Source organism: Lethenteron reissneri, chromosome 55 (assembly GCF_015708825.2).
Source record: "Lethenteron reissneri isolate LAM-NWPU_2019-01 chromosome 55, ASM1570882v1, whole genome shotgun sequence".
Taxonomy (NCBI): Eukaryota; Metazoa; Chordata; class Hyperoartia; order Petromyzontiformes; family Petromyzontidae; genus Lethenteron; species Lethenteron reissneri.
The window spans coordinates 2,524,566-2,660,891 of NC_083833.1; the positions used below are offsets into that span (position 1 = coordinate 2,524,566).

Genomic DNA, 136,326 nt, shown 5'->3' on the forward strand with positions numbered 1-136,326 from the left:
AATCCTGATCCCGACCCTGACGCCTGTATACTTGGAATGTGCATTTCCTCCCCGTGGTCGTGTTGATTTTTTCTCTGGCTCCTCCGGTTTTCCCTCCACATTTTAGAATCATGCGTTTAGAGTGTTTGGCTGCTGTACATCCTCACGTGGTCATACGCCACTGCATTGAGCTGTCGTTTGCGATGGCCAAGTCGCTTCTGTAAAAGAGCTACATAGCCCAGTTGGCCTGACCTGATAAAATAAAAAAAAGTTGTTTTAGTTTAGACTGGGTAGTGCTCGGTGGGAACACATCCTGGGAATTCCAGGTGTTGTCGGCTGTGGGCTGAGAGGTGACCAGGAGATAACAGCACAGCCAACGGTTGTTGTGACCCTTGACCCTCGGCCCTGTCTTCCCGGAGGTGAGAGTGTCATTGGTCATTGCCCTCGCCAATGAACGCGGCTCTCTCCGGGGTAACTGCGGTTTTCCGTGGCACACGAAGTGCCCCAACTCTAATAAAGCGAAACGGCCAAACATCCAAAATGCAGAAATCTCCTGGCATAAACGCCTCTCATGAGACTCAGCAAGGCTTTTTTTTCCAACCATGGCTAAATAAAGGATGCAATCAATATTAGTATTTATTATAAAAAATTATACGTTTTGATAACTTACCATTGACGTTTGTCACAATTGGAGAGGTGAGTACATATTCTTTATTAAAGGATCGGCATTAGACTGCAGGCTCCACTGTGTACAGTACTTACAAGACAAGAATGTTATTCACTTGGAGTTGCCGCACGCACACACACACTCAAATTGCACGCGTGCGCATGTGTGCGTGCTTGTTGGTGTGCCGTGTTGCATTGCTTATTGCGGACCTATATTTGACACTTCCATTGGAAACTTAAGATATTAAAGCTGCCGTTTCTGTATTAACGCAGATAAATTAACTCTGGGATGAAATAAGCGTTGAATGACAACCGTTTATAAACGAGACAGCACGGTGAAATATGATTATTTTTAGAGGAATGTATTAGCCTGATATTGGAGTACATATTGATATAGTCTTAGCTTGAGGGTATACGAACAGTATCTTGCCTTTAAACATCAGTCAGCTCACCAGCATTTTGCTTGAGGTCGCCGAACTGCTGATGAGACGTTGAAGGACAACATCGGCCTTGGGGGTTTACTTCTATTCAACCAAATACTGCAGATACGATGCACTTCCAGAAGTTCGCCGTGGCTAATGGGATGCGTAAAGGATACGTCTTTTTTATGTGGATGGACAGATATGGGAAGGAAACGTCAGCTTATTGTGCCCCTTTAAAGGACGCTGAATAATATTCTTAGGTTTTTTCCGTAAAGTCACGTAGGTAAAAACATTAAAAAGTAAAATAAAATAAAAAAATCACGACGTTACTTGATACAGCTGTCGTGGCTGTGACGGTACCACCTGAAGACGGAAGCTTGTGTTGCCTCCGAAACGTCGTGATTTTTTTATTTTATTTTACTTTTTAATGTTTTTAGCTCCGTGACTTTACCGAAAAAACCTAAGAATATGAATCATTGCAGTCACGAAAGCTTCAAATCTAGAATTAACGCTCAATAATTATTACTACGCGAAATGCACTATGTTTAGATGCGGGTCCCTCGAAGACAAATCATCATCATCAACAACAACAACATCAACAACATCAACAACAACAACAACATCATCAACAACAACAACATCATCAACAACATCAACAACAACAACAACATCATCAACAACAACATCAACAACATCAACAACATCATCATCAACAACAACAACATCAACAACAACAACATCAACAACATCAACAACAACAACATCAACAACAACAACAACACTCCAGGGTTGGTCAAATTCATTCTCGTAGTGGGGAATCAACGGTGACTGCGACGTGGAGAGACTGGCTCCTGCCATAGGAAAGTGGAATTGACGATGCTGATTGCGATTTATCTGCGGGGTGGCGGTGGCGTGGGGGAGGGGGCAGAACTCGGAGTGATTCTTGAACGAATAATTGCAAGAATCCACGCGTACGGCCCAGGGATGAGAATTTTTTTACCATACTTCACCACGCTGGTCAGTGCGGGTTGCCGAAGGTGTGGGACCATAGATGTGGGAGCAGAGTACCGGACAACAATGGATGATGTTGCTCTGCCCTACGCTGCCCATCACGGTCTAAATAATATGAATAAATGTAGTAACACGGTAATTGTAAATTGCAAGGGTTTTCACCTTCTTAATTCACTGAATCTAATATTTGTGGGGTAAATAGATATCTCGACCATGATCATTCCACTGCTGGATGATGGCCTCCAAGATCCGTCGTCACATTTTTCCCTCGCTCGGGGCTACCGGATTCTCTTCGGATTACAAGACGCTCGGGATAGTTAGACGCACCCCAAGCGTCGTGCATGGTGCCAATACATTTACACAAATCTGGTTACACACACACACCGGATTATAAGACGCAATCCCCACCTTTGTTCGGGGGCGAGGGGGGTGCTGTGGGGGTGGTGGTCAGTGCGTCTTATAATCCGGTGGACACGAGAGTTGATGCGAGTTTCGAGGATCCTACCAACCACAGCAACAACAACAACGACAATCCTCTGTTGTTGTTGCATCCCCATGTGCACGTGTCGCCCGCATGAGTCAAACCGAACGCAGACACCAGAGGGCGCTGGTCCGTGGACTACTGCCCCACGACGCTTCGGGGAAAACCCTCTCAGCCATCGAGTGGGATTGAGTAGTGACAACCCTGTTGTCACGTCCGTGTACCTTGGGTCAAGGGTATTTCAAACCTGTGTGTGTGTGTGTACCTGTGTGTTGTTGAAGAGAGGCAATCGGCACTGTCGCCTAGCAAGTTAGCACTTGGCCCTGACGTTCTGTTGAGGCTGAACAAAATGTGTTCTTTCTGTTAGTCTCGCATGTCGGTTTAACACGTAGGCTTTCGCGGCCAATATCATCCATAGGAGGTTTTTTGGGGGGGTTAGATCGCGTAAATATATAAATGTGTCGTTAAACCCGCCACCACCAGACACAGCCAACTAGTAAGGGTTGTCACGTAAACAGAACGTAGCCAATTCGTCACGAGTTGGAGAGCCAAGCCACAACATTTACAATCTGAGTACGACGTTTCGCCAGTAATTACGACTTGCTTCATCAACACACCGGTGTGCTGTACTAGTACACTACACTATACACTACACACTAGTGCTGTACTAGTACACTACACTATACACTACACACTAGTGCTGTACTAGTACACTACACTATACACTACACACTAGTGCTGTACTAGTGACGAATTGGCCACGTTCTGTTTACGTGACAACCCTCACTAGTTGACTGTGTCGGGTGGTGGAGGGTTTAACGACACATTTATATATTTACGCGATCTAACCCAAAACAACCTCTACGATGGACGTCTTGTGTGTGTGTGTATCTTCTTGTCAAGCCGTACGCGGTGACGATCCCGGTTGATCGTGTAAATTAGATGTCAGTTTTTTGTTTGTTACATACACTAATGATGTTTATGCGTGCACGAGTTAGTTTACCATTAATTACAATATACCATTAAGCAGTTGTTCCGTCGCCGTTGTTGTTTAAATTGTTAATTTACAACCCTGTGTATCGCATCCAGGCTATGTATGCATCTCAATTAGCGCGTCGCTAAATAAAGGCCGTGCGATATATTTATGCACGCATTAATGTGAAGTATTATTGCTATTAATGTGCTATCCATTGTTTAGTTACCCCTGCGTGTACGTAAGTGACTCACGATTCAATTCCCATTATCTTGATTAGTTTTACGCTTGTATACGCACATGTGGCCAATTAGCTGTTGACGAATGAGTAGATTTTCAGTGACCTAACCAAAGCATCATACTTTACAATAGACTAATTAAAGTGTACGTTGTGCCTTTTAACAACTGCCCCACAGCAATTCAAATATTTGCACGGTACCATTACTTTAAAAAAAAATAAAGCATTTGATGAATGTACATATGAAGGGAGAATTCACTGTCGTTTTAGCAGTGGTTAGCGCACTGCACTGTGAACCCGGCGACCCGAGGTCCATTTCCATCCCTGGCCGTTGTTAACGTCAGTGGTGTTTTTTTCTGCAATATTTTGCTGTCTTTTCTTGGATTTTCTGTTTGCACTCAGTCGCATATTCACTTTAAGATGTTTTTTTGTTCATGTTTTTGTTTTTTGTTTGTTGCGGTTGCACCCGATTCAAGAGCCGAATGGCTCACAGGGCTATACCTAATAAATGAACTTGAAATGAACTTGAATAATATTAATAATAATACCTGAACCGGTCCTGGATCATCATCATCAGCAGCAGTGGTCTCTCCACTGCTGGATGAATGAGTCTCCCCCTCACATCTTTCACCGTCAAATGACGACCTCGCAATGCCATTGAGACCATCTCGCTCCTGAGCGCGAGCTCATTTCGTCGCTCTATCTCTCCCGTTGCCGTTTGGATGACGTTCCACCACCAGTCTCCCTCACCGCGTCCGTCGTCTCTCCCGAGCTATCACGTCATACCCAAGCCTCTTTGCGTTCTTCTCTGTCAGTGCCTTCTGTCTCTGAAGCAAGTGTCAGAGCAGTAGCATGTGCACCGATTACAATAGGGTTAAATTTCGAATTAAAGCTTTCGTGACTGCAGGGGTTCATCTTCTTGGTTCTTTCGGTAAAGTCACGTAGACTTTACCGAAAGAACCAAGAAGAGTACAATAGGGTTATTTTTGTTGGCAACGTAGTTTTGTTAGTTGTTATTATTGTGACCTACGATTTGCGCGGTTGCCAACATACATACACCAAGTAAAATATTTCAAAATCACTGCAACCTGCTCTCAGTTTGATCTCGGTCTGCCTTCCATAACTGCCCTACACAATATATATCTCAATCAAATCATAACTCAAGAAACCAGGATGAGTCTCATTTGGGTGAGCGACTTGGGGCATTAGCCTGTCAGCACGGGGTGGTGATTGATGCTGCTACTGCTGCTGTGCGGGTGTGCGTACAGTAATCCCGACCGGGTAATTCTCTCACGTCATTTGAACAGAAAGTTGGCAAATGTGGACCCTGACGCCGGCACGCAATGGCCTGCTCTTGTGATGACGTCGAGGGATCTTGTTTAATGTCCAATCATCTGTACGCAGTATTAACCAGGGCGGCCGGCGAACTCGGACTGCGAACCTCTCTGCAACGAGCGGCGAACGTCGCTACCGCTGGGCCGCATCACCGCTCAGACTGAGGCCTCACACACTTATTGTGATTCCCAGTTGTGTCCAGTTGTAACGTAAATAATTTATGTTATTAAACTTGCATGTTTAGCATCTTCATGCCGGCTTGCATCTTGTGTTAAGTTATTCAGTCGATTCATGCAATGTGTATTTCCATTGGCTCTGTTATACGCGATTGTGAATATGCAATGTTTCTCACGTGGGTGAGATACATTGACAGTGGCGTATAGCGAGTGTACAACGGGGTGAGATGCACGCTTGTATTATTGTACATGCACGGACACGGTATTTGTTTTTTCGTTTGTTCGTTTCTCCGTCCGCTTGTCCTGGTGAGGCTCGCGGATTTTGGGCCCCCCGCGTGACGGCTCAACGTCGCTGTGTGGGGCTGGGCACGACCGGGTAACGTGGAGTGACCCGGTCACCCTCAGGCCTGGCCCCGGTTACCCCTTGTCCGGGCGAGGTAACCTGATTTTAAAAAAATATTTCAGAACCATTCACGACGGGACTTTTGTTGGGACCGCTACTTGTCTGGAACCTCTACTCCCCCCCAGAGATGTTCGCCAAGGGAGACCCTACCTGGAGTGCTCTGAGGATCATCGGAACACACAAACCCCACCACCGCGATAAGGTTACAATCCTTGGGCGGGGTATACGTCGATGTATATTATGTTCGTAAAAATAGAATAATATATAGCAACGTACTGTGTGTTGTTACATTGGAGGAGGACTTCATCCAGCGGTGGACTGACCATGGCTCCTGATGATGACATACCTGTGAATGCCACTATTTGTGTACGGTATTTTAGTGCAAGAGCGTATTTATTTACGAGACGCGCGTGTGTGTGCGTGCTGTATGCATATCGTATGCGAACACGCCAGTATCTGCACGGTACGTGAGGTGTCGCGTCCAGGTATATCCTGGCATATTCATCATCGATCCAAGTACCTTTCACACGCACCGACCCGCACTGACCATCGTGGTGAAGTATGGTCAAAATATCCAGCAAACCGCGCGGGTGGCAGCTCTTGAGGAGGAGACACTCATCCAGCAGTGGAGAAACAAAAGCGGGTCCTTTCATGTACGCAGACAAAGATCCCCCGTATAGCCTTCAAAAACCGTAGGAGCAAGTGCTGTTAGCGAACACCCAAGAAGGCCGACACGACACACGAGGGGGTGGGGTGGAAAGCACCACGCCAGGCCGCCTTTGTCTCCCCAGTGGCGACATTTACGCACCGCACCAGGTACTCATTTGGGCTGAGTCGACCGCGGGAAGATAATCGTCACTGGTGTGTTTTTTTTAGTTTTTCCGTGAGCGAGAATCAAACTCTCTCTCTCTCACACCCCACTGTGAATAATATACACCCGGGGTTGTCTCGCTCTCTCGAATCTCAGCACCCATTGAGTGGCACGTCAGATTAATTCTTCATTCAGATCACGTTTTCCACCCCCCCCCCACCACCACCACCACCACCTTTGCGTGATAGCAGACACACACGCGCGCGCACACACACGGACGCACGCACACAGACACACGCACACACACAGACGCACACACACAGACCACACACAGACGAACGAACACGCTATTACTGCCGACGATTCCGTCACCGCTCGCAACTGCGAGTTGCGAGAGAGAGAGAGCGAGAGAGAGCGAGCGGAGAGCCGTGCGTTAAGGCGGCAGTCCTGGGATGTTGGCGAGGCTCGTGAGTTGATGGCTCGCTCGCACTGCTGCTATTCTATTAGCACTAAACGACTGCTACTTATAATATCATCGTTGTTGTAATTCGCCTAAACGTTAATAAGCAAACAACAACAACAACAAAAAGCCATGAAAAACTAGCGGGAGATCTTCATGGAGGACATGCGACTGGAGCAATTATATTATCATCCCATCTCTGGGTGTTGCTGCTGCTGCTTAATGATCAACCTTGCTGACGGCTCCGACTGCTGCTGCTGCTGCTGCTGATGGTGATGGCAGTGCAGAAGATGTTGACGATGGTGGTGGCGGTGGTGATAAAGTTTCCATTCTCTGGATTTGCGATGAATGGAAAGTGATTTGGGGCGATTCTCCGGAACCTGCGCTCAACCTGGCTGACTAACGCACGCGCATCGCGTACCGGGGTAGGTATAAGCCACGCGTTTCACACACTACAGACACGCGCACATTTATTGTAGACTGTATATGTATACCGTGCCTACACGTGTGCTCTAAATACGTATAGACCCGTACGCGTGCCATGTATAGACTGTGTATGTGCAGTCTACGTCGACTGTATTGTGAGTGGGTTTACGACTCGTTGGGGTTGGCTCGAGTGGTAGGTAGGGGCGAGAATTTATTTTCGCAGCTGATAGCGTGGTGCCTTGTTCTTCGCGGGTATCACGTTCGGTAAGCACATGTTGTTAGGCGTGTTGATTGGTGGGTATAGCGGGGGCATGATTGCCGTAGAGCGAAATCGGTGGGCGGTTGTACGAAGGTGGCTGAATGCGCGTTGTGTGTGCACGGCGCTTTGCCAATGCACGAACGGATGAAAGCGTCTCCGAGCGGGCGCAGATATCGCTCGACGCTGACGTTCACCGCGGCTCAGGGATTCGAACTCAACGGGTTCGTCTGCCGATTGCGCTAACCACAGCGCCACCGCTCCGCCACATGGGGGGATGGCTGGGAGACATTACAACTTGTCTCTCCCCCGCCCGCCCGCCCCCCATTACTCTCCCCTCCTTCACCACCACCACCACCACAGTTGACATCACAGCACGCCTCCTGGCACCACACCCCGCCACGGGCAGGCAACACGGGGAGAGCCGCAGACAACATCGACGCAGGCAACCCACCACCACCTCCTCCTCCCCATCCTCTTCCGATGCGCGCGCGCGCTCGACTCACCGGCATCCCATCCGTGTCTTTAAGCAAGCGATCATATTATGAGCGTGCTCTCCGTCGTTTTTAAACCTGGAACATAGCAAAAAAATTATACTATTAGTTGTATAATCAATAGAGCTTTCATGAATCAGTAGCAGCGAGAGAGAGAGAGCGAGAGTGTGTGTGTGTAGGAGTATTCGAGTTCTCACAGCACGATCCGTGTTTCATTCACTCATTGTTTTTGGATCTAGGCGGGGATAGCGATATAGCCCCTCGGGCTGGGGAATTGCTAGGTGTGTGTGTGTACATACATATGGTGTGTAGATAGGGTTGGCTGGCTGGCTCTGCGTGTTGAAGAGCGAGGCGAGCGGCATGGAGGACGGGTTACCAGCGGGTCGCCTAGCGAGTTAAAACGACGTCGTGAATAAGTTTGCGTCCGGCTCATGTCTCGTCTGGGTCTTTGGCCGTGCGGGAAACGTGCCGCTCGGAGGGACTCTTTCAGTGGCCGGAGCGTACTGCTTGGAGGGTAAGTTGCTAACCTGATGCGTTACATGCACCGCTCACTGTTTGTGTGTGTATGTATGTGTGGGGAGCGGTGGTGTAGCGGTTAGCGCGCTGCGCTACGAACCTGGTGACCCGGGTTCGATTCCCGCTCACGGCCAACATCAGTGACGATTATCTGAACCGGTACTGAGTCTCCCCTAGGTCGACTCAGCCTCAAATGAGTACCTGGTGCGGTGTGTAAATATCGCCACTGGGGAGACAAAGGCGGCCGGGCGTGGTGTTGGCCACCCACCCCCTCGTGTGCCGTGCCGGCCTTTATAGGTGCTCGCTAACAGCACTTGCCCCTACAGTCTGCTAAGGCTATACGGGGGATATTTGTCTTTGTTTTGAGCAAAGCTATAGAGGACCCAGCTGATTTGACGAATGTTAAGTGTCGTTTGCCTATGACTGGTGCTCAATGGATGTGGCAAGCCCAATCCATCTCGCCTTATAGCGTCCTCGTGACAAGTGCTGTATTCTTGTGACATGATATGGATACACGTAGGGGGTACATTGCAACAATATAGGATTATTATGGATAGGCTTACTTTGTAATCTAGTGGTAGTGCCTTAGGCCGATAATCCCTACTCGCAAGGCAGCCCACAAAGCAGCGTTCTGGAACATATATAGAGAGCACCTGGTGCGGTGTGTAAACATCGCCACTAGGGAGACAAAGGCGGTCAGGCGTGGTGCTGGCCCACCCACCCCCTCGTGTGCCGTGCCGGCCTTGATAGGTGCTCGCAAACAGCACTTTGCGCCAACAGTCTGCGCGGGTTTTATTGGTGGTGATCGTTGTCTGTGACCGAGGCGACATATTCCACGTGTCGGGATCGATTCGGGCAGGATCTGTCTGCATTCGTCGAGCGGGAGAGATATCCACGCGCCCGTCACACCACATCCACAATGAAGTCACTCGTTACGGCCCTGGCTTAGAGTCGCGTGCCATTTCATTCAAGGCGACCAACACGAGCAGGAAAATCATCAGTGACAGGGTTACCTACGCCCCGTTAAAACGCACGCATCGGGCTGCAGGGACATGTCCAATCCACTGCTGGATGAGGCTGTCTACACACACACACACAGCGCTTGCGCTTCGTACGGGGGCCATGCGGTCCATGCTTCACGACGCCAATTCAGCTCGGGGTTCGTGAGGCCGGGAGGGGGGGGAGCACAGAAGTTGAGTACAACAGACGCCGTCGACTGCACCGCCCTCTGCCGCTCTGAGCGTGGTGAGACGATGCGCGAACAAAGGAAGCAAGGAAGCAGTCGCCCATGTGAGCGACTGTCCGGACGCAACCTTTGCCCAGCTTCCGAAATCTTGCCCGGATGGCTCTCGAAAGCGAAGGATCTCTGGCGATGTTGTGCCCATGGGCGCGCGCGCGTGCGTGGGTGTCTGTGTGCGTGTGTGTGTGCGTGCGTGCGCGTGTGTGCGTGTGTGTGTATGTGTGTGTGCATGTGTGTGTGTGCGCGCGTGCGTGCGTGCGCGTGTGTGCGTGTGTGTGTATGTGTTTGTATGTGTGCGTGTGTGTATGTGTGTGTGTGCATGTGTGTGTGTGCGCGTGTGCGTGCGCGTATGTGCGCGTGTGCGTGTGTGTGCGCGTGTGTGAATGTGTGTGTGTCTGTGCGTGTGTGTGCGTGTGTGTGTGCGTTTGTGTGTGTGCGTATGTGCGCGTGTGCGTGTGTGTGTGTGTGCGTGTGTGCGTGTGTGTTGTGGGGAGCGATAGTGTAGCGGTTAGCGCGCTGCGCTATGAACCTAGCGACCCGGGTTCGATTCCAGCTCACGGCCAACACCAGTGACGATTATCTGAACCGGTCCTGGGCCTCCCCTAGGTCGACTCAGCCTTAAATGAGTACCTGGTGCGGTGTGTAAACATCGCCACTGGGGAGACAAAGGCGGTCGGGCGTGGTGCTGGCCACCCACCCCCTCGTGTACCGTTCCGGCCTTCATAGGTGCTCGCTAACAGCACTTGCCCCTACAGTCTGTTAAGGCTATACGGGGGATCTTTGTTTTGTGCGTCGTGACACGAGCCGCGTGGCGACCGTGCCGCTCTCCCGTCAGTGCGAGGAGGCGCCTGGGCACAAGCGACAGCTCTCGTCGGGTTCCCAGCACGCAGCAGTCGCGCCGTGCCGAGCGGCGTGCCGAGCGGAGTGGCGCAGCGGGGTGAGCGCCCTGGCGCTGCTGAACCAGCGGCGGCCACACGAGTTCGATTCCCGTGCCGCGCACTGCCTCTCATCAGCGGCGAGCGATATCTCAACCGATCCCGGGGACGAACACCCCCCTCCCCTCTAGTTCACCAGTTCCGCGCTGACCAGCGTGCTGAAGTGTGGTCAAATAGCTCCCCCACGCACCCACCACATACTCAACTCCCACCCCCACGACTCTCACGCGCGGCTTGGGGCCTGCCTTAATCCAGCAGTGGATTGAGCAGTGGCTGTCTGCACGGCACGGGGAGAGTCTATGCAGCACGCGTCTCTGATGAGTGTCATCAGAATCGGCAGCATCGGTTGGCCGTGATCCCATATCCACTGCTGGATTGAAATCTTTGCCAAGCCGCCGCCGCTGTCTCTCGCGATCCCGCGATGGGAATAATAATTCAGCGTTCCATCTCCGCGGATGGATTTTGTGTTGCTGCTGATGTTGTTGTTGTTGTTTGTTTTCTCGGACGCGTTGCGGTTTGTTGTTGTTGTTGTTGTTTAAATGCTTGCGTCTGGGGCTCGTCACCTTGTCACTTTCATTCTCGGCCATGTGGGACCATCACCCTCGCTCGCCTGGATGTTTGTCCCTTCCCAAGCCCCACCCCGCACCACCACCGCCTAATCCGCGTGTTCCTGACTCTCAATGTAATCCAAGCGTGTGTGGGTGTGGCTTCCACAGTGTGTGTGTGTCTTGCACAGTGTGTGTGTGTGTCATCCACAGTGTGAGTGTGTGTCATGCACAGTGTGTGTGTGTCTTGCACAGTGTGTGTGTGTGTCATCCACAGTGTGTGTGTGTCATCCACAGTGTGTGTGTGTGTCATGCACAGTGTGTGTGTGTGTGTCATGCACAGTGTGTGTGTGTGTCATGCACAGTGTGTGTGTGTGTCATGCACAGTGTGTGTGTGTCATCCACAGTGTGTGTGTGTGTGTCATCCACAGTGTGAGTGTGTGTCATGCACAGTGTGTGTGTGTCTTGCACAGTGTGTGTGTGTCATCCACAGTGTGTGTGTCTCATCCACAGTGTGTGTGTGTGTCATGCACAGTGTGTGTGTGTGTGTCATGCACAGTGTGTGTGTGTGTCATGCACAGTGTGTGTGTGTGTCATGCACAGTGTGTGTGTGTCATCCACAGTGTGTGTGTGTGTGTCATCCACAGTGTGAGTGTGTGTCATGCACAGTGTGTGTGTGTCTTGCACAGTGTGTGTGTGTGTCATCCACAGTGTGTGTGTGTCATCCACAGTGTGTGTGTGTGTCATGCACAGTGTGTGTGTGTGTCATGCACAGTGTGTGTGTGTCATCCACAGTGTGTGTGTGTCATCCACAGTGTGTGTGTGTGTCATGCACAGTGTGTGTGTGTGTGTCATGCACAGTGTGTGTGTGTCATGCACAGTGTGTGTGTGTCATCCACAGTGTGTGTGTGTCATCCACAGTGTGTGTGTGTGTCATGCACAGTGTGTGTGTGTGTCATGCACAGTGTGTGTGTGTGTCATGCACAGAGTGTGTGTGTGTCATCCACAGTGTGTGTGTGTCATCCACAGTGTGTGTGTGTGTCATGCACAGTTTGTGTGTGTGTCATGCACAGTGTGTGTGTGTGTGTCATGCACAGTGTGTGTGTGTGTCATGCACAGTGTGTGTGTGTGTCATGCACAGTGTGTGTGTGTGTCATCCACAGTGTGTGTGTGTGTCATCCACAGTGTGTGTGTGTCATGCACAGTTTGTGTGTGTGTTATGCACAGTGTGTGTGTGTGTGTCATGCACAGTGTGTGTGTCATGCACAGTGTGTGTGTGTCATCCACAGTGTGTGAGTGTGTGTCATGCACAGTGAGTGTGTGTCATCCACAGTGTGTGTGTGTGTCATGCACAGTGTGTGTTATCCACAGTGTGTGTGTGTGTAATCCACAGTGTGTGTGTGTAATCCACAGTGTGTGTGTGTCATGCACAGTGTGTGTGTGTGTCATGCACAGTGTGTGTGTGTCATCCACAGTGTGTGTGTGTCATGCACAGTGTGTGTGTGTTATCCACAGTGTGTGTGTGTGTAATCCACAGTGTGTGTGTGTAATCCACAGTGTGTGTGTGTGTGTCATGCACAGTGTGTGTGTCATGCACAGTGTGTTATCCACAGTGTGTGTGTGTGTCATGCACAGTGTGTGTGTCATGCACAGTGTGTGTGTCATGCACAGTGTGTGTGTGTCGGGCGTGGTGCTGGTCACCCACCCCCTCGTGTACCGTTCCGGCCTTCAAAGGTGCTCGCTAACAGCACTTGCCCCTACAGTCTGTTAAGGCTATATGGGGGATCTTTGTCTTTGTATGTGTGTGTGTCTGTATGTGTGTGTATCTGTATGTATGTGTGTGTCTGTATGTGTCTGTTTGTGTGTGTTTGTATGTATGTGTGTGTGTCTGTATGTGTGTGTCTGTATGTGTGTGTCTGTATGTATGTGTGCGTGTGTGGGTGAGCGGGAGTGTTGAAATGGTTCGGGCGCTGTGCTACGAACCTGGCGACCCGGGTTCGATTCTCGCTCACGGTCAACACCGGTGACGATTATCTGAACCGGTCCTTGGCCTCTACTTTTGTCGGTTCAGCCGCAAATGAGTAGCTCGTTGCGGTGTGGAGTAAACATCGCCACTGGGGAGACAAAGGCGGCCGGGCGTGGTGCTGGCCACCCACCCCCTCGTGTGCCGTGCCGGCCTTCATAGGTGCTACTCGCTAACAGCACTTGCCCCAACAGAATGTTAAAGGCTATAGGGGGGATCTTTGTCTTTGTGTGTTTTATGGGGAGGGGTGGCGCAGTGGTTAGCGCGCTGCACTGCGAAACACCGCGCGACCTCGGTTCGACTCACCCGGCCACGGAAGATTAATTAATTATTATTACCGTCTGTATGTATGTGTGTGTCTGTATGTATAATTAATTATCAATGAATCAATTATTAATTAAGAACGAGCGGCGAATATCTGTCTGAACCGCTCATCGGGGCTGCTTCAGGTCTACTCGGCAGTAAACGAGTTTTGTAAACATCAGCACCGCGGGAGACAAAGGCGGTCGGGTGTGGTGCTGACCCAACACACACCACCACCACCATCACGGCCATGTGCGCCGGAACGACCTTCACATGTGCTCGGCTAATAGGACTTGCCCTTCCAGCCCGTGTCGGCTACACGGGCAATCTTTGTGTTTATTTGATCTTGAAATAAAATGCTGCGTTTCCACAGCGTGCGTTCTTGCACCGTGGGTTGCTGTTACTGGCGGTGCGTCGCATTTTGAGACTGGAAAGTGCATAGCGGCCACATTGCGAGCGGGTTTTGCCAGATACACCTCCAATGAAGCTGTTGGTAGGTTTGCAGTTTTCGTGAGTGCAGGGATCCATACTTTTTGTGGTTTCTTTCGGTAAAGTCACGTAGAAATAGAAAATAATAAATTAAATAATAGCATACGACGTTTCGATTGCAACACAAGCAGTCATCATCAGGTACAAATGAAAGAGAAACAAAACCTTGTAAACTTAGAAATATAATGCGATACAACACAGATAGTTGGCTAACATAACAGTCAACACCCTACCTGGTTGATTACGTTCTTCCAAAGATTGCTACATTTAAGAGAGAGATTAAACACAGAACGGGAGACACGTAGACAGACACGTAAGCAGAGAGAGATAACACGGAGTTTTCTATTTGTCTTTTGTACGATGTTTTTGTTTATTTTGGCAAAGTGGCCTCGGGTTGACATGAGCCCGATTGGTAAGGGGTTAATCTGCTCCTTCACAGCCTAGATAATTGTTGGAAAGCCCCCCCGCCCTCCACATCGCATGCGGTATAGCCAGCATGGGTGAGTGTATATACAGCAACGCTTGCGAGTACATGACTAATCAGCTTCACGAGCCATGGTCGATCCACTGCTGGATTAAGGGCCTCCGTAATCAATCACCGCTGGCTTCTGACATTCATGCCAAGTGATAATCAGTGCAGCACCAGCACATCCAGCTGATTGAATCGCTCCATCTCCGCGGTGGATGTCCTCTCGGACGCGTTTGGATCATTTAGAGACAGTGGTTCTTCTTCGTCTGCTTAACCTGGGGGTGAACGCTGCACCCCCTGGGGGTGACGAGATGCCCTTTCTGTGCGTGCGAGACGTGGCCACATTTGTTTGGAAGGTCGAACATCGAAAACACAAATTAAGTACGGGGCACGTTCGTACAATTGCTTTGTCTCATCACATCGATGTATTTATTAACATTAACAAAAAATGTTTGTTGCGGTTGAGAATCAAAGGGCTGCAGTGCTGCAGTAAAGGTTAAGAACCACTGATGTAGACGATTTGGCCGCTGTAAATTTCCACGCGATAAGCCGCCTTCGTTGAGCTATCATTTGTGGCCAGGTGGCTTCTGAAACAAAAAAAGAAGATAATAGCTCAGTGAGCCTTACGTGGTGAAATACAAACTATTGTTTTATTTGTATATATATTTTAAGTTATTTGTTTACCTTTCCTATACTTTTTCGCTCCTATCGTGTTTTTGTTCGTGTTGTTTGTTGTTGCAACGTTCTCACCCGCTCCTCCTGGGACGTCTGTGGAAATAAACAAGAGCTTTATAGCTTATCGGATTCCTCCAGTATAAATACATATCCTGATTCTGTTCCATCACTTGGCTGCCACGAGGCTTGGCCATTGGCCAGCAATCCCTTCCATACACGACGAGCCGTGCCCTAGATCCACTCCGACACTGCTGTCATCAATAATTAACCTTCTTTCAGTGACTGCCGCAGTGGCACTATTGCACCGGTCATTCATGATACAGCACTCGCATCAGTTCCCTACAATGTTCGTGTCGTATAGTCACGTGCGCGGCATGTGTTCAGTGTCACTCGTGTCTATGCAACAATCCTCACGCGCGAATTGCATATGAATGCTGCGTTGACCTTGCATGTAAACGTACACTAATGGAAAATGTTGGGTGTGCATGGAAACTTAGCTCTGTGCAAATCCACACATTGTGGATACAACGCGATGTAAGGGGTTGAGTGGGGAGCGGTGGCGCAGTGGTTAGCGCACTGTGTCTGCGAACCTCCACCACCCGAGTTCGAGTCCTGCTTCCGGCCAATAATAGTGGCATGTATCCTCACCAGGTCTGGGCCTCCTCTCGGTCGACTCAGCCTTAAACGAGTACCTAGTGCAGTGTGTGTGAACGTCATCACTGGGTAGACAAAGGTGGCTGGGTATGGTGCTGGCCACCCCACCCCCCTCGTGTGTCGTCCCGTCCTTCACAGCACTTGGCCCCAGCAGTCTGTTGAGGCTATACGGGGGACCTTTGCCTTGGCTATGGAGAGCGGTGGCGCAGTGGTAAGACTGCGCCGCTAGCTCCCACCCACATGGGTTGCACGCCCGGCTACGGACAACGTCAGTGTCGAGTGATTCACACCGACGCGAGTGAAGTATGGTCAACAACCCCCCCCCATGACCGAAACGGCGTGAGGAAGGCTTCATCCAGCAGTGGATCGACCCAGCGCTGTTACAGTATTTTATGTTTTCTTCATGTTGAGAATAGAGTATTAATGTTTAATGTTACAATCCGCTCTCTGAGTAGGCTGTTGATTATGTAACATATGAATGAGTAGGTATCCGAGTTCTTTTTTTTTAAACGTGTCCCATATTATTCACATTAACGATGTATTAATAAAAACCCGGTAGAGGAGGGTGGTAAGACACCCATCTCCAGGTAGGTAGGTGCTTTGTGAGTAGGTAGGTGCATTGTGGGTAGGTAGGTGCATTGTGGGTAGGTAGGTGCATTGTGGGTGGAGGAGGGTAGTACGACAAGCGTTGTTGCTCGCACAATCTGACTCAGTCGTCGATGAAAAACATGCAACGTGCGTTGTGAACGCGTGCATCTGTGTTTGTATGTACGGTGAACTTTGTTCGCATCGTACGTAGCCAACCGTGCCAATTGGGAGGGTGCGGTCACAAGGCGGCACGCGTGTGATCTATGTAGGCACGTTGGTTGCCTATATGGGATTGTGTACTTAGTACGTGTGTGCATGGTACGTGGGGAGCGGTGGTGTAGTGGTTAGCGCGTTGCGCTATGAACCCAGCGACCCGAATTCGATTCCCGCTCACGGCCAACACCAGTGACGATTATTTGAACCGGTCCTGGGCCTCCCTTAGGTCGACTCAGCCCCAAATGCGTGCCTGGTGCGATGTGTAAACATCGCCACTCGGGAGACAAAGGCGGTCGGGCGTGGCGTTGACCACCCCCTCGTGTGCCGTTCCGGCCTTCATAGGTGCTACTCGCTAACAGCACTTGCCCTAACAGTCTGGGGGATCTTCGTCTTTGGTTAGTAATGTACACGTCTGTTTGTGTTTTGTGCGCCATGCAGACCTAAACCAGACAGACAGGTTTGACACGTGCATACAACGTGGGGGGGCTCGATTTATTTTCCTTTTCATCATCGCTGTCAACTTTACACACGCACACAATGTCGTCTAAATAGGACGTGGTCATAGAATATGTACGTTAAGTTGAATTCAACTGAACACACATGATACAGCACCCCCGCCATCATCATTAGCCATGGTCAATCCACTTCTGGCTGAAGGCCTTTTCTCTCCGATCCGCTCTCATCTCTCACGGTCCCGCGATGTCCTCATCCAAAAAGCACCTACCTACCCACAATGCACCTACCTACCCACAATGCACCTACCTACCCACAATGCACCTACCTACCCACAAAGCACCTACCCACAAGGCACCTCCCTACCCACAAAGCACCTACCTACCCACAATGCACCTACCTACCCACAAAGCACCTACCCACAATGCACCTACCTACCCACAAAGCACCTACCTACCCACAATGCACCTACCTACCCACAATGCACCTCACTACCCACAAGGCACCTCCCTACCCACAAGGCACCTCCCTACCCACAAAGCACCTACCTACCCACAATGCACCTACCTACCCACAAAGCACCTACCCACAATGCACCTACCTACCCACAAAGCACCTACCTACCCACAATGCACCTACCTACCCACAATGCACCTCACTACCCACAAGGCACCTCCCTACCCACAAGGCACCTCCCTACCCACAAAGCACCTACCTACCCACAATGCACCTACCTACCCACAAAGCACCTACCCACAATGCACCTACCTACCCACAAAGCACCTACCTACCCACAATGCACCTACCTACCCACAAAGCACCTACCCACAATGCACCTACCCACAATGCACCTACCTACCCACAAAGCACCTACCCACAATGCACCTACCTACCCACAAAGCACCTACCTACCCACAAAGCACCTACCCACAATGCACCTACCTACCCACAATGCACCTACCTACCCACAAAGCACCTACCCACAATGCACCTACCTACCCACAAAGCACCTACCCACAATGCACCTACCTACCCACAAAGCACCTACCTACCCACAAAGCACCTACCTACTCACAAGGCACCTCCCTACCCACAAGGCACCTGCCAACCCACCTGCTGCAAGCGAGGTAATGTCATACATAACCTTACAGCGTGGCCTAGAAGTAAGGACACACGGGGTTATTTAATTTGTCATAACAAATCACAAAGGGTTATTTCGTGGATTTTCGCAAATGTTCAAACTGATGTCAATTAACATGAACGCGCGCGTGAATTCTCTTTTGAAATTACATTTTAAAATGTTTTTTTTTGGTATCTTCCTCTTTAAAGATTGCAGCTGTGGAATTATTTGAACGTATTTCATCAAATTTCTGTTTTGTCTCAAAATTAATTCGGGGTGTTCAAGGTCGAGTTTTGTCAACGTCAGCTGAAAATGAGGTAATGACAGGAGTTCAAATATTTAAGAATAAACAATTACAAGATTTTGTGTGTATGTTGAACTTCTTTCGCACCGCTCGTAGCCAACCGCGCTCATCGCAGTTGCGGGGCTTAACATACATGAAATAACCACGTGTGTCCTGACGTTTGGGCCACCCTGCGTATGTTGTGTACACATCATTATATAATCCAGGCGGTGAACCCCGAGATACCTTGGCGAGCAGTGAGCTCTTCTTGCTCATCGTAATGTAGATGGATTTGAATACCTGAATGTATTATTTATTTTTAAGATGCGAGCCCACCAAATACGAATTAAGAAATACAGTGCATACATATTAGACGTATCCTGTGTAGTCCTTACAGTAGTGGATTTCCCCCTTCCGTGTGTATCATTATGACCCCCTCATGGATTATAATGTGGTGTCACTGCTCTGTAACTGTGCCCTGATGTATGATTAAAATGCTGCGAAGGGTACACGATCTGTGTGGCTTGACAGGTCAAGTGTCATTACACTCTGGGGAAATGTCAGCACATCACGAGGTGGGCTGCTCTATGGCCTAGCTTAGCCTCGGCCATAGTAATGTGGAATTTTCAACACTGGCTCAGAGCCACCAATTGAGTTGAGCATTTACCCACAAATTTAGTTTCAGCAAATGAAACACTATGGCCTGTTTGATGTTTTTAAAAAATATATAAAAGATGTAGTGAAATATATTGTGTGCTATGTATGTGCAGCCAGCCCTTCTTGTCAATCCACTGCTGGATCAGAGCTTCCTCCCAAAACCGTGGGAGTTTTGTTACCATACATCATCACGCTGGTCCTGTTCCGGTTCATGTAGGCGTGAAGCATAGAAATACAGCACAGCATTGGATGTTGCCTACACTGCCCTCTGCTGACAACGTGACCCAGCACGTAGGAAGGGGCATCACAGTGGCGAGATGGTAACTACCTCGCCTGATATGCAGGAGGTCGTCGGTTCGATCTCGACTATGACGCCTGTGGTATATTTGGAGTTTGCGTGTCTCTCTCTCTCTCCCGTGGATTTTTCTCCGGGTCCTCCGGTTTTTTACCCTCCACATTTACAATCAACGTCACGCATTTAAGGCACCGTATTTAGCCTCTGTAAATGTCCACGTGACGGTAAGCCACTTCGTTGAGCTATCATTTGTGGTCCAGGTCGCTTCTGAAGAAAAGCTATACAGCTCAATGGGCCCTTACCTGGTCAAAATGAAAAAGGAGTTTAGTTTTGGTGGGTCAGGGAGGCCTGTTTTGTCCGGGTGCGAACAAAAACGATGTCATCAGCCACGATGAGGTTTAGGTGCCGATTTGGCGTGCTCCTCTACAGCCGTTTAACAGGCAGCCCACGTTGCAACACTGAGACCTTTTACCCGATATACTGCATATTAAATCGGAAGTATTATTATTATTTCAGAATGTCTTATAAATTAATCCCCCCACCCACCCACTCCCGAACAGTGCGCGAACCTTATGGTTAAATAAACGAAATGCTGCCAATTCCGCACGCGTTGGTTAAAACGTAAAACAACATCTGACACATCTGTGGAGTTGTATGCACAAGGCTTGGAATTCAGCTTCTCAAATTCATCTTTTTGCTCGGCTGGCTCACAGCTACTCACCACTCACCGGAGACACACACAATATTTAAATTGTGCAACAACAAAAACCACCCCAAGACCCTGTTGCACAGAGAGCCGCATATATATATATATATAAAAAGCACGCTAAACAGATCCTCTGATGTCGAAGAAAGCCGACGAATAGACAATCTGGCTTGAGCCTTCCTCGAGCACCGGGGCGTAATCGCGTTCGAAAATTGCACGGCGGCGGCTGCGGCAATTTCCTTTTTTTTTACACTTTTTTTTACACGTGTAGAATGAAAGAGATATCCCCCGTTGCGAACGCGGCGAAGAGCGGGTTCCGTTCGCCGCGTAACCGAACGCTGCCCATTTACGCTGCCCGCACAGGAGGCGGCTTGCGCAGTGGGTGAAGCGACTCCCGATGCCACCGAATGGATTTCCAGATTCGACAGAGAGGTGCAATATATCGCCAGCTGCTCTTCAGAAGCCGTAGCGAGAGAGAGAGAAGGAGATTATGATGTTGCGATGTCTTTGTGGAGGCATTGCGAAGGATTGTGTTGGAGGGAGGGAGGGTATTGAGGTCACAGAGGTCATCCCGTTGTGAGGTTTAGTAACTGTCTGCACAGGGCCTTGAGACCGTCAACATCATCAGTGTGGTTTAGTGAATGTACAACCACACATTATCACGTGTGTGTAACGGTGGGCAGCGGTAGTGTAGCGGTTAGCGCGCTGAGATACGAACCCAGCCACCCGAGTTCGATTTCTGCTCACGGTCAACACCATTGACCATTGTCTGAACCGTTCCTGGGCCTCCCCTAGGTCGACTAAGCCTCAAATGAGTACCTGGTGCGGTGTGTAAACATCGCCACTAGGGAGACAAAGGCGGCCGGGCGTGGTATTGACCACCCAACCCCTCGTGTGTCGTTGCCGGCCTTCATAGATGCTCACTAACAACACTTGCCCCAACAGTCTGTTGAGGCTATACGGGGGGTCTTTGTGTTTGCGTCTAAACATCGTGGGGAGCAGTGGCACTGCACAATGATCCCGACGACCTCGGTTCGATTCATTGCCCGTGGTTGCACAGCGATTTTTACCCGACAGAGCATGGGCCTCTCTTAGGTATGCTCGGCCTTAAATGATGGACTGGGAACACATTAGGTGATTAGGCGTGTCCTGTAGGCCGCTCAGAAATCCACTGTGTTCCATGCCTGTCTGGATAGGTGCTCACTAACAGAATGTTTCATCAACAGTGTGTCAGAATTAATTGGGTGTAAGCGTTGCCGTTGTCTGCACGTGGTTGCCACGTGGAGTGACTTGTACGGTTGCAGCTAAGTCGGTGAATGTTTAGGTATGCTATGAGTATATGTTTATTACTATTTTACGTGTACATTCATTTTTATGGACATACATTGGACAACGTTAAATTCTTTACTTCAGTTAAATTTGCACCCCGTTTGTAAATCATTCTCAACATCCCGTAGTTTTTTTCCGAGCAATTTTAATTTGTTTTATTTATTTATTATTTTTTCATTGCTGGCTCTCTCTGTTAATGAATGTGTTCGTGACGCAGCCGAGGTGGCTAAGTGGTCGGCATAGCCAGTTACAGTTCTGGTTGATGGCTGACCCTGCCCATCATCCCTCCGGGGTCTATAAAATATGTACTACTCCGTGATGAAGGCGAAGGTGAGCAGTCTTACGGACACATTTGCCCGCGCCGTAGAAACGTGGAATTCCCACCACCGACCGAGTGGCTGTTATCACCCTCATTACTCACTTGAGCAAAAACGCAAGTTGAGTTATCGCACGCATATACAACGATGTTTACATTCTTGGACCAAAATAAGTAGGGGTTGTGTGCTCAATATATTATTTAAGCGAGTAAACAACGCGAGTGTAAATATTCCCTCCCGTGTTTTTTTTTGTTGCTTCGTTTTGTTCCGTGGTATTGTCAGAGCCCCCCACCTGCCCCTTACAAACCGCGCACGTGACCACCTCCACCACGTGGCTACGAGACACGAGAACAATGCCCCCCCCCCCCCCCACGTGACGAGGCGGCGACGTCGCTGGGCCCTCGGGCGCGATGCGTGCCGCTCCAACTCCTCTCTTGGCACGGGAAGGACGTTTGCTTACAAGCAAACCGCTAAAGCAACAATAAACAACAACAACAACAAAGCCAGGGTGCACAGGCGACGCCGCGCATCCGACCGCCACGTAATCCCACACCCTGACTGGCCAATTAAGCACTCACACCCGATGCAGCGGTGTTTCGTGCGGTTTTTTTGTCTAACGCGGTTGTTGTTTCTGGCAGAGGTGTGGACTCGAGTCATGTGACTTGGACTCGAGTCAGACTCGAGTCATGAATTTGATGACTTCAGACTCGACTTGGACTTGCATAACAATGACTTTGTCCCACCTCTGAGGTGTGGACTCGAGTCATGTGACTTGGACTCGAGTCAGACTCGAGTCATGAATTTGATGACTTCAGACTCGACTTGGACTTGCATAACAATGACTTTGTCCCACCTCTGGTTTCTGGTATCCGACCCACTCACTCAGCCACTCACTCACTCAACCACCCACTCAACCACTTGATCAACCACGCGCTCGTTCAACCTCTTACTCACTCACTCAACCACTCACTCAAACAATCCATCACTCACTCAATTACTCGTTCAACCACTCACTCAACCAATCCATCACTCACTCAATTACTCGTTCAACCACTCACTCAACCAATCCATCACTCACTCAATTACTCGTTCAACCACTCACTCAACCAATCCATCACTCACTCAATTACTCGTTCAACCACTCACTCAACCAATCCATCACTCACTCAATTACTCGTTCAACCACTCACTCAACCAATCCATCACTCACTCAATTACTCGTTCAACCACTCACTCAACCAATCCATCACTCACTCAATTACTCGTTCAACCACTCACTCAACCAATCCATCACTCACTCAATTACTCGTTCAACCACTCACTCAACCAATCCATCACTCACTCAATTACTCGTTCAACCACTCACTCAACCAATCCATCACTCACTCAATTACTCGTTCAACCACTCACTCAACCAATCCATCACTCACTCAATTACTCGTTCAACCACTCACTCAACCAATCCATCACTCACTCAATTACTCGTTCAACCACTCACTCAACCAATCCATCACTCACTCAATTACTCGTTCAACCACTCACTCAACCAATCCATCACTCACTCAATTACTCGTTCAACCACTCACTCAACCAATCCATCACTCACTCAATTACTCGTTCAACCACTCACTCAACCAATCCATCACTCACTCAATTACTCGTTCAACCACTCACTCAACCAATCCATCACTCACTCAATTACTCGTTCAACCACTCACTCAACCAATCCATCACTCACTCAATTACTCGTTCAACCACTCACTCAACCAATCCATCACTCACTCAATTACTCGTTCAACCACTCACTCAACCAATCCATCACTCACTCAATTACTCGTTCAACCACTCACTCAACCAATCCATCACTCACTCAATTACTCGTTCAACCACTCACTCAACCAATCCATCACTCACTCAATTACTCGTTCAACCACTCACTCAACCAATCCATCACTCACTCAATTACTCGTTCAACCACTCACTCAACCAATCCATCACTCACTCAATTACTCGTTCAACCACTCACTCAACCAATCCATCACTCACTCAATTACTCGTTCAACCACTCACTCAACCAATCCATCACTCACTCAATTACTCGTTCAACCACTCACTCAACCAATCCATCACTCACTCAATTACTCGTTCAACCACTCACTCAACCAATCCATCACTCACTCAATTACTCGTTCAACCACTCACTCAACCAATCCATCACTCACTCAATTACTCGTTCAACCACTCACTCAACCAATCCATCACTCACTCAATTACTCGTTCAACCACTCACTCAACCAATCCATCACTCACTCAATTACTCGTTCAACCACTCACTCAACCAATCCATCACTCACTCAATTACTCGTTCAACCACTCACTCAACCAATCCATCACTCACTCAATTACTCGTTCAACCACTCACTCAACCAATCCATCACTCACTCAATTACTCGTTCACTCACTCAATTACTCGTTCAACCACTCACTCAACCAATCCATCACTCACTCAATTACTCGTTCAACCACTCACTCAACCAATCCATCACTCACTCAATTACTCGTTCAACCACTCACTCAACCAATCCATCACTCACTCAATTACTCGTTCAACCACTCACTCAACCAATCCATCACTCACTCAATTACTCGTTCAACCACTCACTCAACCAATCCATCACTCACTCAATTACTCGTTCAACCACTCACTCAACCAATCCATCACTCACTCAATTACTCGTTCAACCACTCACTCAACCAATCCATCACTCACTCAATTACTCGTTCAACCACTCACTCAACCAATCCATCACTCACTCAATTACTCGTTCAACCACTCACTCAACCAATCCATCACTCACTCAATTACTCGTTCAACCACTCACTCAACCAATCCATCACTCACTCAATTACTCGTTCAACCACTCACTCAACCAATCCATCACTCACTCAATTACTCGTTCAACCACTCACTCAACCAATCCATCACTCACTCAATTACTCGTTCAACCACTCACTCAACCAATCCATCACTCACTCAATTACTCGTTCAACCACTCACTCAACCAATCCATCACTCACTCAATTACTCGTTCAACCACTCACTCAACCAATCCATCACTCACTCAATTACTCGTTCAACCACTCACTCAACCAATCCATCACTCACTCAATTACTCGTTCAACCACTCACTCAACCAATCCATCACTCACTCAATTACTCGTTCAACCACTCACTCAACCAATCCATCACTCACTCAATTACTCGTTCAACCACTCACTCAACCAATCCATCACTCACTCAATTACTCGTTCAACCACTCACTCAACCAATCCATCACTCACTCAATTACTCGTTCAACCACTCACTCAACCAATCCATCACTCACTCAATTACTCGTTCAACCACTCACTCAACCAATCCATCACTCACTCAATTACTCGTTCAACCACTCACTCAACCAATCCATCACTCACTCAATTACTCGTTCAACCACTCACTCAACCAATCCATCACTCACTCAATTACTCGTTCAACCACTCACTCAACCAATCCATCACTCACTCAATTACTCGTTCAACCACTCACTCAACCAATCCATCACTCACTCAATTACTCGTTCAACCACTCACTCAACCAATCCATCACTCACTCAATTACTCGTTCAACCACTCACTCAACCAATCCATCACTCACTCAATTACTCGTTCAACCACTCACTCAACCAATCCATCACTCACTCAATTACTCGTTCAACCACTCACTCAACCAATCCATCACTCACTCAATTACTCGTTCAACCACTCACTCAACCAATCCATCACTCACTCAATTACTCGTTCAACCACTCACTCAACCAATCCATCACTCACTCAATTACTCGTTCAACCACTCACTCAACCAATCCATCACTCACTCAATTACTCGTTCAACCACTCACTCAACCAATCCATCACTCACTCAATTACTCGTTCAACCACTCACTCAACCAATCCATCACTCACTCAATTACTCGTTCAACCACTCACTCAACCAATCCATCACTCACTCAATTACTCGTTCAACCACTCACTCAACCAATCCATCACTCACTCAATTACTCGTTCAACCACTCACTCAACCAATCCATCACTCACTCAATTACTCGTTCAACCACTCACTCAACCAATCCATCACTCACTCAATTACTCGTTCAACCACTCACTCAACCAATCCATCACTCACTCAATTACTCGTTCAACCACTCACTCAACCAATCCATCACTCACTCAATTACTCGTTCAACCACTCACTCAACCAATCCATCACTCACTCAATTACTCGTTCAACCACTCACTCAACCAATCCATCACTCACTCAATTACTCGTTCAACCACTCACTCAACCAATCCATCACTCACTCAATTACTCGTTCAACCACTCACTCAACCAATCCATCACTCACTCAATTACTCGTTCAACCACTCACTCAACCAATCCATCACTCACTCAATTACTCGTTCAACCACTCACTCAACCAATCCATCACTCACTCAATTACTCGTTCAACCACTCACTCAACCAATCCATCACTCACTCAATTACTCGTTCAACCACTCACTCAACCAATCCATCACTCACTCAATTACTCGTTCAACCACTCACTCAACCAATCCATCACTCACTCAATTACTCGTTCAACCACTCACTCAACCAATCCATCACTCACTCAATTACTCGTTCAACCACTCACTCAACCAATCCATCACTCACTCAATTACTCGTTCAACCACTCACTCAACCAATCCATCACTCACTCAATTACTCGTTCAAACCACTCACTCAACCAATCCATCACTCACTCAATTACTCGTTCAACCACTCACTCAACCAATCCATCACTCACTCAATTACTCGTTCAACCACTCACTCAACCAATCCACCACTCACTCAATTACTCGTTCAACCACTCACTCAACCAATCCATCACTCACTCAATTACTCGTTCAACCACTCACTCAACCAATCCATCACTCACTCAATTACTCGTTCAACCACTCACTCAACCAATCCATCACTCACTCAATTACTCGTTCAACCACTCACTCAACCAATCCATCACTCACTCAATTACTCGTTCAACCACTCACTCAACCAATCCATCACTCACTCAATTACTCGTTCAACCACTCACTCAACCAATCCATCACTCACTCAATTACTCGTTCAACCACTCACTCAACCAATCCATCACTCACTCAATTACTCGTTCAACCACTCACTCAACCAATCCATCACTCACTCAATTACTCGTTCAACCACTCACTCGCTCAACCTCTTACTCACTCCACCACTCACTCACTCAATCACTCAACCACTTGATCAACCACTTATTCAACCACTCGCACGCTCAACCTCAACCAATCCATCACTCACTCAACCATTCACTCAATTACTCGCTCAACCACTCACTCACTCAGCCGCTCACTCACTCAGCCACTCACTCAATCAACAACTTGATCAAACATTCTCCCTCTCAACCTCTCTCTGAACCACTCAATTACTCGCTCAACCACTCACTCACTCCCTCAACCACTCACTCAACCACTCAGCCACTCACTCACTCACTCAATCTCTCACCTACGCGTCCATCCTGTGCCTTAGTCTGCATCGAGTCGGATATGCGACGTTGTACGCGGCTGTGTTACATTTTATGTGTGTTTGTGGATTTATGATTGTCAGACACCGAGGCCCCAGGCTATGTAGTCCCGTTACCACGGCGTGGCCCGGGATGATTAACTAATTGACCCTGTGATTGATTGACAACACGAGAGTTCACGTATTCTGCATTGATGACCGAGTTCCCCATTGGGACAATGGCGACCTTGGCAAGGGATTAGATTGTGTATGCAGTTCATAATGGGATTAGGTCGACGGTACATCTAATAGATGTAGACAATCATGCCTGACTCGGGTGATTGATGTTACGCTCTGATAATGTTCCAGAAGACCTACAAATTCTGACGTTGGACACAGCACACACAGCGAATTATTCGCTCCTAACAAGAGAGCAAATGCGAAAGCCAACATTTTCACATGTTTTGGCACGCAAAGAGCCTCGGTCAAATAGCGGCATTCAGACGGGCACCGTCGGGGACAAGCCTCGTAACAGGTATGATTCTCACCATCGGTGAGCCGAGTAATTCGCTTCCCACGGCGCAGAGTGACGCCAAAGCCGACAGGGAGGATGGACGCTGATTGGCGCTCGACATTCGAGGTCGACTCAGCCTCAAGTGAGTTACCTGCGCGTGCTGCTGGCCACCCACCCCCTCGTGTGCCGTGCCGGCCTTCATTAGGTGCTGCTCGCTAACGGCACTTTGCCCCAACAGTCTGTGAAGGCTACACACGGTATTAATAATACATGCTCTACGCGTGTTGGCAGATGGGCGCTGTGTGCATGGGTATAGATGGGAGACCCCTGTGGGTCAGGACCTCCCAGCTCCATGTTCTGCTTCCCTCAATAACACGGCGAATGCGACCGCGGGGAGGACAAGCCGCGAAATACTGTTACGATTTCAGGCCGTGTGCGTGCGGGCGCATGTTTTTGTGCTGACACTTGTGCGCTGTGTGTACGCAGTGCGTGTGTGTGTGTTTGCTGTCATGAGTATGATGTGTGCGCGTCCGTGTGCTACCCGCGTATGCCGTGTGTCTTTGTGCTGTCGCGATTGTGTCTATGATTTGTGTGCGGACTGGCAATATTGTGTGGGTGTGCGTACCGTCGGTACTGGACGTGACGCGGAGTGTGTGTGTGCGCTGTCTGTCACGTGGGATGTGCGCTCATGTCTCTACTTGTGTACGGTGGAGGCGCCTTTGCCGAGAGGATTGTTCGTGTGCGCTGCATTGTGTCTGCCGTATTGCAGGTGTTACGTAACTCATCATCATCAGCTATTATATATCCACTGAAGGCCTCTCCACAGCCATCGACGATCCCCCATTGATCTCGCGATGTGACAGTCCAGAATCAGAATCTGAATATTTATTGGCACGGTACTACTGGAGGAATCCGATGAGCTACAGAGCTCTTTTTCACAGATGACCAGTCCACGTAGTGAGTGCACCGGACGAGCTGATCGTGTCGCTCCATCTCCACGATGGACGTCCTCCCGGTGTTGTTACTAGGGGGAGTGGTGACGCAGCGGTTAGCGCATTGTGATACGAACCCAGTGACCCGAGTTCGATTCCGGCTCATGGACAACACCAGTGACGATTATCTGGATAGATTATGGGCTGGCATGGTAGACGAAGGGCCGAGTGGGCAGAACCGCGCCCGGCCGCCTTTGTCTCCCCAGTGGCGATGTTTATACACCGCACCAGGTACTCATTTCAGGTTGAGTCGACCTAGGGGAGGCCCAGGAGCGGTTCAGATAATCGTCACTGGTGTTAGCCGTGAGCGGGAATCGAACCCGGGTCCGCCAGGTTCATAGCGCAGCGCGCTAACCGCTACACTACCGCTCCCCAACACCCCCCCACACACACTCACACACACACTCACACACTCTCACACACATTCACATGCACTCACTCTCACACACACACTCACACACTCTCTCACACACATACTCTCACACACGCACACACTCATTCCCCGCACGAGGCTGACTCATTACATCTCGCGGAGGATCGCTCCGCTGAACAAAATAGTTCCGCGGTTCAGTTTGCAAGTGCGAGTTTGCGTTTTAAGTAAAAATAAATGGTTTTCATGGAAGCTGGCTCGTAAGTGCGGGTGTTCGCAAGTCGAGTGTTCGTAAGTGGGGGTGTTCGTAAGTGAGGGTGTCCGTAAGTGGGGGTGTTCGTAAGTGGGGGTGTCTTTAAGTCTAGGACTGCCTGTAGAGTACAATGATGAGTTTTTACTGCACTGCCCTCTGCTGGCAATGTACCCTACGGCAGTCCACAGTGCCTGCCCCGAGCATCGTGTCAGCCATCCATGCGCCACCCAGAGTGATGAAGAGGTCCGCCGCATATATTGCGTGATTTGGTCATTGTCAAAATAAAGAAATAAAAATACCACGCTTCATTCACCCAGGGAAGCCTCACTGGCTCTCAAGATAATTATTGTTGCTTTGCAATGAGTTTTGTTTTACGAGTGCCCGGAGGGGCAACCCATACTGCGTACGAGTTTCTAAGACCCAAAGCTTCACACAGATGGGGTTCGTGAACCCGCTTGCTGTACTTGCCAGCTCCCGGTTCACATCGCAGTCCAATGGGTTTGGGAGTTTAAAAAAAATATCCAGGCGATCTACCCGATCCATGTCTAGAATCCTTGTCCGGAATCCATCAATCGATCCACTCATTTCTCGTCTCGAATAACTCTTTTTTCCCACCGGACAATCGGGATCGTGCCAGGGCTTCCCCAAGCAGCCCGGGGTGGCTACGAACCAATCAGTCACGGGAAAGGGAAACCTGAGCAGAAGCAGTGAGAGAGAGCGGGCAGGGAGGCGACTGAATCGGTGAGTGCAGAGGGGGTTGTCAGCCACTCTTGACGCCGAACGGCTGTCGCGTGCAGCGAGCTGGCGACTGGAGGTGCTCCAACCGCAGGTGCACGTGCTGCTGTGCGCTCTGCCGTGCACGAGATACGTCCGGGGCAGTCGTGCGACAAGCGTGGGGGGGGGGGGGGCAGGGGGTGCCTTGCCCCTCAATCCCTCCTCCCTCCTGGTGGCCAAAGCTACAAATGGGGTGGCCCACTTTGTCAACCATCGTGATATTTGTTTTCAAACAACAGTGTAAAAAAAAAACACAAAAGATTATTTTTGCGAAGACCGAGCGCCTCTGCAGGGTTAAATGTTCGAGACCGTGAGCGTAACGATGCGATTGGGGCAAAGCGGGGCTGGCGACAGCACAAAACAGGCGAGGGTGCCACCGCTCGAGACAAATCAAACATTGGGGCCCCACGTGACCGATTGCCGCACCACCTGAGCTGACTGAGTCGTTACTACGCCGCTGGTCGCAGGGTCAAATCGGGCTTGGTTCTGGCTGCTTGCTGTTGCGAGGGCAGACTTATTGCCTACGAAGGCAGCGCTGCTGATGATGATGATGCTGCTGCTGCTGCCGCCACAGGCACAACAACCACAGGAGTTTCTGTCAAGCCCGCTTGCTTATTTATTTATGCCTGGCTGCCCTGCTATTATTATAGGGGGGTTTATATACACTGTACGCGTATGTTTGCGCGTGGGTGTACGTACGGACGTACACGGGGCTGTGGTGCAGCGGTTAGCGTTGCGCTGCGCTTTGAAACCCGGCGACCCGAGTTCGATTCCCGCTCACGGCCATCACCGGTGACGATGATCTGAACCGGTCAATTGGCCACATTCCGAGGTCGACTCAGCCTCAAACGAGTACCTGGTGCGGTGTGTAAACATCGCCACTGAGAGAGACAAAGGCGGCCGGGCGTGGTGCTGTCCACCCAAACCGGCACGTGTGCTGTGCCGGTCTTCATAAGTGCTGCTACCTGCAAACGGAACTTGCCCCAACAGTCCGTCACAGGCTACACGGGGGATCTTTGTCTTCGTGTGGTCCATGGCTGGCGCTGGGTGGGTGGTGGGCTGGGACCTGCAACACCGGCCCCCCCCACACTGCGCACTTCACGCTCCTTAGCGGTCAGTCGCTCTTATGGAGCCCCCCCCGCCGCCTCCCCGTCTCCCCCCACTGCTCTTTCTCCCACCCCCCACCTCGCCAGTTAATTGCTCAGTGGGCCTTATCTGGAAAAATGAAAAAAAATTGTTGAGTCTAGTTTAACTGCCTGTGGTTTCAACCGGGTTTCGCGAATTTACTGAGTTGATGGGCCTGGCCCGGTCACGAATGGCTGCAGAAGATATCATGCAAAATTTGGTTCTTCACTTAATATATAAGTAATTTCAGCCACGTCACGTGCTGATAATTACGCTGCGTGGAGTGACGTGTGGGTAAGTGCTGCCACCTACTCACGACTATTTGGGTCAGAGGTCACTTGAAGGGATCTCAGGGGTGAAGGGTGACGCTGCTCTGTGAGAGTTGCGAATAAATTCTGCGTCTCGTGACGTGTCGCGGATAGCACACTCGGGATAAAATTGGCGGACAGAATTAAAGAAATTGGCCATCTCACAACCCTACTTGGGCTGGGTAAGCCTCACACACTGGTCTGGTCATAGACAACCAAGCACCTGCCTTCAACGTGTAGAGTTACAGCTGTGGGACTAAATTATTTTCGTAAATAATTTTAGAATTTCGCTCTCACCCCCCCCCCCCCCACCACCCCCATCTCACTTTTATATTCCATTTGTGCTATTCACCGCCGCGCCATGAGATAAATGGTCGAATTCAGGACTCTTGCAGAGAAGTACATAACCCTGAGTGTCAGACAATGACCCGCGGAAGCTGATTTGACAGAACGCTTCTGTGATCCCCTTCCAAGCGACCTCTCTGTCTCGCCCGAGGTAACTCTGGACTTACCCACGAGTCCTGCCTACAGGGACACGTTCACCACATTGGATGGCAACTAACCCGATATTTTAAATTCCCAACGTAAAAAAAAAATGGCTAAAATTAATAGTATTCCTCTTGGTTCTTTCGGTAAAGTCACGTAGAAGGGAAATAATAAAATAATAAAAAGAAAACACAATAAAATACAATTCTCACGACGTTTCGGCCACAACGCAAGCAGCCGTCCTCAGGTGAAGAACAGGTCTGTCGGAAAGACAGCGTCTGAACAGGTCTGTCGGAAAGAGGACGGCTGCTTGCTATGTGGCCGAAACGTCGTGAGAATTGTATTTTATTATGTTTTATTTTTATTATTTCATTATTTCCCTTCTACGTGACTTTACCGAAAGAACCAAGAAGATGAATCCCTGCAGTCACGAAAGCTTTAAATGGAAAATTAATATTATTCTTTTTATTGTTGTACAGAGTCATTAGTGACCTGGCTGACCCCATTAATTCGTTGAACTTGAGATGCAGCTTTTAATGACGGGCGGCTGAAACCAGGATTCAAACGCAGTGTGCCAGCGTTGCCAACTCGTTGCGACGACCTCTGAGCCACCCGGCAACCTCATTCCTGGCTGGATTTAAATAAAATATACGGAACATTCTGAGCGTGCATGCTGGTTGGGTTCTTACCTTGTTACATTATGTTTGTGATGATATCCTTAGGGTAAGTCTGCACCAAAGCAATGTTTAGGGGATAAGAGCTAAGCGATTCCTGCAGGAATTGTATTCGGTTCCTATGCTTCCACTCCGCTTCGTGATGACTCTGTGGGCTAATCTCTTAAATTATACACACGTATGTATGAGTGAGCCTCTGTGTGTTCATGCGTGTCACACATCAGTCGCCACGAAATGATGATTAGAGATTCATAATCGTGAGAATCGCCCAGCTGTATCGGTGTGTAGATTATTTTGCTGGCTATGAATGTCCAAATGATGGGCCATTTTGTTGAGCTACCATTTGTGGCCAGGTGGCTTCTGAACAATACGTTCATACGTCAGTGGGCTTGGTCTGGTAGAATAGGGATGGGCATTAACACTATGAGACCTCCTTTACCAGTGGCAAAATATAGTAGTAGGTTTCGATTTAAAGCTTTCGTGACTGCAGGGATTAATCTTCTTGGTTCTTTCGGCAAAGTCACGTAGAAGGGAAGCAATAAAATAATAAAAATAAAACATAATAAAATAGGTTTTTACCCTTTCAACTGGTACAAAACTGACACCTTTATACAAGGCATCATGTTTGCAAAAACCACAACACAAGTAGTCAAAGTGCAAACAAAAAGAAACAACTCTGATAATGATAATAATCAACTTCAAAGACAGTGCATTTTATTATCCTTATCAGAGTTGTTTCTTTTTTTTGCATTTTGACTACTTGTGTTGTGGTTATTGCAAACATGATGCCTTGTATAAAGGTGTCAGTTTTGTACCAGTTTAAAGGGTAAAAACCTACTACTACAGGATAGGGATGGTTTAGTTTTACTTGTGTGTGTTTGGGTGATTTGTTTACCTTTCTTGTACTTTTCACTACTGTCGTGTTTTGTAATGTTGGTTGTTGTAACATTCTTAGCCGCCCCTACTGCACATCTGTGATAAAGCGCTTTATAGCTTCGATTTAAAGCTTTCGTGACTGCAGGGATTCATCTTCTTGGTTCTTTCGGTAAAGTCACGTAGAAGGGAAATAATACAATAATACAAATATAAAACAATAAAAATTTTCACGACGTTTCTACTGCAACACAAGCAATCATCATCAGGTGTGAAATCCACAGCAAGATTTTTTTTTTATAGCTCATCGGATTCCTCCAGTATTAATACATATTCTGATTCTGTCTCGTCAAGTTAGGTTGGTTTGAGCCTGGTGAGACGGGAGCTTGCTTGGGAATTATAGATGGTGCCGGCTTGGCCTGTTTGCTGGTCAGGAAATCGCAGTCCAGTAATGGACTATTGAATCCATCTGTGTGGAGCTTTGATTATTATCTATTAATGCGTGGGGGTTCGCCATGTACTCTGGTGCCCTCCACACACGCTTCTCATTGATGGAATTGGTCAAATATTCCAATGCAGGGCTCTCGTGAGAATTCATCCGGTGACTCAGTGAAGGGGCTGTGCCCAGTCCTGTCCAAGCCAGATTGAGCCTGGACCGCTTGTCAAACAGCTGCGTGCCGAGTTGCCACAAGCTCCTGCCGTGTCGTGCTGAATTGCAGGCAGCAACATCCATGGACGTACTTTACTTCTTTGCTCACCACCTTGACCAAACCCGAACTAGCCAATGTGGTGGAGTTTGGTGAAATGACCCTCCCTCCCAATCCCATGGTCCGAACGGCACGAGGTGGAACTCATCGAGCAGTGGATTGGCATTAAAGGTTCCGGCTGTACAACAAAGTTTCTGTGCAGCGCGCGCGTTATGTAACGCACGCTGCAAGCAGGAGGCTACCGACAAGTGGCAGCCGTGGCACGAGTTGGGCTCAGCGGGAGGCATCTGGTGAGACCTTTACGAGTTGTCTGGGGGGTCAACTGTAGCCGTGGGGGTTGCTAAGCGAAGGCTAACGCTGATTGGTGGAGGGCAGACCGAACTAAACATTGCCTGGCGTTCATCGTGGGCACAGCCTTCCACGTGGGGTTAACTTGCTGTCACGTGGCCTTGCACGTGGGGTAACTTGCTGTCACGTGGCCTTGCACGTGGGGTAACTTGCTGTCACGTGGCCTTGCACGTGGGGTAACTTGCTGTCACGTGGCCTTGCACGTGGGGTAACTTGCTGTCACGTGGTCTTGCACGTGGGGTAACTTGTTGTCACGTGGCCTTGCACGTGGGGTAACTTTCTGTCACGTGGCCTTGCACGTGGGGTAACTTGCTGTCACGTGGCCTTGCACGTGGGGTAACTTGTTGTCACGTGGCCTTGCACGTGGGGTAACTTGCACGTAGTTGGCCAGATGGCGCAGGGGTCTGATGCCATCCATGTCAGAGTACTCAGCCGGCACGACTGAAATCCTGGGATAAAATGAAGGGTTCGTTTCACGCGTAGGGTTTTGCGAGCAATGATGATTCGTAAAATTAGGTGTTTTCGTCTGGCCACCATTAGCACGGTTGGCTACGTACGGTGCGAAAGAAGTTCAATTAACTAATTAGACTAAATTAACAACCCTAGTTAAAGTGTAGACGCTCGCTCATGATTGAATGGAGCAAGTTGATGCTCTTAGGCTGCTCACCAATTTCTGCATAAAAAAAAATCCATCACGTTCAATTTAACTCGTAATTTGTCTCAGCTCCAAGGTCAAACAATATATGAGTTTTATGGCCATGTGACGAACATCTCAACAGCGGGAGATTTATGAGAAAATGTAGCAGACCTAACACGGTCGACTGGCAGTGTCAGGGTCTCAAACATGGCTTCCGTGAAATCACCTTCCAGGTGTATTAGAAAAAGATGTAAATGTGAAAATATAACGTAGTATTTAGAAGTCAGGGCCCTGTCGCTTCGAAGGTGTGTGTCATGGAACAGAGATTGTGGGTGCAGTTGTGGTTGTGAAAGTTTACGATGTTCGTAGGGATGCTGCCGTGCTGCGTACAGCTGTAATAGTTCATCGCATTCATCATCACCTTGGTGATGAAAGCGATGAAATCAATTGATGTGCAGATGCTGTGGGTGGATTGTTGTCCAGCAGGGCCAGTGAGAGGTAGTGGCACCTCGGGGAGGATTTCATCCAGCAGTGGAATGAACTTGGCTTGTGATGATGAAATATATTTATTTCTGGAGGGGGGGGGGGGGTGTAAAAATGTGATGCTCTTGGTTGCAGCCTTCTAAAGCCCTTGCGGTGATTCTAAATCAAATTATGAATATTTATTTTATTTTGCCAGGTAAGGCCCACTAATGCCATGAAGCTGTTTTTCAGAAGCAACCCGGCCACAAATGATAGCTCTACGAACTAGCTTATCAATGTGGCTATTTAAAGCAGCAGCCACATGCTCTAAACGCATATTGATTCTAAATGTGGAGGGAAAAACCGGAGGACCCGGAGAAAAATCCACGCGACAACGGGGAGAGAGAGACAGAGGCACGCAAACTCCAAATATACAGCAGCAGGCGTCAGGATTGGGATTGAACCCACGACCTCCTGTATACCAGGCGAGGCAGGTGACATCTCGCCACGGTGGATTTGACCCTGTGTTTAGGGGAGAGAGAGAGAGAGACACTTTTTATTTATAGGGATGAGGTGGGTAGGACTTTGAGGTTCGTGCGTGGACGCTAATGATCACACGCTGGGCTTTGTTTATTGGAATTAGTGCGTGGGGGAAAGGTGATTTAGCTGAAGTGGTGATGAAGGTGGCTGATGGAACACTGAGCTCCGAGGAGTAATTGAAAGTGCACGGGGAGGCACAAGATGTGGAATGGAGGCCCGGGCGTGTGAGGAACGGTAGCCAAGGGAAATGACCTTTTATCGATTTAAAAAGAAAACCATTCCACCCTTAACTTATGCGGTAATAATACAGAGGTTTATCTTTTGGCTCTCTGACACGTACGGCTAATATGCAATGTTCATGTGTGTGCGTGTCTTTTGTAGAACAGGTGTTATCGGCCGTGGGAGATACCTTGTAAGCAGCAGAGGATAGTGCGGCCAAGCCATAAAGAGGGATGCCTCTGATGGAGGCCAATCGGTTTCAAAGACAATGCAAATATTACTCTTTGGCCCTGTCGGTAAAGTCACGTAGGTGAAAATAAAAAATAAAAAATAAGAATAAAAATAAAGAATAAAATAGAAGTAACTAAATGAAATCACGACGTTTCGGAAGCAACACAAGCTTCCATCATCAGGTGGGACAACCACAGTAAAAATCTAAATTACTGTCCACTACAGCCATGCCCACTACAGTAATGCCCACTACAGTAATGCCCACTACAGCAATGCCCACTACAGCAATGCCCACTACAGTAATGCCCACTACAGTAATGCCCACTACAGTAATGCCCACTACAGCCATGCCCACTACAGTAATGCCCACTACAGCCATGCCCACTACAGCAATGCCCACTACAGCAATGCCCACTACAGCAATGCCCACTACAGCCATGCCCACTACAGCAATGCCCACTACAGCCATGCCCACTACAGCAATGCCCACTACAGCCATGCCCACTACAGCAATGCCCACTACAGCCATGCCCACTACAGCAATGCCCACTACAGCCATGCCCACTACAGTAATGCCCACTACAGCCATGCCCACTACAGCAATGCCCACTAGAGCAATGCCCACTACAGCAATGCCCACTACAGCCATGCCCACTACAGCAATGCCCACTAGAGCAATGCCCACTACAGCAATGCCCACTACAGCCATGCCCACTACAGTAATGCCCACTACAGCCATGCCCACTACAGCAATGCCCACTACAGCCATGCCCACTACAGCAATGCCCACTACAGCCATGCCCACTACAGCCATGCCCACTACAGCAATGCCCACTACAGCAATGCCCACTACAGCCATGCCCACTACAGCCATGCCCACTACAGCAATGCCCACTACAGCCATGCCCACTACAGCAATGCCCACTACAGCCATGCCCACTACAGCCATGCCCACTACAGCAATGCCCACTACAGCCATGCCCACTACAGCCATGCCCACTACAGCAATGCCCACTACAGCCATGCCCACTACAGCAATGCCCACTACAGTAATGCCCACTACAGCAATGCCCACTACAGCAATGCCCACTACAGCAATGCCCACTACAGCAATGCCCACTACAGCCATGCCCACTACAGCAATGCCCACTACAGCCATGCCCACTACAGCAATGCCCACTACAGCCATGCCCACTACAGCAATGCCCACTACAGCCATGCCCACTACAGTAATGCCCACTACAGTAATGCCCACTACAGCCATGCCCACTACAGTCATTTAGTTTTTTGCTGTGGGTGTCCCACCTGATGATGGAAGCTTGTGTTGCTTCCGAAACGTCGTGATTTAATTGAGTTATTTCTATTTTAGTCTTTGTTTTTATTCTTTTTTTAAATTCTCACCTACGTGACTTTACCGAAAGAACCAAAGAGTATGGGTCCTTGCAGTCACGAAAACTTCAAATCTAGAATGCAAATATTATCCAAGCATGATTGTTTGCATGTTTTGCCACAAGTAGGTATGCTTAATGCAGACTTGACCTCTTGCAACAGGTCACTATTTAGTGTCCGAACATCTTAACAACTCCGGTGTTATTGCCAGAAAGGGTGAAGCCTTATTCTTATTTTTTTCATCAAAATCTTTTTGTTGTACTGTATTTCTATGCGCGCACATCTCTGCCCTCCGCACGCTGGCCGGTGCTGTGCGGCGTTGTAAAATAGCCTCAACGGACCCCGAATGCGTGGAAAAGGACTTCATCCAGCAGTGGATTGACAGAAATCTATAACTGACAATGGTTGTCATCGTTGTGACCCACCACAACAGGTGACGCTGCTCAATCGCACAAATGTAAGCACTCGAATCTTATTTTTCTAGTCCCTTGACCTTTTTTGGGGCCGTTGGGTCATGGCCGTGTGGGGTTACTAATTTATCCTCGCAACTTCTTTCCACTGCTCTCTGTCTCTGTCCGTCGCCGCGTCGATTAACCCGAGACGGCTCCCATCCCGCGCGGCGTTTCAGGTTTGACGTCCACTCAGCTCGTGGGATTCTTTGTCTTCCTCCTCCTCCTCCCCGTGAGCACAGGGGCTTCGCAACCTTTTTGACTGGCGGCCCCACCAATGAAGAGTCCCTGTGCCACTCCCCCCACCCCACCCCCTACGCCGTCGCTTCCCCCCCCCCCGACCACAATAAGTCAACGTGATGTTAGTAAGTTTCCTGTTGTGTATCGGTGTTTTTGTGTGTACAGCATGTGTTTCACGTTGTGTATGAAGCGTGTCTTGCGTTTAATGTGGTGCATGAGCGCGTGTTCTCGCTGCAGAGTGGCACCGACGCTCCCCGCGCACATTCCAAACATTTCCTGCACGGTTTCCATGCCGCAGCCTACGGCCTCCCCCCTTCCCCCTGAAAGCCAGGAGGGGTGCACCACGTGAGTTGAGAACCACAGACTTGACTTTGAAACAACTTTTATTGCCGCCAGCAGCAACAGCACTGGAGGCGATTCCGATATGAAATACACAGTCACCAGCAAACCAATAATCGATATAAATCCACGCGCTGTGGCGCTAAATGCAGCGCGCAGAGCACGAAAGAAAAGTCAAGTGGTGGTGGTGGTCATCGCGCACGCCACGGTGACGAGCGAGCGCTTCAGAAGGTGAACACGAGGGTGCCGTCCACGCTGGTACAGAGAGGGGCTTTTCCGGCTTCCCAGCATTCGAAGAAGACGTGCACATCACCGACATGTGTGTGGTACATGGCGTGCTCCAGCCGGAGCCGCGCCTTAAGCAGGCCCCTGAACACTGGAAGCATCACAGAGCAGCCGTCAGTGTCACCCTCCAGCATCTTTTTCCTCGTTCTTTACACCGCCATCTTCGCCTGAGCACAGGCGAAGTTGGCGAGATCATGGCGCTTGTTAGCCAGGTAAGGCACCACCCCATATACGAAGCTGCTGTTGTAGAAGGACACCCCCAGTTTCCTGAAGATGTCCCCCAAAAGGCGGAACATTGGTTTGAGCCGCTGGCAGCGTAAGTACTGGTGGGGCAGATCCTCCCTGGCACCGCAGAGGGAGACAGGACGGCAGAGACAAGACAGAGGGAGACAAGATGGAGAGAGTTAAAAGAGACGAAACTGGGAGGAGGTGGAAGGGATACAGAGCGATGGAGAGAAATTGGTATCGCAAAACTTGAAGAGTGCATATTAATTTCTATGGTCAATAAGAGTGACGTACATGATATGATTTCCATAAAATTCACCGAGAGTGGCCAAGTACAGAAATTGGAACCGCTAAAGTGGAACCACTAAAGTTATGATTCGTAATGAATGAATTTTGGGTGCGATCTTTTAGGTATAATGTCACGTTTTTCAACAATTTTAACCCTCCACCACCCGACAGCCAATCACATCAAGTTATCACATCATGAGAAAATACACGAATTGTATTTGACTTTGCAGCTAAAACCAGGAGGAGGAATATTGAAAAGCAAGCGGAAGTTTTAACAACGTTGTGCGACGTTTCGCCGGAGGTTTACATCCAGCGCCATCGGACGTTTAGAAAGCTCAGCTGTCTCGCCAATTAATACAACTCAGGGCAAACGCACGTCTCGAAAAGCATTTACATCGGGGTGACTTTAAATTAATTTGAAACTGACACATTATGGACACTCCCCACCCTCTGATTATGGAGGCCCCCCTTGAGCTGCTTGGGGTTCCTTAGCATGTCCTTAGCATGTGCTTAGCATGTGCCTAGCATGTGCTTAGCATGTGCCTAGCATGTGCTTAGCATGTGCTTAGCATGTCCTTAGCATGTCTTTAGCATGTGCTTAGCATGTGCTTAGCATGCGCTTAGCATGCGCTTCACGCCCAGGGCTTTGCAAAGCCCACTGCCCCCACACATTTCACTTTGCACTTGAGTTTTGAGTCCTTGGCTACGTAATTTACGATTCTCATTTCAGGCAGGCTCGTGAGAGGGCCTCTTTGTTTTGGCCGTCGCCCGATTGTTTAACATTTTGAATCTGCACGCGGGCACAGGTGTGCCTCGAAGGTCTAAGCGACGTTTTTCATTGTTGTACTTGATGCAAACATCTGCCCCCCCCCCTGTATGCTGGGCGCAAAATTAGTTTTTTTTTTAAATTAAAATAATTGTATTGGGGGCGTGGGGGGCGGGGTGGTGGCTTTATCTCGGCATGTGGAGCCAAAACAACATCAGAATAAGGCCAATATCAATAATACCATTACCTGCCATTCGCCACGAAGTGACGGTGACGTCACCACGGCGCCCGTGCCAGGCTAGGTGCACTTTGAGGCGGCGTGGAGTGTCGAAGGCTCGCTGACAGGAGGTCTCAGTCCACACCGAGGTGCCATGGGTTGGCTGACTGACACGACCGGTGGATGCACCCAGCTGTACCCCCCCCCCCCCACTGAATGAGGCCATACACAGCTACAGTGGCAGCTGCATCGTATGCATATTGAACTTCTTTCGTACCGCACGTAGCCAACCGTGCTCATCGCGATGCACAGTAGGGATCGCCCGCTCGGTTCCACTCGGCGCGGCGCGGCAAGTTAGAACGACGGTGAAAGTTTCGTGTTGTTGGACAAGAGGCCGGTGCAGAGCGCGAGCAAATAACAAGGGGAAGGGCGGGGGGGCATAGAGGTAGTAAGGAGAAGGGGGGCATAGAGAGAGCCACAACGGACTTGCGAGCGCGTTATGTAAGAAACGTTTTATATGGAGGGGGGTGGAAGAGGAACACGTGCAATGCTGGGGTGATGGTGGAAGTGTACAAAAACAAGGTCACTTTAACACGCAGCAGTAAAGCTTTCGCGACCAAAGTTATCCACAATAGAGGTGTTTTTTGTTCTTTCGGTAAAGTCACGTAGAAGGGAAAAAATACAATAAACATAATAAAGTAATTTATTTATAATGTTTATTATTTTATTACTTCCCTTCTACGTGACTTTACCGAAAGAACCAAGAAGATGAATCCCTGCAGCCACGAAAGCTTTAAATCGAAACACAATAGAGGTGTTTTTGGGTTGGATCGCGTGAATATAGATGCGTCGTTACAGCCGCCGCCACAGCCGCTTCGTAAGGGTTGTCACGCAAACACAATGTGCTGATTTGTTTCTAGTTCAGCACACCGCTTGTGTTGGCGAAGGCAGGGGAGCATAGGAGTAGAGTGCAACATTTTTATTTTAATGCCTGTCGTCTGCTGCCCGACATGTGGAGGCACCAGTTTCATCCACAGCGGTCGCCCATCCATGCACTATCCAGGCTCAACGCTTGCTTAGCTTCTGAGAACTGGCGAGACCCGGCGGGTGCCTGTTGATTTCGAGTATTTGTCTGAAATAAATCTCCACGTGATGACAAGCCGCCATTTCCGTTGAGCTATCATTGGTGATCGTTTCTGTAAAAAAAAAAAATAACGAGCTACCGTAGATCAGTGGGGCTCTTACCTGGTAAGATAAAAAACACTGTTGAGTTATTGTGTCGCTCAGGGTATCTGTTCGCATTCAGTGTACGCACGATAACACCGTCTGGCCGTCGTGTATAGCGTGCGAATAATTTTGACTTGCATAGGGGGGGTGCAGTTGCGCCAACGTTGCTTTTTTTTTATCAATCTCTCAACACGGGGGGCCTCCACAGCCACGGACGCGACACGACCGTCGCTGCTGCTCACGCCGACCCCGAGAATTCCACCCACAAGCGCATCTCGTCTCGTGCCGCGTGTGGTCTCTGTGCGATGTATAACACTCGTCGTAGGGTTTTACCCTTTTAAACTGGTACAAAACTGACACCTTTATTCAAGGCATCATGTTTGCAATAACCACAACACAAGTAGTCAAAAAAGCAAACAAAAAGAAGCAACTCTGATAATGATAATAATATGCACTGTTTATTATAATTTTCAGAGTTGCTTCTTTTTGTTTGCTTTTTTGACTACTTGTGTTGCGGTTATTGCAAACATGATGCCTTGAATAAAGGTGTCAGTTTTGTACCAGTTTAAAAGGGTAAAAACCTACGACTATATTTTGCCACTGGTAAAAGAGATCTCATAGTATAACACTGGTCAACAAAAAAAAAACATTTTTTTCTGGCCTGGACTTTTGCAGCTGTTTTAGACTTATTTCAGGGTGTTGATTCCAAATCTGATCTCAGATTTGCTCTATCACATCTCATTTTTATGTTATCGGCATACCCCATTTTCATTGATTTTACCCGAAATTAACTCTGTCACTTATGATTGCAAGTTGTTGCGAGTCAGTGACTGCTTTAGTGTTAAAATATGGTGCTGTATTTTTAGGATAGTGTGTTTATAATATAATTTTATGTAGATATCCACATTTGTTTAATATTTTTCTTCTGCAGTTTTTATTGAAAATGCAATATTTGATATTGCAAACAACCTGATGTGATAGACAAAAACTGATGCCAGATTTGGAATCAGCACCCCAAAATTACCTTGAAACCGTTGGAATACCTCGTGCCAGAAAAAGTGTGTTGACCAGTGTTATTCGCGACAACCACGTGGGGGTGACCGCCAGGCTTTATATATATTTTATTATTTGCCTGGCGGGCGAGGTGTTTCTACCGTCGCAAAGGGAAATTGCGGCCATCATCGGTCGGGCGCTTTTCGATGAGCGTTCATGCTCGGCGTGGAGCCATGTGGAGAGGTCACGCCGTGGAAGCTGGGGGCGCCTCAGCTGGTGAATGTTTCCTCGGTGGTCATTGGGTTGATTGCAGGTAGGATCTGCAAAGTTCGCCACCTCACCGCATCACGGATAAGAGCTCTGCAGTACCGTAATTGTATTGAACTTGATCCATGATGATCACACTAATATTCATTGGGCCACGTAGGGTCCTGGACAAATTTGGGTCAAAACATCGTCCACCACTCGAAGGGAGCTACTATGATCGTCGGAAAGTTATTTCTGAGCTTGGATAGTGCATGGAGGGGCCACCACCTTGCATTGCACGGGTGCTGTCGGCCGCTGCAGAACTACGTATAGGGCAGCACAAGGAAGTCGGTATAATTGAAAGCTAATTTCAACATTACAGGCATTATCCTCCGGTCAAGGATCAAGATGCCTGGCGTTGGGTTTGAAGGGCATCGCGGTGGCGAGATGTTAACTACTTTGCCTGGTATACAGGAGGTCGTAGGTCTTGATCCCGACCCAGACGATGCCTGTATATTTGGAGTTTGCACGTTCTCCCCGTGGTCACGTGGATTTGTCTCCGTGTCCTCTGGTTTGTTTCCCTCCACATTTAGAATCAACACGCATCTAAAGTATTTGGCTGCTATATATTTCCACGCGATAAGCTACTTCGTTGAGTTATCAGTTGTGACAGACAGCTCGCTTCTGAAGATGAGCCAAATAGCTCAGTGGGCTTTATCTGGTAAAGTAAAAAAAAAACACATCGTTCATATTTTACAGTTTAGTTTGAGTTGTTAAGAGCATGGCATCAGATGGAATGGTGGGAGAGTGAGACAGGGGCTTCTGCCATTGCACAGACAGATTGTTACATCCAGAGGTGGATCAAGAAAGGTCCCGAGGGAGCATGAGTTGGCGGTGGCAGGGTGGGGGGGGGGGGTCTCGAGATTTTATGCTTTTTTTAATTGGCTCCTACATGAATAAATAATAAAACAAAGTCAATGGATGTTTCTGATGAATATCAATGAAATACCAAATGTCTTCGTCTCAAGGGGACGGGGGGAGAGGGGTGGGATCGCCCTCTCTGTATCCGTCACAAGTTACATCGTCGTACTGCGAGAGATGGTCGTGGCCTGAGTGAGGAGGCCTTCATCCAGCAGTGGATTGACCACGGCGGTGATGATTATGGTGATCATTTGAATGCAGATCAATGTCACTCCCAGGACGAAGGTTGAAATCGGCTGAACTAGCTTGGTGGGCCGCCTGTGGATCATGAAGGGACCATCACGTGATTGTGCCAAAGGTATAGCCAGCTTTGAAGATTCAAACAAAGCTACGTATTAGCAAAACACACGAGTAGCGAAGTAAAAAAAAAAATTACTCCGTATTTAGCGTTTGACATAATAACAAAAAACCGAAAGAAAAATCAGGAGAGGCTTTAAAATCCGTCTCGGCTATCAGTGGATTAACATTTCTCCTAAATCAGCCGCTGGGATGCCATTATAGCCGACTTCATCCGCCCTGAGAGAGCTCACCCTGCCTTCGCTCGCTGATCGTTGAGTGATAATAGCAGTGGTGCGGGAGGCGATGCTGGAGTGGGCTTCCCCCCCCCCCACTTCTCTTAAGTTTCCTTCCTTCCCGTCCCGATGCTCCAATTCAGCAGGGGGCATTGTGAATGAGAGGTACATGGGGGGGGGGGCGTAGGGGGTCGTGGGGGGGATGCATTAACTGACTATGCGTTGTTGGAGCCGCGTGCGGTCTCGCGAATGCCACCCACCCTCAAGCGAAATTCTAGATTTGAAGCTTTCGTGACTGCAATGATTCATACTCTTAGTTCTTCCGGTAAAGTCACGTAGGTAAGAAATGAAATTAAAATTAATAAAAATAAAATAATAAAATCACGACGTTTCGGAGGCAACACAAGTCCCCGTCATCAGGTGGGACCGTCACAGCCAGATTCAAGCCCAGCCCCCCCCCTCCCGATACGTTCCATTCATTGGCTACCACATTCTGATAAGCTCCTCCCCCCCTCTCCTCCCCCCTTAACTTGTATCTAAGAGCTTGCATCTTGAATCCCTGCCTCACTTGATGCAGCAAATCTGGCTGTGACGGTCCCACCTGATGACGGAGACTTGTGTTGCCTCCGAAACGTCGTGATTTTATTATTTTATTTTTTATTAACTTCAATTTCATTTTTTACCTACGTGACTTTACCGAAAGAACTAAGAATATATCTCAAGCGAAAGCTTCAGGATCCAAGTAGCTTAAGGGGGCCGTGGATTCAAGCGGAATTAATAATAAACAGGGGTGCGGCGGTGATCACTTACTTCGAACTCAATGTGTGTGTTTTTTTATAGGGCTTGTCTGCATCAGGCACTGTGTGCCACTCGAGTACACGGTATAGCTATGATTACACCCGAAATATATCCATAGCTGCCAACCTCTTGTCTGTGCCCTTACCTTATTACAGACCAACTCAGACATTATTAGTCACCCCGTGCCCCTTATGCATCTCAACGTTCATTCTACAAAGTCCCATCACGAGGGAGAAACACAAACACATAGACAACAAAATATGTGGCCCGTATTGAAATGGCTGTATGCCGTGTGGACCTGACTCAGTTTCCCTGCACAAGTATGCGGGTAACCCGTATGGGTTAACAGGTATGTATATCTGAAAATGATGTGAACAGGTGTTTAAAAGAGGTGTAGTAACATGACACAATCATGTGAAATGGATATTGCGTGCTAGAACAATTCTTGGGATGGCGTTCGGGACTGGTCCGGCGAGGTGAAATGTTGATAAAGTCAGTTAATTAACACAACATCCAATTAACAGCTGTCATCTCTGTGTGCATAACCCTTCTTGCTAAATCTCTAATTTCCTCCACATTAATCTCATATCTATAGATTAGTAGTAGTGGGATCCTTTATTGAACAAGGAGATTAAGTATTGGCCCATTAAGACACGTGATGCATTGCCTCTTTTTGCAAGGGTGTGACTTGGGTTATTATGAAATAATTTAGAAAGCGACAGAATAATTACACGCATTTTATGTTTCACATACCTGGCCTATATTTAACAATAACGTAACGGCAGTTCGTACGTAGCTAAGTACTGTTATAGTAAACGGAACTTTAACATTTAAATTGTACGATAAAATATAATAATGGTCGAGGGGGGCAGGGGTCTCTGTGGGAGAGCGAGCGGCTTACAATGGCAACGTTGTGAGTTCACATCCTGGTGGGCGGAGGGGGGGGGGGGGTGACTCAGCCCATCATCCCTCCAGGGGGCCGATAAAATAAGTTCTACTTCGCAGGGAAATTAACAGTGATTGTCCTATCTTAATTTTGGAGCTTTCGTGACTGCAGGAATTATTATTTGTTTTTTTCGGTAAAGTCACGTATAAAGATAAAATAATAAATTGCAACACAAGCAATCATCGTCAGGTATAAATGAAATAGCAACAGAAAATCTAACCGGAAAACTATAGACAGACATATAAGCAGACAGATATCACCAAGATACATAGAGAGAGTAACACAGGCACAGAGAGGGAGATCGTCTCTGTGGCGTGGCCTTAAATAGACAGAGGGGGGGCGGAGGCAGAGAGAGGGAGGGGTTAGAGACAAAATTAACATGTCAGTGAGTACGAAGAACGCGTAGTAAAGTATGCAGGCTTTTTGATGGACACACCACTCCATCGCTGTGTGGGACTTTCTCCGCGAGATCAGGGCTGTATATAGGAGGATGAGTACAGATGCGTCGATAGATGATTTTTAAAGCAGGAATTCACTTAGACTACATCTACTTTTCGATTTAAAGCTTTCGTGACTGCAGGGATTCATCTTCTTGGTTCTTTCGGTAAAGTCACGTAGAAGGGAAATAATAAAATAATAAAAATAAAACATAATTATATACAATACTCACGACATTTCGGCCACAACGCAAGCAACCGTCCTCAGGTGAAGAACAGGTCTGTTGGAAATACATTATTATTTCCCTTCTACGTGACTTTACCGAAAGAATCAAGAAGATACATCTACTTTGTCTTGGTATTTATTATCTGGCCCTCATTTTTTTAGAACTGCTTTTTTGTGTTCAGCTTGTTTTCCTTTCGCCCCACACCTCCAATTAGCGCGATTGGCTACGTACGGTGCGAAAGAAGTTCAACGTGCATATTAGGATTTTATTAATTTGAAAGGTGGGCCCCATTGGCGAGCAACCCCCACTGCCTTGCATGCCAGAGACGCATGCTACTCTCACATGCACACAGGGCTGGGCCACGGATATTGGCAGCTTCTGTTAATATTGATGAGTGCATCCCAGGGACTTAATTCTACCGCTGTCCACTGAGAAAATGGATAGCGCCTGGAATTAATATTTTGTCATGTCATGGATATCCCCAATGCTATAAATATACATGTGCACGTGTGTGTGTATACGCTATTTGTAAATGAATTCACGCATATATATACATACACACACACATCTCGGGATTAACCTATTCACATACAGAATGTGCTTGTGTTCACCATATAAACGTTATGGATATGTGTTTTATATGTGTGTGTATATATGTATTTCATGGGGCACGGGCTAGAAAAGAGATGGAATGATATGGTACGAGAAGATATGGTGCTGAGTGGACATGGCAATAACTGGTACCAGCGGTGTCAAGATTGGCCTCTGTGGAGGAGGCTCGTGAAGGACGCTACTGGCCAGTTGGAGGCAGTCGCCCTCCAGCAACAACGGAGGGCAGAGGAGCGACGCTCACAACAACGAGCAGAGCATCGGGCGGATAAAACACAGCAAGTTGGCAGAGTAGAGGGCACAGGTGATGCATCGGCCAGTCATCTCAGTCAGTCAACCCATGGCACCTGGGTCAGTCCGTGACCTCCTGCCAGCGGCTTTAAAGTGAAAATAGCCTGGCACAAGCGCCGTGGTGACATCACCGCCACTTAGTGGTGCATGGCGGATGTTGTTGTTGTTTATGGGGGGCTGTGGCGTAGTGGTCAGCATACCACGCCACCAACTCGGCGACCCAAGTTCGCTTCCCACTCAGCGGGGATAATTTGAACCAGTCCTGGGCCTCCCCAAAGTTGACTGCCTCACGTGATTCAAGATTTGAAGCTTTCGTGATTGCAATGATTCATATTCTTAGGTTTTTTCGGTAAAGTGACGTAGGTAAAAAAAAAATTAAAATTAATAAAAGTAAAATAAAAATAAAATAAAAATCACGACGTTTCGGAGGCAACACAAGCCTCCGTCTTCAGGTGGGTGCTCGGTGCGATGTGCAAACAACTCCTGCAGCCACGACTTTACTAACCCCCGCCCCCCCCCGTCCCTATATAAAGCCACAACAGCGGATCATTCTTTCTCACCTGATGACGGACGCTTGTGTTGCGACCGAAACGTCGTGTTCTTTGATTATGTTTTCTACCCACGTGACTTTACCGAAAGAACCAGAGAGGATGAATTCCTGCAGTCACGAAAGCTTAAAATCAAGATCGATAAAGGCGGTCGGGCCTTTATAGATCCGCCTCTGGATGTAACAATCCACAAAGCACCTGCAACGTGAGCTGATTTCATCGCTCCATCTCCACAGTGGATGTACTATTGGGTGTTTTGCCACTCCGTGGTTATTCTCTCCCAGCGAGTGGTGATCGCGGCGCTCAAACGGCGATGCTGAGCAACGTAAATTGATACTGCCCGCGTTATTTTATGCACTTGTAAATCTAGAGTGAAAACCCATTTGTTTAGAGCTGCGTATTGTGTTCAGATCGTTGTCCTTCCCCCGCACATCTCCGATTATCACGGTTGGCCACGTATGGTGTGAAAAAAGTTCGACATACGTACAACATACTCCCGTCATGGCTAGCAGACTTAGACATTGGCATCTGGCTCCTGAACGTAGAGCCTTGAGACACCAGTATATACTAGAATTCCACCATCTACCTCCTGAACATGTCCTCCTGAACATGTTCAGGAGTTAGAATCTAACTCCTGAACATAGAGTTAGAGTCTAACTCTTGAACATATAGCCTTGAGACACATTTGTGGACTAGAATTCCACCATCTACCTCCTGAATGTAGTGCCTTGAGACACACTTATAGACTAGAATTCCACCATCTAACTCCTGAACGTAGTGCCTTCAGACGCAATTGTGGACTAGAATTCCACAATCTACCTCCAAAGGCCCATTGTGGGACTCTTTTTTGTGGGGGGCTCGTAGTGTTAATGCCCCCTTCCCCCACACGCCACCTCCACCCCCTGGGCGGCCCTGCTTGTATGCACAATGCAATTTGCATGACGGCAGCCCCCGAATAAACAACCGTACAGCAGCCGAGGAAGGTGGCGCTCAGTGCAAAGCGTCATCGTTAGGTGCACATAGATGGATCGTGTTATTTTCACGGGAGGTGTTTTATTTGCATCTTTCCCTTTAATCAGCGGCGGAGCTGGAGAGGCGTCCGCGGTGCCCGTGCGGAACGAGTTTGGGGAGCGCGGTTCATGCGCGTCAATGCGAACCGGTCGCGAAAACGTGGACGCGCCCGCGCGAACGATCACTCGGCTCGCGAATGTCATCGTCGTCGCCACGGCCGACGCGTTCCCTGGTATCATTACGGGAAAAAATGATCGCGTGCACCAGGATTAACCGCGGTGATTACCCCACACGGTAATTATTTCGCGGGGCTTTTGGGTACAGAGAGCATTCGTTCTGTCCTGTTCATTGTACGACGATGATCCAGCGAATGCTGTATACGTGCCGTCGCGCTCGCAGGAGAATTCACTGCGAAGTGATTTCCTGAATGCAGCGGAGGTTATTGTTCTCAGAGTCTGGTGGGGAGAAACAAGAGGCGATGGGGAAGGGGGCAGTGGTGGCGATTCTAAAATTGTGATGCAGTGCGAGGGAGGAAGTCAAATCCGGTGCAAAGATGAGCAACGCACTATATTGACGTGGAACATTTAACCATTTACAAAAACGTGAGATTTTATTTTTTTGAGAGGGCGTGAGCTGACCCGGGAGAGCTGACAGGACACCTTGAACGGAAGCAAATGAGAGAGCGTGACCCTGCTGCTGCTGCTGCTGCTGCCTCACTGCAATCTGCGAGTCCCCGCTGTCCACTCAGCAGCAGCAGTATTAGAAATGGTGAGATGATTTGGCAGGACGTGGCGTGTGGTGAGGTTAAGTGTGGCTACGCCTACCTCTTCCAAGGTGTCTGGCCAGAGGGAGATTGGGCCAAGTCCGCTGGAGAGGGTTTTTACAGAGATCCTTCGAGTGGAGGTCCTTCTGCCAGCAGTGACCCAAGTGAGGAATTGCAGGGCTGAACTTTTGCCTTTTACACATATTTAGACAATTTACACATTTTCATTTAAAACCTCTTATCATGACCGCGTGAGAGAATATTGTTGTTTCACAAGGGAACGAACCGCTCACCCCCAGTTCATGAAACCTTTTCGTGGCAAGTTATTGTGAATCCTATGCCATTCATTTACCAGGAAAAGCCTCACAGTGCCTCGGTGCTCTGTTTTCAGGAGGCTCCTGTGCCGGAATATTTGTCTGTTTTCGCGAACGAGTGGTTTGAGTGTGTGAGGTCACGAAGGAATCTGGATCAGACCCATGGAGTGGGGCTCGATGGCCCACAGAGACGGGTTCACTGCTGCGTCTCCCTGCCTGTCCAGGCCCTGCATCCTACGGCACCAATGTCAAATGCTTTGGTGGTGTGTGGGGGCACTCGATGGTGAGATGGTAACTACCTGGCCTGGTACACAGGAGGTCGTGGGTTCAATCCCGACCCTGACGCCTGCTGTGTATTTGGATTTTTCCCCTCTAGATTTAGAAACATTCCTTTAGAGTATTTGGCTACTATAATTTCCACTTGATAAGCCACTTGGTTGAGCTATCATTTGTGGCCAGGTCGCTTCTGAAAAAGAGCCAAGTGGGCCTTATTTTGTAGAATAAATCACATATTTTACTAGTTTTTTTGTCGTATGAGATTGAGCAAATAAATAAATAGTGGTGGTGAGCCACAACCTCCGATAGTAGATTCCTATGGGAGTGTCTTCCGGTGGCAGAAGACATCATCTGGAAGAGGCCTGTCTTGCGAGGTGGTAACCCCCAACGCGACCCTCGCAACAACCCACTTGCACAATTGGTACCTCATTTGCCAGTAAAAAATATGATAATTGGTTTTTTAACCTTTTATCTGGCAACAAAACTGACACATTTTTTACGAGGAGTCATGTTTGTATAGACCACAATACCTGCAGTCATAATGCAAACAAAAAACATAACTGATAATGTATGCCCTGTCCTTGAAGTTGATTGGTCCACACCCGATTATGACTGCAGGTATTGTGGTCTATGCAAACATGACTCCTCGTAAAAAAGGTGTCAGTTTTGTTGCCAGATAAAGGGTAAAAAACCAATTATCAACAACCCACTTGCTGTACTGCCAACCTCCTCGTCACCTCGCAGCCAAGCGGGTCTCACGGTCTCACACATCTGCCCTATCCACCAACTTTTTAGAAGTGCTGGGTGACGGACACGTTTCACCATGGCCAGCGATCATTTAACGGAGTGGTTCTTCTTGTTCTTAACCTGGGATACACGATGCCATTTCTGGGGGTTACGAGACATCCCCAGATTTGTTTGGAAGGTAAATAATCGAAAACGCAAATTAGGCACGGACACGTGCGTATAACTTATTTTTTCTTGGTTCTTTCGGTGAAGTCACGTAGAAAGAAAATAAAAAAATTATAAAAAATATTTTGTCAAGACGCTCTTCGCCCCACCATCCCAGCATAAATAGTCGCTCCAAGCCTGGGGCGTGCCATTCAGACTCTGCCTTCTCGACAGATCTGTTCTCCACCTGAAGACGGCTGCTTGCGTTGTGGCCGAAACGTCGTGAGAATTATTTGATTATGTTTTATTTTTATTATTTGATTATTTTCCTTCTACGTGACTTTACCGAAAGAACCAAGAAGATGAATCCCTGCAGTCACGAAAGCTTTAAATCGAAATATAACTTACTTTGTTTCATCAAACCCTCTGCGTATTATTGACATTATACATATTTTTCTTCACGATTGAGAACCAAAGGGTTGCAAGGCTGCAGCAGAGGTTAAGAGCCACTGATTGAAAGCAATGTAATCGTTACATTTTTTTTTGTATGGACCTCGGTACGCATTGTTTGTAGATTCCTTGTGTTGCAAATGCATCAGAGAAGGCCAACGTCAACATGAATGCAGATCGGCTGCTCACAGAGGGCTCCCTTTGTTCCATCGACAGGCTCTGGTGCCGAATGTCCGGCGGTCTCGCGCATTAATTTCACAAAAATGTGGACAATGCGACTCGCATCACCGTCGCCTGCATTTCCACGCTGCCCTTAATTGAAATGCTCTCGCTCGAAGGGGGAGTTCGGATTCTCGCTCGGAGGTGCTCAAGACAGCGCCCGTGAACGTTGCCTAGCAATTTTCCAAACGCGCAGGTGTCGCGCTAAATAGCGGAGAATGAGTTTCTTGATTATAAAACAAAACCAAAAATGTTACAGCAACACGCGGTTCTTAATCGCCGAGTTTTTTTTCTCCCATGCAAAACAACAACAACAACAACGCAATCTTGATTTGAAGCTTTCGTGACTGCAGGAATCCATACTCTTTGGTTCTTTCGGTAAAGTCACGTAGGTAGAAAAATAAAATAAAACAAAAAATAAAATATCACGACGTTTCAATCGCAACACAAGCGGTCGTCCTCAGGCGGAAATAATAATAATCCAGCAGTGGAACTGCTGAACGAGCGAGAGAGCTGCTACAACAAGAGGTTATTATGTGGCGATGGGCAAGCAAGCGGGGTCTGATATGGAAAGGAATTGCTTGCCCAACGCCACATATATAACATCTTGTTGTTGTAACAGCTCTCTCGCTCGTTCAGCAGTTCCACTGCTGGATGATATTTTTTCCGCCCGAGGACACCGCCTTGTGTTGCGATCGAAACGTCGTGATTTTAATTTTTTCCACCTACGTGACTTTACCGAAAGAACCAAAGAGTAACAACAACGTAGAATACAATTATTTTTTAACTGACAACTGCTGAGCACAAAGAGGCCAAAGGGCCAGAAACGGACAGTGCTTTCAAAGGCGTACACGACGAGATTGAACGGGTTCCTTAAATCGACCGAGGTTATTATAAGAACTCGGGGAAAAGAACGATGGGATACAATTCCAAAGTGGAGTAGTGTGAAAGAAAAAACTGAAATGAGAAGTGTTGCGACGCCCATCGTGACGACTGATTAGATGGGCGAGTGTGTGTGGGTGGGTGAATGAGTGTGTCATTGTGGGGGTGAGTGAGTGGCTGGGTGAGTGAGTGGTTGAGAGGCTGTTGGTGACTGTGTTGTTGTGACCTGCAGTGTGGTGAGTGGGTGAGTGAGTGAGGAGTTGAGTGAGTGGGTGAGTGATCGGGTGGGTGAGTGAGTGGTTGAGAGTCTGTTGGTGAGTGTGTTGTTGTGACCTGCAGTGTGGTGAGTGGGTAAGTGAGTGGGTAGTTGAGTGAGTGAGTGATCCGGTGGGTGAGTGAGTGGTTGAGAGTCTGGGTGAGTGTGTTGTTGTGATCTGCAGTGTGGTGAGTGGGTAAGTGAGTGGGTAGTTGAGTGGGTGAGTGATCCGGTGAGTGAGTGAGTGGTTGAGAGTCTGTGTGAGTGTGTTATTGTGACTTGCAGTGTGGTGGTTAGACACGGCGTGGATGCGATAAAACAAAACACCCCCCTTGAACCAAAATAATTCTTGACAAAGTCAAAGTGACCACATGGCCAAACAAGCACCAGTGGTGCAATGGCAGTCTGATGGAATTGATTACGTCTCCCTCATTGATGATTATAATAATTTAGTGTATTTGGTATTCACTCCATTCTTGTGAGGCTTTCCCACATGTGCTATGTTTCACAGACGAGTACTGCCTGCCAGTCGGTTACGTTGCCATGTGTTTTTTGCCCAAATAATACATTTGTGGGTCATTTTACTCATTGGGAAAATTTGCTCATTGGGAAAATTTGCACCGTGGTACCAACACACACGTGGACCTTCATTATCATGAAGCAGACCGTGCGTGTATTTTTTGGTTAATACGCCCATTTCATCCCATCATCCCTCCGGGGGTTGAAAAATTAGGTACCAATTAGGTTCGGGGATTCAACAGCGGTTGTCGTACGGATTGACCGCGTCTCCTCAAATAAAGGACCGCATCAACGCTGATTTGATTTTAAAAAATCACTCGGATTTTTGTTGAAATCTTCGACACACGCAGCATTAACCAGGGCGGTCGCTCGGCTCGAACCGCAACAAGCGGGGGACAAAGCGACCGCTCGGCCACATCACCGCCCAACGACGATTACTCGGGAGTGGTTTGCAAATTTGTATCCGACCCTGAGTTGTGAACATGTTTTCCCGCATAATTCTGTCGAGTTCTGCTCAGAGAGCTTGATGTTGACGGATAGATCTGCATACTCTTTGTTTTTTTCGGTAAAGTCACGTAGATTAAAAGAACACATATAAATTAAATCACGACGTTTCGGAGGCAACACAAGACGGAAGCTTGTGGAAGCTTTTGTTGCCTCCGAAACGTCGTGATTTAATTTATTTGTTTTCTTTTAACCTACGTGACTTTACCGAAAAACCCAAAAAGTATGAATCCTTGCAGTCACGAAAGCTTCAAATCTAGGATAGATCTGCGTAAGCGCGTGAGGCGTGATGGGTACAATCCCCGGTCACATATGAATGAATGCACAGGAGAAAATAAAAAAGCTAACCAAAACCCCACATCATTAAAAATTTCGTTTTACTCGGTGGCTGTGGCTGAGGCTCAGGAGACCTCGCATTGCTCTTGTCAAATCGCTGAGCAAGTCCCGCCGAGATTTCGGCGTCATATTCAAGGTGGAATTCACCGGTGGTCGAACGCAGTTCTCTGGCGTCGAGGTGTTAATGGTTTCCAGCCCCAGGTCACTAATCACCGGAACAATTAATGCAGATGAATTTAGAGTTTTTAGTTAACTCAGGCGAATACGAATTTCGTGTTGAAAGAGTCATAAATTGAATGGATGTTCGACAAGTCAACGATCGTAGCGTATCGAATTGATGGTCTCATCCCCATCGTGTTAAAATCTATTCAACGTTTTACTTCATCCCGCGTTTTCCGGCGCTGAGAATCAAAAACGCAACAGTTTGATGGCGATGCAAAAAACACTTTTTGCGGAGCACCATTAAAGTTCGGATAGAAATGAGGCCTTTTGAAGCAATCTCAGTGACATCATCATTTGTGGTCTTTGATCGGACACAGGGTGATGCACCGCCTCCTGCTACACTTGCAATTGTGAATGTCTTCATCTCAATAAGCGACGCCACGAGCAGAATTGCGTCACCAATTGCACCGTGAAAATGTGAAAGAAAATATGCGGAGGACTCCGTTTTATTGTGTGTGTCTACACCAACAAAATAAAGCCACGTATTAGTCCGGACCAACATCCCCACGGCATTTGTTCCAGCGAGCAAACCCTTGACCGGTTTCGACATTCTGGGCATCACCGGCAGAGTCGGGGCCCGTTCAACAATTGCCGCGAGATGAGAATCTAAGTAGCAGGCACACACAAAAAAAAACAACCCCATGAAGTAATAGCGGCTTGGCCGGCATTGCATTTGAGCTTGTGGTTTAGTTTATGGGCGGTGCGAGTTGCTCTGATGCATAGTGGTCAAAGTGACATCTCAGAAGGCAGCGAGCGAGAGAGAAAGAGTGAGAGAGGTAGGCCATTAGCCACGTTGCAACCCTCCCCCTCCCCTCCCCCTCTGGAGAATGACCGCTATTGATCAAAAAAGTGCAGCTCTTGGGGATCATGCGCGTTTATGGATCTGCCTTTTTAGAGCAGCCAAGGCGCGGAGGGTGCAATCTTTGAACAAATTGGTGCCCGCCAATGCAACGTACACGGTCCTTCATCGCGCGGCGCGCACGTCACGAATGTCGTGACGGAGAGATCGCGAGAGAGAGAGTCGCGCTCGCACGGAAAGCCATTGAGTCAGCCTGGCACCGCTCGGAAGCGTGGTCGTTAATGAAGGGGACGCAGCCACGGATGAAAAGTGTGCAAAGAAGCGTGGGGGGGGGGGATGCAAGTTAAACGTTTTCATTGAGAGAAAGAGGAACACGTGGACTCGAGAAACGTGCGTTATGTAGGCTTTGCATAGCTGGTGATCGTCAGCAGTGGAGCGTTGTCCTGTACGTATTTGTCCAAAACCCCCCAGGTCTCCCTTGAACGATATCCTTTTGTCTCGCCTGGTTCACGCTCACCTGCTTGTAAATAATGGTAACGTTCATACGTAGGTGTGGATTTTCTCCAGGTACTCAAAAATGTATGCAAGTTGAACTTCTTTCGCACCGTACGTAGCAACCACGCTAATCGGAGGTGCGGGGGATTGACAACAAACTAAACACCAAAAATATTTTCTAAAGAAATTAGTTTTCTACGTAGAGTTAAAGCTGCATAGCTCCAACACAGCGGCATTCGCCGCTAAGTAGCAGGCTATGTGCACTTTAAGGCCACGTAAAGTGTCAAACGCCCGCTGGCAGGAGGTCAGGGGACAGACCCAGCTGCCATGGGTTGGCTGACTGAGATGATTGGCCGATGTCTTCAGCACAAACAAAGACAAAGATCCCTCGTGTAGCCTTAACGGACTGTTGGGGCAAGTGCTGTTAGCGAGCACCTATGAAGGCGGCACGGCACACGAGGGGGTGGGTGGCCAACACCACGCCCGGCCGTCTTTGTCTCCCCGGTGGCGATGTTTACACATCGCACCAGGCACTCATTTGAGGCCGAGTCCAGCTTGGGGAGGCCCAGGACCGGTTCAGATAATCGTCACTGATTTTGGCCGTGAGCGGAAATCAAACTCGGGTCGCCAGGTTCGTAGCGCAGCGTAGCGCTAACCGCTCCACCACCGCTCCCCACGCACACAGGCACACACACACACACATCTCCACGATGATGTGGCCAATTCACCTTGATGCCTGGACCCGATTCAACATGAGCGTCGATACTCTTGGCGAGGCTTTCCTCGGTGTGTAAAGATTACTCAAGGCAAGTCAGTGCCGCTCGGCCGAGAGCACTGAGAATTCGGGAAAACCCAGGCACGCGGTTCAACTGGTCGGGGGGCACGGGTTTCTCAAGCGTAATCGAGTCGATGGTCACAGTGCAGTCACCAAATAACACATTAGCCTCACGTTATTGACACACCGGGCACATATGTGGGGTGCGCGTCCTACTTTCAGGAGCGTCTCACGATCCGGAGAGTGTACGGTAACATTTACAACAATAATAAAACCCAGCCGGATCGTTGTCTCGTCCGGAATGATTGAGACGTGCCAACATCTGGAGGGTTGTGGCGCCACACGCTCACGAAGTCCCCCCCCCCCCTCTCAGTCTCCCTGCGAAACACCGCAGAGCACACGCGCATCGATCGGAGGGCGCGCTCTCGTATGTCAGGAGTCAGCGGTTCGTTTGCGCGCGCGTGCGCGTGCACGTTTGCGATACACGCGGCGTATTCATACGCGGCGAGACCGGGGCATCGTCATTAGACCGAGGAGATGGATGGCAGCCTCAGCCACAGATAACCAGTGGGATGTTCGCTCAGCATTTGGCTGCAACGTTGGCAGGGGCTCTTGTCGTCCCTTTGAAACGGCCGCTGGCTATGCGCCGCGGGGGCGAGCGGGTACGGGAAGGATGATGTTTCGTGGTGGTGTTGGCAGCAGCGCCGGATGAAGCTAGTGCGGGGACCTGTAGCATGTTATAAAGGGGCCCGAAATAAAAAAAAAACACGTAAATATTAAAACACATTTTAAACTTCCATGGTAAAGTGATTGTATTCTTGGTTCTTTCGGTAAAGTCACGTCCAATGAAAATAATAAAAATAATATATCATACAAATTCTCACGACGTTTCGATTGCAACACAAGCATTCATCATCAGGTGTGAAAACTACAGCAAGAAATTTTAGCTGAAGTGGGAGAGATGCTGTGGTAAGGGGGTTATCGAAGTTACACCATCTCTCCCACTTCAGCTAAAAATTCCTTACTGTAGTTTTCACACCTGATGATGATTGCTTGTGTTGCAATCGAAACGTCGTGATAATCTTTATTATTATGTTTTATTTTTATTATTTTATTATTTCCCTTCTACGTGACTTTACCGAAAGAACCAAGAATATGAATCCCTGCAGTAGTCACGAAAGCTTTAAATCGAAAAAAGTGATTGTATTTTTTTTCATTTGCTGTACAGCCACAGATAGTACGGCGAGGACCGAGTTACAATAAATCGAGCCGTGACACACCGATGCTGCCGGCGAGAGCATTTGCGACGTCGGTGTTGGCAGAGAGCCCTGAGATGGTAGTTGACCACTCCGGTCGGTGCGGGTTTGCTGAAGGCGGCGAGCGAGCACGGAAGTGCAGTGTCAACGTGACCGATGGATTTTACCGCACGTCCGTCTACTTCCCAGCCCTGTGCAACCTGTTGTGTGCAACCTGTTGTGTGCAACCTGTTGTGTGCAACCTGTTGTGCGCAACCGGTTGTCTGCAACCTGTTGTGTGCAACCTGTTGTGTGCAACCTGTTGTGTGCAACCGGTTGTGTGCAACCGTTTGTGTGCAACCGGTTGTCTGCAACCTGTTGTGTGCAACCTGTTGGGCGCCCATCCAAGCGTTAACCAGTCTTTCTCTCTCTCTCTTTAACCTGCTAAGCTTTCAAGGCAGATGGTGGAGATAGCAGATCGGGCATTGCTGAAGGAGGTGTACCTTGGCACTAGACGTGCTTCTGTTGTTGTTGCTGCTGCAAAAAATGAGCGATCGTCACATAATGAAGTATTTAAAAGTATTATTAAAATTAATATTTTACCCCCCAAATGTACGCACGTTGAACTTTCGCGCACCGTACGTATTCAACTGTGCTGATCGTTACAAGCATCTATTTTCAGAGCAGTGCAAATCCTTCGTGTTAGAGAACGGCCCGGAGAAGCGGATGTCACAGGGCTACCTCTGAAATCCATTAATCAAGCGGCCTCTCCTCCACACAGCAAGGGGGGGGGGGGCAAGCGCCTGCTCACCGGCTCGGCTACCCCGAGAGTCAAACTCACAACTTAATTCTCAGCAGCTGTAAATTCGCCAATTTAATTGTGGACGCGACTTTAACGCGACGCTTTTTAGGTGGCCAGGAGGCTGAGACCATCAATTCGCTCAGCCTGTGGAACTCTGTTCAATCGCAGGTGACCGAGGCCTGGATTGGAACCCACGACACTCAGCCGTGCCGGCTCAGGGCTCTGAGCGAACTGAACACTGAATTCAAAAGCGTGTTTTTGAATTCTACACCTGCAGGTATCGTCCGGTAACCGCTGATATTAGTACGCGATTCGTAACGATTTCAACATGTTAAATATTCCCAGCTGCCTCTGGGCGGAGGGGGGAGATGTCTAGCAAGTTGATGTTCTTAGCCTGGTCACCAATATTAGCACAACAGCACACAATGATATTCTATTTTTTCACTCGGAGCTTTGCTTGGACCAGCTCTCGGCATTAAACACACGTGGGTTGATTGCCACGCGATGCACACAAACACAAAACCGAACTCTTTGCAGGGCATGTAAAACGAGAACCGCACCTTGATTTGTCTCTAACGAGGCTTACTGAAGGGACATCAGATGTAGTTAGATGTCATCTTACCGGGCAATTCTCTGACAAAGCCGTGCAAACTGCTCGCTGCGAGATTTCCGAATGGAAGCGCCTTCATCTCATGACGTTATGCGCGCATAGCTGGGTCGGAATATAATGACCCCGATTCGTATCTGGCTAAATTTATGGTTTACAATTGGACGCAAAGATGACCGGCCGTCAACATCAGCCGTTCTAGATTTGAAGCTTTCGTGACTGCAAGGATTCATATTCTTAGGTTTTTTCGGTAAAGTCACGTAGGTAAAAAAATTAAAATTATTAGAAAGTAAAATAAAAATAAAATAAAAATCACGACGTTTTGGAGGCAACACAAGCGTCCGTCTTCAGGTGGAACCGTCACAGCACGATAGCTGTATCAAGTGAGAGAAATTCCAAGAACACAGTATTTGTATATATACTGGTTGAGGGTGGGAGGAGCCAAGGTAGGCTCTGAATATTATTTTGTGAGGTTCGGTGAGGTTTAAGCACGCTGTTAGGAATGAGTTTTTGTTCTTGGAATTTCTCTCACTTGATACAGCTATCGTGCTGTGACGGTTCCACCTGAAGACGGAAGCTTGTGTTGCCTCCGAAACGTCGTGATTTTTATTTAATTTTTATTTGACTTTTATTAATTTTTATTTTTCTACCTACGTGACTTTACCGAAAAAACCTAAGAATATAAACATCAGCCATTGTCTATTCGCAGCTGGTCTGGTCTAAGGCCTCCCCAGTCCATCACCACCATCAATATATCACACACCGATCGCATTACTGCATATCTGTGGTGGCCATCCTCTTGGGTGCATTCTCTCCTTTGGCTGCCATTCCATCGCCAGTCTCGTCTGTCAGCCGACATCTCTTCCGAGATAAAATCACCATTCATCACGTTCAGCATGCCGCTGATTTGCCTTTTGTTCCGTCACCCGTGTTCATCTTTCATTCTCCCAGGAATGTATCTCTCGACGTCTCTTCGCGCACCTCGGGGCTTTTGTTCGGGTTGCTTCGTGTTTCTGATTCAAACGTTGCGGCTGGAAGTATGAACCGAATGAATACTTTCTATTTTACACTATGAGACCTCTCCTTTACCAGTGGCAAAATATAGTAATATAGGGTTTTACCCTTTCAACTGGTACAAAAATTGACACAGGAGGTCTCATAGTGTAAGTGTTTACCCCTGAGCTCTCAATACTCTGATAGTGCGCTGTTTTTGAGTTGTACGCCTTTTGGCGTCATCTGGTCCAACACCAATGGAGACGAGGCTCTAAGAAAAGCTGTCTCGGGTGTGGACCAATTAACTTCAAGGACAGTGCATATCATTATCATCATCAGAGTTGTTTCTTTTTGTTTGCATTTTGACTGCTTGTGTTGTGGTTATTGCAAACATGATCCCTTGTATAAAGGTGTCAGTTTTTTTACCAGTTGAAAGGGAAAAAACCTATTACTATACTTTATATTTTGTCAGGCACAGTTGCGGTGGGGAGGAGGAGGTGGGGGGGCAACGCTGCTTTTCACGATCGCATTCATTTTTTGACCGATGAAATACTCCAGTCGCACTGCCCCGCTCTGATCACTTCCCCGCACCATCGCCAGCCTCCCAGGCGATGCCACGTGGCCGACGGATCCACAGCTGCAGAGGGCCTGGCGGAGGTTGTGTGTCCGTCCCTTAGGGTACACACTGCGAATCGGGGCGACTGGCCTGGGCCCCCCTTGCTTTTGGGGGGGGGGGGCGCGCTTCGACATTACTGTGTCAGATGTAATTCTTCCTCTTTCGTTTGAAGGCGTCTGTGGGGGGTGGGGGGGGTTTGCCACTAGCACCGAACCCCCCCAATTGGATGGCCCTGCTTGTGGCTTATGTGTGGCGGTCATGGGGTGTTGGTTTATTTGTTTTAACCATACTTCACCACACCGGTTAGTGCGGGGGTTGGTGAATAGTGGGGGCTTGGGGACCGGTTATGATATCGCTCATCACTCAAGTTGATCCCTTTGTGCATGTGTGGGATTTCTTAAAGGCGCTTCCCAATGGGAGAACACGCACACGTGTTCACACACACATACACACGTGCACACGTGCCAAATGTTCCAAACAAGATCCCTCGTGAGAAATTGTCTCGGGACTCTGCGAGTCCAATAATTTCCCCGTCAAATGCACAGCTTATAGTAAAAATAAATAAATAAACAAATGCAATGGACCTTCGTGTGGCTAAATAGAGGGATGTTGCGCAATTGATCGAATTCATGAATATGTGAATTCATGAATAAAACAAACGCCTTCGACACTGACGAGTTATTATGGGTACGCGACGCACACACGCACGCACGCACGTGTCGACTAACAACACCCCGTTGTCAAGGTATCTGGTATTAGTGGTGCGCTTCTAGCGGCCGTCTGGAACGCTCTTCCTTCCGATATTCGGAAGCCACTGGAGCTACGCAACTTTTAACTCGAGATTGAAAACTCATTTATTTTAGAACTACTTTTTTTGTATTTAGTTTGTTGACCAACCCTCCGATTAGCACGGTTGGCGACGTACGGTGCGAAAGAAGTTCAACATGCATACGTACTGGTGTTCGGCGGAGTGCGTACAGGGGGATGGGAATGCTTTTATTATTATTATGATGCACCCCCACCCATTCCCTTCGCACGTTCTGATTGGCGTGCAGCCCACGCGCCAGCCAGAGTCTCGACGTTTGTTTGAACGTTGTGTTGAACGTTGTGTTGAACGTTGTGTTGAACGTTGTGTTGAACGTTGTGTTGAACGTTGTGTTGAACGTTGTGTTGAACGTTGTGTTGAACGTTGGGAAGGAGTGGTGTGACGTGGGTGCCACGGTGGCGAGATGTTAACTACCTCGCCTGGTATACAGGAGGTTCTTTGGTTCGATTCCGACCCTGGCGCCTGCTTTACATTTCGAGTCTGCGTGTCTCTCTCTCTCCCGGTGGTCGCGTGGATTTTTCTCCGGGCCCTCCGGTTTTTCCCTCCACATTTAGAATCAACGTGCATTTTTTGAGTATTTGGCTGCTATACATTGCCACGTGACAAGCCACTTTGTTGAGCTATCATTTGTCGCCAGGTCTCTTCTGAAAAAGAGCCGTATAGCTAAGTGGGCCTTGCCTGGTAAAATTAAAAAAATAGTTTAATAAAAAAAATAGTCTAATAGAATGAGAATGGATTTTTGGTTTTTACTGTGTCGCCTCCAAACACACACACACACATCCCGTTAAATTAGCGGTAGTTTGTGGTGATTAGCAGGGCCGCCATAATTAGCTTAGATTGGTTTATCCAGGTGTTTCTCCAGATTGTATTTTTCAGGTGTTTCTCCAGATTGGTTTATGCAGGTGTTCATCCAAATTGGTTTATCGAGATGAGAACTCATGATAACAGGAGATTCTCAGGAGTTTCATTTGCAAGAGAGGTCAAAACTGAGTAAAAACATATTTTGAACAAAAGAAAAGTACTGTACAAGAAAAATCAAACAGAATTGGAGCAGAACAACTGCGTTTCATGAGAATTCAAATATGCCGCACAATCGAAATATATGTATGATTATCAATATTAAATCAAATAACATTTCCTCTCGTAGAAATAGGTTTCTGCAGCCGAATTTCTTTGAAAACATCAAAAGTAAAAGTTCTTTAGAAGCAAAACTAATAATGGTAGTGATGATTATTACGATGACGACATAGTTACCTAATCTATTCAATGATTAGCGGCTGTTAAAAGTGCATCGAACCATTGACCGTCGCAATACGCGCAAACGTGCACGTGATAATAGATTATTTGTGCCTCTAAACAAATGATATGCAACTATTATCCATAGTTCACTGATGTCGATCTCCTGGCACGGCTGTTGAATCACCCTGCTGCTGCTGCTCTATTTAAGACCGGGAGCAAGAGGAGAGCTTCACCATTCTGGAAAATCGCCCGATGACGCTGGATGCAATTACCAGCGAAACGTCGTACTCAAAATGATGTTGATTCACTCTTCAACACACCGGTGGGCTAAAGTAGTGAACTATTTGTCCTTTGTCAACGTGACACATTTTTTACTGTTTGGCCGTGTCGGGTGGTGGAGGGTTACGACACATTTATAAATAACGCGATCTAACCCAAAGACATTTATTATGAATGTACAAGCGGTTTAAATGGGCGTGGCACAGGCGAAGAGGGGAATTGGGTACGAAGAGGGGAATCGGGATTACATCTTGAATCCTTGCCTCACTTGATGCAGCAAATCTGGCTGTGACGGTCCCACCTGATGACGGAGACTTGTGTTGCCTCCGAAACGTCGTGATTTTTATTTTATTTTACTATTATTAATTTGAATGTTTTACCTACGTGACTTTGCCGAAAAAACCTAAGAATATGAATCCTTGCAGTCACGAAAGCTTCAAATCTAGAATTAATGGCCCCCATCTGTATATTCACTTCCTTCCCTTGACTCTTACCACCACCCTCGCCCAATGCCAACCACTCCACTGATATTCCATCGACCTTAGTTATCTCGGGTCTGGCTTGTAAATGTGATATCGGAATCGTAAAATCTGTATTAAATATAAAACGACACGACTTTAGTATCGGCACTGCAACTGGCAGTGATACGCATCGCGTTGCTCTGGTTATTCATCACAGTGCCACAATATTGCATTCCAACCATTGCAAAGTAGTACATATACATACAATGTATTTTAGACGGAGATGGAGCGGAATTACATTTGTTCACGTGCAGTTGCTGGGGTGGATTGGCAACACCGCAGAATTGCGAGAGGCGGTTTTTGGGGAGGCCTTAATCCAGCAGGGGATCGAACATGGCTACTAGTCGCTCCAAGCTTGGAGCGTGCCATTCAGACTCTGTCTACTTGACGGACCTGTTCTCCACCTGAAGACGGCTGCTTGCGTTGTGGCCGAAACGTCGTGAGAATTATTATATTATGTTTTATCTTTATTATTTTATTACTTCCCTTCTACGTGACTTTACCGAAAGAACCAAGAAGATGGCTACTGCTGTTGCCGCTGATATATTTTTTCCGGACACCTTAACATCTGTGTCCGTGGGCTGGAGGCCCCAAAATCCCAAACCTTAATCGGGCCCTGGATTGTGGCTGCTTGTGGCGCGCATGGCCACAGCACGACTGTTATAAATAGGACATCAAGGAGCAAACTTGTCAGAGTGGGTTAAGCCTCCATCCGGTTTGACGAAACTGCCTAATGAAGTGTGGCCTACCCCTGCTTGGGTGGCCATCTGGAACGTGGAAGAGAGAGGGTGGTGGTTGGTTGGTTGGGGAGGAAGGCGGGGATGGGGGCGACTTTGATTTTGAAGGGGCTCTTCGTGGCCAGACAACTCCGGCGCAAATGTCGATAGTAGCCACAAGGTGTCGCCACACATCCGTTGACGAGGCGCTTGATTTGGAGCAACATTTTTTTTCAACAAATGTAACGGTAGTTTGCAGCCTTGAGCCGTTTGCCAAAAATAAAAAAAACAATTCTGCTTATCGGTAACACCCAGGGTGGCAGATGCTGACAACGATTTTTCTTAAATCATTGTATCTCTACATTACACATTTGTTGGATAGCAAGGCCATGGTGGTAGCTCTTATTGAGACAAAGGTTGTTAAAAAAAAGGGGTACATTTCAAGCGAGGATATACTGGGTAAACATGAAATAGTTGGCACCCGTTGGGCCAACGTTGCATGTTGACCGCGGAGTTTCCGAAAAGAATAAACGCACTTTGAAACGTTTACAAAATATTAAAATATATATGTGTGCCTATAAAACATACATGCGAGTAAGCCGCGCTCTCTGCAAAAGTTGAACACTGCCTGTGGTGGACACAAGTCGTGTTTGTCACTTCACGTGGTACCAACCAACCCACCCTCATCTCATTTATGTAAAATTGTCCCGACGTTCTGACACGGCCACCGTGTACCACCCAAGAGAGCGAGAAAGCGAGATGACCTGCTATATGGCTTAAAGCACGGAATCTCAGTCGAGCTGGCTAATTGCTCTGACACGGCCATCGTGAGCTCCCTTAGTGCTGCCCGGTTACTGTGGGTTAAACCTATAGCACCTATACCAGCGATGTGACAGCACCCTGAGGAATCACTCTCTAAGCGATTAGATGAATTCCTCGTGATTCGGGGCTTGCGATAGCGATGAAAGCATTTGATGTATTCCTTGTCATTTCATTCGTATTGTTGATCATTTATCCAGCCTTGTTTTTATACAAGGCTGGATGCATGTTGAACTTCTTTTGCACCGTGCGGAGCCAACGTTGCTGATTGGAGATGCGGGCGGAAGGACAACAAAACCAAACACAAAAAGCTGCTCGGACGAGATGAGTTTTCAGTTCAGAAAATTCGTTTACAATTTTGACTGACTGCCCTCTGCTGCCCTAAACGTGGTCCCGTAGCAGCCTACAGCACCCGTTTTTTATGCAGAGTAGTCGCTATACGTCCAAATTACGAATACAACTCGGTTTAACTCAATGAATCAATGCACAGTTATAGTAATAGGTTTTTACCCTTTCGACTGGTACAAAAACTGACACCTTTATACAAGGGTAAAAATCTGTTACTATATTTTGCCCCTGGTAAAGGAGATGTCTCATAAAATGCACAGTTACACAACACATCACTAGCTGCCCGCGGGGAGATGGACAACCGCTCTCGTGGCAAGAACCCACCGGACTTGGCATGGTATGCAAGTATATTCATTCAGACGCTGTCTTTCCGACAGACCTGTTCTTCACCTGAGGACGGCTGCTTGCGTTGTGGCCGAAACGTCGTGAGAATTATTTTATTATGTTTTTTTATTACTTTATTATTTCCCTTCTACGTGACTTTACCGAAAGAACCAAGCAGATGAATCCCTGCAGTCACGAAAGCTTTAAATCGAAAAATATATTGAACTTCTTTCGTACTGTACGTCGCCAAATCGTGCCAATCGGAGGTGCGGGGTAGTTGCCAACCCCCCGTGTTCTGACATGGTGCCAATGCCTCGTCTTTTGTACGGCTTTGTGTAGAGAGAGAGAGAAGGGATTTTGCCATCCAATTGCTTTGTGTGAGAGTTGGTCAATTGCAGACACAACTCTCGCGTTGCGTGTCGCGGGCAGCGCGATGTTACGCGCTCCGCCGCGGTTTGTTGTTGGCAAAGGGGGAAGAGTCTTGGATTCTCTGCTCGTGCGTTCGACGTTTCGCATCTTCCGCACTTGGCGCCGACCCGGTTAATTCACTGCCCATTGCTTCCGTGGAAGGTGGAAGTCAGGCAGTGTGGCCGTGGGCTCGCTGATGAGCTGTGTTGAGCGTTTAGGTGGAAGTGCCGGGCAGGACCAAGAACTGGTCCATGCCATTTCGATGCTGAAATTAAAATTTCACCCAAAATATCTGTGGGGACACGGTCATTGTGAGTATTTTGAGCCGCCTAGGCAATGCCTGTGGGCGAAGGGGGTGACGGGCAGCGGTGGTGTTGCCGGTAGCGCTATGCTGCTCGATGAACCCGGCGACCCGAGTTCGATTGCCACTTACGGCCAACACCAGCGACGATTATCTGAACCGGCCCTGGGCCTCCAGCTAAGTTGACTCAGCCTCGAATGTGTACTTGCCATGGTGTGGAAACTTCGCCACTGGGGAGACAAAGGCGGCCGGACGTGGTGCTGGCCACCCACACCCTCGTGTGCCGTGCCGGCGTTCTTCGCTGCTTGCCAACAGCACTTGTCCCTACAGTCTGTTAAGGCTACACGGGGAGCCTTTGTCCCCTTTCTCACCTTCCGCGACGTTGTTTTACCTGCCTGTGTCTCCCCCCCTCCCAATCTCTGACCCCCCCCACCTCATCCCCTCCACCCCACCACGTGGCTGAGCAGGGAGTAGAAGGATGATGCTGCCCTGGTCTGCCAAGGACTGCGGCCCGCTGTCCTTCCCCCTGCTGCTGAGCCTGCTGGTGCTGGCCGGGGCTCCCACGGCCAGAGGCTCCAGCCACCACAGAGGCCCTGGTGAGGGGGGGGGGGGGCGGTGTGAGGGGGGGCGGTGTGAGGGGGGGGGGGTGTGGTGTGAGGGAGGGGGGGTGTGAGGGAGGGGCGGTGTGAGGGGGGCGGTGTGAGGGGGGAGAGTGCGGTGGTGTGAGGGGGGGGGGGAATGGGGTGGTGTGGGAGGGGGGGGTGCGGTGTGAGGGGGGGGGAGTGAGGGGGGGAGTGGGGTGGTGTGAGGGGGGGGTGCGGTGGTGTGGGGAGTGCGGTGGTGTGGGGAGTGCGGTGGTGTGAGGGGGGGGTGCGGTGGTGTGAGGGGGTGGGGCGGTGTGAGGGGGGGGGTGCGGTGTGAGGGGTGCGGTGGTGTGAGGGGGGGGTGGGGCGGTGTGAGGGGGGGGTGCGGTGGTGTGAGGGGGGGGTGTGACGGGGGGGGGAGTGCGGTGGTGGGGGGGTGCGGTGAGGGTGGCGGTGCCAAACATCCGCTCCATCTGCTTCACGGGAGATGTTTAAGTTCCGCTGATGTCTTTCGGAACGCGTAGCCCATTGCGTTGCGAATTTTACAAATTCTGGAAATTGCAATTGCACCCATCGCCTCCCTACTGTGGGACCACTGCATGATAGCTCTCGCGTTATACTGGTAGGAACCTCCTGGTTACACCAGCACACAGGGGATTATTGTGTCCGTCCGTCATGTAGGGAGGGGCTGGGTGGACAGGGTGGGGCTGGGTGGGGAGGGGAGGGGTTGGGTGGGGAGGGTGAGGCTGGATGGGGAGGGTGGGGAGGGGCTGGGTGGGGAGGGTGGAGAAGGGAGGGTTGGGAGGGGCTGGGTGGGGAGGGTGGGGAGGGGTTGGGTGGGGAGGGTGGGGCTGGGTGGGGAGGGGAGGGTGGGGAGGGGCTGGGTGGGGAGGGTGGGGAGGGGTTGGGTGGGGAGGGTGGGGAGGGTGGGGAGGGGCTGGGTGGGCTGGGTGGGGAGGGTGGAGAGGGGAGGGTGGGGAGGGGCTGGGTGGGGAGGGTAGGGAGGAGCTTGGTGGGGAGGGTGGGGCTGGGTGGAGAGGGGAGGGTTGGGAGGGGCTGGGTGGGGAGGGTGGGGAGGGTATGGGTGGGGAGGGTGGGGAGGGGAGGGTGGGGAGGGGCTTGGTGGGGAGGGTGGGGCTGGGTGGGGGGTGGGAGGGGTGGCGCTGGGTGGGGAGAGGCTCACGCCGTGGTGCCCTTATAAAACTCAACGTTGAACCTACTCACGCCGGCTTGTGCCCGCATATTTGCGGAATACACCACGCCGCCGTTGACCCTGGCCATTGACCGAGCAACCCGACGTTCCTACCAGCTCCCTCCGCAGGAATGTGTTAAACATCGCTCGAATACCAGACGTACTAAACGTTTGTATTGTCATCGTTATCATCATCATCATCACAGCCTTTACAGGAGCAGTAGATTTTGGTGCCACCGTTTGTTCCAGTTTCTTACTTTCTGCCAAACCCTGCAACTTTGGACACGACAGCGAGCGTGATACAAGCAGTCTGGCGGTGATGTCACGTGACCTGCCAGTCGACGACTGATCCAATTGTCTCAGTTGCGCCTTTTGCTGTCCAGAAATCACCTCCAGCGCGCGTTATCACTCAATTCCTGACACTTGCACGGCTCACACTCGACCATCAAGATGTGTGCCCCGAAACAGCGAGGGCGTTTAATTTTTTTTAAAGTTATCATTTTGAAATCCACGATTGGTTTGGAAACCGGTCGAAGGGATCTGGATATCTCCTGTCTCAATACCAAACTTTCTATTTTACCAGGTAAGGCCCAATGAGCTATTTAGATCTTTTTTCAGAAGCGACCTGGTCACAAATGATAGCTCAATGAAGTGGCTTATTATGTAGAAATGTATAGCAGCCAAATACTCTAAATGCATGTTTCTAAATGTGGAGGGAAACATCGGAGGACTCGGAGAACATGGACAGAGGCACGCAAACTCCAAATATACAACAGGCGTAAGGGTCGGGATCGAACCCACGACCTCCTGCATACCAGGCGAGGGCGTTTGCATCTCACAGACATATTCAACAAAAGTTGTCAGTTGGATAACGCAAAGGTGTTTTTTTTTAAGTATTTAAACAGATGTCCTTGTTCAAGTCTGATGATTAAAATGGAAGTCAATGAAAAAAAAAACCAAGTGGAGTTGAGCTATATTGGCAGATTGACTGTGAAGATGACGAACGTGCAGATGGTGCGTGGAACGATACGATGCCGGGAACCCACAACAACAGAGAATTCATAATCAACGTTTTTGGGTTTAGATCGCGTTTATTTATAATTAAATGTTGTGGCTTCAACACACCGGTGGCCTAAAGCAGTGAACTATTTGTCTTTGTCAACGTGACACATTTTTACTGATTGGCCGTGTCGGGTGGTGGAGGGTTACGACACATTTATAAATAAACGCGATCTAAACCCAAAAACGTTGATTATGAATAACATTGGTCGCGAAAGCCTACGTGTTAAAACGAACAACAGAGAAACTGGGCGCGACGATTTACCGCGAGGTTTCTGCGAACGTAAACAAAACAAATGTTTCCCGTTATTTTGAATAACATCGGCCACGCGAAAAGTATGGGGGGGTGGGGGGAGGACCAACCGCTGAGCTCGCGAAAAAATAATTCTGCTCACGGAATAATGTTTGCTTGCAATTGACTGTGAGCAGCGGCGGTCTTAATTTGGAGTGATACATCTCTTCGCTTGACGATTGCCGTAATGAGGACAACACAGCTCTATTACTCCTAATTAGCTTCTCCCGGTGACTGCGAGCGAGTTCACTTTTCCAGCCTCCGTTACAAATTGTGCCACCATTAACAAAGGCAAAGACAAAGGTCGCCCGTATAGCCTTGCACGGACTTTTGGGGCAAGTGCCGCTCGCGAGAGCCTATGAAGGCACGGCGCGGAGCACGAGGAGGTGGGTTGGACAACGCCACGCCCGGCCGCCTTTGTCTCTCTCGTGGCGATGTTAACCGTGCACCGCGCCAGCTACTCATTTGAGGCTGAGCCGACCTAGGGGAGGGTCCAGGACCGGTTCAGATAATCGTCACTGTACACACCACCAGCGTGGTGAAGTATGGTCAAACCACCCCCGTGACTGGCACGGAACGGGGGGGGGGGGACCTTCTCCCAGCAGTGGATTGACAAAGCACTGTCATTGATTATTGTTCCAGCAGAACCCCTCTTAACGACCACCCCTATTAACGACTAATCACTTAACGACGGGCCTCTATAGAACCTAATTTGTAGTGTAGAGTAGTGTATAGTGTAGTGTATAGTAGTGTAGTGCCTCCATATGTTGCACACACGAAATGAAGGACGTGGGCAGGTGCTCCAACTCGAGGGCAAACACATTGATTGTGTTCAATCTGCAAAATGTAGCAGCGCGTATGTCACAAACAGCAATCCTCAACCGAGTCGCCATTAACCACGTGACTGGTTTACAAGTCCGTTTAATCAATAACCCCGCCAGCCACCCACAGGTCCAACTCAGTGATCGCACGCTGGTGTACGCACGTGCATTGATGTACTGCGCAGCACGTAAGGACTTTCACAAAACCACACTTTACTCCCTTGCTGCACTAGAAAATAATAAAAAGAGTGGCCCATTCCGAATGTGCCACACATAGAGCCCAATGTGTTCACTTACCCACCATTCCCCTGTTAACGATGGGCTGTTGTAGGTACGGTAAGAAATAATTAACGCATCGATTAACCATGTTTATTTTAATATTGTCTTCATAATGTTGTTAGTATCTTTATGGATTCATATCCATTGTTAACATTTTATTAAGTCAGTTTTTTGGGTGAAAAGGGGTAACTTTCGTTGCTATTGGAACGAATTAAGCCTTTAACGCGTATTTCCTAGACTTCACAATGCAGGTTTTTTTTGGGTTAGATCGTGTAAATATATGAATGTGTCGTTAAACCCGCCACCACCCGACACAGCCAACTAGCAAGGGTTGTCACGTAAGCAGAACGTGGCCAATTCGTCACAAGTACAGCACACCAGTTGTGTGTTGGAGAGCCAAGCCACAACAATTACAATCCGAGTACGACGAAATCACTTGACGACAAAATCATTTAACGACCGCTTTCGTGGAACAAAATCACCGCCGTTGAGAGGGCTTCTCCTGGATGATGATTATTATTGAATCACTGTTATTATTGTTGTTTTTTTTACAGCAGTGGGATGACATTGGAAGGCAATCCAAGCAATTGTTTGGCTTGTCCGTGTTCGTGAGTGACATCCCCGTCGACCGCACGTGGGGTTGTCTCCGAGTGCTCCAGTTTTTCCACGAAAAAAAACACATGAACATATTTGTTAAGGCATTGGCCAAACATCTCAAGCACGACCCTCGTGAAAATGAGTCTTCAAACTGAGCGAGGCTTACATTATTAACGTTATCTTTCGTAGATTAAAAAAAAAGATAGTATTAAGCGTGTTTCAAATTTTGGCCTTGAATTGCATGACAGCTGATCGTGGCAGGAGAGCTGGTGGGAGCTTTGGGAGGCCTTGATCCAGCGGTGGATTGACCAGGGCCAATGAATTAACCAGCAGCAGGCTTTGCTCGTTTTATATCAGCTTTCATTTCATACTCTGCTGGAGGTAAATTACTTGGTTTGTGTGTGTCTTGTTTTGTCTTAGCGATGTTCAGGAAACCAGCAAATCCAGAGGAAAACCATGCAGAACAGGGAGATTAAACTAAATTTTTTATTTTTATTTTACCAGGCAAGGCCCACTGAGCTGTATAGGTTTTTACAGAAGCGAACTGGCCACAAATGATGGCACAACAAAGTGGCTTATCGCGTGGAAATGTCCTGCAGTCAAATACTCTAAATGCACGTTTCTAAATGTGAAGGGAAAAACGGGAGGACCCGGAGGAAAAAAATCAACACGCCCACGGGGAGAACTTGCAAACTCCAGATATACAGCAGGCGTCAGGCTCGGGATGGAACCCACGACCTCCTGTCCATCAGGCGGCATCTCGCCACCTTGTCGGCCCACAAACTCCATGCAGAAAGCTGCCCGAGTCGGGAGTCGAACCCAGGCACTTTGCTTGCCGTGAGGCACCAAGTGTTGCTACCACTGTGCCACCCTTTCACCCACACCCAAATTTGCCTTGAAGTGTCGCATTATGATGTTTGGCAATCGTTGAAATGTTGCTTAATTTATGTAGAGATTTGGTCCACTCCGTCTTCATAGCTCATTGATGTTGGGGCCTATATTTGAATAACCTTTGGCTAAGAGTGAATTGAGAGCCTAAGTCTAATCTAAATAACTAATTACCCCCCCCCCCATTCCATATTCCTCCACACAAATCTCTTTTTTTTACACATCTCATCAGCCACACAGCCATCTGGGAGTGCATCTTTGTCGGCGACATTGATTCAACGCGAACAACACTCGGCACCGGCTTCGACGATCAGAGTCCTTATCAGCAGTCAGGCCTACGTCAACCAATGCTGGTCGACTGCCCGGTAATTTTATAGGCAAGGAACCCCCTCTGTTAGCTCTGGGTTTTAGTTCGACAACAAAACTGGGTGATACAATGACACAAAGTAATCACCAGCGTCGCTCTGTTGAGAACATTAAAGTATAAACACAACATGAACCAGCACTGGTGTAGCATGGGACCTTGTTTTTGCCAGTATCAAAGTGTAAAAAACAAGGATGGGGTTTTACCCTCGCTGGCAATTAAAAAGGGAGGTATATATATGGAAAAACCGCCACTATTTTCAAATGTTCTTACTGTGGATTTCACACCTGATGACGATTGCTTGTGTTGCAGTCGAAACGTCGTGAGAATTTGTATTGTTTTATATTTGTATTATTTTATTATTTCCCTTCCACGTGACTTTACCGAAAGAACCAAGAATATGAATCCCTGCAGTCACAAAAGCTTTAAATCAAAATTTAAAACGGGAGGTGTTAAGATGTTCCAACGGTTGTAGTTATTTGGCTGCTTTAGTTTTGCTTTTTGGGCTCCTGTACGGCGCACTGGTCAGTTCGGATGGAGACACGGCCGGCAGATGACCGCTACGCGGTGATGAAACGACACGGGGAAGGGTAAAGCAAAATGAGGCTTCTTGTGTCAGAGGGAGCTCTTCGCAGCCAGCGCGTCCATTGTGAGTTCCGTTCGCTAGGTGGCGGTACCCATCCACCGTGAACCATGGGACAAGCAAGGCGCCTTGAGCTATCATCATTATTCAATTTAACACGGAGTAAGTAGGCTTTCGCGAGAAATGTTATTCATCAAGGCCGTAATTATAATATATATTGGGGGGGGGGGGGACATATCCCCATCCAATATTCAAATATGCTCAAAATGTCCCCCCAATATCTTGCTATAGAAAAAAATAATTGCTATGCTATGTAAATAAAATAACAATTTGCTAAACCTTGACCACAATATTTGGACTTGTTTTCATATAAATCAATGCATAGATTCCTGTTTATATGATTGTGGTTATGGTTGTACTTTATTAATCCCTAATCTCTGCCATTACATATAATGAAACAAGAAATGGTAAAAAAAAGTAGAAACAGAGCAATGTAATACAATACACGATTAGACATTATTGTAAAAAAAAATGTCCATCCCATGTGTAAGTGCATTTTTTTATATTTTAGGCAGGAAATTAGTTTTCAAATTTAGATATTTTTTCTGGGTTGGGACCCCCAGGCACCCTGGAAGATTTGGTCCCCCCCAATGTTGACTCCATGGCTACGGCCTTGTTATTCATAATTAAGTTGTTTTATGGGTTAGATCGCTTAAATATGAACGTGTCGTTAACCCACCACCACCCGACACAGCTAATTAGTAAGGTTTGTCACGTAAACAAAACATGCCAATTAATTGCTACTTCAGCACACTGGTGTGTTGAAGAGTGAACTAACAACGTTTTTGACAAATCGCCTGGTGAAGCTGATTTTGTAATCACCAGCGAAACGTCGTACTTAAATTAAAACTGTTGTGGGTTTCCTCTCCAATGCACCGGTGTGCTGAAGTGTCATCATTCAGGCCGGAAGATCTCGTCTCATTTTGTGTTTCCCAAACCTGTAAACCCCTTATCAGTGCCTACCTTATGACAGACCTATTCAGACCTTATTGGTCACCCCGTGCCCTTATAAATCTCAAAGTTCACCCTACAAAGGAAGAAACACAAACAAATAGACACAAATAATAATTTGCCAGTACTGAAACGGTTGTACGCCGTATGGACCTGAAAACCCCCAACTTCCTTGCACAAAAAGACGGGTAAACCGTGTGGGTTGACAGGTAATGTGGTTTCCCCATCACCCCAAATGGAGACATCAATATTCTGCTTCATTGTGATGTCCCTATTCGAACCTCGCACCGATCCAATGTGTGCGCGTGTCCACGCGCCCAGCACATTGGGGTGGTTAAATACTCTCCCCTCTGGTGTTGATGCTTCCATTGCATTCGTGCATATGGCAGAAGCGATGGTCTCAGGAGCCCGATGCTCATGTCGAGGTCTGCTGCTGGTCACGACGAGAGGACTTCAGGAGAGAGAGAAAGGGAGAAAGCTCGTGTCGTGTTTGTGTTAAGAGCAGGCTACAGCGGTGTGCTACTTGGTTGGCGATAGTAAAGAATACTTGTGCATTCAAAGCTTTCGTGACTGCAGGGATTCATCTTATTGGTTCTTTCGGTAAAGTCACGTAGAAGGGAAGTAATAAAATAATAAAACATAATAAAATAATAAGTAAAGTCACGTAGAAGGGAAGTAATACAATAATTAAAATAAAACATAATAAAATAATTATTATGTTTTATTTTTATTATTTTATTACTTATTATGTTTTATTTTTAGTATTTTATTACTTCCCTTCTACGTGACTTTACCGAAAGAACCAAGAAGATGAATACTTGTGTACTTGTTGACAGCGGTAACCACTCGTTTTACTTTTCGTCGCCAGCGATAAAACGCATGAGGCTTGATGTTGTGGAGTTACTGACCTTTTTGTCGGCTCGGTCATGGTTGAGAGTGAAAATTGTCTTAACGTTTGGAATAGTGGGTACTTGTGCAATACAAACCGGATATACGAAATATTCTTAGCGACTGAAGTACGCTGTTCAGCCGCACCGAACCTCACAATAGTAATAATATCCAGGGCCTACCTTGGCTTCTCCCACCCTCAACCAGTATATATACAAGGACTGTTTTCTTGGAATTTCTCTCACTTGATACAGCAATCGTGCTGTGACGGTTCCACCTGAAGACGGAAGCTTGTGTTGCCTCCGAAACGTTGTGATTTTTATTTTATTTTTTATTAATTTAAATTTAAAATTTTTACCTACGTGACTTTACCGAAAAAACCTAAGAATATGAATCCTTGCAGTCACGAAAGCTTCACATCTAGAATGGATATTCGAACATATTTTGTAAGCGCAGCTCTCTAATATAAGCTACACGGGCTGACGTTACACTGGTGTGGTGGTGGTGGAGTAACACCTGATTCAAGTACATTTGGGACATTGGAGCCTTCTACGTATACGTTTAGCTTCGGCGATTATCACAAGCTACAGCGTTGCGTCGTCTGTCCATATTCTTATCCAGTGCAAAGTATTCGTTGTTGTTGCTCCAATAAGCGTAGGCGTGCCACTCGGCTCCTGTTGACAGCCAGTGATGGAAAGTCCACATTCCTATGACGCAGGATGCCTTTGACGACGTAAGAGATTGGTGCCAGAGAGACGTGGTCACTACGTGAGCATGCTCGCACAAGACAGAGAGCAAAGTGAAAACAAATGACGAGATGTGCAGTGGACACCTACAGGCGATCTGTCCACGGATCGTGATGATGATGATGACAGGTGGGTGGGTATGTCAGACAGGAAAGCATAACATAGAGACAACGCCTTGTTACAGCACCACCACCACCAACAACAACGACGAGTCCCAGGGGACACCCAGGGTAGCCGGGACAGCACCAAATGAGTTCCAGGGCAGCTACAGCTACACACGAGGCCCGAGGTGAAGATGAAAGACGGTGATTGTTGAAGAGCCACGATGCTGGCGGGGGTGGGGGGGGCAAGGGGGGACAGGCAAGGGTCAGAAGGTTACGCGGGGCACAGGGCGTCTACAAACTGCGTGATCTGGGCACTGTGTGTGGACATCTACCCAGGTGGCACACTGCTGATCCATTGATGGCTCGCGACTGTAAGGGTTGTGAGTGAAAATCACCACAGATAAAATGAGGACCCCTTCGTAGAACTTGAGCTGTGCATGTTGTTATTATAATAATAATACTCGTAATCTTTGCACTTACAAGTATCCTTGCATCATATACATCGCCACCATTCAAAGGACAGGCACCTTGTCAACGTGCAGCGCAAGTGACTCGGCGCTGACACGAAGTTCGTTTTTGGGGCGGCCAGTTTGACAATTAAGGGGCAATGATCACGACGTCTCAAGCCTTGTCACGCGACCGCGGAGTTGACACTCGCCGGCTCGGTCGATGCCGTTTTCGAGAGCAAAACCCCCTCCCCATATTTTTAACTTCTTTGTATCTCGAGAAGCGTGGCTCGTTTTTTTTTACCCCATTGGAACCTCATTTGCCAGTAAAAAAATATGATAATTGGTTTTTCACCCTTCTATCTGGCGTCATCTGCTCCAACCCATGTGAGACTAGGCTCTAAGGAAAGCTGTCTCGGGTGTGGACCAATCAACCTCAAGGACAGTGCATACATTATCAGAGTTATGTTTTTTTTTGCATTATGTTTGCAGGTATTGTGGTCTATGCAAACATGACTCCTTGTAAAAAAAGGTGTCAGTTTTAGATTTGAAGCTCTCGTGACTGCAAGGATTCATATTCTTGGGTTTTTTCGGTAAAGTCACGTAGGTAAAAAATTAATAAAAGTAAAATAAAATAAAAATAAAATAAAAATCACGACGTTTCGGAGGCAACACAGACGGAAGCTTGTGTTGCCTCCGAAACGTCGTGATTTTTATTTTATTTTTTATTTTATTTGACTTTTATTAATTTTTTACCTACGTGACTTTACCGAAAAAACCCAAGAATAGGTGTCAGTTTTGTTGCCAGATAGAAGGGTAAAAAAACAAAAAATGTTTTGGTTTTGTCCGTGGCGGCCCGGCGCTGCTGCGAGGGCCGTGCCCCTGGGCGTTGCCGCTTCACGAAGGCGCACGTTGTCGTACACGGCAAAGCCCGCAGCAGTGGCCCTGTGGCCGTAAGGTGGCCCGATGCTCGCGGTCCCGCCGCCCGGCAGTAAATGTCGCACTTGTAAGGAGCGAACGGACGCTGGGCTTGGGAATCGCCGAAAACGCCCCGGTGAAATGATCGCTCGTGGCCGACCAAAAACCTCGCGCGTTTATTCTGTTCACGTCGCAACCCAGATGTCTCTCTATCCGTTTGGCATTTGCCGTGGCCTGCTGTCGGTATGTATGTGCCGTGTTGAACTTCTTTCGCACCGTACGTAGCCGACCCTGCTAATCGTAGGTGTGGGGGCCAAGGACGACGAACTTAACAACTAAAAAATGCAGCATTGTGATGTTGTAATTGCTGGTCATTGTTCAACAATGTAATTCATATATACTATGTAGATAAAAAAAAAAACACGATGTTGCTTTGCTTTCTTCAATTGTATCGCTGATGTTGCGATTCCGCGTCATTTTCTTGAAATGAAGAAGGCGGTCTTGGAGTTAACACGTGATTGAAGATTTTGAACTCTCGCAGTAAGCAGCGCACCACTGAGTCTGAGAATGAACCGGGCATAACACGCCAAGGTTATTTTTTTTACAAAAGTCGTTTTATTTCCGACGCCGATGCACGCAGTACTGTTAGATGCCGCGTTCCTCGCACTCTGAATCAAGTCAAGTAAATGTTGTTTAACGATGTGGGAACTCAAGGGACCCAGGGTAGAGTCTTCATCTGCGAGAGCGACCTGGGGCATTGGGGCTGCAGATAGGGGGCGCTGATTGATATACAAATGTTTAATTGAAATCCCAATTGAGTCCTTTGTGGTGTAATTTTTTTTTCCAATTTGGCAAATTTGGACCTTCACGCTGGCACAAAAGTGGCCCCACTCTTGCCAATGACGTCAGGAGATCTTGAACGTCTGCTAGGAAGCAGACGGTGTACGTTTGTTCGTGCCTTTAATCATGGCTTGGCTTCGCGAACGAAGATCTAGGAAGGACATCCACGTCTTCTGCAGGCACGCTGGTGGCTGAAGAGGCCTATGCGGGACAAGCAGGTCCTGTGTCTTTGATACACCAGAAAGAATACAATTTTTTTTATATTTATTTTGACCAAGTAGGATCCACTGAGCTACAGAGCTCTTTTTTCAGAAGCGACCTGGCTGCCACAAATGATTGCTCAACGACGTGGCTCGTCATCACGTGGACATTTATGGCAGCAGCCAAATACTCTTAAACGCGTGTTTCTCAATGTGGAGGAGACAACCGGAGGACCCGGAGGAAAATCTACTCGACCGCGGGGAGAGAGACACGCAAACTCCAAATATACAGCAGCAGGCGTCAGGGTCGGGATCGAACCCACGACACCTTGTATATCGGACGAGGTAGTTAACGTCTCCTAGCCACCGTGATGATGATGAGAGAGACACGCAAACTCCACATATACAGCAGGCGTCAGGGTCGGGATCGTACCCACGACCCCCTGTATAACGGGCGAGGTAGTTAACATCTCCTAGCCACCGTGATGATGATGAGAGAGACATGCCAACTCCAAATATACAGCAGGCGTCAGGGTCGGGATCGTACCCACGACCTCCTGTATACCGGGCGAGGTAGTTAACATCTCCTAGCCACCGTGATGATGATGAGAGAGACACGCAAACTCCAAATTTACAGCAGGCGTCAGGGTCGGGATCGTACCCACAACCTCCTGTATACCGGGCGAGGTAGTTAACATCTCCTAGCCACCGTGATGATGATAGTGAGAGACACGCAAACTCCAAATATACAGCAGGCGTCAGGGTCGGGATCGTACCCACGACCTCCTGTAAACCGGGCGAGGTAGTTAACATCTCCTAGCCACCGTGATGATGATAGTGAGAGACACGCAAACTCCACATATACAGCAGGCGTCAGGGTCGGGATCGTACCCACGACCCCCTGTATAACGGGCGAGGTAGTTAACATCTCCAAGCCACCGTGATGATGATGAGAGAGAGACACGCAAACTCCAAATACACAGCAGCAGGCGTCAGGGTCGGGATCGAACCCACGACCCCCTGTATACCGGGCGAGGTAGTTAACATCTCCTAGCCACTGTGATGATGATAGTGAGAGACACGCAAACTCCACATATACAGCAGGCGTCAGGGTCGGGATCGAACCCACGACCCCCTGTATACCGGGCGAGGTAGTTAACATCTCCTAGCCACTGTGATGATGATAGTGAGAGACACGCAAACTCCACATATACAGCAGGCGTCAGGGTCGGGATCGTACCCACGACCCCCTGTATAACGGGCGAGGTAGTTAACATCTCCTAGCCACCGTGATGATGATGAGAGAGACACGCAAACTCCAAATTTACAGCAGGCGTCAGGGTCGGGATCGTACCCACAACCTCCTGTATACCGGGCGAGGTAGTTAACATCTCCTAGCCACCGTGATGATGATAGTGAGAGACACGCAAACTCCAAATATACAGCAGGCGTCAGGGTCGGGATCGTACCCACGACCTCCTGTATACCGGGCGAGGTAGTTAACATCTCCTAGCCACCGTGATGATGATAGTGAGAGACACGCAAACTGCACATATACAGCAGGCGTCAGGGTCGGGATCGAACCCACGACCCCCTGTATACCGGGCGAGGTAGTTAACATCTCCTAGCCACTGTGATGATGATAGTGAGAGACACGCAAACTCCACATATACAGCAGGCGTCAGGGTCGGGATCGTACCCACGACCCCCTGTATAACGGGCGAGGTAGTTAACATCTCCTAGCCACCGTGATGATGATGAGAGAGACACGCAAACTCCAAATTTACAGCAGGCGTTAGGGTCGGGATCGTACCCACAACCTCCTGTATACCGGGCGAGGTAGTTAACATCTCCTAGCCACCGTGATGATGATAGTGAGAGACACGCAAACTCCAAATATACAGCAGGCGTCAGGGTCGGGATCGTACCCACGACCCCCTGTATAACGGGCGAGGTAGTTAACATCTCCAAGCCACCGTGATGATGATGAGAGAGAGACACGCAAACTCCAAGTACACAGCAGCAGGCGTCAGGGTCGGGATCGAACCCACGACCTCCTGTATACCGGGCGAGGTAGTTAACATCTCCTAGCCACTGTGGCGCCCCTGGGCGGCCTGCCAGATTCGGACGATGAACCTCCGCAAAAGGCGGCGAACCCGATACCTCTGGGCCATGTCGCCACCCATGACACTGGGCCTCTTGGATGCCCCCGAGTGAGCCTCCACTCAAAGGCAGGCCGCACCTTTTCTTCTGCTGCTCCCTTAGTCTGTATGCATCATCTTCTTCTGGTCGTAGGCATTGCCAATACATTCTCCTGTTCAAGAAGTCCCAGCTCAAGACGTTAACTCTCCTCTGCCGATTACCGATTTCTCCCTTCTCTCTGTCTTGTCATCATTAGCATCGTGACCATAATGCTGCCTTGTATCCCCTCTCTGCCCTGTCACATTTATACCCTAATTCCTTCCCCTCGACTTTAAAAAAAATGTAGACATTCTAAAAACAGTCTCGCTGGTGCAAATTATGTCGAAGTACGTCATCACATTTTCACAGCATCTTGAGATGCAGTCACATTTAGATGTTTTGTGAAACCTATGGGTTTTCCCCAAAGGTTTGCTCATTCTCAAATAGGTAGTAGCAGGAGTAGAAAAAATGGTCTCATCGCAAAGGGATGCGCGAAACACTTTTTAAAAATGATTCGGCCAAACACCAATGCAGAACCCTCCTGCTCAAGAGTCATGAGATTCAATGGGGGCTTTCTTAGACAAATTATTATTGACATTCTATAGATTCTAATATTGATATTCAAATCAAAGTTCAAAATATCTCCACACTCAAACAAGCATTAACTGGTGACATCTCTCAGTTCATAAGCATGTGCCAATTCCACATTCCTATGGAATGGCCCAATAAACCCAAAGGACACTCATTGCCCATAAACTGTACGCATATTGCGACTTGTGGCCATACCATTTGTATTTATCTTCCCCTATAATTATTACGGATATTACATTAATGCATGGTGGCTCTGTTCATCGCACATAAGCTACGTCTCCGGTCACGTGTTTTCACGCACACACAATAGGGGCAGCACTCGTACGAATAGTGACATAATTGGAATAATGAGGGCGGTTCGCTTAATTAAGGCTCCACCGAGGATGTCATTTGCATTCCGGTTGTACCGAAGGCTCGTGTGTGAATGCACCTCTTCCCCCAAAGTAAAGCCCGCAGTTTAGCGGACAGAATTTATAAAGGCGAGATTTAATAACAATCCCGGCGAGGGAGTGCATTTTACCCACAAAGAGCTGGCGATGTTAATTGCTTGATCTTTGTAATTACCACCGAGGTTGCCACGAGTTTCGAATGTTAACCTGGGAATGGTGTTATGCATAATTTGAAAATCTTCCCGAATGTTTTTTTTGTTTTTACTTCATAACAACAATAACAACAACCGCCTATCGCCGCTAAGTGGCGGTAACGTCACCGTGGCGCTTGTGCCAGGCTAGGTGCACGTTGAGGCCAACGCGAAGGTGACGAACGCCCTCTGCCAGGAGGTCACGGGGACAGACCCAGGTGCCATGGTGTTAACCGAGATGCTTTACATAGACACACACACAGACACACACACACCGACACACACACACACAGACACACACACACACAGATATACACACAGACACACACACACACACAGACACACACACACAGACACACACACAGACACACACGTGAGCCCTTCGTAGCTGGCGCTGCGGTGTTTTTAACGAAGAAAGCCGGCGAGGTTCCCATGCGTTGTGTTTGCAGGGCGAGTGTGGGAATTGCCGAGTGTCACAAGCCGAGCGTGCAGTTGCCGCTTCGCAGACGAGCGTGGAGGGAGGGGGGGCGATATTCACAAGTGGGGGGCGGGGGGGGCTTGCGATGGGCATGCAAAACATCCATCGATTCATTCACGAGCAAGGTCGGCTACGTGCGGTGCGAAAGAAGTTCAACGTACAGGTTACATACTTACGTGCTTTTATTTGTATTATTTTATAAAATAATTGATTATTTTTTACTTTGTTATTTTATTATTTCCTTTCTACGTGACTTTACCGAAAGAACCAAGAACATGAATACCGTGCATTCTTCAACTGAACCACGATCCCTATAATTAAATCTCAGCAATTTCTACGCAGGCTTAAATCTGCTCAGAATCCGAGATCTGACGAGACGAGGGATCACATTCCGGGTGATTTGGCCGTAGGCAATCCTCTATCCAAAATCAGTGTTTTTCAACACTGATTGGTGTGGACCAATCAGTTTTAAGGACAATGCATATATTATCAGAGTGTGTTTTTTGTTTGAATTTTGACTGCAAGTATTGTGGTTAATGTAGAAATGAATCCTCGTAAAAAGGTTTCAGTTTTGTTGCCAGAAAAAAAAGGGGAAAACGCCTATTATTATTATCATCAGTGTTCTTCATTGCAAGGCCCGCAGGCCACTGGCGCACCCTAGTGGCCTTTAGTGCGGCCCCTGGTGGCCCATCATGGCCAATGGTTTAAATGTGTGGCGGCCCTCGCTCTGAAAATTAGCGAAGAACACTGGCCTCAATAAACAACGTCATTGATTCTGACAAGCTCGATTCTGTGAATGAAAAATCGTATGGATCCATTTGAGAGAGCGATTCGACTGAGATCTATTGCGAAGCGAGCACCATTGGTTCGCTTGATTTTTCATTCATCTCGTTAATTAGTCAATTTCATAGAAATATTCGTATGTCGGCAGAGCGGTGGTGCGGTGGTTCGCGCACCGCCCTGTGATTCCGAGTAGTCAATTATGACATTATTTTCTCTGCGTCTATTTGAATATTCTTCTTTTCTTTTTGCAGTCACGTATTGTATTCCTGGTATATTGTTGCTGTCAATTTTCAAATGCAATGCGGCTTGTGGTCGATTGTCCGATTACGAGTGATTTCCATGGACTCACGTGATCTTCTTGGTTCTTTCGGTAAAGTCACGTAGAAGGGAAATAATAAAATAATATTAATAAAACATAATAAAATACAATTCTCACGACGTTTCGGCCACAAAGGCAGCGTCTTTCCGACAGACCTGTTCTTTACCTGAGGACGGCTGCTTGCGTTGTGGCCGAAACGTCGTGAGAATTGTATTTCATTATCTTTTATTTCTATCATTTTATTATTTCCCTTCTACGTGACTTTACCGAAAGAACCAAGAAGATGAATCCCTGCAGTCACGAAAGCTTTAAATCGAAATGTCACGTGATCTTCTCTGTTCTGAATTAGTTGCCCACCCCGTACGATGCAGGCCACGTGTCTCGATTTTACAATAAAAAAAACCCGAAACCGCACGCTCCCCCCCAAGTATTTAAATACCCAATTAGACCCATCCCAAAGTTGGCAATCTCAATTTGCGTCGCCTTTGTTCATTGGGCAACGTCAGACACGCGCGCCAATTAGCAGCGCTTAACCGGGATATTTTAATCGCCAGATTCAAAGGAAATGCTGGCTTCGTTTAATCTGACGAGCCACCTCGATTAATGCTTCACAACTTTCGTGCACGTTAATTTTATTCTTCTTACGTGGGCTAAATAATTAAAGTGGCTTCGATATCATTTTGACTTGTAAAATAGACTACTTCCCAAAGTTGTATTTAGGCCGTTCCACTGCGCGTCTGTGAGCTCATAGCCCCATCTCGTCAGAACCTCGCGAGCTAAGCAGCCTTGAGTCTGGCTTGTGCGTGGATGTGCTACCACCGTGCACAATGAGGGTCTACAGCTTGCGGGGCAGCAGAGAACGTCTCAGCAACACTCAGTGTCCAACGATATACCACGCCCCGTCTTCACCAACACCGCAGTGACCCGCGCGGTGAAGTATGGTCAACGAACCCCCCCCACCCCCCCCCCATGAACCGCACCGTGCGAGGAGGCCCTCATCCAGCAGTGGATTGACACACGGGATTGTACGTTACATCGACACATGTACGGTACATGTCATGTAATCGGCTGTATTATTCGGTGACATAGTGAGTCTGCTGTTTTAAACACATTCCTGCGGAAGGAGCTGGTAGGAACGTTGGGTTGCTCGGTCAATTGCCAGGGTCAACGGCGGCGTGGTGTATTCCGGAAATATGCCCGACTGTGAGGGCGGGCACAAGCCGGCGTGAGTAGGTTAAACGTTGAGTTTTATAAGGGCACCACGGGGTGACCAGCCCCTCGCCACCCAGTCCCACTCCTCCCACCCCCCACCCAGCCCCTCCCACCCTCCCCACCCAGCCCCTCTCCACCCTCCCCACCCAGCCCAGCCCCTCCCCACAACCCCTCCCAGCCCCTCCCCACCCAGCCCCTCCCTCCCCACCCAGCCCCTCCCTGCACGACGGACACAATAATCCCCTGTGGGCTGGTGTAATCAGGAGGTTCCTACCAGTAACATGCTGGTGTGTGAGCATGTTAATGAATGCGTGGTGAGCGAGAGCACTCGAGTGAGTGAGTGGTTGAATATGTGAGTTTTGAATTATCCCGTGAGCATGTGTATGAATATTCCATTCAGGGGAATGGACAAGTGAGTTAGTGTGCGGGTGAGTACGTGGGTGAGTGCGTTGGTGAGTTAGTGAGTGACATTGAGCAAGTGGGCAAGCGAGTGCTTGAATATGTGAGTGAGTGAGTGAGTAAATGTCTCGGTGACTAAAGTGAGTTTTTGGGTGATTCGGTAGGGTGAGTGAGGGAGTGGGTTGGTTGGTGATTTGATACATGTACACGCGCATTTGAGTGTGAATCTCCACCTAACAGATGAAACCTCGATCCAAGGGGTTTGTATAACGCTTTGGAATGTTACACGAGTGCAGCATCATAACCCCAGCATCATAACCCCAGCATCATAACTGGAATCTCACTCAAGCTCAACAAACATCCGGCCAGGTCAAACACCCACCGGTGCAGATAATTCCTACGACCCGCTACAAGAATCGTAGCGAGTAAAATGTTTAAGAGCAGCGGATGAAATGTGAACTATTTAAGAATGAAACAGTAAGATTTCGCCACAACTCTGTTCGCCGCCTGATGATGCTGGTTGTAATTACTGGTCGAACAACTAACTCGCATCGTAAATGTTGTGGGGTTACTCTCCAACACACCGGTGTGCTGTACTAGTAATGACTTGGCGTGTTCTGTTTACGTGACACACTTTAAATTTCGATTTAAAGCTTTCGTGACTGCAGGGATTAATCTTCTTGGTTCTTTCGGTAAAGTCACGTAGAAGGGAAATAAAAAAATAATAAAAATAAAACATAATAATTTTTTATTATGTTTTATTTTTATTATTTTATAATAAAAATAAAACATAATAAAAAAAAATAAAAATAAAACATAATAATTTTTTATTATGTTTTATTTTTATTATTTTATTATTTCCCTTCTACGTGACTTTACCGAAAGAACCAGGAAGGTGACAACACCTTACTAATCGGCTGTGTCGGGTGGTGGCCGCTTTAACGATAACACGTGTTCATCTCAAAACAGATGCGTCCAATGGAAACGTACTTGAAGCAGATGAACCAACGACATCGTTCGGCGTTGTGTCAGGCTTGCGACAGATATTGCCCAATGGCAGTATGGCTTAACGGCCGCAGTTCTGGAAGAGTAACTTTGAACTCGAAGCCTTCCGTCGGCGAGCCCTGTCAGACGAATGGAAGAATAATTGGCGGCCTTGTCAGCTGGGCCGTTCAGTTGCGTTCACGTCAAACATTCGGGGGGCCCCGCTCTCAAGCAAATGCGATCACGTTTAGCTGCGGCTCGTGACAAATTCGCAGTGACAATGCCGGGAAAACTTGGCCGGGTATCATTAGACTCTTCTTTTCACCCCCACCACCAACCCACCCACCCACCACCAACCCACCCACCACCAACCCACCCACCACCAACCCACCCATCACCAACCCACCCACCACCAACCCACCCACCACCAACCCACCCACCACCAACCCACCCACCACCAACCCACCCACCACCAACCCACCCACCACCACCACCCACCACCAACCCACCCACCACCAACCCACCCACCACCAACCCACCCACCACCGCCGCCTCTCAAATGCAGACAACAACAGCGAGCGGACCTGCACATTTGCGTGTTAAAGTTTCGATGCCTGTAAATTGTTGGCGATGACTTTTTTTTCTTTCTTTCTTTCCTCTCATCAAATTAAGCCGTTCGGAACTCGTTTGCTTGCTCTGACACAGTTACTCTCGTCACATCGAATCAAATTAAATTAACATAATGATTATGTTTTGTTGTGGCCAAAGGCAAGATTTAAGAGGAAGAGAAAAAAAAGATTCCAGTTGTTTTTGATGATGAGAATAGCTGTTGAATTACAATTTGTAAATACACTTAAATAAATAATGTTTCCTTTTTAGCACTGCGACTTAATTGCGTATCGCTTATTGCAGCAAAACAAAACAACGCAAGCAAAGCTCGCAATGTGAAGTTTGTGAGTGTCATCCCGAGGCGATTTGTTGTGCGTAGTACTTTCCGCGTCCCTGGAGATTTAGGGTCGTCCATAAATGACGTCACGCACTTAGGGGGGGGGGGTGGGAGTCAGACATTTGTGACGATGTGTGACGACGGGGGGGGGGGGGGTGAGAAATGTGACGTCACATCAAAATGCGCAACTTTAAATAAATATAGACAACACGTTCTACTTAATTAAATAGACTTTGTAATAAATGTTTTCTCCTACAACATCAGAGTGCAGCGGCACATTAAATACGCACTACAATGACAATAGTTTAAAGCGATTTGAAGCATGTTTTATTTTTTTCGGGGGGGGGGGCACAGTTTTGTGACGTCATATTTGAGGGGGGGGGGTACAACATCGTCCAAAATCGCGTGACGTCATTTATGGACGGCCCTTTTGCTCCTCATCGCCGCCGCTGGCTCGCATTGCACGCGAAGGGCCTCGCACAGCAGTGGATTGACAAAGAAAAGTGCAAACGACCGTTTCCAAGGCATGTCACACGAATAATGTTCTACTCCATCTCACAATGGCTCCATCACCACGTGCACGAGCCAGATGCCTTTGTCGAGGTCTGCTCGCCACGACGAGAGAGTGTTCGTGTCGTTTTGCTGTTCCTTCTCCTCCTCTTACTCTTTGGTATTTTCGGTAAAGTCACGTAGGTAAAATAATGAATAAAATAAAATAAATGAAAACAACTCAATGAAATCACGACGTTTCGGAGGCAACACAAGCCTCCCTCATCAGGTGTAATAAAAAGGCACAGCAAAATAATTGTAGCGAGAGTTATTTGTGATGAGACATTGTTACATAGGGGACGAGGAGGGGAGAGGAGCCAAGGGGGACAGGCGCAGGATGGGAGAGGGGGGGTTGGGGTGTGGGCGGAGCCAGGAAGGTGATTGACAAGAAGGACGGAGCCCCGGATGGGGGGGGGGGGCGCATTGCGGGGGAGAGTGGCGGTTGAGGTGTAACATGTCATTAACATGTCATTAACATGGTTAATCACATCTTTCCAACGATTGCTCAATTTGAATTAATCTTCTCGGTTGAAGTTATGTCTATGTTTGTATATTTGTATAGCCTCATGGAAAAATCTTTGGTGGTATCCAGACGGCTTGCAGAGTACCTTGGTATCGGAGAAAACAATATCCTCTTCTTGTTGAAGAAGAGCGGGCTACGGAGGGTTCACGCTATGTCCCACAGTGTGGTGTGCGAGGCCACGATGGTCCTCCTGCGGCTTCTCTTTATTTGATTTCAATTCACGAAGCAGATGCGCGCATTTGGCCCGTTGACGTTACGATGCTGCGGGTCGATGGTTTCGCCCCACCCTCCCCACCCAGCCCTTCCCCACCCTCCCCACCCAGCCCCTCTCCACCCTCCCCACCCAGCCCCTCCCCACCCTCCCCACCCAGCCCCGTCCCACCCTCCTCACCCAGCCCCTCCCCACCCTCCCCACCCAGCCCCACCCTCCCCACCTAGCCCCTCCACACCCTCCCCTCCCCACCCAGCCCCTCCCTCCCCACCCAGCCCATCCCTGCACGACGGACACAATAATCCCCTGTGGGCTGGTGTAACCTGGCGGTTCCTACCAGTAATACACAGCTATAGACATATATATGCACACATCTATATTCACATTTTCAAAAAACACCACCTTACATGCAAACATCTCAAGAAGCACTGTTGTCTTAAAGGCATCTTGAGGCTCTGCTATATTTTATTGGGTAAAGATTTATAAATTACAAGTATGGCGCACAGCATGATTGCTTTTGTGATAAGGTTTCCTTAGCCATTACAAAGCAAATCATTGAAAACCCACAATGCACCGCCTCCAAGGGCGCCCCTAACCGACGGAAATTACATTCTCGATCACAATTATAATTGCCATTATCTTTGTTAAAAATAGACCGCCACTTCATCAATAATTTGTACATTTTTTCATCATTAAACCCGGCCGCTTTTGTGTGTGTGTGTGGAAAACTTAAAGATGGTGGGGTAATCAAATAGGTGGCACGGACAGCCTTGATAACAAACCTACTTGCTGTACTGCCACTTGGAGATCTCGCTTAACCCGCAAAGATTCCTTAAACTCAAATGTTTTTTTCTGAAGCGCAAAGTACGTTGAACTTCTTTCGCACCGTACGCACCCAACCGTGCCAATCGGAGGGTGCGGGGGAAGCACAACAAACTCGACACGAAAATCAGTCCTGAAGGATTTAGTTTTCGGTCTAGATTTAAAAGTGCATAGCTCCACAGTGACTTCCTGATATCGGAAGGAAGCGTAAATGGTACCAAAAACTGCTCAAGTTCACAGCGACATTTGCTGGTCCGCAGATTATTATTATTTTTTAACTGGCACGTCGTAACGCCGCCAAACACCCCCCCCAACTCCAAAACCAAACAATAACACTCGTTTGCTGATTGATCAATTAAACCTCCCCATTTGCCGCTGAACTGCTGTATCTGCTAATTGGGGGATCAGTAAATGTAAGCCATCGCCCGGGTGCTAAAAGCAAATTGGTGTCATCTGTCAGGATGGTGCCCGCATCTATCACCTGTCCTGGGGTGTCTCCCGTGTTCAATCCAGCACGCACGTGCACAGCTCTTCCCACACAGACCAGCAAATCTAAGAATTGCATTCTCTTGGATTTGCTTGCTTTATTGATTTTTTTTAGTTTGCATTTTAATGAGGTTCCACGATTTACATGGAATGTTCTTGCCAATAGCGTTTATCTGACGAGTCCCACACTGCTGATGAGACCGAGAAGGTTGAAACCGGATAAGTCTTTGAATGCTTCATGAAATGCTGCTTGATTATATTTTTCTGGATAGCCGAATGGCTGATGGACTAAGAGCTAGTTGAACTACCTCGCCTGGTATACAGGAGGTCGTGGGTTCGATCCCTACCCTGCCACCTGTTTATTTGGAGTTTGCGTGTTCTCCCCGCGGTCACGTATATTTTTCTCCGGGTCCTCCGGTTTTCCCCTCCACATTATGCTTTGAGAATATTTGGTTGCTGCTATAAATTCGCACTCGATAAGCCACTTCGTTGAGCTATCAATTGCGGCCAGGTCGCTTCTGAAAAACAGCTGGTAAAATAAAAAATTGTTTAGTTTTAGCGACGATCCCCCCTCGGTAACCCGACAGCCACCTCCTGAGAGTTTGCGTTCCTGAATATCGCGTACCGAGGCTCGTATCGCATGCGGCTATTTTCAACCTCCTGACTCCGTTGAATTTTTAATCATTGTTACACACACACACAGATCCATCTCGGCTGGCGCGGCGAATAGGATTCTTGCCTTCGCGACGAGAGACGCGCAAGTTCACATCTTAGAAATCCTCGTCCAGTTGCAAGTCGGTAAAACGAGAAGCGCATGTTGAGATGTCACCCGTGGTTGTCTTGAGCCTGTCAGGCGACCACAGCTGGCATTTACGTTGAGCCCGCGAGGTAACGAATGTTACAGAGTGCAGATTTTAGCCGAGGGGACCCTGATGGCAATGGGCCCTTGCGCGCCCCAAGGCGAACGCAACACAAGCCTGCAAGCCAAGCGGTTATGAGTCTGATCTTGGAAGCTAAGCGGCGTTGAGTCCGGTTGGTCCTTGGATGAGAGACTTTGTGAGAATTCGGGGTTTGCGAGGTGGTTAACGGGAGATGACGGGATGGCGGTGGATTGTAGCATCGACACGTGGAGAAGTTTACGTCTTATACCCTTTCGTACACGTGGGTTTTCTCTGGGTATCATATTTCGTCTCCTGATGCCGGTGGGCTAAAGCAGTGAACTATTTGTCTTTTGTCAACGTGACACTTTTTTGCTGATTGGCCATGTCGGGTGATGGAGGGTTACGACACATTTATAAATAACGCGATTTAACCCAAAAACGTTGATTATGAATATTTCGTCTCACACACGCCAAACGCAAATGGAATTCGCCAAACAACACAATGCAGACCTCTCTTTAAATTTTTTTATGATTGCTACTGTTTCCGGCCACGTGAATATGGAATTCACATGCCTGGTTAAGAGCCCGAGTTTTTTGTTGTTGTGGCGAGCGGCATCGCAGTGGTTAGCGCGACGAGCTACGAATTTGGCGACCCAGGTTCGATTTCTCGCTCGCGGCCAACGTCGACGACAAACAATCCGAACCGTTCCCAGACGTGGCCTCCCTCGGCCTGAGCCTCACACGAACACGCATGTGCGGCGTGTGAACACCGGCGCTGGGGAGACAAAGGCGGCCGGGCGTGGTTCAGGCCCGACACGAGGGCCACGTTGGCTTGCAACAGGTGTGCTCGCTTCACAGCACTCCCCTCCCTTACCCCCCTCCCCCCAATGTGCCCGCGAATGCCACCAGGGTTGGTTTGGAGGGGGCCCAATCTTTTGTCTCCCCGCGTGTCCTCCCGCGCGTGTGCGTCAGGCCACGTGAAGATGGGCACGTGCGAGGTGGTGGAAGCCCACCGCTGCTGCAACAAGAACAAGATCGAGGAGCGATCGCAGACCGTCAAGTGCTCCTGCCTGCCCGGCCAGGTGGCCGGCACCACGCGCGCCCGGCCCTCCTGCGTCGAAGGTACATCGGAATAAGTAATATTTAAAAATACTTGTAAAAACACACGCTGTAATGAAATGTACCGTACTGGTAATGGCAGAACTCCACGACTCTAGGAAGTGTCCCCCGAGGCTTGCTATAACTTAAGGGGCCGTGGTGATTTACAGCCAACGTCAGCTGAGTGTGGACAATTACAGCCGAGCCGAAACATAACATGTAAAAAAGATGGTTAAATTTTCTTTTTTATGTTTCGTTGATAGAATATAGTATTGTCACCAGTATGACATAAGTATACCAAGTTTGCAGTCGATACCACATTGGGAAGTGGGGTTAAAATTGAGTTACAAGATTTGAAGATACGACAACAACAACAGACAGAGGGAGTTAATAGAAAGCGAGTAAAAATATTGTTAAAAAATATATTTTTTATTTTTTATTATAGAATATAGTATTGTCCTCAGTAAGACATAACTATACGAAGTTTGCAGTCGATACCACATTGGGAAGTGGGTTAAAATTGAGTTGCAAGATTTGAGGATACGACAACAACAACAACAACAGACAGAGTGAGTTAAATAAAAGCGTGTAATGAAAAAAACCCCTTGGCCGTGGAGGCGACCGTTTTATAAACCGAAGGGCCCGGTTAAGAGGCGCAGGACCCCAACAATCGCCGGCTCGTGCCGTGGCTGGCGGGTGGAGACCTTCACTCAAGAGCGGTGGGGGGGCAGCTCGAGAAAAGAGTCGGTGAATAATAAAATAATAAAATAAAACATAATAAAATAATTCTCACGACGTTTCGGCCACAACGCAAGCAGCCGTCCTCAGGTGAAGAACAGGTCTGTCGGGAAGACAGCGTCTGAATTTCCCTTCTACGTGACTTTACCGAAAGAACCAAGAAGATGAATCCCTGCAGTCACGAAAGCTTTAAATCGAAAAAGAGTCGGTGAGTTGAAGCCAGGAATTGCCCAAGTTCTAGCGGTGCAGTCAATTTTATTTTTTGTGTAACCGCCGTTGTGTTCGCACAGCCGCGGCGGAGTCGTATAGGCGTTGGCGGCTTGCCCCGGTGTAATCTCGCGACCGAGACGCACCCCCAGCTTATTGCATTGAGGTGGTCAATAGGCGGCACGCCTGTGTAATATTCACAGCGCAAATTGTGACAAATCCCGTTTCGACGCAGTTGTAGCACAGCGAAAGTAGGTCGTTCAACCTGTCTATCTCCCTATACAGGGTGCTGCAAAAAAATGTTCACACTTATATGGGACTATCGTTTTTAATGGGAAAAGAATGGATAGTACACTGTAACATGATAACAAATGTAGGTATAAAATAAAATAAATTAAATCACGATGTTTCGATTGCAACACGAGCAATCATCATCAGGTGGGAAAACCACAGCAAGAATTTTGTTTTATTCTAAATGTGAAAAAAATTTTTTAGCACATTTAGAATAAAATATTAATTTTGCATATTTAGAATAAAAAATAAAATTTCTTGCTGTGGGTTTCCCACCTGATGACGATTGCTGTGTTGCAATGGAAAAGTCGTGATTTAATTTATTTTATTTTCTACCTACGTGACTTTACCAAAAGAACCAAGAGTATGGATCCCTGCAGTCACGAAAACTTGAAACAAATGTATGTTAATAGCTTAAAAAAGTCAAAGAGTCTCCCACTATTCTCCATCGTTGTCAACGCGTGCCTGGAATCTTCTCCAGGTGGTCTTTAGAGCCCGGCGGCAGCACATTCCTTGTGGTGTTGTTGCAAATTCTCAGAAGCTATCACATTTTTTGAAGCACCTTGTATATATATTTAGTGTGATTATCGAGTACGTGTTGGTTTTTATATGGCACCAACTCTGGATTTCTCCCACATGCGAAACAATGCATATGTACGTATGTTGAACTTTTTTCGCGTATGGCAATCGGCGACAATTCTTTGGGCAGAAACCCTTGTGAAATTCTGAGTACTCGCATGAACTTGATCGCCCAGTGGGAGGGAGCGGTAAGGAGGAAAGGACAATTTTGCCCGAGCCTCTACGGTGGCGAGATGTTATCTCCCCGCTTGGTCTACAGGAGGTCGTGGGTTCTATACCGACCCTGACGCCTGCTGTTTAGGTGGGGTTTGCACGTTCTCTCTCCTCGTGGTCGCGTGGATTTTTCTTCGGGTCCTCTGGTTTTCCCTGCCACATTTTAGAATCAATATCCGTCCAGAGTATTTGGCTGCTATAAGTTTCCACGCGATAAGCCACTAAGTTGAGCTATCATTTGTGGCCAGGTCACTTCTGAAAAAAAAGCTGTATAGCTCAGTGGGCTTTACCTGTTAAAGTAAAATTTGTTTAGTTTATTTTTAATTTCACGTAAAAGAGGGCCCCACAATGTACTCTTTGTCGTTCATGAATAAGACATCCTGTCCCTGGGCCTCCAGTCTCATGCCTCTTCTACATGGCCCTGCTTATGGGATAAACCATGGAATACAAGGCAATAAGCGTTATTGTTGTTATATGTGGAGTACTTCATCCACTGAACAAAGATAATCCAGACTCAACACTGTCCATTGACTCAACACTGCCCATAGACTCAACACTGCACCATAGACTCAACACTGCCCATAAACTCAACACTGCACCATAGACTCAACACTGCCCACAGACTCAATACTTCTCATAGACTCAGCACTGCCCACAGACTCAACACTGCCCATAGACTCAACACTGCCCATAGACTCAACACTGCCCATAGACTCAACACTGCCCATAGACTCAACACTGCCCATAGACTCAACACTGCCCATAGACTCAACACTGCCCATAGACTCAACACTGCCCATAGACTCAACACTGCCCATAGACTCAACACTGCCCATAGACTCAACACTGCCCATAGACTCAACACTACCCATAGACTCAACACTGCCCATAGACTCAACACTACCCATAGACTCAACACTACCCCTGCACATTCTCTTCCTCTTCCCTCCCTTCGCCCCCCCCCCAATCCTTCCCGTCCCTCCCTTACCCTTTCACGACCCCACTAATTGCCCCTCTATCGCGGTCACCCAATCCTCAATACCTTGTAGCATGCCCCCTGCCATCAAAATCTTTCTATTTTATGACCGTTTATTAATTTTTTTAAAACCACGTCAAACGCGTCGAGTTAAGGCGCTAGACAAATATAAAATAAGAAAAGACGTGGGTTCACTCTCAATTTACGACAAACAACACCTGCGGCAGCTGGCATTCGACTTACCTGGGTCGCCCCCTTCCTAAGTGATCTCACCCTGCGGTGAGTAACTGGCGTGCTTTAGCGAAGAGATCAGTTCTTGTGCGGGATTGAGATGGATTGTGGCTTCGCAGGATCACGAGGGATGATCGTGTGGGGGAGGCTTTTGTCCAGCAGCCCATCGACAGTTGCTGCTGATGATGGGAGTGATGCATTGTGGTTAACGTCTGCGCTGGGTAAACAAAGATCACAGAAGCAAGAGGGACGGATAGCAGAGTGCTGGCGAGTCAAAGATCCCCCGCATAGCCTTTAACAGACTGTTGGGGCAAGTGATGTTTAGCACGCAACTATGAAGGCCGGCACGGCACACGAGGGGGTGGGTGGCCAGCACCACGGCCGGTCGCCTTTGTCTCCCCCGTGGCGATGTTCACGCATTGCAGCAGGTATTCATTTGAAACTGAGTCGACCTAAGGGAGGCCCCCGGACCATTTCAGATAATCGTCACTGGCGTTGGCCATGAACGGGAGTCGAAATCGTGTCGCCAGGTTTGTAGTGCGACGTGCAAACCGCCACATTACCTCTCCCCACACACGCACTATCCTCTTAAAACACATTCCTGCAGAGGGAGCTGGTAGGAACGTTCGGTTGCTCGGTCAATGGCCAGGGTCAACGGCGGCGTGGTGTATTCCGCAAATATGCCCGACTGCGAGGGCGGGCACAAGCCGGCGTGAGTAGGCTAAACGTTGAGTTTTATAAGGGCACCACGGGGTGACCAGTTCTTCCCCACCCAGCCCCACCCCTCCCACCCAGCCCCTATGTATGTATGTTGAACTTCGTTCGCAACGTACGTAGCCAACCGTGCTAATCTCCGCTATTGTGCTTTCCAGTTATGTGAAGGTTTTCTTCAGCGAGTGATCGTGTGGGTTTGTGTGTGTGTGTGTGCTGCAGCGTCGATAGTGGTGCAGAAGTGGTGGTGTGAAATGAAGCCGTGCCTGGAGGGAGAAGAGTGCAAGGTGTTGCCCGATCGCACGGGGTGGACCTGCTCCAACGGCAACAAGGTCAAAACCACCAAGGTAACTGGGTCTGCCGGCCACACAGCTTACCGATAGAGACAAAGACGCGGTTAGGAAACGCGCCCCCAGCTTATTGCATTGAGGTGGTCAATAAGCGGCACGCCTGCGTAATATTCACAGCGCAAATCGTGACAAATCCCGTTTCGACGCAGTTGTAGCACAGTGAAGAAGGTCGTTCAACCTGTCTGTCTCCCTATACAGGACGCTTCAAAAAAATGTTCAGACTTATATGGGGCTATCGTTTTTAATGGGAAAATAATGGATAGTACACTGTAACATGATAACAAATGTATACTCTTGTTTCTTTCGGTAAAGTCACGTAGGTATAAAATAAAATAAATAAAATCACGACGTTTTGATTGCAACACAAGCGATCGTCATTAGGTGGTCGGGATTTTCATGACCGTGTCAATAGGCTGAGCCAGGAGCTAGAGAGAGATCCTGGGGCCCAGCAAGTGCTGGACCGTTGAGGCTAGTCCTCGGCCCTTGAGGCCAGCTTGTGGGAGCCCCTTGACCCTGGGATGTCCCTCGGTCCGTGGGTTTGGCCGCGTTTCAAACTGGTGAGGCGCAACTTAGCAGGCGGGTCTCGGTAACTCTCGCGAAGACGATCGAATGGTCGACAAAAACTCCTTAAGGATGACGTTGCTGCGGTCGTAGTACCGTGGAGATATTCGGACAAAACTCGTTCAGGGAGTTTCCCAGAAGCTTGGCGACTAAAGCCCGACGCTTGAAGCGACGATTCTTGTCGACCGAGTCGATGATGTCGTGCGCTCACCACATGTCGTGACACCTTCGATCAGCGCGGTTGGCTATGTATGGTGCGAAAGAAGTTCAGCATACGTACGTACGTGACAGCCTCTTGATGCTGACCTCGACGCAAACGGTTTCCTGACCTTTGCTTCACACGGATGCCTCGGCCTCGAATTCAGGAACCAGGTGGAGTGGTCGCGCGGTGGGTTTCTCTCTCTCCAAGGGGACTCAGAATGGCCATGGTGCATCTTCACAGTCGAAAGAAGGGCCCTTTGTCCGACACACTGAAAAACAGCGTATCGTCGGACTAACATCTCGCTTTCCTGCCCCTTGCCAGAACAGTCCATTATTTTTGTTTCACGATGGCCGTGCTCAAACCATTGAGCCAGCACTGCTGAACCTTGGGGTCAAATCTAGTGAGTAATTCAACGAAAAACGATGTTCTCAACTGCAGCGGTTTTGACGGAGTCAGTCTGGTAACCTTTGGCTGAACAAAACGTCATCATGTTTGGTTTTACACTTGTTCCGGCACAGCGCGGCTCCAACGGGCCGCATTTCATTTTGTCAGTCAACACGTGAACACTCTTTGCAGAACATATTGATCGCTTTCACCGGTAGTAGTAATCTCCGTGGCCAGGTGTGCTCAAGGGTTCGAGCACTGAGATGGTACGACTCAGATCCTCACGTTTGAATCCACGTAGCCGGTCTCCCAAGTGTAGTGTGGTGATTGTCTCAGCTCGGTCACCAATGTCTGCACAATGAAAACCAACACGTTACATTTTATTTGAACAACATTTTTTGTTATTTTACCTGGTAAGACCCTGGTAAGCGATCTGGCCACAAATGATAGTGGCTTATCATCAAGTGGAAATGTATAGCAGCCAAATACTCTAAACGCACGTTGATTCCAAATGTGGAGGGGAAAACCGGGGGACCCGGAGAAAAATCCACGCGGCCACGGCGAGAACATGCAAACTCCAAATATGCACTCGTCATGGGCAGAGTCGAACCCACGACCTCCTGCATACAAGGCGAGCGAGGGAGTTAACATCTTGCCACCGTGGCGTCCCTAATGATGATTTCATCATCTCAAGTGTAGTGATTTCATCATAATCATTATCATCACTATCAACCATGATACATCTACTGCTGGATGACAACCTTCCGAAGGCTGCGGCACCTCTCATAATCCAGTAATGTAATAAAGACAAATATTCCCCGTGTAGCCTTTAATAAATAGACTGTTGTGGCAAATGCTGTGAGCTGGCACCCATGAAGGCGGACACAGCACACGTGGCCAGCACCACACCCGGCCACATTTTGTTTCCCTAGCGGTGATGTTTACACATCGCACCAAGTACTCATTTGAGGCGGATTCTACCTAGGGGATGCCTAGAACCGCTTCAGAATAATCATCACTGGTGTTGGTTTCTGTGCAAATAGTAGGTTATTGTGTGCTGGAATCATGGCCCAAATTTACCAATTTCGAAAATTACCTGCAAATTGTCCGATTGGGATTACACAGCAGCAATCGACACCCCACACTGGCAGACTAATGCCCACTTGCAGGCCAGGTGCTAAGTTGCGTTGTGCCCACAGTGACAGCTGCCACCACGGATCCCCTATCAAATGTTTGAGATGAGTTTTGATGGAAGCTGTCAATGCCAAGTCATCATTATCATTGTGCCTCTGGCATCAGGTCAGGAATTTTAGAAAATTCACTCTTGGCCTACGCGCAGTGATTATGACACTTGGGGGGGTGGGAGGAGCCACACAAACACACCATCATATGGGAGTATGTATGCATTTTGAACTTTTGGATCGTACGTTGCCAACCTTGCTAATCGGAGGTGCGGGGGAAGGACAACCAAACGAAACACAAAAAGCAGCAATTCTAAAGAAATGAGTTTTCAATCGAGATGATTTACAAGTGTGTAGCCCGCAGTGTCTTCCTAACATTGTAAGCAAGAGCGTTCCGGACGGCCGCAGGAGCACATCTGACAGCGCGCGATGGGGCGACCGTCTTTATTCGATTGATGACTCGCCAAAACAGACGTAAAAATGTGAAGCACACAGGGGCCGTCCATAAATGACGTCACGCACCTAGGGGGGAGGGGGGTCAGACATTTGTGACGATATGTGACAAGGGGGGGGGGGGGGGTTTGAGAAATGTGACGTCACATCAACATACACAACTTTTAATAAATATAGACAACACGTTCTACTTAATTAAATCGACTTTTTAATAAATGTTTTCTCCTACAACATCAGAGTGCAGCGCCACATTAAATACGCACTACAATGACAATAGTTTAAAGCGATTTGAAGCATGTTTAATTTTGGGGGGGGGGGGGGGGCAGAGCTTTGTGACGTCTTATTTGAGAAGGGGTCTGACTTTTTGTGACGCCGTGTGACGAAGGTGGGGGGGGGGGGGTTAAAAAATCGTCCAAAATCACGTGACGTCATTTATGGACGGCCCCACAGAGGGTGCTAGCTCGTGCGCACGCTTGCAGGCAGGTGTCAGTGAGTGGCTTCTGAATGATGATGACAGAGGCGTAGTCACGACATTATCAGCTCAGGGGGTGCGGCAGTTGGTCACGTGGGCCGCCAATATTAGATTTTCTGCAATTCGCGGAAGCCAAAGCTTACCGCTCTAATTAAATAGTAAAAAACAGACGTGGTTACGTAAGTGAAAGCACTTTCATGAAAATAAATTTACACCGCGTTTTAAATTATTGTTATGTCCTCTGACACTTTTGGTGGCTGTCAAGGGGGGCTCCAACTCGCAGCTTTGGCCACCAGGGGGAGGAGTGGCAAGGCACCCCCCCCCCACCCCACGCTCGTTACGCGACTGGATGATGACGAAGATGGGCCTCGTGAAAAGGGAACCACTAATGTATTACTCAACCTTTAATGAATGTGTTCAGGGAGCGGCTTGTCAAATTAGCGACGTATGCAATATGTCCTCAGCTGTACATACATTTCTGCCTAATGGGTTACAAGGCTTGGCAAGAGATTTACAATTGTGAAGATAATTCCGCACGAGATGGATCATTTGCTGCTATCATGAAAGTCTAATGTTCAGGTTGATACAATATCGCCGAGTCTATAATTTCCGCTCCGTTGAAGAATCGCGTTGCGTGTGCACAAAGTTTGGTGCCGGAACGCTTCCACTAAGCAGTGCACGGGAAACTGTTTTGTTTTCGACAGAAGAAAGTGGGGAAAATGATTCGTAGTTGTTTATTTTTACGTCGACCATGAAAGTTAAAATGTATTTAGGGGAACGTCTGAATCGAGAAATTATAGTGATCATTTAAAGCGCCTTAGTATTGTAAGAAAAAATGCCCAGGTGCCCGAAGGATCAACGCTTGAATCAGTGTACATCACCTGCCACGACACATGATGGATCAGAAACATGGACAATGACGAAGAACGTGGAACAAAGACGCATGAAGAGATGCAGTACATGCTTGGAATTGCACTGGGAGACAGAAAGAGGAACATAATGGCAGCGCAATGGCCAGGATATGCTTTCTCCCCCCCTCCCCCCGGTACGAAGGAGGTCGTGGGTTCGATCCCGGACGCTGACGATGCCTGTTGTATATTTGGAGGCCGCATGTTTTCTCTCTCTCGCCCGTGGTGGTCGCGTGGATTTTCCTCCGGGTTTGCCCCCCCCCGCCTCCGCCACATTTTAGAATATGCGTCTAGATTATTTGGCTGCGACTATGAATCCCAAGTTGTGATGCTGTAGGCCACTTCGGTGAGCTATTATCGTGCGTGGCCAGGTCACCTGTGAAAATGAATGACTAGATCAGTGGGCTTCACCTCGTGAATAATAGAACACAATTTAAGGACGTTTGCAATTCATGAATGCCTAATGCAAGATGTTGTCACTCATCATCAGCCATGGTCAATCCACTGCTCAATGAAGGCCTTCCCAAGTCACTGACATCCTGTCATGCAACAATCCACGCTGCACGCGGGCTGATCTCATCACTCCATCTCCTCGGTAGACGATCCTTTCTGACGCGTTCCTTTTTTCTCATGACAGCCATTCCATGATTATTACTATTCCTGACCTTCGGCCCCTTAGCGGCCGTGACCCTTGTAAACAATTATTTTACGGTGATTCAACTTTCGATGCAAGAACTTGAACGAGGTTAACACTCGCTCTGGCACTGCCACTCACACAGAGAGAAAGAGAGAGAGAGAGAACAACGGTAACGTTTTATTTACGAAACAACATTGTCGTAAAAGTACACACACACACACAGAGTCTCGGCGTTGTACAATCCCAGCGCGCTCTCGGATCAATAAATCCGGAGCTGAGTGCTCGTTAGGGTGTTTTAACACGCCGACTGGTGGACCTGTGGGTGTTTGTGAAAATTGCCACAGCTGCTCACGCATGGGTTGAGGTCCACCACCATAGTCCTGAGCTTTAATGACCGACGATTTAATGACTTAATAATGATCAGGCCTGCTAAAAGGGGGAGAACGCGATGCTTTGGCCGGTTCCGTGAGGCCCGGCAAGCTTTATGTTCTATCGAGCGCGTGAGAGATGGTGTCACGACCGTTTGGCCGTGACACCAGCGGTGTCAGCGGTGCCGTGAACTCCCGATTGAGAGACGCTCAGCTCGTCACGTGGGGACGCGTTTAACAATCAGCGGGCGCGTGCGGCATGGAACGAGTTAATTTGTCATTTTAACGAGAGCAGTAAGTTGCGCGAACGGGAAAAGACGGAGCGTGCTGGGTCGAGAGGACTGGAGTTTGGGAAACTCTGCAGAAACTGGGTTATTGAAGCTGGTCTGGGCCACCATTAGGTTAACTCAGCATACAATGATTACATGGTGTGCTTGCGATGTCATGAACACCGGCTAGAGTTTCCACCTGTCCTGGTTTAACGAGGCTTGCCACGCTTATTGAGGCAGCCGTCCTGTCGGAAATCTGCGAGTCTTCCCGGCACAGTTGCGTGAGACATTCTTGTTCTTCCCATGATATGTCCCCTGTTATACTGGTAGGAACCACCACAGGGGATTATTGTGTCCGTCCGTCCGTCGTGCATCTAAAAATGGGAGGGGTCGGGCTGGGTGGAGAGGGGCTGGGTGGGGAGGGTGGGGCTGGGTGGGGGGTGGGAGGGGTGGGGCTGGGTGGGGAGGGGCTGGTCACCCCGTGGTGCCCTTATAAAACTCAACGTTTAACCTACTCACGCCGGATTGTGCCCGCCCTCACAGTCGGGCATATTTGCGGAATACACCACGCCACCGTTGACCCTGGCCATTGACTGAGCAACCCAACGTTCCTACCAGCTCCCTCCGCAGGAATGTGTTTTAGCACCGCAGAGGTGGCCAGTTTACTGACGTTGATATTTAAAGCTACGTGACTTTACCGAAAGACCCAAAGAATATGAATTCCATGCAGTCACGAAAGCTTCAAGTCAACTATCCATTGTAATTTATATGAACACATTAACTGCCCACTCTGGTCTTTGCACCTGATTGGCCCACAAGCGACGACGTCACATCTATCGCTCTATTTAAGAGCGACACAGGAGGAGGATTTCTCCACAACTCTGGCTGTCGCCTGATGAAGCTGGTTGTAATTTTTTACCCAAAAATTTAGTCACCCAAAAAAAAACCTCTGTTATGGATCATATTTGATCGCGAATGCCTCTACGCGTTAAACTGCCTAACTGATTTTTTTTGCGTGCGCGTGTCTGTGTGCGTGCGCGTGTCTGTGTGCGTGTGCGTGTCTGTGTGCGTGCGCGTGTACAGGTCAGGACGTAGCCTATGTGAATGGCCAAGCAAGCTTCTCGGTTCGTCCCTCCGAAGAGAGAAATTTAAAACAACTTTCGCGGGAACGTTTCAAAATTTTGCGGACGAAGATGACGACGACGACGACGACGACTACGACGAATGGCACGTGACGACGGAGGAGACGATGCCAAAACCGCGAAAACCACGATGGCGGAGACACAATAAAAACAAACCGCCACGTGTGAGTAAAGCGACGGCGTCGTTCGCTCTCCGGGCGAAGACTGCAACGTCGCCGGGCTGCAAAAGACGGGGGCGGTTTTGCCACGTTGGGGGTAACGGTGAGGGGTGAACGGAAGCATTGGTTATGCACGCCACGGTGCTTCGTTTGAAGCGGATGGTTTTTATTCAACAGATGTGACTGGCGTCAAAACAGAAGAGTGAAACGGACAAGGGGGTTAAAAACGGGGGGGCGGGGGGGAGCGAGAGAGAGAGAGACTCTTATAAAAATCCACGAGATAAAAAACGCCCCAACACAGTTGTCCCTAGCCTTACGAAAAGACGCAGAGAGAGAGAAAAAAACTAAAATTGTGGAAAAAATATTGAAGTCAAAAGTACCGTGTCATGATTTGCAAATGTATTTATACTGATTTCACTCCGTTTCTTAGCTAAATTCCAGGGACTCTTTATTTATCCGGAGCCTGGTAAATGCATAGACATCTATAAAGTAATGTTTTTGTTTACGATTTGTCTAGAGTGCACGGTATTGGCTCCAGACGACCCCTCTCCGTCCCTTGCTGCTGCGAGTTCTTTCCGTGCGAGCGTCCTCCTGCGTGCGTGCCCGTCACTCCGTGAGCCGCTCAATTCTGTCACTTCCTAGGCTTTGCCGTCTCATTGCTCTCGCCACGGTTGAGGGGGGGTAGTGGCGGGGTGCGTACAGGCAAACGGTAAAGGCGCAATCTTGCAATTGCTCGATCAAGCCACTGCAGGCGAAAGGAAGCTCCTACTAGAGGGAGCTCTGGAAGAGCCACATCGAGATGCTATTTTGCCTTCTGCTCTCCCACGCTGGTTACAGAGACGTCTTGGATAGAGGTGGGCGATTTAAGAACGTTGCTCCGCTGGAGATTGAATAGTACCCGCCACCTCTGTATTGCGAGTCAAAGTTGTTTTTTTGTTCCCACCCCGCACCTCCCATCAGCACGGTCGCCTACGTACGGTGCGAAAGAAGTTCAACGTACGTACGTGCAAGTGGTGCCGACCGTTTGCACCGTGGCAAACAATTACCGGCTGCTGTTTTCCTCAGCAAATTTTCAAACAACAACAACAACAACAACCAAAAAAACCCAAAATATGAATTTTTTGGTTGTTGTGTGGTGTCGGTCGCCGAACGACGGTTATCGACTGCCGACGTCACAGCCACCCACGTGCTCGTCGCGTGCTCGTCACGTGCCCGTCACGTGCCTGCCACGTGCTCGTCACGTGCTCGTCGAGCCGCAATCCAAATCAAAAGCCGCCCGCGACGTTTCGCCGGCGTCTGCCGTGGTGGCACGGGCGCAGCTCGAATTTTGTCCGACTTTCAACGCCCTTGAAACGGGTTTCCTTTCACTACGTTCCAGAAGCCCCGTCGCTTTGTTTCGTTTTATGGTTTTGAATATTTGGACGTGAAGTAGGACCGATGTGTTTTTTTGGCGAACTCGCGTTGACATTCGCTCACGTCCTGTTAGTTAGGTTATTTATTTACTTGTGTACAAACACAACTTTTAAAGGACCCTTTGAGATACAAACGATCATGGTGTGAGTCTGGGTTACCGATCACGTTTCGCAGTTTTTTTTTTAAACCGTGTGGCTCTTATTAGTAAAAACAAAATGCACACGTACATGAGACATGTAACAATTCGTCGATTGAAATCAGTTCTTATGCTCACAATTCAAATATCGATTCGTTCATATAAATATAGGTATTTTTTAAACTTAATTTGCAAAGCTAAATTTACAGGTACATTTCATAGCCATGCCATTGTTATGGCTCAAAGACTATCGTCACAGGCGCCGTGCTTCACGCGGTCTGTGACAGTTTCACAGTAGGGGGAGGCGATGATTGCTGTGTGTATAATCCCAACTGAGCAATGTGCACATGTTTGCAAATCTGGACCATGACATCGGCAAACACAATGGCCTTCTCCTCAGTGAATGATGTCGCCCGGATCTTTAACGTCCGCAGTGAATTGGTCGGCGCGTATTTTATTGTTAACCAGGGCGGCCGCGCGGGTTTGAACCGCGAACTGCTGAAGCACAAACGGTCAAAGAAACACCGCCGCTTAGCCAACGATACTAATGAGACGGTAAAATTTGTAGATGAAAATTTATATTATTAATATTATTATTCGATTCTAGAATTGAACCTTGAGTCCAAATCGTGACGAAGTATTGCATCGCTGAATCGATACATGTCTGGTGATTGTATGTACATAGGTTATACGAGACATTACATCAGCCGTGCCACATGTTGAAGCATAACTGACCCATTTTATAACTGTGTATGAGTTAATGAGGCTTTGTAAAAGGAGACTATTTTCACTGAATGTCCATTAATTTAACACTTCTACACGACTTGCTTTGACAGGGTGTTAAGCGCTGAAACATATTTTCCCGACTGGCACAGTGGTTCGCATGTATCGAGGTAGATTGACCAACGTGCAGTCACTAACATATCGTCATATTTTGTAGGAGATTGATACTTTTTTTGGAGGGGATGTATTTAAAGTTATATTTTAATTTGCCTGGGTGGATGGTGGCGTTTTGTATTTATGTGTACGTGCGTTGAACTTCTTTCGCACCGTACGTAGCCAACCGTGCTAATCCGAGGTGCGGGAGATGGACAACAAACTAAATACAAAATGCAGTCCTAAAGAAATGAGTTATCAATCTAATGCAATGCTTTAACGTAAGGCATTATTACAGACTTGTTTTAGTTGAATGCACTCTGATGGTAAATTGGAAACATTTCTCCAGGTTTCTCGCAATAAACCTTGCCCATTTGAACTCCACGACACTGACTTAAGAAGCACATTTCCTGCCCTTTATTTACACTTTTGGAAATGCTATTGTGTTTTAGTGGTTTGGTATATTTAATAAACGTTTATTTATCAGTTTGGTCATTGGAAACATACATATTATGGTAGAGTAGTGCTTAAGGATAAAACTACAATTCCCTGTTGCTACTTTTCTGTTCGAACATATATTTTGCCTATTATTAAATAAAGAAAAGAAAACGTATTTCGGCTATAAATGTGTGCAATTTTTTTTTATAAACACACGATCCACTTATATAACCTCAATAGATGTTGCAAAAGGGTTTAACCACTTCAAAAACGGACACATTTTTTTGGTGTGTGCAAAGCGGGTTAGATGGAGTAGGGGGCATGGAGATGTGTGGGGTGAGGAGCGGGGGTTGGGGGTGGGTGCAGGCTGTGGCATTGATACCGTGCAGGATAACTTTTTAAAATGTGCCCAGGGATTTCCCGTGAAACGAACCCAGGAACTTCTTTGCTTTGAGGCACGAGCGTTAACCACTGCTCCGCCACCATGCCTGCCTCGGTAAGATACATCCCTCGCCTCTGCTACGGCCTTACCCTCACACAAAGACAAAGATCCCCCCCATATAGCCTGCAACAGACTGTTGGGGAAAGTGCTGTTAGGGGCCGACTTAGTCTCCACAGTGGCGATGTTTACACACCGCACCAGGTCCTCGTTTAAGGCTGAGTCGACCTAGCGAAGGCCCAGTACCGTTTCAATACTCGTCACCGGTGTTGGCCGTGTGCGGAAATCGAACTCGCGCAGTGCGCTCACCGCTGCGCCCCCGTTCTCCACCACACACACACACAACACAAAGTAATACAGGGGATTACATTTAGATTTATAGCTCTTGTGACTGCAGGGATTCATATTCTTGGTTCTTTCGGTAAAGTCACGTAGAAGGGAAATAATAACATAATAAAAATATAAAATATATAGTTTAATATTTTATAAATGTTATTCTTTTGTTATTTCCCTTCCACGTGACTTTACCGAAAGAACCAAGAATATAATACAGGGGAGTTTAAAAAAAAACTCACTGGCTGTCGCCTGATGAAGCTAGCTGTAAATGTTGCGGATTTGCTGTCCAACACACCGGTGTGCTGTACTAGTAACGAATTGACATGTTTTGTTTTGCGTGACAACCCTTACTAATTGGCTGTGTCGGGTGGTGGCGGGCTTAACGACACATTAATACTGGTAGAAACCGCCAGGTCACACCAGCCCACAGGGGATTATTGTGTCCGTCGTGCAGGGAGGGGCTGGGTGAGAAGGGAGGCGCTGGGTGGGGAGGGGAGGGTGGGGAGGGGACGGTGGGGAGGGTGGGGCTCGGTGGGTAGGGGAGGGTGGAGAGGGGCTGGGTGGGAAGGGTGGGGAGGGGATGGGTGGGGAGGGTGGGGTTGGGTGTGGGGGGGCTGTGTGGGGAGGGGCTGGTCACCCCGTGGTGCCCTTATAAAACTCAACGTTTAACCTTCTCCCGCCGGCTTGTGCCTGCCCTCACAGTTGGGCATATTTGCGGAATACACCACGCCGCCGTTGACCCTGGCCATTGACCGAGCAACCCAACGTTCCTACCAGTTCCCTCCGCAGGAATGTGTTTTTATGTATGCCATATAACGCCCCCCCACCCCGAATCTGGATGATACAGGGAACCACGAAGCCTCCTCTCACTCGCAGCAGTCGCCTCCCCTTACCCCCTGTGCCTTCCTCTCAGCCATTCCACACAAACTCGTTTTGTCTGAGTCCGACAAGAAAACAATAATGTAGTGGATTGTTTCTTCTTCTTCTCTGCACAAGAAGCCCCAATAACCCCAACCCCTCCCCACCAACCCCCCCACCCCTCTTCAAAGAGCAAGAAGTAACCAACGTGATGTATCTCACATCCCTGTGCGTCTACGACGATTCAAGCGACTATCAAGGTGGATCCAATTGCAAAAAGCGAGTTGTAATTACTGGCGAAGCGTCGTACTCGGATTGTAAATGCTGTGGCTTGGCTCCCCAACACACAACTGGTGTGCTGTACTGGTGACGAATTGGCCACGTTCTGTTTACGTGACAACCCTTACTAGTTGGCTGTGTCGGGTGGTGGCGGATCTAACGACACATTTACATATTTACGCGATCTAACAAACAAAAACCTGTTTTTTTTATTTAAAGCTTTCGTGACTGCAGGGATTCATATTCTTGGTTCTTTCGGTAAAGTCACGTAGAAGGGAAATAATAAAATAACAATAAAAATATACAAACACAGAGACAATTTCAACCGCGAAGATGGATTCTGGCTTAGCAATCATTGGAAGGATTTGATAAACCATTTCGGGTCTTAATTGATTGTGTTCACGCTTACGGTGACTTTCAGACCGCATTCCATTCTCTTCCTCTCCCCCCTCCTCTTTCCCGAACATGGATGGACTCGTCCATCTGACCAACTGCCAAATCGCTGTCCGTGGTGCTGACGTTAAGAAGAAAACGCCACTTTTTTCAAATTTTCTTGCTGTGGATTTCACACCTGATGATGATTGCTTGTGTTGCAGTCGAAACGTCGTGAGAATTGTATTGTTTTATACTTTTATTATTTTATTACTTCCCTTCTACGTGACTTTACCGAAAGAACCAAGAATATAAAAAACCTGTTATGGATGCTATTGGTCGCGAAAGTCGAGTGTTCAGTGATATTTGGACGATTTAAGTGACTCCTGAAGTAGTTCTGCAGTGTCAACCTCCAGGACCATTCCGACTTGACGTGACGCACATCGGAATGTACGAAGGGCCGAGAGCACATTCTGAGACGTGATTGGTGCAAACACCTATGACACTGTGTGTACGTTTTAATGTTAATTACTTGATTCATGGTTCCGTTACTATAATAAACACACGTATTTTTACGTTGTTCAAATACAAAATAAATTAAAGCAGCGAAGAAAAGGGGGTGATAACACTGTTTGTGATATGTGGGTATCATTTTTTTTTTCAATGAAACACCACTCGGGTTTAATTTCCATGCCAAACCATATCCCATCGTATTTAAAGATTAAAATTTCCCCCTCGTGGCCAAATTGCTATTTCAGGAGCCGGTTTGCTGTTGATGCTGTTCTTGAGTTCATGGTTTGAAAAAATCAACACAAACGCACACATTTTGTCAACGCACAGCTTTGTGAATAGTTGACAAAAATTATCTCCTGCACACTGAATGATTAAGAAAAAAAATGTAAAGCAACGTTAACCGGATTTCCCTTGTTACTTGTAGATTTCAAGACATCTTATTAGAAACCAGTGCCTTGAATATCCACTTTTAAAATTACATATCACTCGGAACAATGCATGCGAAGCCTCCCATTGCACAAATCACCATGCTTTGAGAGCACAATGTGAGTGATTGTTCGCCGCACGGCAACGTTACCGTGTTCTCCAGGTTGTAAGATGCGGTGAGTAAGACGTAGCGCGAGCTTGTGCCCTGTCTCGCTAATGTGTTCCTATTTCTGTTATCAAAACTATGCACGACGAGGCTGTGTTGTGAGGTCCGGTGAAACCACCCCCACGGTTGACACGGCTTTGGGATTCCTTCATCCAGCAGTGGATAATAGAAAGGCATGTGAACTAAGAAATACGTAGGTACATTAACGTGATTTCCTGATCAAATGAGAATGGAGGCTGTTCACGTCCAGAGCCGGCGGATGGAAATTCCACATTCCAATGGCAGGGGTGAGTATTTCCACAGGTCAACCCTGGTTGACTTCACCACATGAAGCGGAGGGGTGATGGGCTGAGTCAAAATTAATAACATTCATTTGCATCGAATGGTTTGAACAACCACAAAATAGCAACACACACAATATAATTCCATCACGTCATTTTCTGGAATGCACATTATTTGCACGAAGCCTAGTTTTGCACAAAAAAACCCAAACTTGGGTAAACTTGGCAATTTTGTGTGCAGTAATTCCACGTGATGTGCACATCGCCTAAAGAGAGCGAAGCTTAAAAAGCCATCGCACCATCAGAGTGCTGTGGTCGTGGTTCTTACGAGGGCGGGAATTAGGAGCTCCTCGAGCAATAAATGCATCAGCCGTGCCACCCGAAACTTGGGTAAACTTGGCAATTTTGTGTGCAGTAATTCCACGTGATGTGCACATCGCCTAAAGAAAGCGAAGCTTAAAAAGCCATCGCACCATCAGAGTGCTGTGGTCGTGGTTCTTACGAGGGCGGGAATTAGGAGCTCCTCGAGCAATAAATGCATCAGCCGTGCCACCCGAAACCTGGGCTCATTAAAAACATTCCCCGAATCGCACGGCGCACGCAATTACTGTTACCGAGAATTCACAGCCTGAAATCCTACGACTCGTTCCCCGTATTATTCACTTACCAGTTTGTAGGGCTTTACCAAACCAAGCCATGCACTCTGTTTTATTTGACCAGATAGAGGCTCACTGAACTACAATAGCTTTTTTTTCAGAAGCGACCTGCCCACAAATTATATCTCAACGAAGTGGCTTATCGTGTGGACATTTATAGCAGCCAAATACTCTAAACGCGTGTTGATGGTAAATGTGGAGGGAAAACACCGGGGGACCCGGAGAAAAACCCACGTGACCACGGGGAGAACATGAAAACTTCAAAAATACAAATATACAGGTGTCAGGATTGGGATCGAACTCACAACCTCCCTCACACCAGGCGTGGGAGTTGACATTTCGCCACCACGACGCCCACTACTTAATTAATGGGCCCTGACTCGATGGAAAGAATATCCTGACCATCGACTAAAACTGCGCCGTGCACTTTTCTACTGCCGGTTCGACCAGAGGCGGAGGGGATAAAAAAAAAAAAACTTTACCTCATTATTTTAACTGCTACGTTGCGACAACTAAATTGCAGGCCCAGTGCGCTAACCATTACGCCACGACAGGCAGCAGAACATCGAAACAACAACGCGGACGAAACAAACAAGCTGGCTTGGAACGGTTACCCTGCTACGCTTAGAATGATCAATGGAGGAGGGAGCCTTCGTTGGGATGCTTGGAATCCTTTGGTGTCAGAGACTGTTGAGAATCCTCAGCGTGTCACTGTTGTCTTAGTCATTTAAACGGTGACCTATGGCTCGGTGTTCAAGTTCATTTATTAGGTATAGCCCTGTGAGCCATTCGGCTCTTGAATCGGGTGCAACCGCAACAAACAGAAAACAAAAAAATGAACAAGAAAACATCTTAAAGTGACTAAGTGCAAACATAAAATCCAAGAAAAGACAGCAAAATATTGCAGAAAAAGCACCGTACACCAACACTGTGTGCAAAAATCCCAGTGGGATGCAAGTCAAACAACAACAACCACAAGACAACTTAGATTAAGGCCATCAGTCTAACTCTGTACTACAACAAACAAACATGGCCAAACCAAAACACTTTTCGAAAATCACCAAAATAAAGCCATAAAAGCAATGAAACAGTGATCATAGGAACTGTGACCGAATTTTTACAATAAACGACGTGAACAACATGTACTGCCACCAAACTCTGCAGCCATAGCTGGCTGCATGAGTCACTCCACAACAGCAGGAGCATCAGTCGGTGTTGAAGGTGTGTTTTTAGAAACAACAACCACAACAACAACAACGACGAGTAGTGGTAGAGCGCTCTAGTCCTTGCGTAACACGGCCCCACGCACTTCGTGATATCAAGTGTGGCGCAAAAAGACGTCCGCATTTATTTTTGTTTGGTAGCATTTTTAAATAACCTCCCCCAACGTGTTCTTAAGGCAATGGCTGGTACGGTTACATTTTATTGAACGGCTCTATTCGTGATATATTAGCAGTGCTGGTGATTTCACTTTCCCCGAGAGAGAAAAAAATGGACATCATAAACTGCATTCTGGTACCACGCTAACAGCGGGCAGACTTTTTTTTTTTAGTTTTGAAGAATGATGACATTACATATACTGTCGCTCGTCTATATGCAGTGATCCATGAAAGAACGTGGTTAACTACTGGGTAGCTGGAGGGTGGCTCACAGCCTTTGTACATATGCAAAACACCAACAGCATTTTCTGAAGAAGAACATTAAAGTGTTCTTTCCTTAGGCCACTGTCACAGTAAACGGGAGCAAGTGTGACCGACTTACGCATGTATGTTGAACCTATTTCTCACTGTACGTAGCGAACCTTGCTAATCGGAGGTGTGGAGGAAAGTCAACAAACTAAACACAAAAAGCAGTTTCTTCAGAAACGAGTTTTCAAATCTTCCTCGTATGGCACAGAAGAATGTTCCAGACGGCCACAGAAGCGCATCTTAAAACGCGCGATTCAGTGAAATATGCACTTTTAAATCTTGATTGAAAACCTATTTCTTTGGAACAGCTTTTTGTGTTTTGTTTGTTGTCCTTCCCCCGCATCCTCCGATTAGCACGGTCGGCTGTGTACGGTGGTGCGAAAGAAGTGAAATATACGTACGTGCATTCATTCTACAGAGTATCTTTAGGTGCCAAATCACGTGAAAGCGTTGGCTATGATGATTAATTGACAGCGGTGCCTTCACTTGAGCAATAACTATAATCTGAACGCTGACTTTTCTAAATGTTTTCATGTCACGTTACACGCGCACGCGATGGTATTTATATGTTATGGTGTGACATTGTCTTTAACACTTTATTGGCAAGGAGACGAGAGAAAAAACCACTGGCTTGTCTTTCCTTTCCTAGGAGAAAAGAAAATAAGTGAGAGAGCGAGAGCCATTAGTGCGGTAACGTATTAAATAAATCGCGGTGTGGCAGTCACGCTGCCAGTGGTAACGTCTAATTGCTTTCAGACATTAAAGTGACTTCCGCTTCTTAAAATGGGTGAGTGCGAGGTAGCTGAGGGTGGGTGGAGTGGGAGGGGGGGATTGCGTGGAGATAGAGAGAGAAGGGGGAAGCGAAAAGGGGAGAAATTCTTGAATAAATATAATGGATGCTGCCGAAGGTGTCACCGTTTGCACTCGGTAAAATATGTATGCGACTCGCTGAAATGTTTATTGCTCTGAATAATGCATGCGATTCAATGCAGGCGTTGATTGCCGTACGGTACTTCGAAAAGTGTCGTGCTGAGGAAGACGCCAAGGCCGTTCTGAGAAGCCAACCCGGTTTCTGGGGCTTTATTTCCTCTCGAGTGCCCTTTGATCAAGAGCACGCGAATTCTCTTCGACGTACGGGCCAAAGAATTCTTCACTCGCACGCGCGCGCGTCGTCGTTTCGTAGGGGGCTGACAAAGCGACTCAAACGTTCAACGTTTGCGCTTCAAAAGCGGATGATGATCATGAATCGTAAGCCGTTGAACAGAAAAGGTTAATAATGATAATCAGTCAACGAGAATGATAATAATTGAGTATTTAATAAGCATATTCTTAGGTTTTTTCGGTAAAGTCACGTAGGTAAAAAAAATAAAATTAATAAAAGTAAAATAAAAATAAAATAAAAATCACGAGGTTTCGGAGGCAACACAAGCTTCCGTCTTCAGGTGGAACCGTAACAGCACGACAGCTGTATCAAGTAAATGAGAGATTACAAGAGATACCACTCCGTATATATAATGGTTGAGGGGGGGGGGATGGGCCAGGAACGGCCTACTTTTTATTATTATGGTAAGGTGTGGCTTGAGACTACGGCTAACTTTAATTTTTTACCTACGTGACTTTACCGAAAAAAACCTAAGAATATGAATCCTTGCAGTCACGAAAGCTTCAAATCTAGAATTATTTAATAAGCAAATCAACGAGCAAGGGCGATCGTCTGTCTTGTGACCGAAATTTGTCGGAATAGAATGATACTAAAGTCTTCTGGACAACATTTCCCCCTTCCCAGTTGCATTTGTTTAAGGGCTGCATGCTTACTGATCAGGCTCATAAAGTTGAAGCCAGTCGCAAGTTTACAGACTAAAGAATGCTTAATCACTACTATCATCAAGAGGCATTGCCTAATAACTTACATTGACTCTTTATTTACTTAACACGTAAATAAATCGACAATGATGGTTTGTTTAATTAAACAAATAACAAAACAACTAAATTGAGGTCCATTCGTGGGCCTTTGGACCAATGGATTTTCAGCAGCGTTTATTTAAGTGCCGCAATTCGGAGCCGATTTAAACTTTGGGACTCTCATCCAAAAATGTAAACAATTTTTATTTTATTTTACCAGGTAAGGCCCATTTAGCTATATAGCTCTTTATTTAGAAGCGACCTGACCACAGATGCTAGCTGAACGAAGTGGCGTATCTCTGATTGGCACGGTTGGCTACGTATGGTGCGAAAAGACGTTCAACATACACAAGTAATGTGGACGTTTATAGCCGGCAAATACTCTAAGTGCATGTTTCTAAATGTGGAGGGGAAAACCGGAGAAAATTCTACGCAACCACGGGGAGAGAGAGGGCCTATACAAACTCCAAATACACAGCAGGCGTCAGGGTCGGAATCGAACCCACGACCTCCTTGAATACTCGGCCAGGGAGTTAACATCTCACCACCACGGCGCCCATCAGCAGCGTGTAGCCTGCGTTACAAATGCTGCTGATGTCAAAAGGCAAACGCCTCCCACAAACGCTGTCGGGCTTTTCATGTTATTTTGATGTGCGTTTCTCGACGCGTTTCTGTACGTACGTAACACACGCGTGTCTCTATGTACGCGTGTGTACCTGGTGCGACGTGTAAACATCGCCACTGGGGAGACAAAGGCGGCCGGGCGTGGTGCTGGCCACCCACCCCCTCGTGTGCCGTGGCGGCCTTCATAGGTGCTCGCTAACAGCACTTGCCCCAACAGTCTGTTCAGGCTACACGGGGGGCATCTTTGTCTTTGTGTGCACGAGCGCCTGTTTGCTAGTGAGTCAAGATGAACGGTTATGAAGTCAGCGAGGAGGTAGCGAAGAAGGATACATGGCAACGACACGCTGGCAAAACACGATTTGACCGTTTTGCGCGCAAATAGTTTTCCGGAAGAAGCACGCGCACACGTTCCCGTGCATTCCGAATGTGCCTGGGTGTTGCTCGGTCTTCGCGAGCTGGGGGATTGGGTGGTGGTGGGTGGTGGTGGGACTGAAAGCTATTTTAGTTTTGTCGAGCGGTCCAGTTCTGCACGGCAGAAAGAGTGCAGCGGAGTGTGTGGAGGTATCGCAGCGGACGCAGCGCTAACGTATTTAAAAAGCACTTCCCACATCCCACACCACCCCCGCTCGCCCCTGTTGCCCCGAAGTAAAACAAGAATGTTTTCACGTTTTGATTCCGCTACGTTAGTCGAAGGAAGGTCCACAAAATCGCCGTGCGCGGCCTATTGGAGCACAGTCAATTTCACCATCAATTGGCACGATCCGAAACGGGTGGGTTTTTTTTGATCACGGGAGTTTCTTTTTCAAGAACGCGGCAGGCGAGAGATGCCGAATGTGCTCACGTTTCCCGTCCAGTTGTCCTGAGTTCTTGAGAGAAAACAGGGACTGCTGCTACTGCCCTGGTGAACGTCGTTAGTGAGCGCGCTGGCCTCTGCGATGTCCAGCCACCTTTGTCTTCCCAGCGCGAACATCGTAATCACATTGCACTTGCAACATGTTTTAGGCTGAGTAAACCTAGGTGCTTGAAAACTAGCGAGGTGCTAACACTCGTCAATTTTTTGGCTGGCCATCGAACAAAGACGGTCACTGCACGGCGCGCTTTCAGATGCGCTTCCACGGCCGTCTGGAACGCTCTTCCGTCCGATATTAGGAAGCCACTGAAGCTAAACACTTTTAAATCTAGACTGAAAACTCAGTTATTTAAAATAAATGTATTAAATGTTTCGTTTGTTTCGATGTAAAGCTTTCGTGACTGCAGGGATTCATCTTCTTGGTTCTTTCGGTAAAGTCACGTAGAAGGGAAATAATAAAATAATAAAAATAAAACATAATAAAATAATTATCACGACGTTTCGGCCACAAAGCAAGCAGTCGTCCTGAGGTGAAGACCAGGTCTGTCGGGGAGACAGCTGTCTTCCCTTCTACGTGACTTTACCGAAAGAACCAAGAAGATGTTTCGTTTGTTTTCCTTTCCCCGCACCTCCGATTGACACGGTTGGCTACGTACGGCGCAAAAGAAGTTCAACGTACGAGCAAACTTCGATGATGACGTCCGCATTTTCGGACAAGCCGTCTCATTGACAGGAGACCAACGAATGAGAGAGATGAAGCCGAAGCTTCATGATGTTCGTGGCCGCTTCAAGAAGCTGTAACATCCACCCACCTTCAGGAAGCCCACAGAGTCAGCCAACAGCTTCCTCATCCGCTTCCAGGCATCTTCCGTGTGCTCGGTTCGCATCTCCAGAGTGAGGCAGTCCTCTCACAATCGCCTCCGCTGAATGATTCCCCAATCACCGGCTGTAGTGGGAATGCGTGTTCTACATAGAAAATGCAGCCGATTAAAAACACGAAATTTTGAACTGAACGTCTCCCGTAAGGCTGTCTAAACGTTCGGAGATGAAACTACTGTGGTGGAGAAAGATCTTCTCGATGAGGTTATTACGTCACATGAGGTTGTTTAGATATTAAATGTGTCGGCCGAGTAATCCGGGCGCAAGTGTTTCAGCTTCGTGAACTATTTTGATGGAACTAATCATCACTTGTATTGTTGTGTTCTTCACGAGTCGCTATTATGTTTTACAGGGTGTTTAGAAGCTTTTGGTGGTAATTAATCAGGTAAAATGGTAGTTTGGTAGCTCAGTGGTAGATAATAATAGTAACAACAACAATAAAATCATTTTCTATAAAGCGCCTTTCAAATGAGTAGACTCAAAATGACCGTCAGATATTTATAGCAAAAAAATCACATTCAAACAAAACACAGACAGAATGCAATAACAACAAAGATTCAATTTAGATTTAAAGCTTTAAAGATTTCGTGAATGCAGTGATTCATATTAGTGGTTCTTTCAGTAAAGTCACGTAGAAGGGAAATAATAACATAATAAAAATATAAAATATATTGTTTTATATTATATTTTTATTATTTTATTATTTCCTTATACGTGACTTTACCGAAAGAACCAAGAATAACAAAGATTAAACCCAAATAGGAAGCATAGGCAACGAATTAAGTATTGACTCACAATCGGAAGGTCGACTCAGCCCATCATCTCCCTGTGGCCGATAACATTAGTACCAGTTTGTGGGGAAGTCAACAGTGGTTGTCCTGTGAAGAACCTCGTCCCCGCCATAGTAACGAGGAATTTCCACCAATGGCTCAGGGCTGTAAACGGGAGGTGAGCACTGCCTCGATGCTCGGTTGAGCACGAAATCCCTTTAAGAATGGCGGTGGGACAAATACATTGGAGAGGCTGTGTGAACTACATGTGTAACATACACGTGCAGCAGAAATTAGTTCTAAATAAGGGCCATAACATTGGCCGAGCACTAAACGGCAGTAAATAGGAAGTAATATATTATTATATTAATCAATGAAGAGAGCTTACATTATGAGGCAGACGGAAAAGGACCCAAACATCTGTGGAACAATTTAATCCTTAAACCAATTCAACCTTAAACAATTTAAACCTTAAACAATTTAAACCTTACCCACAGACGGAGCGTTGATGTCATCAGAAGCCCAATGCATTGGCATTTTAAATTATATTACAATTTTTTGTTAAAAGTCTGAACAAACTGTTTAACCGATCAGTGTTCACTACGTCCTAATGCCCAATCAGGACACAATTGCTGATAAAAATCCATTACAATTCTTGCCCCTCCACCACTCCCCCAAATCCCAGAAGGCATATCACAATAAATGAGCGCTTGTACCGACCAATAAAATATTAATCTATATTCTCCACCGGAAATATATTTTAACAACCGTACAAGGAAGTAACAATTTAGTTATTTTCACATTTGTGTTGTTGTTAGAAGGCGAGAACCTCTGCGTGTGTGTGTCTGACATGGCCTCCGTATTCTGACCATTATGGGTTTAAACAAAATATCCTACGGGAACATTTGCAGTGACTCATGAGCACTCTCGCCGTTCTTTGCTCAGACGTTGTACCAAACTGTTTTGACAACCCTCCTTGATGCCACCATTTCTTGGAGGGGGGGGGAACGTTTTAATAAAAAAGTGCCACGTCAAAACCGCTCGGACTGACTCTTCTTTAAAACACATTTGGCTTGCTTGCTGAGGCAAACCGAAATAAAAAAAAGATCTGGGAAAATTCTAGAATTTAAGGACATCACGCCTGTATGTACGTTAAACGTCTTTCGCGCAATACGTGGTCAACCATGCTAACACGAGCTGCGGGCGAAGGACAACAAACTAAACACAATAGGCAGTTCTCAAGAAATGAGTTTTCAATCTAGACAAAATAGTTTTCAATCATCAGCCATTCTCAACCCACTGCTGGATGATGGCATCCATGTCCAAGCCGACCGCTGCCACCACCTCTTGCGAGATCCTGCAATGTAACATTCCACCCGGATACCTACATGCGGATCGATTTTATCGCTCCATCTCCTCTGTGGATGCAGTGTCTCGGACGTGGTCCGTACCCGTTGCTGGCGCTCCGTAATTATGTCGTGACCGTCCCGTCAGGCCCGTGACGCGTCCTGCCGAAGATCCCCACCCACCCATACTTTGTCTTTACAGTTTGAATGACGGTGTCTTTAACCTGAATGTGTTTGCTGATTCACACGTGTCTCCTTTTTCCATGTGCCAATGTAATTGCAAGCGTGTGTCAAGAGCATTGGTGAAAAGTTATGGCACGTGTGAGAAAATAAAAGAAAAGAATAAGAACCGTAAGAGGTTTAATACATCGTGTAAATATAAACGTGTCGTTAAACCCGCCACCACCCGAACACAGCCAATTAGTAGTAAGGTTTATTATGTAAAAAAAAGTGCCAATTAGTTATTAGTTCAGCACCCACAGTAAACCCACGACATTTACAATGTTACTTTCCAACACACCAGTCTATCTGGTGGTAGCGGCGGCGGCTTCACGACACATTTACATCAACGCGATCTAACGCAAAAAAAACTCGATTATGGATAATATTGGTCACGAAAGCCGACGTGTTCAAACAAAATAATTCAAAGCAGCCACAATCTGGGAATGCTCATAAGTTGGCTTGTGTTGATTTTAAATGCACAGTTCCTATGCTTTACCACTGAACAAACACTTCATAAATAGTCTTGGCATGCAATGTTCTAACCCTTGCAAGATTCAACGGAATGTAATACATTGTTTTTTCAAAATGAACAATCTAATTCATGCTCGTTTCCCGATGCGCGTGATCTGCCCTGTCTCAGTGTGATTCCCAGGACGCGTCGCTCCGTGCTTCTTTGCTCACTTTTCTTTGTTGAGAGAGAGAGAGAGTCCATGTTTCTGATGCGATACGTCAAGGAAGCCTTAATGTACAACGCGTTACAAGTTTCTTTTGTTTAAGCAGGAGTAGAGAACTCAAGGGAGCAGGGATAGGAGTCTCATTTGCGAGAGTGCCCTGGGCCACAAATATAAACAAAAGCACCGGGCGAATAAAAATAAAATCTCATCAGAACACGAACAACAACATTCGCTGCATCACGCGAGGAATTGAATAAAAGTGCAAATCGGCTTAGGCAGATTGAACGCAGAACGTATTACCGAAACTTAGCGACGGAAACATTAAAGGAATATATAGGATGACTGTCAGTGCATCGATTTGACCAAACAAGGGTTTTACGTCAACGTCATCAAAGGCATTCGTAGAGATCGATATGAGAAGATCTAAAAATTTGAAAATTGGATTGGAGAAATGATGTTGTCTCTCGCATGCGCGGGGTTTTCTCCGGATGCTCCGGGTCTCGCCCCACCGTGTCAAAGGCTCGATAACACTTTCACACCAGAATCAGAATATTTATTCATGCTGGAGGAATCCGATGATCTATAAAGCTCTTATTTCACAGATGTCCAGTCGCTTTTGAAAAATAAGTTAATACCTTAGTGGGCTTTGTCTGGTAGGATGGGGAGCCCTCATTACTTTGATAGTGCAGCATTGTCTTTGAGCTGTACGCCTTTTGGCGTCCTCTGGTCGAGCACCAATTGGGTCGAGGCTCAAAAGAAAGCCGTCCCTTGGTGTGGACCAATCAGTTTCAAGGACAATGCATATATTATCATAGTGTGTTTTTTGTTTGAATTTTGACTGCAAGTATTGTGGTTGATGCAGACATGAATCCTCGTAAAGAGGTTTCAGTTTTGTTGCCAGAAAAAGGGGAAAAACCCCATTATTATAGGATGGGATGGTTTAATTGTATTTGTGTGTAGTTTGGCAGATTTTTTTTTACCTTTCTTGTACTTGGCACTCATATCGTGTTGTTTGTTGTAACGTTCTTACCCGCCCTGACTGGACATCTGTGAAAAAGTGCTTTATAGCTCATCGGATTCCTCCAGTATAAAAACATATTCTGATTCTGACAAACAATGCAAAAACACGATAGTCGTGAAAAGTTTAGGAAGGGTAAGTAACTCACGAATAACAATAAGCTATTTTAAAAAATATTTATGAGATAAAGCCCACCGAGCTATTAGCTTCTTTTTCAGAAGCGACCTGGCCACAAATAATAGCTCAACGAAGTGGCTTAGGATGTGGAAATTTATAGCAGCAAAATAATCTAAGTGATCTTATATATAGAGGACCGCAGAGCTTGGAGAGGGGGGGGGGGGGGAGATTTGACGCCAGTTCACCGTCTGGCTGTCTTTCCTGCTCGTCTGCGGTTGCATTTTGTGCCTCTGGGTCGTTCACTGCCTTCGAAAGCGAGCGAATCCTTGAGCGGCGTTACAAGTTGAAATAATGATTCTTATTAACATCATCATGAAGCAGGCTGCAGAGCTTCACTCAAGTTAAGTATTGTCGGAACTAAAGAAAGGTTCCCCGAAGGCCTAGCGGCTTCAAATTTACAAAGGAAAGAGGTGAAAGAGAGAGTGAGAGATGCCAGGTTTGAGTGCTTTTGAAAAATGAAGTTTGATCATGAAAAACAGCTGACCTTTACGGCTAAAGAAGGTTTTAAGCATGGGCAGCCGAAACTCAAGATTTAAATCCGGCATGCCTCTTATCACTGGCATCTCATTGCTCTGACTTGGCCAAATGTACATCTTCAATTGTCTTTATAAGAGCTGTTAGTGATAGGATAGGTTTTTTTTTTCCTGACAGACTCGACAACTGTGTATGTCATTAGCTGCATGATAAGGATTCACATTTGTAGCGACGAACCTCACGGATCTGTCATCTACTGTGAGAGACAAAAAAACAAACATATTTGGGAGCAATATTCTGTGTTGACGTTACTGCAATGCAGTTTAATTTATTGCAGGATGTTTGAGTGATAATAAGGCCCATTAATAAATATGCAGTGGTGGTGTGGGCTCAATGGGGTTCCAATTTCCCCCACCCCCCGCTACAGCCCACCCCCCTTCGTCCTATCGCACTCCTTTTGATTTATAAACTATGAGCGAGAAGATAGAAAGAGATGCAGCGGAGAGATAGAGACGCCGTACAACGCCAGGACGTTAGATGAGAGGAAAGAGATACAGAGATACAGACACGACGGAAATGTGAGAGATTAATTCTCCCTTTTTTTGGCAACGTTAATTAATATGTTTGATAATTATAAATGCTGTGGGTTTCCTCTCCGACACACCGTTGTGCTGAAGTAGCAACTAATTGCCACGTTTTGTTGACGCGACAACCAAGTTGGTCGCGGGTTAACGACACATTTATATTTACGCAATCTAACTCAATAAAAAAAAACCTTTTTCGTGGATTTTTATGTTCACAGTGTTAAGATTTCAATTTGCGCTCATATTTTGCGAGCTGTTTCGGGACCACAGGCGTTTGCCTCGGTTTGCTTGGGGGGCCCAACGCAGCGCTCTCCCGTAAACGCGTGCGCTGGCCCTCCGCAAGTGAATGAATTTCGATGAACGAATTTTAAAGTAATTCCATTGACCGAGGGCCACGACCATCCACGTTGTTGCACGCTCCTTCCAGCGCCAATTCGATTCGTCGTTCTTCGTGAAATCGCAGCCGCCGAAAAGGGCGGAGGGGCACCGCTTTGAAGGGAGACACAAAGGCGCTCGTTTTTGGGAGTGGTGGGACAATGTTACCCCTTCGCAACGGGAGGGGTGATCGTCTCAAGTCTCCTCCAGCAACAAAAAAAGAGTCCAAAGTGATTTTCTGCTCGGCGAGCACGCAGACGATGTTTGTCTCCCGGTGGCGACTCCACATTCCTGTGACAGGGATAGGTCTACCAATAGAACAACCGCTGTGAATAGTATTGGTTGTTCCTGGTCATCACGTAGCCGCTGAGCCGTCGTTCACCGTCCCAGGCAGACGGGCCGCTACGAGGCGATGAACGACCGCGGCGAACGAGCAGAGTTCGGCGGCTTTCGTGGCGTTATTGCCACGGGCCTTGCCCTGGTGCAATGATTTTACACTCGGGGAAGATGGGGGGGGGGGGTGGTCTGTTAAATGTCTTCCCCCCACCCCCCTTCCACCTCTTAGTAGCCCGGTGCCTGGGCCCGTCCTGCCCGTGGGCCCCGCTGCAGTTGCACCGCCTGCACACTTACTGCCCAGCGACGCCGTTGCACGGGCACGGCGAGAGGACACACTGGGCTCGTAGGGAGTGATCTGACGCCTGGCCATGTTTAGTTTAAAAACGTTGCCTTGGAGGCACGCAACACTTTAGTTTGGGGCCGTCCATAAATGACGTCAAGCGATTTTGGACGATTTTTAACCCCCCCCCCTCGTCGTCACACGGCGTCACAAAAAGTCAGACACCCCCCCCTCAAATATGACGTCACAAAGCTTTGCCCCCCCCAAACCATAAAACATGCTTCAAATCGCTTTAAACTATTGTCATTGTAGTGCGTATTTAATGTGACGCTGCACTCTGATGGTGTAGGAGAAAACATTTATTAAAAAGTCTATTTAATTAAGTAGAACGTGTTGTGTCACGATCTGCTCACGACTGGAGCTGAGCTCTCAGATGTTATTGAAGTCATTGTAATTAAGCAATTGATAATTCTACCCATTATCGGTTTGGTTTATCGACGAATCGGCTAGCACGAAATAGTTGCAACGACAAAAAAAGTCTCACCTCTGTTCCTTACCATGTGCCGCTGGACGGGAGGTGATAGGCGGGGCTGCACGACATCACCAGCATCTTCAGCCACGTCACGCTGGATGTGGTTTATATGGGGGGTTTCCTGCCTTCAAGGAAGCAGGATGTGAGGGCCACTGCCATTTATAAAGTGAGGCACCGGGTAATCGACCACAACAAAAGTAGTCGATTTAAAGTTTTTTTTGCCCAATTATATTATCCAACGTAAACCACCGATCGTCCCAACTCTAAATCACAGCACAAGATCGGACGTGACGGAGCCTGCTTTGAGATGTTGAGGAATTTAAGCACGCTATCAATACAAATTTTCATCCCAGGTTAAAAAGGATAATCACGAGATTGACCTTTCCTTATCCTTACCATGACATTGTTTTCTTCTTCGAGTCCCAGTGGTCTGCTCAGCGACGACTGTGGTTCTGAATGAAGTCCTTCCGTTGCTTCTCTGTCGTCTTCCAATCGTCACGGCTTCGTTCACTGACATCGCCTCTCTCTCCTCCGCTTTCGTTCTCTCTGTCAAGCCAACGCAGCTGTCTCTCAGCCCTTGTATTCTGCAACTGGAAGGACCATGCCTGCTCTCAAGATTGCTTTTCAGAAAATAGAAGTGCAATGGACCCCATGGAAGGGAATTGATTGAACGGAGCGGTTGTTCAACGTTGGCTATTTCCTTTAATTGGCTGATAGCTGTGGCAGGCATCTGACTTCCACAACTGGCTTCAGCAAAACATGATTGGAACGCTTTTGTCACAAACCACAGAGGGGTTACTGGCGCTCCAGTTAGTTTTAACGAGCTGCTGCACCGTGCGAAAGTGTACAGCAGACTGTATACATGTTGCGCATTTGTGGGTAGAACCTATTAGGAACGAGTTCAGAAATTGTAACGTGAACGGGTTAAGAGGCATTTGTCTGTTCCAACTTGCGTTGCAGGGAATGTATCTCCTTGAATAATGATTTACGTTTTTTTGCAGCGTGTTTCGATTTGTCCTGCGACGCAGTTGCTTTTGCTCCGATTTTTATTTTTGCTTCACCGCTGAACCCTCTCCACAAGCGACCTGGCGATCGACCCACTGCGGTGAAGCCATTTACACCGCCGGCTTGACAGAGGTGCGGTGATTGAAGCGACTTGCGGACCGTTGAATCAACTGCCACGCCGAGGAGGCAGAGCCATCAGTTACTTGGCTTGCAAATCCAGTGTGCTCAGCATTACACGATGGGAGCTCTCCCCCCCAACACACCTAGGCATACTATTCCCCGCTGCGATGTGATTATGACATCAGCAATGGGAAGACAAAGGTGGCTGGTCATTTGTGATTATGGGCTACATTACCGTGGCATTCAATAAGTATCTAATTAACACCACTCGTCCAAACAATCCATCCTGGCTAGATAAAAAATGTTAGCCCCTGTATTTATACTGCATGCACATATGCATCATACATCTCTGTGCATTTGTCAGATTCCACTAATGCATTTGTATTTTGACACTATATAAAGCAGTGCTTCCTTAGGCAAAGGGCACATTCAATTTGTCCACATGTTCACAGGCTGACATATCTGGTGCTGAAAAATGTCTCGGCGGTGTTATCTGCACTCGGCGCTCCCCACTTTTGGCCCTGTGTTTGCATCACCGCGGCTGGGGTTATCGCGAAAATGACCGCAATCGCCGGTGGACAAACACGCGGCGTGGCCTCAACGTCCGAGCACTCCACGTCCGAGCACTCCTTCTCGCGGGATGGGTCTATTCCCAAGGCCTGTCGCTGCAGCGCCTGCCATTACAACGGCATCGTCGCGGTAACCTAGGAGAAGCCGCACGTGCTACGGTGCAGGGGCATTTACATCGGTGTTCAGCGAGTCAGGTTTTTATGTTTTACTTTAGCCCGCGTCTTGGTCTACTCGATGGCAACCTGTGGAATTTTTAATCGTGGCTTGGTCCGTGTATTTCTTTTAGACGACTCCACGAAAGCAGCCAAACATTTTGTTGAGATGGTCAATTTGCTGTGGATCACACACGAAATAATGCTGAATACGAGCCACTTATTTTAGGATTTAATAAGGCTAAATGAATAATGTTTCACTGATTATTTATCTTGGGGACGGGCGAAATAATTTTCTTTGTAACTGCTTTGTTTGTGACATTTAACGTAAAGGCTACAAATCTAATACAATGTAACCTTACTGGATGGTGGAATAATATGTGCCATTACGCTTAGGGCCTCCAGGAGCCTCTGGGCGACCCACGAACACCCTCTCTTACTCAGGGCTCAGCTTGCTTCTCAGTGACTGTGCAGACGATGCGATTGAACGCAACCCAAGCCCTGATCACATTTACACACAGTCTGCATCATTAGCCTGAAAAAATACCCGTCTTCTGTTTATTTCTTGCCTTATTAGCATAGTTAATCAGCCAGACGAGATTAGAAAAGCTTGTTTATCATGTGGATTACAGTGGCGTAGGACAGAGATTGAAACAAATGGTTTGGCAATCAAAATGCTACAATTTGAATTTTCAATTAGGGAATTTTTTTTCCTGTTTTAATTTGAAATTTCAACGTGTCCTCGTTTCTTGTATTTTTTCTTCCGTGCTGTTCGTGGTCCCTCTTGCAGAAAAAAATATGTGTTGTCCCAAGGGGCTCTCACCTGGTTGAAATGCACGTAATGTTTGCCTGTAGATCTATGTGTGTCTGCCGTTTATTGCTCATGCCACCTAATCTCCGTATTCGTTCGGGACAATTAGAATTAATTGTTGTGATTCAGGATAGCTATTCCATTCAATAATTGATTCTGGATTGTTGTTGTTGAGAGGAGTGCAGTGGCCGACATTCAGGGACTGTTGAGCTCACACCAAACCGTAGCCGGACGAGAAAACGATGATTCTTTGTTTGCTTCTCAACAATCTTCCAGTTTTGCTGATAAACAATATAATTTGACACACGTGCCCACGTAACAACTTGAATTGATTACCTCTGCCAGGTGGTGGAGGGTTATAGTTATGAATTGACATTACATACAACACGATCAATTCCAAAAACAAACTAATTATGAAATCATATTGGTTGTGAATGTCTACCTATCAAATGAATGATTCTCATGGCCGAGATTCGTATCGTTTAGATTGGAAACTCATATTAAACAATGCATCTATGCATTGTGTGTGTATAGTGTATCTCCCACGTAAACCTGTAGATGTGTTACTGCAGTGCACTTATAGGATTTAAATCCTTGCCAGAAGTGCTGGCACGTTCAATTACAAAAATAATACGTTAAATTCTTCTCCTTGGATGGGCACATCATGTTAATAATTAATAGAAAAAATGATTGATTATTTTAATTTGTAAATATAGTGCATAAAAATTGAGAGTTTAAAACATGTAATCAATTTAAATCTGAAAATACTCTATCTGGAAAAAACGAAATCCCAAACGCTTCCATACTATTTATATCTGTCTGATAATACATCTATATATAGATACAATTAGCCATTGAGCTAGCGAGAATCTAACTGTCTGACTATACATCTCATTTATCCATCGATCTCTCATTCTATCCGACTATCTTTATATAGATCTGCTATTTTACAAAAAAGATTAACAAAGTAATGCAACATTACCCGAATAACCTGTCGGGTATCGGCGCTGTGGAGGATATATTATTTAAAATATATATTAATATACCCGGACATGTGTAATTTACAATGTCAAAGCGTGACTAATGATGGCCTATTTTACAGAACGGGTGGTCCGAGATGATTTTGTTCTTTGGCTTACGCGATGCTTTTTCACCTGTTTGCTTTACGCTTATGACTATATTTTAATTCACTCTTAACGTGCTCGAAATGGGCGTATTCAGGTGTAGACAAGAGGCACTCTGCACCTTTTGTACGGAAAAGCTGAGATCTTTCTCGTTGGAAATGCTTCATATTGCATACTCAAGCACGTATGTGTGTTGGACTGCTATCGCACCGTACGTAGCGGAGTTGCGAGGTACAAACAGGGACGCATTCCTATTATCTAAAAATGTACTCCACTTTATACGCGTATTAGGAAGAATTTGGGTGAGGTTAAGAGGACTTTCTCCATTACCGTGAAATTATCTGATTAATGTGTTTTAGAAATCTAAAAAAAATAACACGACCTTTGCTGTTTTAAATGGCTTCAAATTAATTGTGATTATATTACGTCCGTTTACTTTGCTCATATAAATCATTATTTTGAATTAGGATCATGCGTGCTTCGTTCATACATTTTAGAACAGGAGAAATAAATGTTTAATATCATCATACATGTACTTTTTATTTTAAAGCACGTCGCACAGAAACATTTTTAAGGGTTAGCTTAATTAATTTTTCATACCAAGCACTTTAAACACATACATCACTATACATTACATCATGGTAAATGTTATATTTTAAGTGCCCGTGTAGGGGTTGATTTTTAGTTTATATTTAGTCGTGAGTGCAGGTATTATTTACCAGTGTTTCGCTTGCCATAGCAAAATGTTAACAAACAGACTGGCGAAATTCAACTGCTAGTGACATGTGAAAAAAATAATGGGCATACATTTGCCCATTTTAAAAGATGACACGCTATATCTTGCTCCTATTCGATTATTTGAATTACGTCTTTGACCTACGGATGTTCTGTAAACCGTGTGGTCTTCTTCCTTTCTTCCCTAAATGTGATTCCAAGCGTGCAATCCTCTACCCCGTGCTGATGAGGTCTTGGGTAGGAGGCGTCACTTGAAATGGGTGACTGCCGCGCTATGTGGATTTGTTACATCACAGAACGATGAGCAATGGGGCTTGAGAGTCCTTCATCCATCCGTGGATCGATCCCGATGAGCATGAAAGTGATAACATATTACACACTCTACATCGTCATCCCGGTCCATAAATGACGTCACGCGATTTTGGACGATTTTGGACCCCCTCCCCGCTCGTCACACGGCGTCACAAAAAGTCAGACCCCCCCTCAAATATGACTTCACAAAGCTCTGCCCCCCGCCCCCCCAAAACCATATTTCCATTTAGAAAATAAAATATGCTTCAAATCGCTTTAAACTATTGTCATTGTAGTGCGTATTTAATGTGGCGCTGCACTCTGATGTTGAAGGAGAAAACATTTATTCAAAAGTCTATTTAATTAAGTAGAACATATTATCTATATTCATTTAAATTTGCGCATTTTGATGTGACGTCACATTTCTCAACCCCCCCCCTCCCTCGTCACACATCGTCACAAATGTCTGACCCCCCCCCCTAAGTGCGTGACGTCAGTCATGGACGGCCCCTTAGGTAAACAACAAACACGTTTCGTAAATCTTACTGAGCGCATGTTTCGCATTATCTTTGTGGTGTATTCGGTCGTATCTAGGTCATCCCAGCCCACCATTACCCAAGATAATCACGAGATGACTGCACGTCTGTGTGCCGCGTCTCTCAGCGTGCCACTCAACCCGGCCCCACAGAGTACCAAGTTTGGACACTGCTGTCACAAGCCGTCCATCCCTCACGTGTCCGTGTGTCCGAGTGAGCAGATGTGATTGGCTAACCCAAGTGCGTGCGTACGTGCAGTTCAGCCAATCAGTGGAGAAGACCATTAGGCACATACATCACAGTCAGAGTTGCACCAAATAAAACTGTTTTATCTTCTTGGTTCTTTCGGTAAAGTCACGTAGAATGTGGGCCAGCCTATGGACCCTCACTCAAATACATGTTCTGTCAGCTAAGCTTTTCCCAGTAGTTTGGGGATCTGAGACTAACCAACAGTGTGTGAGTTTGCATTAATATCTGTGTATACCCTGTAAGTGTACAATATATGAGTGTGTATGGGGCAGCTGACATGGTGTCATTGTTAGCAATCTGGACTTCCAATCCAGCGCGGCAGCTCAAACAATGATGGCAAGGTTCTGTGAAACGTTTAGTTAACCCAAAGCAGTCCCGTGACCTCTGTCAGTAAGCCTTCAACACTTCACTTGGCCTCAAAGCACACCTAGAATAGCACACGCACTGTGGTGAATGGTGGCTCTTGTTGTCTGCCTGTCTGTGTGTTTGTGTAGTCTGCAGACCGTATTTGTGTTTCTGTGTTTCTGTGTATTCTGTATGTGTATGTATGTGTGTGTTTGTTTACATGTCTAATGACGATTTGACACACTTCTCTTGAGATGGCACTTCATTGAAGACACGTCCACTTGACATCAGGCGGAGACCCCCACTGCAACAGCCCCGAGTCTCCTGCTCATCTCCCCCTTATATAGCAACCCAGGCCACGCCCCCCTTCTCGATCATTCTCGCTGACTCTGGACGCTTGCTCCACCGGCAGACTCCACCGTCCTCTTCCGTCGCCTGACCACGCCCCCCTTCTCGAACATTCCCGTAGCCACCAGTCCCTTCACACTCGCAACTGACTCCCCTGTCATTACCTCTCGTGGCCACTAGTGCATTCGTACTGTAGGCTGACTCCCCTGTCATTACCTCCTGCGGCCACTAGTCCATTCGCACTCACAACTGACTCCCCTGTCATTACGTCCCGCGGCCACTAGTCCATTCACACTCACAACTGACTCCCCTTTCATTACCTCTCGCGGCCACCAGTCCCTTCGCACTCACAGCTGACTCCCCTGTCATTACTTCTCGTGGCCACTAGTGCATTCGTACTGTAGGCTGACTCCCCTGTCATTACCTCCCACGGCCACCAGTCCCTTCGCACTCACAACTGACTCCCCTGTCATTACCTCTCGTGGCCACTAGTGCATTCGTACTGTAGGCTGACTCCCCTGTCATTACCTCCCGCGGCCACTAGTCCCTTCGCACTCACAACTGACTCCCCTGTCATTACCTCTCGCGGCCATCAGTCCCTTCGCTCTCACAGCTGACTCCCCTGTCATTACCTCCTGCGGCCACTAGTCCATTCGCACTCACAACTGACTCCCCTGTCATTACCTCCCGCGGCCACCAGTCCCTTCGCACTCACAACTGACTCCCCTGTCATTACCTCTCGTGGCCACTAGTGCATTCGTACTGTAGGCTGACTCCCCTGTCATTACCTCCCGCGGCCACTAGTCCCTTCGCACTCACAACTGACTCCGCTGTCATTACCTCCCGCGGCCATCAGTCCCTTCGCACTCACAGCTGACTCCCCTGTCATTACCTCTCGTGGCCACTAGTCCCCTCACAGCGCATGCAGGCTCTACTGTCATTACACATGTACGTGTTGTCTATGTTTTTGTGCGCGCGCAAAGTGGAGAGCAGTGGCTCCCCGCTCACAGCCAACACCAGTGACCATCATCTGAACTGGTCCTGGGCCTCCCCTAGGTAGGCTCAGCCTCAAATGAGTACCTGGCACGTTGTGTAAACATTGCCGCTGCGGAGATGAAGGCGGCCAGGCGTGGTGTGCTGGCCATCCACCCCCTTGTGTGCTTGAGAAACAGCACTTGCCTCAAAAGTCCGTGCAGGCTAGCTGGGGGATCTTTGTGTGTGAGGTATGTAAGTCCTCCCCACGCATAGAGATTTTTTTGGGGGGGTGGGGGGGGGGCATGATATTTCACAGGCATTGTTCACTTTGCAAAACAGTAAAATGTTGAGACAGACTAGTGGTTAAATGGCTTCAAAGTACAATATGTAAGACAATTACTAAACCGCTTATGTCAGCTTTACAAAGTAAATTTCAACAACAAGCAAAAGCACGATGAATTATTGCGGCAATAATCTAATTTTGGTTTGAATTAATGGAAACAAATTGGAGAAACCAATAATAATTTGAAATCTCAATCACACTTGAAGATGAATAGAAATGCAAAGTTCGCTTGGGAGTAATTTAAAATTTGTGCATTAAAAAGAAATGCTTCCGCCAAAATGTGCATCCTCGTCGTCATTGTGTAGGATCACAAAATGAATTAACTGCTGGAAATAAGGGTGCAAATTCAAAATATGGTACCGTTGTATTTTAACATTCGAATAAATCTTGTTTAAAATCCATGATTAAAAAGCCGAATTATATTGTTTTATCCTGCAATATACACACACGCACGTATGTGTTTTTTTTAAACAAAAAATCAGGGCAGTGTTTATAAGTCGTGCATCTAATCCAGTTTGTTCAAGCTGGTTACTCATGAACTTGTTGTTAATTTGTGAACGTGTCCCTTCCGTTAGAATTCACGTGTGCTTCATCACATTTTGCAAACAGCGCTTTGTGCAAACACACTGCAATAGAGAAGGGGGGGGGGGTAGTCGCTATTAATAATGGCTAAATATGCACACTCGTCTCTGAATATGTATTCCACAACCGTGTGTCTACACAACATAATTATTCGGTTCATGGAACGGACCCAGGTGTTGGGTGGGAAGGCTCTCACACGAAGACACGTGAATAGGTCACAGGGTCTGTTAGTGAGCACCTATTAAGGCTGGACGAGGGATACTGTGATCTTGTGCTGACCACTGTACCTCAGGGTAGTTTGTACAACCCTTGGATTACTCTTTCATGTGTGTAGCACGTGTGTACATGCGTGCTTCACAGGTGCTCACTAACAACATTTGCCCAAGCATCTGTAACGATCTTTGTCGTTGTGTGTGTGTATGGGTGTATGCATGTGTGTGTTTGTATGTGGTGACGTCACCGCCACTTAGTGGTGAATGGCGGTTGTTGTTGTCTGTATGTATGTCTGTCTGTATGTATGGGTGTATGCATACGGGGAGCGGTAGTGTAGCTGTTAGCGTGCTACGCTGCGCTACGAACCTGGTGATCCGAGTTCGATTTCCGTTCACGGCCAACACCAGAGACGATTATCTGAACCGGTCCTGGGCCTCCCCTAGGTCGACTCAGCCTCAAATGAGTACCCCTTGCAGTGTTTGAATAACGTTATTCGGGAGACAAAGGCGGCCGGGCGTGGTGCTGGCCACCCACCCCCTCGTGTACAGTTCCGGCCTTCATAGGTGCTCGCCAACAGCACTTGTCCCAACAGTCGGTTCAGTCTATACGGGCATCTTTGTCTTTGTATGTGCTCAATATGTGATGTTGAGGAGTGGTGATGCAGTGATGTGTGTGCTGCCCTCTGAACCAATTGGCCTGGGTTGTATAACCTCCCATACATCACGCCATGTACACATTTAATGCTGAGTTAACCTAGGGGAGGCACAGGCTATATTATTGTTATTGATAGCAGGGAAGCGAAACTAGATCGTTAGGATATTCGTGATATTCGTGTGCTGCCTACACAAATGCATGCACACAACACAAATAACCTCCGCATCTTTGTCTTCATAGTGGCAATGTTAACACATGTTTACACATTGCCACTATGAAGGTGCTGATTTGAGGCTGAGTCGACTTAGGGGAGGCCCAGAACCGGTTAAGACAATCGTCACTGGTTTTTGGCCGTGAGCAGGAATCCAATTTGGGTCGGCGGGGGCTCAACACCGCAGCGTGCTAACTACCGCGCCACAAACACGCATATGCACACATCACAGGAACACGCACGTACACCCAACACGCATGCACATATGTCGTGTAATAAACACAAGGTAAACCCCCTCCTCCCCCCCCGCCCCAAGATTGTTAAAATAATGTTACATGTGTTAAGAAAGTGAAGTGCGCTTGGCACAGGACCCGTCGCTAGCAAGAATTACGGCAGATGGTCAAGAGTAATGACTGAATGCCGTCCAATAGGACAGTCCCCTGGGAAGATGGAGCGGTAACATTAGCTCGTGTGCGCAGGTACCGGGTGAATGATAATATCTCAAGATTGCGAAAGATGGATCGGGGAAACCTTCATCTGGTAGAATGGGAATGTCTTCCGTTATGTATTTTTTTGTGGGTTAGATCGCGTAAATATATAAATGTGTCGTTAAACCCGCCACCACCCGACACAGCCAACTAGTAAGGGTTGTCACGTAAAGAGAACGTGGCCAATTCGTTACTCGTACAGCACTAACCTGTGTGTTGGAGAGCCAAGCCACAACATTTACACTCTGCCTTTGCTCTCCAACACACCGGCGTGCTGTACTAGTAACGAATTGGCACGTTCTGTTTACGTGACAACCCTTACTAGTTGGCTGTGTCGGGTGGTGGCGGGTTTAACGACACATTTATATATTTTACGCGATGTGACCCAAAAAAACCCTATATTATGGATGATATTGGTCGCGAAAGCCTACGTGTTAAACTGGGAATGTCTTCATCAGACATTGGATTGAGTGTGACAGGTGACAGGATGATGTTGATTGGTGTATATTTAGGGGTTATCACGCTGCGCTATGAACCCGACGACCCGAGTTCGATTCCTGCTGATGGCCACCAACACCAGTGACGAATATCTGAACCGGTCTTTGGGCCTCACCTAGGTAAACACAACCTCAAATGAGTACGTGGTGCGACATGTCGACATCGCCACTAGGGAGACAAAGGCGGCCGGGCGTGGTGCTGGCCAGCCACCTCATCGTGTGCCATGCCGACCTTCATACGTGCTCGCAAACAGCACTTGTCTGTTAAGGCTATAGGGGGATCTTTGTCTTTGCGCGCGTGTATATATATAGGGCGAGTGCATGCGTTTCGCAACTGATATACGGAACTCTAAAGTCTAAAGCTATCTGTAATCTTCGACACCTGCACGCCAATTAGGGGAATTCGGCATAATAACAGAAGCCCGGCCGCCGCTTTTTTTTCCCGACTCCCTTTTTTGTCGACGACAGATCCACCCTCCAATATGCAAAACAATTAATTTTACATGCTCTTTGCCCCGAGCAGTTAAAGTGCACAGCTAGCGAAATGTCACAGAGAATATTAATTATTGATTTCTACCTCAAGCATATTACCCACTGAGAGATGATGGTAATTTAGAATGAAAGCGCCCGCTTGCATCAAGGCCAGACTGCGCTTGGAAGTTGCTGTTCTCCGAATGAGTAATGTTGTGGCGTTTGTGGAATCGCCGAATAATTACCTTAAACGTGCTAAAATTCATACCCTCACCTGCCTCCCCCCCCCACCACTTCAAGTGTTGCTCCCTCTTGGCTTAAACACTGCAAGCGATGCGCTTCTCAAATCATTTAATGCCACAAAGACATTTAAATGAATCATTGTTTTTTGCATCGTTGCCCTTATGAGGATTTAAATGACCTGCAGCGATTATTATTTTTTAATCATCGCTTGGAATCCCAATTGTGCCATCCGAATCACCACGCCGTGGGGCGAAAAGTTGTCCCTACGGTCACAGCATCCCGTGCCAGGGAATGGCCCCCAGAAGATGATACTACAGAATAACTTATGGGCCTGCTTTAAAGAATGATTTTCACCGTAATTCTGCACAACAAGGCATAATGAGTTGAAATACAATATTACTTTTTGTTATTGTGTTGAACAGGGCCTCATTATTTAAGCGGAGTGCTTTTTTATTCGAAATACGTCAGGCTAACCCGAGCAATTTGCTTATCAAACCTGACAACTGGTGGCCAAGAGGGATTTGCTTAATAACCCTGACTCTGCCGATGAGACACATAGGGTTAAGACCAGCCCAGCGTTTGCCTACAAATTCTGCTTTGCTAATCTTGCCCTATGAAGACAGGAGGCTCGTGGACAAAACGATATTTTATTTAATCCTTTATATTAAGTTCACTTGCTTGCTGGCTTGCTTGCTTGCGTGCTTACGACCGTGCAAATCTTTCGGTCATTTTTAACCCCTTTCCCGTGATCCAATCGAGCTGACATTTTGCACACAGACTCGTTGTGCGTGACAATATGTTTTCGTGAATTTTTTTTCCAAAATTTTACACTTTTTAGGTAAAAAATAAATTATATTTAATTACCAATTGCTTAATGGTGGCAGGCAATCATCTGACCCATAGGTGGCAGCCATCTCAAGCCAGAGGACGAGAGGACTCTAGCCGCCCGTTTCAAAGACCAATGTGGGCTGGGTTGTGGCCCATTGAACACGCATATAAAGGATTTATAGTGAAAAACTTTGTTTTACGGGTTAATTTGTTTTATATGTGAAGACACAGAAGGGAGTTCTGCTCACGTGGAGTTCAGTCGTGGGTGGATGAAACCTGGATTCAAATCCAGGATCTCAGGACTGTAGCTTCATCATACCACATAGCCACTTCTGAGACCCCGTGTATTTATTTAAATCTTGGGGTAATGGATATTTTTTTTAACAGCATTCATTTTTGATAATTGTTTTTTTACCCTTCTATCTGGCAACAAAACTGACACCTTTTTTTACAAGGAGTCATGTTTACATAGACCACAATACCTGCAGTCATAATGCAAACAAAAAACATAACTCTGATAATGTGCACTGTCCTTGAAGTTGATTGGTCCACACCCGAGACAGCTTTCCTTAGAGCCTAGTCTCACATGGGTTGGACCAGATGACGCCAAAAAAAAGGTGTCAATTTTGTTGCCAGATAGAAGGGTAAAAAACCAATTATCATATTTTTACTGGCAAATGAGGTTCCAATGGAGCATTCATTTTTGTTCACACAAGTAAGCACTGCCCGCACATTCACGCCGGACACACGGCCGGCGATGACGTCAGCACGCTGCACGAAGCTCAACGCTGTGCAAAGCTTGACGTCATCACGTAGATGTGCGGCGTGACGTCACCTGCCAGCCAGCAAAACTTTTTTTTACACGTTTTCATTTAACGCACTGTATATTATTCTTGGTT

General features: G+C 47.4%; 1 protein-coding gene across 2 annotated transcripts; it reads left to right on the top strand.

Moving 5' to 3' along the window:
• The first annotated feature begins 6,787 nt into the window (after window positions 1-6,787).
• On the top strand, window positions 6,788-106,708 carry LOC133356807 (chemokine-like protein TAFA-2). Of its 2 annotated transcripts, none has more exons than XM_061574503.1 (5): window positions 6,788-7,380; window positions 68,298-68,426; window positions 92,560-92,709; window positions 96,854-96,978; window positions 103,500-106,708. In XM_061574503.1, exons 2-5 carry the CDS (start codon window positions 68,309-68,311, stop codon window positions 103,509-103,511), a joined length of 405 nt encoding a protein of 134 aa, XP_061430487.1. In that variant the 5' UTR covers window positions 6,788-7,380; window positions 68,298-68,308; the 3' UTR covers window positions 103,512-106,708. The 2 variants fall into 2 exon arrangements, with proteins under 2 accessions (XP_061430487.1, XP_061430488.1); XM_061574504.1 differs by lacking the exon at window positions 6,788-7,380 and adding an exon at window positions 8,033-8,645.
• Window positions 106,709-136,326: the final 29,618 nt, after the last annotated feature.

Bases quoted from the DNA above. Each gene is read 5' to 3' on its own strand.
- LOC133356807 (XM_061574503.1), top strand. From the start codon at position 68,309: ATGATGCTGCCCTGGTCTGCCAAGGACTGCGGCCCGCTGTCCTTCCCC. The intron at 68,427-92,559 runs GTGAGGGGGGGG...CGTGTGCGTCAG, and splicing joins CAGCCACCACAGAGGCCCTG to GCCACGTGAAGATGGGCACG. The intron at 92,710-96,853 runs GTACATCGGAAT...TGTGTGCTGCAG, and splicing joins CCGGCCCTCCTGCGTCGAAG to CGTCGATAGTGGTGCAGAAG.